We start from the raw sequence: 144,179 nt of genomic DNA on the forward strand, positions 1-144,179 counted from the left end.
GGCTATTCACTGTGCCACAAACACTGGTGGGCCACCACACTCTGCTCAGAGACCTAAGACATTTTGGGTTTGTTTCACAGTCATAGATTGGATTTTCCCCCCCTAATTTAGTAGATTGAGGACTAGTCAGTGAGTTGGAGTGTATTTAAATCATGTTCATGCAACCACATTTCAGTGGTCTGGATTGAAGTGCAATTTAGTTAAGACACAGGCTTATCTATGTCCGTGAAACCGTCCCTTCAAGTTTGAGTGAAATACACAACTGCTTTACATTTTAGATGAGCAGTTTTGCAACTCATGTGATCTATTCCTTACTGCACTAATCTTACACAGAAATACATTAGCATTCGTGTTGCTGTGTCCTGTGTTCATCACAAAGCATCCAGAAAGATGCTGCAGCACACAATAAGAATGTCAAGTCCAACATAGACACGCTTAAAATGGCCGGCCCAAAGTGAAAAATAGCATCATTACTTAGTGTGTGTCATAGACAGAAAGTAGTCCCATTCACTGCCACGTAACCCCAACTGACGATAGGCTCTCCTACACAAGACACATTTATCAGGGCACCTAAACACATCGCAGGTGGACGTTATGATTAAAGAGGCCTTAAAAAGTCAACAATAAATTAAAAACCTCCATTTATAACCCAATATGTCGCTATGCACTGCAAAAATTAGAACATAGAGATTTAGAGTTTTAAACGTGTTTTCAGTGTGCTGTTTATCATCCTGCCATGGAAAGAGGGATTTGTATACTTTAAAATGGATGTCAGAGACATTTTCCACAACAAGGGCAGTCATTCATCATGACCACATTCCTCAGGACAGAGAAAGTGTCATGAATTATTTATTGTACAGACACTATATCACAAAGATTGATTAACGACTAGAGAGCTTTGTCGTCCTGCTTGATACAATGCATCTCATAATTTAGCATGTTAGAGACCTACTTTTCACACTGATGTATTAACTGGTTCAGGATCGAAGGTGACGACAAGATTCTCTGCACTGAATTAAGTCATTAGAACTGCTGCCTTTCATAGAAACCCCCCTTTCAACAACACCTCCTCCAAACCTCCTCCAAACCTCCTCCACACTGGTTATTAAAGCATCTGCATGCTTCCCATGCTTCTGAAACAGTTCGGAACAGTTTGTGCATATATTCTGACAACATTTTGTGAAGATTTTGTTAGGTTTGGTCTTCGCCAAGGGTTTTTCCAGTTGTTTGTGCACACAAACAAAATTCGAGGCAAGCCAAAGTCAGTAGCCGAAGTCTACACCCCTTCGTCGATGATTGGTCAACAGTAGCGATTCTTCAATTAAGTGTTTGTTGTCATTCAAAGAGAGACAAATTGTTTTCATGCAAAATGTTTCACTTGCGAAATTAGTTAATTGCAAAATTGCGCAACTAAGATCTCTTCGTCAAAAATCGAAATTAATGACCGATTGTTTGAGTTATCTTCCATTAATTTTGACTATTTTGAAGAAGTGGATACTGGTGTATTCAAGTGAATGTCTTTTAAGGGAGTATGCAAGCATACTCGCTCGGTGCACCTATGTTCAGCTAGGCGCCAGCTCAACCAAAACATGCGGAAGGCTTTAACACAGGGGCCCCCCTGGGTTGTGTCCTCAACCCTCTACTGTACTCCCTGTCACCCACGACTGCGTGGCTTTGCACGACACCAACTCCATCATCAAGTTTGTTGACGACACCACGGTTGTAGGCCTGATAACCAACAACAACAAGTCAGCCTATAGGGAGGAGGTAAATGAACTGGCATTGTGGTGCCAGGACAACAACTTCTCCCTCAATGTCAGCTAAACAAAGGAGTTGATTGTTGACTTCATAAAGCAGAGGAGGGAACATGCCCCAATCCACATCAATGGGACTGCAGTAGAGAGAGTCAGCAGTTTTAAGTTCCTCGGCGTTCACATCATCAGGGTATTGTCATGGACCAACAACACCACCACTCTTGTCAAGAGGGCGCAAAAGCGTCATGTGTGCTAAGGTGCAGAGAGTCAGTGCAGGTGGTCAGTCCAGTTAAAGTGCTCAGCAGTCTGATGGCTTGTATATAGAAACTGTGTTTGAGCCTGTTGGTATCAGATACTGTCTGCCCGACGGTAAGGGAGTGAACAGCTTATGGCTGTGGTGTGTGGGGTCCTTGATGATACTGCTGGCCTTCCTCAGGCACCGTTTTGAGAAGATGTCCTGGATGGGTGGAAGCACGGTCCCAGTGATGTACTGAGCCGTCTTCACCAGAATGTCAAGAGTGTGCAAAGCTGCCATCAAGGCAATGGGTGGCTACTTTGCAGAATCTAAAATCTAAATTTTTTTTTAATGGTTTCTACATGATTCCATCTGTGTTATTTCATAGTTTTGATGTCTTCACTATTATTCTGCAATGCAAAAAATAGTAAAAATAAAGAAAAACCCTTGAATGAGAAGGTGTGTCCAAACTTTTGACTGGTACACACACACACACACACACACACACAAATATAAATTCATACTACACACACATCACAACTGCTGCTACCAGACTCTTATTATTATTGCTAAATACTGCACAATTTAAACACTTGCACCCCAATCCCCCTTTCACCAAAACATGTATAAATATTGGATTATAAATTGTGCCTTCCTGTATTATACTTATGCTACAATGTTGATTTCTATTCTACTGAGCCATTTACTTTATGTTTGTATTCTTATCTTTTATTATTTCTTATTGTTGTTGCAATGTGGAGAAGGAACCTGCAAGTGAGCATTTAGTTGGACGCCGTATATTATATATATCCCATACATACGACTAATAAAATGTGAAACTTCATAAAAATCTACTAGAGGAAAATATTCATATATAATATAAAATATGAATAACCTTAAAAATACATTATCAGATATTCTCTAAATAAATAATTACTATACCACACAATTGATCCAATTTCTAAACACACGTTGTTGTATGAAAGACCAGCGAAGGGAGGGAGAGAGAGAGAGACAGAGTAGGAGAGCAGATGGTAAAAAAAAAAAAAATTCACTCATCTTTTGTTTCGCTATCTTTGATCAAATGAAGAGAAACCCACCCACAACAATAAAAGCAAACCACACTTTGCACGCTCCCTCTCTTCATCAAAAACACAGTGTTTTTATCTAAAGCATCCCCCATTACAACAAAAAAAGTGTGCATTATTTAAATTGTTCTAAGAACCACCAGTTAAGCTTCCAGAAAAGATGCACCACAAAAAAAGGTGATTTGCATGCACTCACACACGCTTGTCATAATAAGCCATGAAAAACAACCAGTCTAACAGCAGTGTTTTACTGCCTGAAATGCACATTTTCTCAGGCCGATTTCTGCCCAATGACCATTTTATGGCTTTGAATGCAGTCACAGTACATTGACTAGGAACTGTTGTGACCCTGTTTCCAAAACAGAACACATATAGCAGATTCACTCTACAGTATAACAAGGTCACTAACAAGGTCACTGTCCCATCTTTGAAGCGTACACTCTCTCTCTGTCTTGTTGTTTAGCCTAACAGACAGATGTGGTGAGTGAGACAACGTATAGGAGCACAGCATTGACACCAGCACCCAGGCTAAGAGATCATGGCAGCCAGTACTTTGTTCACTCTGCTATGGATGACAGCTATTGATCATCCATGGCTACTTAATGGATAAGCTCCACTTAAGTGAATTAATCTCAAACAGAAAGAGGGGAAAAACCCAGACATGCTTCCATCCATTATGTGGTTGGGATGGTTTGCGGGGTGATTAGTAAATGTCTCCTGTACGTTGTCTGAACGATTCACACATGCGGCAGGCCAACTCAGAGTGGCTTTGTGGGGGCAGGCAGGAGGTTGACTAAACTTGCAGGCATTTTTTAATCACACACTGATCTGAACATTTCTCTTTGAGGTTTCAGGTCTCCGTTCATCATTAACAGGTGTAGTTACTTTACCCTACATGCCCTGCAGGAGAGAGTGACCGTTCCGCCACTATTCTTCTCTCCGATCTCCTCCTCTTCTTTTCTCCAACACACGTTGTAAACAGACACTGAAACGAGAGGACAGAAACTCAAATTAGCCCTATATCTGTATTTACTGAACGCAAAGTTCTATTGGAATTAGTCAGACACAAAAGTGATGCACTGAAGGTCAATAACTTTGTGGAGCTGAATTTGAGGTGTAAATTACATGGCTAAGGCAGTCTGGGAGTTTGTCAGTTGGGAGTGTGTCAGAGAAAAGCCATTGCATGGGCATTAATCAAATACATGTCAGAATTAAGATAATGTAGTGACAGAGATACAATACATATAAAGAAAATAGTATTTGTTTTTACAAAGCAATTCCGGTAGACAGTCATCTAAGTATAGGTGTATGTGTATAAACACACACAGACTATGAGCAAACACACATTTAATTATGCTTCCACTTACAAAGAAAAACATATGCGTTAGGTTCCTGGGTTGTGGTCAGATTATATTAATTAACAGATTTTTTGAATAAGTTGTATGCCTAAGCCATTTAAAAATAGCACCATCAATGTAAACAAAACAGCTTCAAACAGGAAGTGAGATGCTAATATCTGCATTGGTTCAGAACAGCTAAAGGACAAGTCCAAATCCTGTAATATTTCCATTTTCAACATACCTTTCCTTTGTAAGAAAGCACATAGCAAGTCCTAACATATACACACACATTGATTAACCATGGTGCCCTGTGTCTGTCTATTATTTAGGGCATATTACATCAGGCCCATGTTTTACAAGGATTTCCAATATGAGACTTAGATGTCATATCCCCATCAAAACCATATAAAACAGATACAAATTACCAGTGTCCAGTTGAAGAGAAACAAATTCCCACACACAGGACAGCAGTTAAGATATACAGCAGCAAGCTTAATGAAGAGGTTATAGCTATGCAAATAATACATATTTCTGATTTGAATTGCAAAATATTACAGTTTGGGTAACACGAGTTTAAGAAGTATTTCTCACACAGAAATAATCACACACTCCGACTAATGGAAATCTGAGGAGATAAAGAGACCTGGACAGGTGAAACGGGTGACAGGACTAAGCTTTAAAACAAACACACTGTGGAAATATCTGCCACTCGCTAACATTATACTGTACACTAAACTGACAGCCATCACAATAATACAATAATACTGTATACACTTTACTCATGACAACAATAACAGAAAACACTTACAACTAAATGTGTAATGTGCCTTCTTTATGGTCATGAAAGTAGGGAGTCCAGACTCTACAACTATGTACACTTTAAACTAATCCAGAAAACTATAACTACCTACAAATAAATTATACCGTGGAGTCTAAATATTACAGGAAACCAACACATACAGTAGTCTACATGATAACAATAACACACTTCAACACACTGTACCAACGTTATACAGGAAATACACAAACTGTCTAAACTTCATCAAACTTAAATAACGGCTAAAGCAAGGATTTTGGGGGGGGAAATGTACAACAATTGCCTTAAACTAATTTGTGATGAACTAAGTCTGCGTTTGGATGGTAGATGTATACTTTAGATTTCCATGCATTCTTTTGTAAACCAATCATTTCCACCAGTAGTCTGTCTCTGGTAAAAATAAATAAATAGAGCCTTAAAATATGTTGCACTTGTTTTTTTGATAGGCATTTGTTGTTGCTGAAAAGGTTAACGATTTTTCCTATCGAAACTGAGTGGGTTGTGAAAGAACATTTCATGAGGCAAATTTCCCCTGAGCGCCTGTATATTATCACCCCAGCCATCATAGTTTCAGAATGACTTCTGGATGTATTTATATAAAAACAAGTCTAACACAAATAGGTTTCAATATTAATGAGCTACTACAGTTTATTACACAATTTCTTAATGAATGCTAATCTTGTCAACTTTTGACTTATAAATACTCAAAGTTAAGGCCTAACAAAACCTTTGAGGCCTTTAACAAAAACAACAAACACTTCAGTTTTTCATACAATTAGCTGTTATTCATGAAGAAATATACATTTAAAAAAAGTAATGATTTAGGTCAACAATTTGTACTGGGTTTGTTAAGTGTGAATTTGTTTCCAAATCAAATAAACAACTCTTACAGTAAACAGATCATTTGACCCATTTCTTTATTTAACAGCAAACATGACAGCATGCTTGTATTGTAAAAATACTAAATATAGAGTTTACTGTGCATGTTCACTATCAAAATTAGTCAGATGACACAGAAGAGGTTTTGAGAGCATTTCTTTGATGCGTTCCGTGGTTAAACTGAGAGGATTTCAGAGCCGTGGGCAGACTTGCCGAGTATTTTCCCACCTTTTTATTTGTCACAGACAGAGAAAGAGAGAGAGAGATAAAGAGAGAGAAAGGACCGCTGAATTATGATACACTTACAGCTTTAAAACATGATACTTAACAGAGTTACTGTACCATATGGAATTCCCACAGAGAGAGGCTGAGACAACAAATGGAGGAAAGACAGCAATGTTCTCAAAACAGCACCGCCCATTTTAAGCTGAATTGTGAAGCATGACATTACCATGATCTGTAAAGTGATGAAAGCTAAATAGACTGAAGTTAAATGTAGGTCTCTTTAAACTGGTTTCAATTTAAAAACGATCTTAGAGAGAAGATTGACATTGGGCACTGGAGACAAAGACCAATCATTCCTATGTAATAACGAACCTCAACGATCAATACTGAAACTCACATAAATAAGAAAAGAATCAGAGTAGATTTACCACAGATTACTTTTCAGAAGGACAACTATAGCCACCAGTGGGATGTAAACAAAAGACGGCGCCTTACTCCATCTGAAAGCACAGTAACCTCATCTGACATGTACCTAAAATGTATAAATGACTGAACATAATAGTTTGACTGTAACCTGAAAATAAAATGCAGTTGCCTACAGGTGAAAACCGTGACACCATGGAAGCACAATATGCAATTTCAACAACTTGACACTGCCAAAGCTAAGTCCATGAGAAAGTAACATATTTTGCTTTGCATTGCTTGTTTATAAATGATGGGGTAAGTTGTACAAGCTCATAAAGGAATGTACGTGCCATAAACATGTAGCATTTTCTTTACATAAAAATCGGACAATTCTGGCCATCAGTGAATGAATCTTCCACTTTCTGAACACTGTAGAGTAACAGACTCCACATCAGATGGACTGAGGTGTGTTCATCATGTGCAGCAGACATTTTGTGCCCGTGTGAAAGCCGTTAAGCGTCTGCAGGCCTCCCACAGTCTAGCTAGGAGCAACCCGAATGTCACACACAACCACAAGTGGGAGTCTTGACAAACACACACACACACGCGCACACACACACATTATAGGCTCCCTCTTTGTTATCAGGAAATGTGAATTATTATGTGGATTATAATTAATGGATATTTTTGTAGGGGTTGATACATTTTTTGTAAGGGAAAATCAAGTGAAATTTTAAAGGGGAAATTACAAACTTCAGAAGCCTTTATAAACCTCAAACTACAAGTTTTAAATTTCCTGCATTGCAGGGACATTCTCCTGCAACAGGGTGATCAAATTAAGATCCTACACAAAAGTGTCCTGAAATTCTACAGGTAAATGTCTATAGAGGACATTCATTAATTTGTTACATATCATCAACTGTATTCTCTTGTTGTTAGTGATAGACCACGTAACTGTAACATAATTCCTCTCATACCATTTGTGTACCAAAATACAGTGAAACGGGAGCACCTAATTTGATAAAATTAAGTTTTACAAAAGAACAAGCAAGATAGCAGGCAGAATTTTACTGTTACATGAACAATACAGCCAACTTCCAGGTAGTTCCAAGAATGTGAATTTAACTTTTACATGAACAAAAACAAACCAACTTCCAGGTTAAACAAATTACGCCTGAAAACAAAACTGAGAAAGGCTTGTGGTTTTCACAAAAAGCTCAGACAGATATTTTGTGGAGGATTTGGTATTTCTGGGTGACATTTCAACATCCTATGTGTTTGGTTGGTGCCATCTGTGCATTCAAAACAAGCCCACGCGCACTTTGACTCACTGCTCACTGCTCAAATCTCCCCTCTTTTGTGGGAGCCTTACACATTCTCTCACACAAACACAATGTCATATTGATGGTTTTAAGTTTTGTTGCTTTATTCACATTGTCCTGTATTATTGGTACATTGAGATTCCATGTTAAATGCAGTATTATGATATGGTACATATATACACACTGAAACCTGTTTGAGCAAGTCCAGCTTTAGGGTGTTATAAACAATCATCTCTGAAACGTCTGCCTGGACTATATCTGGACTGTCTAGACAGCTCTGACCTTTGTGTATTCGTTCTTTTAACCTGAAATGCATTAACTGTAATTTGTATGTTTATATTACACTGTACTAGAGATGTATAATTGCTATCAACATACAAATTCTTAGCCATGTGTATAACGTTTGACTTGACTAACATGACCTTGAAAGGTCAGGGGTCACATTCATATCTCTCCTCAGTTCTCTTTTTAAATGCCAAGGCAATAATGCATAAGCCTCTAGATAATACACTCCAACTCAAAAGAACATCAGACACACTAATTAGAAAGGTCAACGCTGACATTTGAAAAACATTACCGAAGTAATGTTATAGTTTGGAGAGGTTATTGTATTGAAGTACATTACAGTACATTACTTTTGTCTGTGTGGATAAAATCAACCCTCACTTATCTGATTATGTCTTTAATTAAAACAAATATTTTGTTCTGAAGAACATGAATGACCCACTATTGAGCCTCAAAATCTTGTTTGCTTTTATAATGTGAGTTTGTTGTATTTCCTCAAGGCCATGTAAGCCTACTCTATACACGGCATGTTTTGTAACAGTGAGTATCAAGGGTATGTCACATCTCAAACTTCTATGACATGGTCTTCAAAACCAGACCCTGGCTCAATTTGCTTTTTCAGAGGACAACAATTGCACAGTCAAACATCATTCAAATTGTTACGTCATGGAAGTCCACTGAAGTTTCACTCTGTCTCAGGTTGGTATATTGTAGGCCTGCAATACGTTTTCAGAGCCTAGAGTTTCATAGATGCAATCTGCTTCAATCACCAGTTGTGTCATCCTCTTATTTTCACTTGCTGACTGTCACAATTTATCTGTCAGATACAGTACCCAAGGACAATATTACAATGTGACTATCAACAGCAACAAAAAAGACAGTAAGGCTAATAAGATTACTTTATGTTACACACATTTTACCTTAATTGTGTCAACTAAAAATATATACTTTGTTCCTATAAACTTACTGCAAATCTAGCCGAGCTATGTCATGTGCATCTTTATGATGTGTGAAATAATTATTACGGACATCTACATAAAAGTGACCATAATAATACTTGAAGATTATAACACCACATAGACAAACAGATGCTGGGAGGTAGGACAATGGGATAGACACATCACAAATAGATGAATCATGTTATGCTACCTTGTATTATTTCAACCTAAATGCTCAGTGCCTCTGTTGTCATGTTTTCTTAACGTCTCCTTTGTCATGAAGACCGATTTCCACAAAGTGAATTCCATGAAGTGGTCTTCTAGTTAGACACAGCTCATTCTAAAGCTCTGCTGTCTATTACTTGGATCCCACAGTCTCTCTACACTGCACGCTCACACTAACTCAGCTTGTTCTGACAATCAATGCCAAAACAATCAGACATATGTCAAAACACTACTGTCAGGTACTGGATGATGGTCAGAGCTCAATGCGCGAGCGCCCACACACACGCACACACACACACGTGTTGTCCACAAAGAGAGACACAATGCCTAATCAAGGATTTAACTGTTCAATGCCAAAAGGTTCTCATGAAAATAGCAAACCTCATAATTACTACAAATGACAGAATCCATAGACTGAAATAATTTGTGTATATTTACCAAACCCCTTGTACTTTCTTCATGCAGAAGGGAACCATTTTGCTTGGTTGGAGATAGGGAGAGTGTGGCATGAAATCAAAAGGTATTACTTGATTTATAAAGCAGTAGGTCCTATCTTGCGGATACAGTTCTTTAAAGTTATGACGACTTTCTCATATTTTTTTTCCAGTGACTGAAAGTGAAAAAGACTTAAAGGATGAGCATCATGAATTGCCATAACCACAGACTGTGGAGGTGTTTGACTCAGAAAGTGCCAGTCACAACTTTCCTTTGACAAAATAGGCTTCTAGCTGTGTACAATTCTCAAGAACTCTAGAGACCAATATAATACTTTTTTTTACTGAAGGCAACAAGTTCAATTTATGTGACATTAAACACACATCCTTTAACACCCATTTGTGGTATCAGTGACTACAGATCTGTGAGAGACCATGTCATTGAGTTTTCCCAAATCAAGCCTGGTTATCATTGCCACAAAATCCTAACCCATTTTTGTCATGTCCTACTTTTTCAAATGAACCCTTTTCATGGTTTACAAGTGTTAAAATGGGCCTATTACAGAATAAATATGCATCTAATTTGTATTTCATTGCTTCATTCAATCAGTATTTCATTATCACATTTCATTATCACAATGATCATTTTCAAAATCTTTCCATTTGATATATATTCACCAGTAAAATATGTATTAATGTTTAAAAACAAATAGATACTGTAGGTGTTTCATATTGACCTCAAGGCTACCTCTCCCGACAGTGCTGCAAGCTGCATACATTTGCACAAAATAGTCATATCCAAACCTCTACCAAGTTAGCTAAATGTCAGGTAAGGTCTATTCTTATCAACTTCTTATCAGTCTCAGCACTGTTTGTGACATTTGATGGATTTGTTGGTTCAGAAAGCAGTAGGCCTATAAATAAACAAACTCATAGTTTCAGTGTTTTTGTCTACACCTGCGCAACTGATGTTACGGATGCAAATAGCCTAAACAAAACAAAAAATAACAGTTATTTTCTGAGTTGATATATAGGCCTAACCAGGATTGTATCTACACTAGTAGGTTATTTGCAACTAGGCTTATATTAAGTTGTACTTTTTTTACCAAATAAAAAGGGCTTGCATAAATTCATAACATACTTTACCCTGTCTTCATGTTAGTCTACCTCAAATACATGGTACCCCTCCCTGCACATTGATCTGGTACTGGTGCTCTCTGTAGCCCTTATCACTTCATTATTGTGCATTATATTCCTCGTGTGTAACAATTTTTTAAAACTCTGCATGGTTGGGAAGTGCTGGTGAGCAAGCATTTCACGTTAGTCTACACCCGTTGTATTCAGCGCATGTGACAAATATGATTTGATAAGCAATAATTATTGGTAGCTTGCCTTGCATAGTTTTCTATTATACATTTTGCGCTCAAAGTTTAAAAAAATAATACAATAGCCTTTGGTTCATTCATTAGGTTTAGGCTACTGTGCATATCAACCTGTTTTCTCAAAACAAAATGGCACATAAGAGTTGTAGATCTATGACATTTCGATTAATTCATCAAACATTACGTTTAATTTTCGGTTATACTATTCTTTACAATTAGGCCAACATTGTTAAGCAAGATATTTGAGTAGCTTAGTTGAATAAGATCCATCAATAATTTCCAAATCTATTCTGAATTTCAAAACGTTGAAATAAGATGTGGTGTAGGCTATTGTTATCGCAATAACCAAATTAAATAGACTGACACAATTATAGAACATTAGTATGAGACTGTAATATGATTTATATCATATCTACCATTCTTATCTGAAATCACTTTAGCAAAACATTCTGAAGAAGATGACTTGGCGTTTTCTGAGTGAGCAATTTACGAAAGTAACCCACTGCGCACACAATGAGGGACACACACTTTTCGCCGCACTTCGATACAAAGTGATTTTCGTAGCAGGTTAGGATAGCATTTTCACTAAACCTAACTCTTTTCCTAACCTTAACTTCTGACTCCTAACCTGCTACGAAAATGTCACTTCGGTATCGAAGTGCCATGAAAATAGTATTTCCCCACACACTGGTTGAATCAATGTTGTTTCCACATTTGCCTGTGGTTTCGTCAGAAATAACACTACAGATATTGCAGGCTAATAGTGTATGTATATGTAGAGACTGTATAAACCGCAATGCGGATGAACAGCAGGTATATGAGTAAACTGTGTTCTAGAACCACTGCTTTATTGCACTACACTCAATATAGGCCTATTCTAATGTCATATATACATACCTATATAAACGTTACTCATATATGAAATAAGATATTTTACTCGGTTATCGTTGCATTACAAGTCCATGTTGAAACGAAAAAAGTAGAATGAGGTGTTATAAAATGTCGAATTGCCCTTTTCATTGCAGTCAGTGAGCTCAGAGGCTTTCCTGGGACTGTAACGCCATCTACTGGCTATAACCTGCCAATCAGTTCTGGAAGGACAAGACACCCCTTAAGCACAACCACACTTTCATGTACCAAATGTCACTATTACTGTGAATCAAATTATTAGCAACACACTGTTTCAGTTTCCAAAAACCCCACATAATCCCTGCACCAATCTCCTATTCCCACCCATGATACATTATCTGTCAGAGAGAGAGAGAGAGAGAGAGAGAGAGCGAGAGAGAGAGAGAGAGAGAGAGAGAGAGAGAGAGAGAGAGAGAGAGAGAGAGAGAGAGAGAGAGATGATGATGATGATGATGATGATGATGCTTCTCTATCTATTAAACTGTCAACCGTGCCTCAACAAGCAGTCAACACAAATCTAACTACATAGGTAGCTAAGGTAACTGAACTAAATTACTACCGCCCCGTAGCACTCACCTCTGTCATCATGAAGTGCTTTTAGAGACTAGTCAAGGACCATACAGTGCCTTGCAAAAGTATTCATCCACCTTGGCATTTTTCCTATTTTGTTGCATTACAACCTATAATTTAAATGAATTTTTAATTGGATTTAATGTAATGGACATACACACATTTTCAAAAAATTTGTTTCAATAAATATATATATTTTCTTTTATGGAAAAGTGGTGTGTGCATATGTATTCACCCCCTTTGCTATGAAGCCCCTAAATAAGATCTGGTACAACCAATTACCTTCAGAAGTCACATAATTAGTTAAATAAAGTCCACCTGTGTGCAATCTAAGTGTCACATGATCTGTCACATGATCTCAGTATATATACACCTGTTCTGAAAGAATCCAGAGTCTGCAACACCACTAAGCAAGGGGCACCACCAAACAAGCTGCATCATGAAGACCAAGGAGCTCTCCAAACAGGTCAGGGACAAAGTTCTGGAGAAGTACATCAGGGTTGGGTTATAAAAAAATATCAGAAACTTTGAACATCCCACAGAGCACCATTAAATCCATTATTAAAAAATGGAAAGAATATGGCACCACAACAAACCTGCCAAGAGAGGGCCGCCCACCAAAACTCACAGACCAGGCAAGGAGGGCATTAATCCTAGAGGCAACAAAGAGACCAAAGATAACCCTGAAGGAGCTACAAAGCTCCACTGCGGAGATTGGAGTATCTGTCCATAGGACCACTTTAAGCCGTACACTCCACATAGCTAGGTTTTACGGAAGAGTGGCCAGAAAAAAGCCATTGCTTAAAAAAAAAAATAAGCAAACACGTTTGGTCTTCGCCAAAAGGCATGTGGGAGACTCCCCAAACACATGGAAGAAGGTACTTAGGTCAGATGAGACTAAAATGTAGCTTTTTGGCCATCAAGGAAAACGCTATTTCTGGCGCAAACCCAACACCTCTCATCACCCCGAGAATACCATCCCCACAGTGAAGCATGGTCGTGGCAGCATCATGCTGTGGGGATGTTTTTCATCGGCAGGGACTGGGAAACTGGTCAGGAATGATGGATGGCGCTAAATAGAGGGAACTTCTTGAGGGGAAACCTGTTTCAGTCTTCCAGAGATTTGAGACTGGGATGGAGGTTCACCTTCCAGCAGGACAATGACCCTAAGCATACTGCTAAAGCAACACTCGAATGGTTTAAGGGGAAACATTTAAATGTCTTAGAATGGCCTAGTAAAAGCCCAGACCTCTATTCAATTGAGAATCTGTGGTATGACATAAAGATTGCTGTACACCCACGGAACCCATACAACTTGAAGGAGCTGGAGCAGTTTTGCCTTGAAGAATGGGCAAAAATCCCAATGGCTAGATGTGCCAAGCTTATAGAGACATACCCCAAGAGACTTGTAGCTGTAATTGCTGCAAAAGGTGGCTCTACAAGGTATTGACTTTGGGGGGGTGAATAGTTATACACGCTCAAGTTTTCATTTTTTTTGCCCTATTTCTTGTTTGTGTCACAATAAAAAATATTTAGCATCTTTAAAGTGGTAGGCATGTTGTGTAAATCAAATGATACACCCCCCAAAAAATCTATTTTAATTGAGCCAAGGGGGTGAATACTTTCGCAAGCCACTGTATCACCTCCACCTTCCTGACAGGAGGAGGTTAGAGTCCTGGCGGAGTGGTGCCAGGGGGCATGCTGCCTGCCCTGTAGGACAGCACTCGATGTCAAAGGAAGGCCAAGAAGATCATCAAGGAGCTCAGCCACCCAAGTCATGGTCTGTTCACTCTGCTACCATCTAGCAGACAAAGACAGTACAGCTTCTATCTCCAGGCCATCAGACTGTTGAAAAGCCATCGCACCATCTCCTGTAGTAAGAGACAAAGATAGACTCACTTACACAATACACACACACAAGTTCAACACCAAGTTCACACGACTATCGGACGGACACGGACACACGTATTATGGCACGAGCACACACACACACACATCGACATCACACACTTACTACAGCGACTACTACATCGACCACATCACACACACCACACACACAACACGACACCGAGCGCCACACACACACACACCAAACGGCAGACCTCCCTGTACTCAACATATAAACACTCACTCACACTACACGGAGCGACACGACAGCACACACGCATGCACCACCACGACACAGGTGTTCTTGGTTGGGGGTCACGAACACATTCTGAGTGGTTGGGTGGGGGGTTGGGTTGTTGTTTTACGCAGTGGGGTGTGCGTGTTGGTTGGTCTTGGGGTGTGGGTTTTATTGTTGTTTTGGTTTGGCGACACACAGTTGTTAACATTTTTTTGTTGTTCTTGTTTGGTTGTGTTGTGTTTTCTAGTGTTGTTGTTTACTACATCACACACATGGGGTTGTGGTTTGGCTTTGGTGGTTGGTTGTTGTTCCTATCGACGGTGTTTTTTTGTTTTTTTGGTGGGGGGGTTTGTTGTTTTTGTGTTACCACCACCATCTTACACACATCACTCAGCAGCATTTGGTTTTGTTTGCGACATCACGTCAGTGAACATGCGAGACGATGCTGCTGTGCATTGTTATATAAGCCAGAGTACATTAAGCAGCTGACTGCTATCCTTCGTGTAAATTGTTCTTTCACCATCTGTTTAGTTTCTTATCACATATGCTAGTTCTAATTATATAGGTATTCTTGACGTTGTACATTGCATTTAGTTCACTGTTTATACACTGGATCTCAGCATAGCTCCCTGTATATATCTACCGTGTTATGGTAAATAGTTGAGAGGATTTATCCTAGGTTGAGTATTGTAATTGTTCCTGTGCGGGCCTGTTTCGTGTATATTTATCTACATGTACCACGTTGGGAGAAGCCAATGTATATGATACATTGCCGATTTGCAGATTGGTTGCCGGCTACTGTACGACCAAGCATGGTGAATGGTAGCGTTCTGTAATTTTTAAATCATAGGTACACTTCAACTGTAGGATGATGGCAATCGTAACAACTAAGGAGAATCTTCTGAAATACACATTGTATGATTGTTTAAGGTAATTTAATTAGTTCATTTTATTGCATTTGAATATAGTTTTTGGTGATACCTATCCACCAGTAAGAATTTCTTCGGCCTTCCAATTCGTGTTAGCTTTTTGCTTTAAGAATGCCCTTGTCTGTTCTTCCACTCATTACCTGTTAATTAATGCACCTGGGAATTCTGTTTACCTTTTGTAGGATTTAAATGTAGTCCACACTCTGTCCACACACTCAATTTTCAAAACATGTATCTTTTATTTTTTTTTTTTTTTGTGCTGTTGGTTTCCCACCGCGCCACAATGTGTTCTCTAAGACCAGAAGAGCTGTGTCAGTGAAGCAGTTTGAGTTCTAGGGTGATAAAATTTGGTAGATACCTGCACCAAGGCTTTGGGAATCGGGCTATCAGAAAATAGGTCAAGCAGCTTGGTGAGGAAGGCAACAACTGTTGGCGCAATTATTGATTAGAAAATATGGAACGAAAATCAGGTTTCAATGAAATGAGTGGTCAGATCACCCCTCAGGTCTGGGGCTCCATGCAAGATCTCACCTCGGTGGGGCTAATCATGATCATGAGGAAGGTGAGGGATCAGCCGCAGAACTACTACATTTTCGTGCAGGACTGGTCAATTGACCTGAAAGGAAGAGCTGGGACCTGACAGTCTCAAGAGAACCATTTAGTAACACATTTTCTACGGCTGTTCGTCTATGGTATTAAAATCTACTGCAGTCGCTATCACAGGTCCCCGTTTCTGTCTTTCAAGCAGGCGCATGTCCAGGCCCGTCTGAAGTTTGCCAATGACATCTGATGATCCAGAGGGGAATGGAGAAGGTCATGTGGTCTGATGATTCAAAATAGAGCTTTTTGGTCTAAACCACTCGCCGTGTTTGGAGGAAGAAGAAGGATGAGTACAACCCAAGAACACCACCCAACCGTGAAGCATGGAGGTGGAAACATCATTCTTGGGATGCTTTTCTGCAAAGGGGACAGGACGACTGCACCGTATTAAGGGGAGGATGGATGGGGCCATGTATTGCGGATCTTAGCCAACAACCTCCTTCCCTCAGTAAGAGCATTGATGATGGTCGTGGCTGGGTCTTCCAGGTCGTGGCTGCGTCTTCTTGACAACGACCCGAAACACACAGCCAGGGCAACTAAGGAGTGGCTCCGTAAGAAGTATCTCAAGGTCCTGGAGTGGCCTAGCCAGTCTCAGCGACCTGAACCCAATAGAAAATCTTTGGAGGGAGCTGAAAGTCCGATTTTGCCCAGCGACAGCCCCGAAACTGAAGGATCTGGAGAAGGTCTGTATGGAGGAGTGGGCCAAAATCCCTGCTGCAGTGTGTGCATACCTGGTCAAGAACTACAGGAAACGTATGATCTCTGTAATTGCAAACAAAGGATTCTGTACCAAATATTAAGTTCTGCTTTTTTTCTGATGTATCAAATACTTATGTCATGCAATAAAATGCTAATTAATTACTTAAAAATCATACAATGTGATTTTCAGGATTTTTGTTTTAGATTCCGTCTCTCACAGTTGAAGTGTACCTATGATAAAAATTACAGACCTCTACATGCTTTGTAAGTAGGAAAATCGGCAAAATCGGCAGTGTATCAAATACTTGTTCTCCCCACTGTAGGTTGCATTTGGATTACTTACAAAGTGTTATTTCTGTTAACTGGATTCGTTCTGACATTCGTGATTTGTTGTTTTTGTTTATTTGTGTACTTGTTTGACATTTTTTGCTGCTCTGTTAGGTGCTATTAACACAACCATTTCACTGGACCCACTATAACCTCTGATAAACTGTGTACGCGACCAATAGATTTTGATTTGATTTGTGTCTATGTATTTGTCAAAATAAACTGTTGAATAAGCATGTCGTTGCGTAACCCTATTCCTTTGTTTCATGATATAAATATAGTGCCACTGTGAAAACAATTGAATCCCATAGTCCATATTGCAAGCATACTGTAGTTTAAAAACTGATGAGTCCAAAACAGTTATTGAAAATGTGACATATACAACTAAATATTTTAGTCGTTGAACTACTGGTAAATCTATATTTCCAAGCTGTAGGGAAAAAAAGGTTTTGTGTTTCTTTTGAATCAAGGCCAGAGGGCTTAAACTACCATTATGGAAAAAACACATGAATTTCACATATGAAGTGTTCCAAAAACACATGTTTTCATGTGATCACATGTGATCTTATGTGAAGTTAATGTGATAACAGGTTACAACATGTAAAGCAACGTGATAACATGAAACTACATGTGAAAACCTGTGATCACATGTGAAGTTCCAAAACCACGTTTTCACATGATTCCACATGAAATTTCATGTGAAATCATGTGATTTTCCACGTGAAATCATGTGGTTTTTCTGTAAGAGCTCAACCACAATCATTCCTGTTGAATCACTTGACACACACTGAAAGCCTCACACACACATTAGGCCTGTATTCTTTGAAGAAATCTGCTGTGTCTTACTAGATACACACATCTGATGTAATGAAAAGGTCATTGTTTAGGTATTAATCATTGAGTTCTGACCAGAACTCATGGCGACTTCCATTTCACTCAGGACGCTGACACTAAGCTACTACTACTCATATACATACATCAGTGACATTAACTTGACATTTATACATTTTCTATTTGACATCATCTATACAGGGAATCATAAACCTCCCACTCTGAAAGAAGATTAAAATTGTAAACACAACCCACACAATGTGATAACTGACAAGTTCTGCACCGTATGAAGAAAGCTTTTAAGTCATGTTAACATGCGCATTACACAGAGACCTTTTACACCTGCTAAGGTTGCTAAAAAAATACTGTATTTAACCTTCAGTATCAATAGTTATGCCATTTGACATCTAATCTACAGAAATAGACAAGCCTACATGCTTACATTTCAAGACCAATCCTTATTGCTAAAACTACTCAACTCCATTCTATCTAAACAAGTTGTATTTGTCACATGCACGAGTACAGTGAAATGCTTGACTTGCAAGTCCTACCCAGCAGTGCAGTTTTCATTATCAAAATATTATAACTAATCAAAAATAAAAAATAAACACAAGAAATAAGATATAAGAGAGGAAGATACAGTATATAAGGGGCATAGTGCCAATACAAAATGTAAAATTTGTGCAGCATTTATCTGATACATAAAAATTATACAATTTAGGTAGCAGATGTCATGGAGGCCTCCCTTTTTCTGCCCAGTAACAGAATGCTGAGTAATCTCAGTCATAGCCTCCCACGCGCAACTACCCACGCTACACTGGTCTTGGTCTGCACCCTGGTAATAATACCAAAACTACCAGCACTTAACAGACGCCCACAACACAACAGACACTCCATTTACAGTAAATGGGTGCAGTAGAAGCAGAACCAGAAGGAGCATGGGGGATTCTGTAACCCATAGAGACCCATATATTACAGAAAACACCTCACCCCAAATTCCTTCCCACTTCAACTAAAAGCTTAAACATCTGATTTGGGTCAGACAGTGTGACTCTTTATTATACACTTCATTACACTACACTACTAGTTTTTCCATTATAAAGTATATGTGTACCGTACATTACAGGGACTTTTCTTATACTATGCCTTACAGAAAACATTTGGTTAATCAATCTAGCAAACAACCAATGAGATGCATCTGTTTAAAGATTGTCCATGTTTGGACGTGTTCTTGATGATAACTTGATGATAAACTGACTGAGTAGAAGGGGAACCATATCTTGTCTTTGGACACATTTAGGTGATCTTGTCAAGTGTTAAATAAAATTGATTCCACTTCTACTTTGAATATGCCAATTACAGATTCATTGTGCATACAGTACATTATGCTGACTACACATTTACAAGAAGCGCACATAACGCAGTTTAGAAATGAAATTACTTGAAAGTAGTGAACTTTTTAAATGTAGAGTGATGTGCAACTTACAAAAATTTGAGTCCTGTAGCCTACATTTTAAAAAATGACTGAGAGAAAAACTGAATTCTCAATTGAAAGTCAGCTGCAATTAATGCATTATGCCATGTTGGTCTGCCAAATGAATACAATTTGTGGTTAAGTTTGGCAGGCAGCATATATTACTACTCAGACAGAAATCATTATGTCAATCATTTGAAGTAGTAATACGCCTGCGGACATCCATCTGATCTCTATATCATTTAACCTAATAGTAGGAACATCGTCAAACACTAAAGAAATTGACAACACAAACGGCACTCAAACATGGATGACCCAGGATATGCTTACCATTCACTCACTCCCTCCTGGACCTCTTAAGAACCCAGACCCTCTGAACACAAAGAACAACAGACAGACTCCATCCATCTGAAATAGGTCAGTTTCATCACAATGAGTGAGACCGGTTCCCTGCCCACACACATAGCTGAATGACCCACTCAAACAGCACCCCCACCCAAGAAGATTACAGATATCCAGATGAGTCAGAGAGAGCAAAAACAGAGTGAGCAGCTAGCAGAACACAATCGCTCATGCCTTAGCTGACTCACCAAAATTACCACTTCCTATCTTTGCATGCATGTCATAACTCCCCTAATGACTGGTCAAGTTCTCAGGAATCCACACTGAACCATGGGAAGACTGGATGTGGACAGTGTGTGTTCCTGAACCAGATTGAGGGGGTTGGGGGAGAAATTAAATTGACCTCTGAGTTGGACATACACTTTGTGTGTGTGTACAGTGCATTTGGAAAGTATTCAGACCCCTTGACTTCGTCCACATTTTGTTACGCAACAGCCTAATTCTAAAATAGATTAAATCGTTATTTTCCTCATCAAGCTACACATGATACCCCATAATGACAAAGCAAAAACAGGTATTTATACATTTTTGCAAATTTATACAAATAAAAAACTGAAATATAACATTTACATAAGTATTCAGACCCTTTACTCAATACTTTGTTGAAGCGCCTTTGGCAGCGATTACAGCCTCGAGTCTTCTTGGGTTTGACACTACAAGCTTGGCACACCTGAATTTGGGGAGTTTCTCACATTCCTCTCTGCAGATCCTGTCAAGCTCTCAGGTTGGATGGGGAGCGTTGGTGCACAGCTATTTTCAGATCTCTCCAGAAACATTAGATCGGGTTCAAGTCCGGGCTATGGCTGGGCCACTCAAGGACATTCAGAGACTTGTCCCGAAGCCACTCCTGCGTTGTCTTGGCTGTGTGCTTAGGGTCGTTGTCCTGTTGGAAGGTGAAAATTTGCCCCAATCTGAGGTCCTGAGCGCTCTGGAGCAGGTTTTTATCAAGGATCTCTCTGTACTTTGCTCCGTTCACCTTTCCCTCGATCCTGACTAGTCTCCCAGTCCCTGCCACTGAAAAGCATCCCCACAGCATGATGCTGCCACCACCATGCTTCACCATAGGCATAGTTCCAGGTTTCCTCCAGATGTGATGCTCAGCATTCAGGCCAAAGAGTTGAATCTTGTTTCTCATGGTCTGAGAGTCTTTAGATGCCTTTTGGCAAACTCCACGCGGGCTGTCATGTGCCTTTTACTGAGTAGTGGTTTCCGTCTGGCCACTCTACCATAAAGGCTGGATTGGTGGAGTGCTGCAAAGATGGTTGTCATTCTGGAAGGTTCTCCCATCTTCACAGAGGAACTCTAGAGCTCTGTCAGAGTGACCATCGGATTCTGTCATTTTGCTCTGACAACGGTCAACTGTGTGACCTTATATAGACAGGTGTGTGCCTTTCCAAATCATGTCCAATCGACTTAATTTATCACAGGTGGACGCCAATCAAGTTGTGGAAACATCTCAAGGATGATCAATGGAAACAGGATGCTCAATTTCGAGTCTCATAGCGAAGGGTTCGAATTATTTTGTAAATAAGGTATTTCTGGTTTTTATTTTTAATAAATTTGCAAACATTTATAAAAACCTGTTTTCGCTTTGTCATTATGGGGTATTGCGTGTAGATTGCTGATGAAAAAAAATATTTCATACATTTTAGAATAAGGCTGTAACGTAACAAAATGTGGAAAAAGTCAAGGGGTCTGAATACTTTCCGAAGGCACTGTATATGAGTGTGCGCATGCACGCACACCTGTCTCAGTTGGACAAATGCATACCATGCCTCCGTCATCGCGATAACCTTTTGTGTGATGATAGTAGAGTACAGGAGGAGATTCTTTGGCCATTATCATGTTATACATCAGTATCCCAGGCCTTTGCAGCTGAGCAGCCCACTAGGAACGGGTTTGGTAACTCATGTTTTTATACTACACCAACAAACTTAGGTAAATCGGAAGCTTGTGTAGTAAAGCTTTGACAACAAAAAGGGAATAGTGACATGATCTACGGGACTTTAATGACGACCAGCCAACCTTTTGATACTGCATCCTGTTCACAGGGTTGGTTAACTCTTGAGGTTCCTTGGGTCTCCGCCAAATTAGGTAAATCCCCTTTTAGTTTTAATGCACCTCACCTTCTGGTGCTGTTCGGGCAATTTAAAGTGATGATTGAGGACCTAGTAGCTGAGGAATGTAACTGTTTTTCTTACATTTTGTGTTGTCCTATATTATTATACTTTTTTTGACATCGTATTGATTGTTGTTTTGCTTCACATCGTATTGATTGCTGTTTTGCTTCACATCGTATTGATTGCTGTTTTGCTTCACATTGTATTGATTGCTGTTTTGCTTCACTTTGTATTTGATTGTTTTATTACTGTGACCAGGGCTCACTTAAAAATGAGACCCTGGTCTCAATGGGTTTCCCCTGAATAAATAAATAATAAATACAAATCAAATTAAATAGGCTCTCCTATTCTCCAGAAGTTTCCATGTGAACCTAGGAGCTCTTCTGTAAATAGAAACTTCCTCTGCTGCAGTTCCCACGCTGGTGGACGTCCCATTCCATACAACACACACACAGGCTACAGTATATTAGTACATCATATAGAATGCTGCCACGGCTTGTTTTAATAAGAAACAAAGTATGTACTATGTATATGTACAGAGAAGTATGTTTTAAACATCAAATAAAAACTGTAGAGACATTATGACTTGGAAATGCTTGCTCAGTGTAAATGCGTGAAGGAGGATAGGAGGGTTTGGCTCTCTCCACTCAAGTCAATGTGAACTGTAAAGAATGCTAACTTCTTATCAAAAAGAAAATAAAGGGTTGTGCTCTGATTGCTGCTCTTGCACTATTCACCTTACCCTATAATTTTTCTAAAAGGGAAGACAACTCGTAAAAATATACTGTATTTAGCATTCTACCACAAGCAGATAGGATGGACATTTGTCCTACGTGATTTTGGTCCCTAACCGATACTTATGCCCAGGAACGCAACGTTGGTTTTAGAAGTGGGGGGGACATAATAGTAATAATTATTTTAAACACTCAAACAGCCTACCCGACCGCTCAGAGGCCTCCGAATGGTCCTAAAGCACAACGTTGCATCGTTTTGTATCCCATTCCAATGATAATACTGGGGGGGACAAAAATGCGATTTCAGAATGTGGGGGGGACATGTCCCCCCCGTCCCCATTGAAAGTTGCGCCCCTGCCCATGTCTATTTGCTTGGTATCTCAGAACACACAGATATCCAGCATGTCACTACACAGTCATTTCACCACTGAATCTAACTTCTGACTCATAGCCCTGTTGTTGCTGGTCTCTACAGATATGTGCATTGTGAATCCTTCTTTCACTAGATATTGCTCTGTCATGGAGGAGCTCATACTATATGTAAAGTTACATACACGGTATGTCCATCAGTTCATAAGATAAAGGGGGATTGTAAGACTGTTTTTGGTCTTTGCAATGCTAGATTTTTTTATTTAGTAAAAGCTCATATTCTGTTTGCTCATACCCAAATAATATTGTTGACTCGTCCTTTACTTGTAGTTGTGGCCAAAGCATAAATTAGAGAACAAACGCTCCGTATAACCCCATCTCAAACTTGTTTTTAGTTAAAAACAGTTTTAAAAAATGCTTGAAATTTGCTGGGATAATGACATCATCCTCTTTTGCCAAGACAGGTCTGTATGTGATTAGTCCAGCAGCTTTTTGCTGTTTTCCAAATTCTCCGGTTGGGGAAAGTATTCTTCTCGAGACTATGGGAGACACAGGCTCAGGAGTGCACACTCACTGCATACAAGCAAGCTAGCTAGCAAACCAAGCAATCCACAGCTGGTGTTAGCATACAGGACAAAGCCTATGCAACAACTATCTCGCCAGTCACTACTATTTCAAATGATGTGGTTAGTAACAGTTGGCCCGGCCCGCTGGCTGTTTGGAAGCAGTTAGCTTTCGCAGCTAACTTAGCTAGCTGGCTAGCCAACAAGAAAGCAAGTCAAAGCAGATCCTCCACAAAACAATCACCTCGCCATTCCATTCTATCTTCAATCCTATGGTTTGTAGCTAAAATGTTATGTCAAGAGGAAACCTAGTTAGCCATTGTTGACTGATATACAGTACCAGTCAAAAGTTTGGACACACCTACTCATTCAAAGGTTTTTCTTTATTTTATTATTTTCTACATTGTAGAATAATAGTGAAGACATCAAAACTATGAAAAACCACATATGGAATCATGTAGTAACCAAAACATTTTAAACAAATAAAGATTCTTCAAAGTAGCCACCCTTTGCCTTGATGACAACTTTACACACTCTTGGCATTCTCTCAACCAGCTTCACCTGTAATGCTTTTCCAACAGTCTTGAAGGAGTTCCCACATATGCAGAGCACATGTTGGCTGCTTTTCCTTCACTCTGCGGTGCAACACATCCCAAACCATCTCAATCGGGTTGAGGTCAGGTGATTGTGGAGGCCAGGTCATCTGATGCAGAACTCCATCACTCTCCTTCTTGGTCAAATAGCCCTTACACAGATTGGAGGTGTGTTGGGTCATTGTCCTGTTGAAAAACAAATGATAGTCCCAATAAGCACAAACCATATGGGATGGCGTATCGCTGCAGAATGCTGTGGTAGCCATGCTGGTTAAGTGTGCCTTTAATTCTAAATAAATCACTGACATTGTCACGAGAAAAGCACCCTAACACCATCACACCTCCACGCTTCGTGGTGGGAACCACACATGCGGAGATCATCTGTTCACCTACTCTGCGTCTCACAAAGACACGGCGGTTGGAACCAAAAATCTCACATTTGGACTCATCAGACCAAAGGACAGATTTCCACCGGTCTAATGTCCATTGCTCGTGTTTCTTGGCCCAAGCAAGTCTTATCTTCTTAATGTTGTCCTTTAGTAGTGGTTTCTTTGCATTAATTCGCCCATGAAGGCCTGATTCATGCAGTCTCCTATGAACAGTTGATGTTGAGATGTGTCTGTTACTTGAACTCTGTGAAGCATTTATTTGGGCAGCAATTTCTGAGGCTGGTAACTCTAATGAACGTATCCTCTGCAGCAGAGGTAACTCTGGGTCTTCCTTTCCTGTGGCGGTCCTCATGAGAGCCAGTTTCATCATAGCGCTTGATAGTTTTTGCGACAGCACTTGAAGAAACTCAAAGTTCTTGAAATGTTCCGCAATGACTGACCTTCATGTCTTAAAGTAATGATGGACTGTCATTTCTCTTTGCTTATTTGAGCTGTTCTTGCCATAATATGGACTTGGTATTTTACCATGTAGGGCTATCTTCTGTATACCACCCCTACCTTGTCATAACACAACTGATTGGCTCAAATACATTAAGGAAAGAAATTCCACAAATTAACTTTTAACAAGTCACACCTGCTAATTGAAATGCATTCCAGGTGACTACCTCATGAAGTTGGTTGAGAGAATGCCAAGAGTGTGCAAAGAAGGTCATTAAGGCAAAGGGTGGCTACTTTGAAGAATCTAATTTGTTTTACACTTTTTTGGTTACTACATGATTCCATATGTGTTATTTCAGCGTTTCTACAATGTAGATAATATTAAAAATAAAGAAAAACCCTGGAATGAGTAGCTGTGTCCAAACCTTTGACTGGTACTGTAGGTACTAGCAGTAGCTAGCCAGCTAGCTTCACGGCTTGCTAGTTAGGTAGCTAACAAAATAAATATTAGGAATATAGTGACAAAGCAAAGGACAGAAAGGACTCAATCATATGAAATAATCAGTCTGCATTTATTGCTGTTAAAGTGCCCTAGTAGTTCCATTGTGCATCCTGAATCCATCACTTGACTTGGTGCAGCCGGGCTCGGCCAGTCTGCCCCAGTGTCCCCACGTGGGATCTAATTTGAATATCAAAGTGTATGGGCGTTTCATTGGCTTTGCGGTCAAATCCTCTCTTTTTTTTTACCAATATACACCAAACAACCCTGTTGTTTCCAAGCAGGCCAATCAGGGTCACAGAGAAAAGCTGCTTTTTAACATGTTTAATTATACTTTTTTAATTATACTATTTAATTCATATTGTAATTGATTTTAGGTCATATTTCATAAAAATCTTGAACACTGGACAGGCATGCTATTTCTAAGAACTGCAAAATGTAACTTTTTGGGCGACCTGACAAAATTCACATACAAATAAATGTAAGTTACAGTTCTGTCATTCTCATACCTGTTTCATACACTCACCAAGTTTGGCTTTGGTCCCATGTTCATTAGTTGGGTCTCGTCCGTCAAAACGTATGGAATAATAATTTTGTCTCCACGAGGTGTGAGACAGGGTTTCCCCGCTAGTCCACTCCTATTTATTTTATTCTTAGATCCCCTGACATGTGCGATACGTGCTGAAAAGACCATCTCAGGTGTGCGCATTTATGAACATGAGTTCAAATTAAATCTATATGCTGACGACATCCTACTCACCCTTAGTAACCCTCCAATCTCCTACCAGCAGTCTTAAAGCTGACTGACTCATTTGGCTCCCTCTCAAGATACAAGATCAACTGGAGTAAGAGTGAGGCTATGCCTCTCAACCCACACACATTTCAGGCTGACTTAGTGGGTTCCCCCTTTGTTTGGAAGACTAGTGGCATGAAGTATCTAGGAATTAATATAGTATTCCCCATAACCAAGATATTCAGTCTAAAAGGAGTTGTCCAGGTCGTCAGTGATGATATTAAGAGATGGATAACTCTCCCCCTATCTTTATGGGGCAGAGCTGACATTTTGAAGATGAATGTATTACCTAGGCTAGCCTGTGATATCTCTTTCATCCCTGTCCAGTTCTAGTCATGGTTTAAGGAGGTACAAACTCTCTCCTCACAGTTCTCATAGACCAATCAGAAACCCAGGATAGGGTTTGGAAACTGGCTGCACCTAGATTCAAAGGTGGGCTGGCTGTCTCAGTTGTATTAATCTACTAGTTGTGACATAATTCAAGATATCCCCTTACATGGGTTTATAAATCTATAAGATTGGCAGGATAATGTCTGAACACAGGTCTGTTTCCCTGGCATCAATGTGGTACTGCCCCAAACCCCCTACTGCCTTTGACAGTGTAATTATCAGGTTCTCATGTAGCATTGTTAAGATGATGTGCAGAAGGTTGGGTGTAAAAGGTATTTCTCTTCCATCCTGTCCCATCTGGCATAACCCCCTGTTTACAGCTGGGGAAAACACTTTGAATAATACTCGGCATAGCCACAGTATTTCATCTATTGGACAGATTGTTAAAGATGATATTCTACACTTTTCCCAAGTGAAGGCAGATTTAGGTTTGAGCGATTCTTCATGTTTAGCATACCTACAGCTTAAGACAGTCATATGTACCGTTCGTAAAAAGGAGGATGCTGAATCTGACTCGGGTACAGAGTTAGATCAGAACCTCAGCAACGCTGCCTCCAAGAGAGGAACTGTATCAGGCATTTATAGACTGTTGTTTTTCTCCGTCCCAAATGCATATTCTCCCATTCAGTTAGCATAGGAGTGTGACTTGAACAATGTCCCCATCGCAATGGGACACTATTTGGACAAGGGGTCTGACCACTTCAACATGTGTTAGGCATAAGATCATGTGTATAGTGTCTAGCCTATATCACCCATGTACGTATCTCAAAGATGTATTAAAATCTATCTAACTTATGCTGGCACAACTGTGGTAGCAACAGCTCTTTACTTCACATATTGTGGGAATGCCCTGGAGTGAAAACATTTTGGTCTGAAGTTATTTCAGTTTTGTCCAACATTTTTTAAGTTCAATTTCCAAGGTGTTCCATTTTTTTTATATTTAACTAGGCAAGTCAGTTAAGAACAAATTCTTATTTACAATGACGGCCTTCCGGGGAACAGTGGGTTAACTGCTTTGTTCAGGGGCAGAACAACAGCCTGTTTAACCTTGTCAGCTCAGGGACTCGATCCAGCAACCTTTCGGTTACTGGCCCAATGCTCTAACCACTAGGATACCTGCCGCCCCATCTCGTGTTTACTTGGTCAAAGCCCAGAAAATATACTGTCTATATACTTTCAGTCAAGAGAATCATTCTTCTTAACTGGAAAGAATCTAAACCAACTTGCTTTTCTGTGGGCCGCTGGCCGGAAGACTACTTAGACCTTTTATACATGGAACGTGCAGCTTGCCTGTTTAAGGACTTCAATCTAGGTTTATATGATCGCTGGGTCACTGTACACAAGTTATTGGACTCTGGAAATGTACACATTCAAGTTTTAATCCTGTAGTCCATACTTGAATATCTGCCAAGATCATTTGTACGAAGTAGAAACCTTGTAACTCTATTTGATGCACTTCGCTTCCCCTGTTCTTTGTTCTGTACTGCATGTACTGTCATTCGTGTTGTTTCTATGGTGAAAAACAATAAAAACTGTTAACAGTAAAGATCTGTCATTCTCATTGAAAGCAAGTCTAAGAAGCGGTAGATGTGTTCTATATGCGCTATTTCTATGTTTCACGTTTTTACATTACAACATGTTTGTTTATGGAAAAGATATTTAACAGTGGTTTAGACGCAACAATTATTCTCTACACTATACTTGCTTGTTTTGTCACATAAACTGAAATTAGGCGAACAATTTGAATTTTTGTAACCACAAAATGGCAGAGTGATTTTTGTATAGTGCATCTTTAAGTAAGCTCCTTTTCGAGGCCTGAGAAGGATATATTTCTGTACTTCCATACATGCGCTTGTCATCTGGTACACAGGAAGAGCCTTTTGCAACTGAGAGAGATGAGTCAGTCATGATGCTACAAAAACAGACATTCCCACACTCTGTCACACACCCACATAGGCACTGAGCCAGTCCGTAATGGGAAACAAAAAATACTGGAATTACAGTATGACCTTGATGTGAGAGTAGGAACTACGAATGGTGTATGTTTGCCCACTTGGCAACTACATGAAATGTAGAGACATTTCAAACTCGTGACTGAGGACAGTTCTACAGCCCTACAGGAGGTCTGGGTTAAATCGGGGGAGAAGAGGAACTGAGTCAGGACTGGATTAGGATTAACAGAGTTAGTTCTCAGCCAGGTCACAGACATATTCTTCATTAATTACACTACCATGTCAGATATGCGGGGGTGAGATTGCATGCACAACATTTCCTTTCCTACCCCTCAGTTCCAACTCCAGACAAAATAAACTACTGTACTGTGTGGGTGATTCACAGTGTGTCTGACCACCAACGATGAGACACCACAGGTGGGAATAATATTAATTTGTGGGAGGTATAGTGGAGGAGTAAAGCCTGTTCTGAGACACCCAGAGTTGTTAATAGCAGGATGTTAGTATTATCCTAGTACAGGGAGTGATGTCGACCATCGGGCTGGCACAAAAACCACCTTTTTTTTCTTCACATGAAGTGGGTAAAATTGGTAATTATTTTACGAGAAGAACGGCATGGTCGGGAGGAAAAGCTTAATTTCCAAAAGTTCCAACCGGTCAAAACCATTCGTTTTTGAGACGGGGGTGTCACCAAAGCTGTGCTGTATTCATTAGGTATGTACTGTATACTGTAGCTCATTTTCAAAGATGCATTACAAGCAAAACAAATAAAAATACTTTTATGACAATAACCATGGTCATTTGTATGACAATTGTTCCCCAAAAATCCATAATCATCACAGCCCTAGTCGACCATCTGACTACATTAGTCTCTCATAACACATTCTACAAATCACTATAGTTTGTAGAAAAAGAAATAGAGCCCCACACCTGCCAACAAAATTACTGGGCATGAAGTCTTATGTTATGTTATGTCTTATATGTATTAGTTCGATCCATTTTACACAATAAGTGGGAACTGAAATCCCTCACGTGCATACTGAACAGACACACACACCCCACACACACAATGTCTTTGTCAGGAAAAGTAGGCCAGTGTAGGCCAACAGCTGTGTCCCTGTCCTCATTATAATAATCTACAGTGTGAAACTGGTTTGTACACTTTCTCACTGCTCATCCCCTCCTTCCCCACTGCTTAGAATATGCCTATCAATAAATCTACCTGACACAAAACAACCAATCAATATCCTCCAATCCTAGAGGGGACAGAGAGAATAGAGCAGCTCACCAGCCCAGCCCAGGCAGACGGGCAAGAAGCATTCAGACAGACAATGATGTTGGGTGTGATTTCATGAGGAAGTCAATATTCTGAGATCTATCACAGACACCATGATAACACACTCTCCACATTCCCTTGAATGAGAGCCAGTCAACATCTGATGGATGACCTTTGACCTACACTACAATACAGAACATACTCTAGTGTTTCCCATTTACCATTTTGATACTGGTATACTAGTAACTAGACATGCAACACAATGTTACAGGGCTCATTACATATAAAAGAGACTAGGTGATTACATGTTATCAAAGCAGAATTACATTTTCACCTAGTGTATCAACAGTCTTGATAAAGGACAAATCCATCAATTTACTTTTTAGTAAGCAACTGAGAAAAAGTTTGTGTTAGTGGGAACAACAATGTACATCATTATCCATTATGATTTGACCATTGTGAGGTGCTCACATTATTATTGGAAAAACTCTTCTATGGTTACTGTGAAAACAGTGCCACCTTGAGACAGAGACACAACCCTACCAAGTGGAAGGGTAAAAGCCAACGTCTCTAAAAATGTTCACTAGATGGCACTAAAACCTAATGTATCTGATATTGCATACCACAACCCATTCAACAGGAGCAGGAGGAGAACAGCTCTTCACTGCTTTATAGAAAATACACTTTCATTAGATTCAAATATGTACTGCACTGACACAAACATGTACTGCAATGACACGAATTACTGATGATTGTTTGAAATAAATTGATAGCAAGAACATTGTGGGACCTGTACTGTTAGATTTCAGTCAGCCTTTGATATTATTGACCATAACCTGTTGCTGAGAAAACAAACAGTACCAGTGAAAAGTTTGTACACACCTACTCATTCAAGAGTTTTTCTTTATTTTTTACTATTTTCTACTATGTAGAATAATAGTGAATACATCGAAACTATGAAATAAAACATATCATGTAGTAATCATGTAGTAACCAAAAAATTGTTAAATCAAAATATATTTAATATTTGAGATTCTTCAAACTAGCCACCCTTTGCCTTGATGACAACTTTGCACACTCTTGATATTCTCTCAACCAGCTTCATGAGGTAGTCACCAAGAATGCATTTCAATTAACAGATGTGACTTGTTAAAAGTTCATTTGTGGAATTTCTGTCCTTCTTAATGTGTTTGAGCCAATCAGTTCTGTTGTGACAAGTTAGGGGTGGTATACAGACCAAGTCCATATTATGGTAAGAACAGCTCAAATGAGCAAAGAGGAACGACAGTCCATCATTACTTTAAGACATGAAGGTTAGTCAATCTGGAAAACTTCAAGAACTTGAAAGTTTCTTCAAAAGCAGTTGCTAAAACCATCAAGCACTATGATGAAACTGGCTCTCATGAGGACTGCCACAGGAAAGGAAGACCCAGAGTTACCAATGCTGCAAAGGATAAGTTCATTAGAGTTAACGGCACCTAAGATTGCAGGCCAAATAAATGCTTCACAGAGTTCAGGTAAAAGACACATCTCAACATCAACTGTTCAGAGACGACTGCGTGAATTGTGCCTTCATGGTCGAATTGCTGCAAAGAAACCACTACTAAATGACACCAATAATAAGAAAAGACTTGCTTGGGACAAGAAACACGTGCAATGAACATTAGACCAGTGGAAATCTGTCCTTTGGTCTGATGAGGCCAAATTTTAGGTTTTTGGATCCAACAGCTGTGTCTTTGTGAGACGCAGAGTAGGTGAACGGATGATGTCCGCATGTGTAGTTCCAACCGTGAAGCATGGAGGAGGAGGTGTGATGGTTTGGGGGTGCTTTGCTGGTGACAATGTCAGTGATTTATTTAGAATTCAAGGCACACTTAACCAGCATGGCTACCACAGCATTATGCAGCGATACGCCATCCCATCTGGTTTGCGCTTAGTAGGACTATAATTTGTTTTTCAACAGGACAATGACCCAACACACCTCCAGGCTGTGTAAGGGCTATTTTACCAAGAAAGACACTGATGGAGTGCTGCATCAGATGACCTGGCCTCCACAATCACCCGACCTCAACCCGATTGAGATGATTTGGGATGTGTTGGACCCCAGAGTGAAGGAAAAGCAGCCAACAAGTGCTCTGCATATGTGGGAACTCATTCAAGACTGTTGGAAAAGCATTCCAGGTGAAGCTGGTTGAGAGAATGCCAAGAGTGTGCAAAGCTGTCATCAAGGCAAAGGGGGTGGCTCCTTTGAAGGATCTCAAATATAAACGTAAATGTAAACTTCCGACTTCAACTGTATGTGTTATTTCATAGTTTTGATGTCTTCACTATTATTCTACAATGTAGAAAATAGTAAAAATAAAGAAAAACCCTTGAATGAGTAGGTGTGTCCAAACTGGTACTGTATGTTTTATGGCTTTTCAACATCAAAGTCGGAAGTTTACATACACCTTAGCCAAATACATTTACACTCAGTTTTTCACAATTCCTGACGTTTAATCCTAGTAAAAATTCCCTGTCTTAGGTCAGTTAGGATCACCACTTTATTTTAAGAATGTGAAATGTCAGAATAATAGTAGAGAGAATTATTTATTTCAGCTTTTATTTCTTTCATCACATTTCCAGTGGGTCAGAAGTTTACATACACTCAATTAGTATTTAGTAGCATTGCCTTTACATTGTTTAACTTGGGTCAAACGTTTTGGGTAGGCTTCCACAAGCTTCCGACAATAAGTTGGGTGAATTTTGGTCCATTCCTCCTGACAGAGCTGGTGTAACTGAGTCAGGTTTGTAGGCTTCCTTGCTCGCACACGCTTTTTCAGTTCTGCCCACAAATTTTCTATAGGATTGAGGTCAGGGCTTTGTGATGGCCACTCCAATACCTTGACTTTGTTGTCCTTAAGCCATTTTCCCACAACTTTGAAAGTATGCTTGGGGTCATTGTCCATTTGGAAGAACCAAGCTTTAACTTCCTGACTGATGTCTTGAGATGTTGCTTCAATATATCCACATAATTTTCCCCCTCATGATGCCATCTATTTTGTGAAGTCCACCAGTCCATCCTGCAGCAAAGCACCCCCACAACATGATGCTGCCACCCCCATGCTTCACGGTTGGGTTGGTGTTCTTCGGCTTGCAAGCCTCCTTTTCCCTCCAAACATAACTATGGTCATTATGGCCAAACAGTTCTATTTTTGTTTCATCAGACCGGAGGACATTTCTCCAAAAAGTACAATCTTTGTCCCCATGTGCAGTTGCAAACCGTAGTCTGGCTTTTTTATGGTGGTTTTGGAGCAGTGGCTTCTTCCTTGCTAATCGGTCTTTCGGATTATGTCGATATAGGACTCTTTTTACTGTGGATATAGATACTTTTGTACCTGTTTCCTCCAGCATCTTCACAAGGTCCTTTGCTGTTGTTCTGGGATTGATTTGCACTTTTCGCACCAAAGTACGTTCATCTCTAGGAGACAGAATGCGTCTCCTTCCTGAGCAGTATGACAGTTGCGTGGTCCCATGGTGTTTATACTTGCGTACTATTGTTTGTACAGATGAATGTGGTACCTTCAGGTGTTTGGAAATTGCTCCCAAGGATGAACCAGAATTGTGGAGGTCTACAATTTTCTTTCTGAGGTCTTGGCTGATTTGTTTTTGATTTTCCCATGATGTCAAGCAAAGAGGCACTGAGTTTGAAAGTAGGCCTTGAAATACATCCACAGGTACACCTCTAATTGACTCAAATGATGTCAATTAGCCTATCAGAAGCCTCTAAAGCCATGACATAATTTTCTGGAATTTTCCAAGCTGTTTAAAGGCACAGTCAACTCAGTGTATGTAAACTTCTGACCCACTGGAATTGTGATACAGTGAATTATAAGTGAAATAATCGGTCTGTAAACAATTGATGGAAAAATTACTTGTGTCATGCACAAAGTAGATGTCCTAACCGACTTGCCAAAACTATAGTTTGTTAACAAGAAATTTGTGGAGTGGTTGATAAACAAGTTTTAATGACTCCAACCTAACATGCTGACCACACCGGACACGTCGCGTGCGCGAGCGTCGCAAAATAAATGAAGAAATCCTTGTTATTCAATTATTGCACCCACACTGCTCGCGCGCGCCAACGAGCGTCTGCGACGCCAAGGGCTAAAATAGAACTCATTCCTATTTCTGACGCAGATCGCGCTGCAAGTCCTGCCTCTCCCATCTCCTCATTGGTTTATAGAAGCTGGTACCCACGTGCCATCTCCTCATTAGTTATACCCACGTGGGTGATTGAAAGACAAACTGTTTTGCCGGTAGTCGTGGTAATACAATGAAAGTTTAGATGCGATCACCATATAAGTTAAACGATGAAAAGGCCTGGAAGTAGGAGAGATGACTAGAAACGATTCGGTTGGCCGTTTTATGTGTGGATTAATTGTCGGAGTAGAGGTCATTGTGCATTTCATTTGTGCATTTCCTTTCGACCTGTCCCCAAATTAATGTAATTGGTTCAGAGTTTGTTTTGATAATTGTACCTGTGTGTCGTGATCGCGTTTGGTGTGGGGGGGGCAAAATAAATTTATGCACAATGGCACACGCGCGCAGCCGGTTTGGGTTCCGTGTCAGTGTATGTAAACTTCCGACTTCAACTGTATCTAACAGAACTTAAAAGGTTTTCTTTAATAGAAGCCTCTCTTATGTCAAACATTCAGGGTGTGGTGTACTGCAGGGCAGCTCTCTAGGCCTTCTACTCTTTTTATTTTTTTACCAATGACCTGCCACTGGTATTAAACAAAGCTTGTGTGTCCATGTAGGCTGATGATTCAACCATATATGTATCAGCAACCACAGCTAATGAAGTCACTGAAACCCTTAACAAAGAGTTGCAGTCAGTTTTGGGCTGGGTGGCCAGTAATAAACTGGTCCTGAAGTTCTCTAAAACTAAGAGTATTGTATTTGGTACAAATCATTCCCTAAGCTCTAAACCTCAGCTGAATCTGGTAATGAATGATGTGGCTGTTGAACAAGTTAAAGAGACCAAAATAATTGGTGTTACCTTAGAGTGTAAACAGGCATGGTCAAAACATATAGATTCAATGGTTGTAAATACGGGGAGAGGTCTGTCCATATTAAAGAGATGCTCTGCTTTTTTGACACCACACTCCAAAGAGCAAATCCTGCAGGCTCTAGTTTTGTCTTATCTTGATTATTGTCCAGTCATGTGGTCAAGTGCTACAAAGAAAGACTTAGTTAAGCTGCAGCTGGCCAAGAACAGAGTGGCATGTCTTGCTCTTCGTTGTAATCAGAGGGCTAAAATTAATCACAGGAGGTTGGTGGTACCTTAATTGGGGACGACGGACACGTGGTAATGGCTGGAGCGGAATAAGTGGAAAGGTATCAACAACATTAAACACATGGTTTCCATGTGTTTGATGCCATTCCATTCGCTCTGTTCCAGACATTATTATGAGGCATCCTCCCCTCAGCAGCCTCCACCGATATTAATGCTGTGCATGCCAGTCTCTCTTAGCTAAGAGTTGAGGAGAGACTGACTGCACCACTTCTTCTTTTAATAAGAAACATTAATGTGTTGAAAATTTCAAATTGTTTGCATAGTCAACTTACACACAGCTCTGATACACACACTTACCCCACCAAACATGCCACCAAGAGTCTTTTCACAATCTCCAAATCCAGAACAAATTCAAGAAAGCGTACAATATGATATTATGATAATTGGAATGGCTGATTAATTAGGGCCGATTTCAAGTTTTCATAACAATCGGGAATCGGTATTTTTGGACACGGATTTGGCCGTTTTTTTTTTACACCTTTATTTAATCTTTATTTAACTAGGCAAGTCAGTTAAGAACACATTCTTATTTTCAATGACGGCCTAGGAACGGTGGGTTAACTGCCTCGTTCAGGGGCAGAACGACAGATTTTTACCTTGTCAGCTCGGGGGATTCAATCTTGCAACCTTACAGTTAACTAGTCCAACACTTTATCCACCTGATTAAATTGCACTCCACGAGGAGCCTGCCTGTTACGCGAATGCAGTAGAAGCCAAGGTAAGTTGCTAGCTAGCATTAAACTTATCTTATAAAAAACAATCAATCAATCAATCAATCATAATCACTAGTTAACTACACATGGTTGATGATATTACTAGTTTATCTAGTGTGTCCTGCGTTGCATATAATCGATGCGGTGCGTATCGTTGCTCCAATGTGTACCTAACCATAAACATCAATGCCTTTCTTAAAATCAATACACAGAAGTATATATTTTTAAACCTGCATATTTAGCTAAAAGAAATCCAGGTTAGCAGGCAATATTAACCAGGTGAAATTGTGTCACTTCTCTTGCGTTCATTGCACGCAGAGTCAGTGWATATGCAACAGTTTGGGCCGCCTAATTTGCCAGAATTCTACGTAATTATGACATAACATTGAAGGTTGTGCAATGTAACAGGAATATTTAGACTTATGGATGCAACCCGTTAGATAAAATACGGAACGGTTCCGTATTTCACTGAAAGAATAAACGTTTTGTTTTCGAGATTATAGTTTCCGGATTCTACCATATTAATGACCTAAGGCTCGTATTTCTGTGTGTTATTATGTTATAACTAAGTCTATGATTTGATAGAGCAGTCTGACTGAACGGTGGTAGACAGCAGCAGGCTCGTAAGCATTAATTCAAACAGCACTTTCCTGCGTTTTGCCAGAAGCTCTTCGCTGTGCTTCAAGCCTATCAACTCCTGAGATTAGGCTGGTGTAATCGATGTGAAATGGCTAGCTAGTTAGCGGAGTGCGCGCTAATAGCGTTTCAAACGTCACTCGCTCTGAGACTTGGAGTAGTTGTTCCCCTTGCTCTGCATGGGTAAGGCTGCTTCGAGGGTGTCTGTTGTCGTTGTGTTCCTGGTTCGAGCCCAGGTAGGAGCGAGGAGAGGGATGGAACCTATACTGTTACACTGGCAATACTAAAGTGCCTATAAGAACATCCAATAGTCAAAGGTTAATGAAATACAAATGGTATAGAGAGAAATAGTCCTATAATAACTACAACCTAAAACTTCTTACCTGGGAATATTGAAGATTCATGTTAAAAGGAACCACCAGCTTTCATATGTTCTCATGTTCTGAGCAAGGAACTTAAACGTTAGCTTTCTTACATGGCACATATTGCACTTTTACTTTCTTCTCCAACACTTTGTTTTTGGATTATTTAAACCAAATTAAACATGTTTCATTATTTATTTGAGGCTAAATTGATTTTATTGATGTATTATATTAAGTTAAAATAAGTGTTCATTCAGTATTGTTGTAATTGTCATTATTACAAATAAACAAAAACAAATCGGCCGATTAATCGGTATCGGATGTTTTTGGTCCTCCAATAATCGGTATCGGTATCGTTGTTGAAAAATCATTATCGGTCGACCTCTATTTGCAACAGCTAATGAAGATCCTAATAAAATACTAAACACCAAAAATATTTAAATTTATTCTGAAGTATGATTTTAAGGACTTCACTTTGCTATCACTTCATCAACTGTTCTGATTACCTATTGGCCAATTCCTCTTTTATTGCTCTTCTCCATAACTGTAGATATTAAACGCAATATACTCAACATTAGCTTTATTCAAGTTGTGAATATTAGACTATTGCACCACCAGTACTGACACCAGTTTTGAGTACAATACTAAAATCAAACGTGTTCAGACTCAGACTGCCATTTCAACACTACACACGTTGTTTTATGAATGCAAGTTTCAAGGCCACCACTTCCTTTTCTCTTCTACTCAACAATGGCAGGTTTTTACTGGAAACCAGTCCCACTGACTAAAAACAGACTGGGGTGCCGTTGTAAACTGACGTATCGTTACAAAACTAGGTTTTACATGTGAACCTTCACAACTGTTAACCATATAGTGCCACAAGCTCCAACCACCATCAACTATTTCTGTTTAGCGTTTTCAGTATGCAGTGACCAGAGCTCCACAAGTACAGAAAGACATACACTATTCTGCAGAATTACCATTACCTCCATCCTGTGATACAGCAAAATGCAGCTCCTGTTGATGAAGCTAATACGAGGGGGGAGTTCATTCTAAATGAGAATCACCAGAATGTGTTCTAGTTCCACTCCCATCAATCATGGGAAGAGGAGATGACCTCGCTCAGTGTAATTCTGTCAACTGTGTGCCGTGCATGTAAATACAGTTGGTTTTCTGTCCATCTTAAATGTAAACTGATTTGGGTGGGACCTGTCTTTCAGTCTACCTAAGCTAAAACACAGAATACAGGGAGGGAGGAACTTTAGATTAAGGTCACCTTTGTGGTTTCTGAAGAGCAATATGAAAATGACTGTTCTATTCACAGCTTATCTGATGAATGTAGCCAGCTAACTGAGCCAAACATAAACCACATGAATGGATATGAGAGAGAGAGGGAAGTCCCAGAGTACTCATTCTGAGACAGAAAATTTGTTTCATTCAGGCCAGGGAAAAGACATAGCTTTTTGGTTGTAGAGTATATGGAACACTAGGGCTTAAATATTTTGGAAATGTGTTATCTAGAGGCAACCTGTCCTTGTCTCCTGTCCCATCTGAGGTGAATGGGCTGAATTGGATAGATGGGTGTTTGCATTCACCTCTTCCAGTCGTTTTATGTTTGTGGTAACGAAAGAACTGCAATCTAAACTGAACCAGTGCACTTGGGATAATGTCCATGAAACAGGTGCTGCATTCTAGATAGCTCACGCCCCCCTATCTTCTTGTCACTCAGAAATGAAAGTATATGACTCGGCACTCTAGTCTCATCACAAACACGGGCCCTATAGAAATGTTGATAAATAATATATTGAGTATGCATTCCGTTCATATTTTGGATTGGCAGAATTAAATGTGCGTAATAAGACAGTTCTCCAAAGGGCTTTATAAGATTGCCAACGGTTCAAAGACTATTGGATTTGAAAAAGTTTTACACTTCGTTTTTAAAAATACAAAAAGGAACAGGAAGCTCGACTTCAATCTCATGCTGACATTGCATGCTTCCTTTTATCTCTGTAAACCGCCCTTTACACGAGTGCTCTGTAGTCCACACATTTTTTAAATTTATCAGCCAGCGCGTCATTCGTGTTTCACTTCCGAAACGTCAATTTCAGAGGGAAGTTATCGTTCAAATGTATCCATAAATATGTAAATAATGACTCTTATTGCATCCATTTAACTGCACCCTAGTTGGCCCTTATATGTGTACAGTACTTATATTTCAATTCAAGTATCACTGTATGGCTTCCTCAAACTACAAAATAGTATTTAAGATGTAAAATATTCGTTCGGTCTTCGTGTATGTCTACTCACTAACAAAAATGTATCAAATAAGTTATTTCGTATGTAATTACTACTTACCCATTATTAAAAGTAGTGCAGAATATTTCTGGTTTGCCCCAGTTCAGGAACGAGTTAGGTGGATAATACATTTTGACCAAGTTATGTTGATGTCGATGTTGGCAAAAGTCATTCTAAACCGGACTAAGCAGTGTAACGTTAGCTACCTAACTGATCGAAGTCCTGCCTTTTCATATACAGTAACACTAGGCGTTTGTAGTTCTGTAGTCATTCATCGCTTTGGAGTTGAACTGTGACACTTTTCTTCGTAATTGGTCACACCCACCTCCCTCCACGAACTGACAACTTTTCCATTCAAACGTTGTCTGAATTAATTTAATGTCTGTTTGTGCACATAAGTAGGCACTTTTAAAACAACTTAATTTGGGGCAGAAGCGTACCAAAAATCGTCCCAGACATTTAGAACACACAGGACAATTCTTCTCCTTTGATGCCCCCAAACGGACCATTTTTTAAGGTCCCAGTATCGGCTAATTGTTTCCCTTGAGGCTACCAATATTTGCCATATAATTATAATTTTGTGCCAAAAATCAAAGTTTGTCAGGGCCACTAGGCTAAATCTAGACCAGCCCATCTGGCATGTGCCCGAAATGCCAGTAAACACCTGCCTAGAATCATAAAAAAATATAGCCTATTTAAAAACTGGACATTTGATTCTCTTTCTGCAATTTTTTTATTAAACTTATTTTTTTAAAGATTAAGGACCAAGATGCATTTCTAATTTGTTTGTTTTGTGTTATTTTTATGGCCTTGTTTCAATGTTGACTTTGGAAGTGAGAACCTCCAGGACCACAGGGTGTACCAGTATGACATACATAGAATGTTTTGTGTAAACAGCCCGCTCCCTAGGGCACTGGTTCCCACAGCTTATTAAAGGAATCACCTTCGAAGGTCATAAACTCATGAATAAACCCACTCTGACTACAGTTCCGGTTGGCCATTGACCTGTAAAATCCCATTACATTTTTGGAATATGAAGTTGTAGATCCTGTTACACATTTCCTGGATGTCCATAGAAGAACAAACCAAATGGCAATGTCATACTTCCTACAAAGGAAAAAATACACAGCATCACTGCCTCTTTGTACCAACTTTGGAACTGGTTGCTGCCTCCCCAGAGGATTTGCACTATTACTCACTTCACTTGGCTGGTTTCCACAATGTTCCAAAACAGTATTCAATTATACTGTATCGAAACTACAAGAGAATTAGTTACCCACAATGTACTTCCCTTCCAATTAGTTAACAGAGAAAAGTTGCACCGCACAATTTTAAAAGGTCCAATGCAGCAGTTTTTATCTCCTTACGGTGATTGTTTTCCATTAGAAAGGTCAAAAATAAACAAAAAAAGCTTCTTAGAAAGGGGCAATTTCTCAAGCAAGAATTTGGCTAGGACTGTCTGAGTGGTATGAGTTGGGAAGGAAAAACTGAAAAATGTGCTGTTATTGGGAGAGGGGTTTGGGACTCTCTTATTGGTCTATTAATTGATTTAATGCATGGTGACATCACCATGGAAGGCCAAAACTCCATCCCACCAAAACAGGCTGAAATATCAGGTGTTCTTTTCAAACAGCTTTTACACTGAAAGGGCATTATCATAATTTTCACAATTTCACAGTATTATTCTAACCTTATGTATGGAAATGTACATAAAAACAGGAAATCAAGTTTTTGACTGCACTGGGCCTTTAAATTCCTTACATTTTGATGCTTCTCCCTCACAAAATCAAATACTTTCCTGTGTGTCTGTAATGTTCACTGAACCACATGACAGCACTTCTACGAACGTGGTATGTATGCAATCCATCTGCCACTGCTCTGTGTGCCTTTCATGCCAGTTGGTCCTACAGATGCCACAAAAGAGCTATAGTCAACTTAGTTTTTTTTAGAGTCTGAATGTATACCATGGGGAGACTGGTAAACAGCTAGGCCATGTTTAACAATTCATGGTCAAGATGAGGACAAAGCTATTTGGCTATACAGAGCATCCAGAAAGTATTCAGGCCCCTTGACCTTTTCCACATTTTGTTGTGTTACAGCCTTATTCTAAATGTAATCAATTTATTTATTTTCCCCTCAATCTACACACAATACCCCATAATGACAGAGCCAAAATAGGTTTAGAAATGTTTGCACATTTATTACAAACAAAAAACAAATACCTAATTTACATGAGGCAAACGTTATTTACTGCGTGGAAGGGGTCTGAATACTTTCCGAATGCACTGTACAAAGCCAAAAGAAAACAGAGATTTGTATGGGGTGAGGCGGGTGTGGTATTTGTTGCAGGATGTTTTCCATTATACTGTGGAATGTTCCCAGAGCAGTTATGTTGTTAGATCACAGCTCTGGCCAATGCATTCTGTTTCACCACAGCCCACGCACTACTTCCCAACACATACTGCAGAGACTGAACTAATATCTGAACAACTTTTCCGGAACAAATTTTCTGATAATTCAAGGTAACAGTCTAGACTATATCCGGTGCCGAAATGGCTCTTGTAATGGAAAATAGAAAATGGCAATACTGCAACCACACAGAGTTGGCCAAAATAACATTTACAATGCTTAAAGTTCTTGGTCGTCCACATCCATGTTAGTTAACAGCTTTAAATACATTCAGTGTAAATTCTTGTCACTTACACTAACATTAGTCTCAAATCACATTTTATTTACTGTATTATTATATATTGAAAACAAACAAGTACAGTACAAACATTTGACATACAATCTGTATCAAGAAAGCCTTTACAATGAAATGTTATATCATATCCATTTCTTGCGAGCTGCAACAAGCATTGCAGAGTGACCCTTGTGGGTCAAGACCAGGGTAAAGTCAGAGACCAAGGTTAGCGGTCAAAGTTCAGGGTAATATCAACAGGCCAGTTGTCCGGTCCAGAAGCCTGCAGTCCCTAGGAGCAGAGGGCCCAAACGCAGCAGAGCGCGTACAGGTATGCCCAGCTGACTGAACTTCAACAGGAGCTCAGGGAACGATGTACTTCCTGTGGAAACAAGTGAGCGGATTGGTAGAAACATGAGAGACCAGCAGAGACATGACGACTTCTCCACACGAGACAAAAGGAGTCATATATAAGAATCCAGCAGTCAGCCAAATAAGAGACCACCAGTGTCAAACATGTTAGGTTCAAACTAAACGTAAATCTAACCACAACATTCAGCTAACAGTTGTTTACCTTCCAGGTGTGTGGCAGACATCTTACTGAGGCAGGGGATGGAGTGGTAAACCAGGAAGCACGCCAGCATGTTGGACAGCATGTCTTCAGTAAGGGACTGGCCACTCATGTATGCCCTCAATACATGGCTGTTATCTGTGGAGACAGGGGAGGGGGCGGGTTTTCGCACACACAGGTCAGATGTAAAGAGGTTACCTGCAATCATGTAATGGACCGGATTATTTGTCAATAACAGCTGGTGCGCAATGTCTAATATTAAGAAAGTCTTGAGGTATTGCTGGCCTGAGGTAGAGCACCTCATGATAAGCAGTAGACCACACTATCTACCAAGATAATTTTCATCTTAATTTTTCATAGCCGTCCATTTACCAACACAAACCGATGCTGGAACTAAGACATACTCAAGGAGCTGTATAAGGCCATAAGCAAACAAAAAAATGCTCATCCGGAAGCGGCGCTCCTAGCTGGCCGGGGACTTTAATGCAGGCAAACTTAAATCTGTTCTACCTTATTTCTACTAGCATGTCACATGTGCAACCAGAGGTAAAAAAAAAAAAAACTCTAGACCATCTTTACTCCACACACAGACGCATACAAAGCTCTCACTCGCCCTCCTTTTGGCAAATCTGACCATAATTCTATCTTACTGATTCCTGCTTACAAGCAAAAACTAAAGCAAGAAACACCAGTTACTCACTCAATACGGAAGTGGTCAGATGACGCAGATGCTTAGCTACGGGACTGTTTTGCTAGCACAGACTGAAATATGTTCCAGGATTCATCCAATAGCATAGAGGAGTATACCACCTCAGTCACCGGCTTCATCAATAAGTGCATCGACGACATCGTCCCCACAGTGACCGTACATACATAACCCCACCAGAAGACATTGATTACAGGCTACATCCGCAAAGCTCATCACTAAGCTAAGGACCCTGGGACCAAACACCTCCCTCTGCAACTGAATCCTGGACTTCCTGACGGGCCGCCCCCAGGTGGTAAGGGTAGGAAACAACACATCTGCCACGCTGATCCTCAACACGGGGGCACCTCAGGAGTGTGTGCTCAGTACCCTCCTGTACTCCCTGTTCACACACGACTGTGTGGCCTAACGACTCCAACACCATCATTAAGTTTGCTGACAAGACAACAGCGGTAGGCCGACGACACAGCCTATAGGGAGGTCAGAGACCTGTCAGTGTGATGCATGGACAACAACCTCTCCCTCAACGTGAGCAAGACAAAGGAGCTGATCATGGACTACAGGAAAAGGAGGGCCGAACACACCCCCATTCACATAGACAGGGCTGTACTGGAGCAGGTTGAGAGCTTCAAGTTCCTTGGTGTCCACATCACCAACAACCTATCATGGTCCAAACACACCAAGACAGTTGTGAAGAGGGCACAACAACACCTTTTCCCCCTCAGGAGACTGAAAAGATTTGGCATGGGTCCCCAGATCCTCAAAGTTTACAGCTGCACCCTTGAGCGCATCCTGACCGGATGCATCACCGCCTGGTATGGCAACTGCTCGGCATCTGACCATAAGGCTCTGCAGTGGGTAGTGCGTACAGCCCAGTACATCACTGGGGCCAAGCTTCCTGCCACCCAGGATCTATATACTAGGCGGTGTCAGAGGAAGGCCCCAAAAAATTGTCAGAGACTCCAGTCACCCAAGTCAGACTTTTCTCAGTGCTACCGCATGGCAAGCATTACCGGCGTGCCAAGTCTAGGTCCAAAAGGCTCCTGCCCCCTTTGTTTTTACACTGCTGCTACTCGCTGTTTATTATCTATGCATAGTCACTTTACCCATACTAATTACCTCGACTAACCTGTACCCCCGCACATTGACTCGGTACTGGTACCACCTTTATATAGCCTCGTTACTGTTAGTTTATTATCTTACTAAAAAAAAATCTAATAAAAATTACTTTAGTTTATTTTATAAATATTTTCTTAAAACTGCGTTGTTGGTTAAGGGCTTGTAAGTAAGCATTTCACGGTATTGTCTACACCTGTTGTGTTCGGCGCATGTGACAAATAACATTTTATTTTATTTATTCCTAATTTAAGACTATCACAATCCGTTTTCTATTGATGGTTGCCACTTGCAAATATTTCATGAGAAAGAAAGCCTGCCATAATCACCTCCCACGTCTTTAGTTGTCACACCCAAAGACATGTTCTGGCACGTACAGTCCCATTGATGGGAACTGTGTGTCACAGTACAGGTACACACTGGTACAAACTGCCCTGTGTACATTCAAATGTACAGTTCATTCAAATTGATGTGTTAACAGTCTATCCTCTGTGCCTCTCCCACTGTGTTGAGACTGCTCACCAGTGAGCCAGCGGTCCAGGGTGCCATCAGCAGAGTTTTTCATGACAGGCAGGAACTCAGAGCTGAGCAGCAGCCCCCTGCCTTGTGCCCCCTCCCTCAGTCTGTGCTGCAGCACCCTGCTCTCACACAGCTCCAACACCAGTCTCATCTGCCACAGAGCAAACGTCTCACACATCTCCGTTTGCTCCAGGGTCCGTACCGCCTGGGGGAGAAAACAGTCAACACACACACACACACACAGAGAGAAGACATTGGAGAAATACAATCGAGAGCACATTAAAGTGACATCAGTATGCATTGGGAAAAGTCAATCTATGAAAACTTATTATAGATCTGTCATTCTCATTGAAAGCAAGTCTAAGAAGCGGTAGATCTGTTCCATGTACTCTATTTCTATGCTTCCCGTGCTTAAGTTTTGTTTTTTGCGTCTTTTACTTTTGGTTACGGAAAGTATATTTCACAGCGGTTTAGATGGTGAATGATTCTCTACACTATACTTGCTTGTTTCGTCACATAAACGGAAATTAGGGAACTATTAGAACTTTAGCAACCAGGAAATGGCAGAGCAATTTCTGCAAAGTGAATCTTTAACTAACAGTAATACAGTTGCATTCTATGAGTGGGAGCATGTACATCAGGGCTATCCAACCCTGTTCCTGGAGAACTACCATCCTGTAGGTTTTTACTCCAACCCTAATCTAGTGCACATTATTCTAATAATTAGCATGTTGACAAACTGAATCAGGTTAGTTACAACTGGGGTTGGAGCGAAAACCTACAGGTTAGCTCTCCAGGAACAGGGTTGGAGAGACCACTGTTGCTATTGTATGGGTAATTTCTATGTTTCTTACCTGATCAATAGCGATGTATGTCGGCAGCATCTCAGGGTTCTCCTGAGTGACACACTCATATAGAATGGCAGAGAATAAAGCCAAAGTGTCCCGTTTCTGGACAAAGACAACAACAGCAAATATAAGCGCCATTCAGTGCGAGCTTATCAATTGAACAATCAGAAACAAACTGGAATTATAAAATAGGACAGTGAAGGGTGTTTCAATAATTTAAATAGAATCATGAACAAAAGGTTATCACCAATCTCCTTCAATTTCACAGTGTCTCCAATTACATATACGGATGTAATATGTAAATGGGATTCAAGTGATTAACAAGTGCATTCACAAGGGGAGAGACATGTTAACCTATAGCTGAAACGTGCCTCCTGCTGCACCATATACCATACTTTCCTAATCAACTCACATGTTTCACGCTATCCGAGGCTTTACAAAAGTATTCAGCAAAGGAGACCAAGGCAGCGTCGGAGGTGAAGGTTGAGATGGCCTCAGGCTGTGGGAGAAAAAAAACTGCTACAACAAGGTCTCCTGATTGTGCACTCACACTGAAGGGCTCTGGGAGAATTCCAGTGAGGGATGATGTATTGCACCTAGTGGGACATATTGACTGAGAAGGCTATTGGGCAATAGACAGGTACGGATGTTGACATTGACTGAACAGGGAAATAAGTGGTCACACATACTGTCAAGACATATTGGTTTCGTTCCGCCACTCCAGAGTGACGTCAAGTGACTACTCCTTGTTATACTGGGATTATATGAGCATCAATATGACCTATTTTTACCCTTTCTGACTCATTATACTAGGTCTATTATACTGATTTCAGCTATTCAATTTCCTCAACCTTGACATACTAATGAAAATAAATGTGTGTACTGGTCTAGCAGATAGCCCAGTGGTTAGTGCGTTGGGCCAGTAACCGAAAGGTTGCTGGATCGAATCCCCGAGCTGACAAGGTACAAATCTGTCGTTCTGCCCCTGAACAAGGCAGTTAACCCTCTGTCTCGGTAGGCCGTCATTGTAAAAAAATAATTTGTTCTTAACTGACTTGCCTAGTTAAATAAATGTTCAAATAAAAAATACTGTATGCCAGCCATTCTCAACAGGACCTTTGCCACCTAGGAAATTTGTGACCAGACCTTCTCAAATATGACCTGAATGGTAAAGTATGACTGAACCTTCTATGTATACAATATTACTATAGTGCTAAAGTAGCATTAACGTAGAAACATGTGCCTTTTTTGCACCATAAAAGGATTGGATTGTAAGCGGAGGGCCAGGATGTTTGTACCTTGAATGTGCGGACTTCTGAGTTCCTGTTATTGACGTTGGGGGCTAATAGACTCTTCCAACCCCGAGGGTCGTCCTTATAGGGCAGCTGCCCCGCACGCAGCTTCACATACAGAACCCCATCTCTGGAAAGAATGGACCTACAACACATACAGTGGGGCAAAAAAGTATTTAGTCAGCCACCAATTGTGCAAGTTCTTCCACTTAAAAAGATGAGAGAGGCCTGTAATTTTCATCATAGGTACACTTCAACTATGACAGACAAAATGAGCAAGAAAAAAATCCAGAAAATCACATTGTAGGATTTTTTATGAATTTATTTGCAAATTATGGTGAAAATAAGTATTTGGTCAATAACAAAAGTTTCTCAATACTTTGTTATATACCCTTTGTTGGCAATGACAGAGGTCAAGTCCTCACAAGGTCCTCACAAGGTTTTCACACACTGTTGCTGGTATTTTGGCCCATTCCTCCATGCAGATCTCCTCTAGAGCAGTGATGTTTTGGGGCTGTTGCTGGGCAACAAAGAAACTTTCAACCCCTCCAAAGATTTTCTATGGGTTGAGATCTAGAGACTGGCTAGGCCACTCCAGGACTTGAAATGCTTCTTACGAAGCCACTCCTTCGTTGCCCGGGCGTGTGTTGGGATCATTGTCATGCTGAAAGACCCAGCCATGTTCATCTTCAAAGCCCTTGCTGATGGAAGGAGGTTTCACTCAAAATCTCACGATACATGCCCCATTCATTCTTTCCTTTACACGGATCAGTCGTCCTGGTCCCTTTGCAGAAAAACAGCCCCAAAGCATGATGTTTCCACCCCCATGCTTCACAGTAGGTATGGTGTTCTTTGGATGCAACTCAGCCATTCTTTGTCCTCTCAAACACGACGAGTTGAGTTTACCAAAAAGTTATATTTTGGTTTCATCTGACCATATGACATTCTCCCAATCTTCTTCTGGATCATCCAAATGCTCTCTAGCAAACTTCAGACGGGCCTGGACATGTACTGGCTTAAGCAGGGGGACACGTCTGGCACTGCAGGATTTGAGTCCCTGGCGGCGTAGTGTGTTACTGGATGGTAGGCTTTGTTACTTTTGGTCCCAGCTCTCTGCAGGTCATTCACTAAGTCCCCCCGTGGTGGTCTGGGATTTTTGCTCACTTCTTTGTGATCATTTTGACCCCACGGAGGTGAATCTTGCGTGGAGCCCCAAATCCGAGGGAGATTATCAGTGGTCTTGTATGTCTTCCATTTCTAATAATTGCTCCCACAGTTGATTCTTCAAACCAAGCTGCTTCCTATTACAGATTCAGTCTTCCCAGCCTGGTGCAGGTCTAATTTGTTTCTGTGTCCTTTGACAGCTTCTTTGGTCTTGGCCATAGTGGATTGTTTGGATGTGACTGTTTGAGGTTGTGAACAGGTGTCTTTTATACTTTTATAACAAGTTCAAACAGTGCCATTAATACAGGTTAACGAGTGGAGGACAGAGGAGCCTCTTAAAGAAGAAGTTTCAGGTCGTGTGAGAGCCAGAAATCTTGCTTGTTTGTAGGTGACCAAATACTTATTTTCCACCATAATTTGCAAATAAATTCATTAAAAATCCTACAATGTGATTTTCTGGATTTTTTTTCTCATTTTGTCTGTCATAGTTGAAGTGTACCTATGATAAATTACAGGCCTCTCTCATCTTTTTAAGTGGGAGAACTTGCACAATTGGTGGCTGACTAAATACTTTTTTTGCCCCACTGTATAGAGAGAAATATACTCAGCAAAAAAAGAAATGTCCTCTCACTGTCAACTGCATTTATTTTCATCAAACATGTGTAAATATTTGTATGAACATAAGATTCAACCACAGAAATAAACTGAACAAGTTCCACAGACATGTGACAAACAGAAATTGAATAATGTGTCCCTGAACAAAGGGGGGGTCAAAATCAAAAGTAACAGTCAGTATCTGGTGTGGCCACCAGCTGCATTAAGTACTGCAGTGCATCTCCTCCTCATGGACTGCACCAGATTTGCCAGTTCTTGCTGTGAGACGTTACCCCACTCTTCCACCAAGGCACCTGCAAGTTTCCAGACATTTCTGGGGGGGAATGGCCCTAGCCCTCACCTTCCGATCCAACAGGTCCCAGACGTGCTCAATGGGATTGAGATCCGGGCTCTTCGCTGGCCATGGCAGAACACTGACATTCCTGTCTGAACGAGCAGTATGGCTGGTGGCATTGTCATGCTGGAGGGTCATGTCAGGATGAGCCTGCAGGAAGGGTACCACATGAGGGAGGAGGATGTCTTCCCTGTAACGCACAGCATTGAGGTTGCCTGCAATGACAACAAGCTCAGTTCGATGATGCTGTGACACACCGCCCCAGACCATGACGGACCCGCCACCTCAAATCGATCCTGCTCCAGAGTACAGGCCTCGGTGTAACGCTCATACCTTCGACGATAAACGCAAATTCGACCATCATCCCTGGTGAGACAAAACCGCGACTCGTCAGTGAAGAGCACTTTTTGCCAGTCCTGTCTGGTCCAGCGACCGTGGGTTTGTGCCCATAGGCGACGTTGTTGCCGGTGATGTCTGGTGAGGACCTGCCTTACAACAGGCCTACAAGCCCTCAGTCCAGCCTCTCTCAGCCTATTGCGGACAGTCTGAGCACTGATGGAGGGATTGTGCATTCCTGGTGTAACTCRGGCAGTTGTTGTTGCCATCCAAATCAAATCAAATTGAATTGGTCACATACACATGTTTAGCAAATGTTAACCATGTGTATGTGACCAATAAAATTTGATTTGGATGGCAACAATAACTGCCCGAGCAGTTGTGATGTACCTGTCCCGCAGGTGTGATGTTCGGATGTACCGATCCTGTGCAGGTGTTGTCATACGTGGTCTGCCACTGCGAGGATGATCAGCTGTCCGTCCTGTCTCCCTGTAGCGCTGTCTTAGGCATCTCAGTACGGACATTGCAATTTATTGCCCTGGCCACATCTGCAGTCCTCATACCTCCTTGCAGCATGCCAAAGGCACGTTCATGCAGATTAGCAGGGACCCTGGGCATCTTTCTTTTGGTGTTTTTCAGAGTAAGTAGAAAGGCCTCTTTAGTGTCCTAAGTTTTCATAACTGTGACCTTAATTGCCTACCGTCTGTAAGCTGTTAGTGTCTTAACGACCGTTCCACAGGTGCATGTTCATTAACTGTTTATGGTTCATTGAACAAGCATGGGAAAGNTTGCCTACCGTCTGTAAGCTGTTAGTGTCTTAACGACCGTTCCACAGGTGCATGTTCATTAACTGTTTATGGTTCATTGAACAAGCATGGGAAAGTGTTTAAACCCTTCACAATGAAGATCTGTGAAGTTATTTGGATTTTTACAAATTATCTTTGAAAGACAGGGTCCTGAAAAGGGGACGTTTCTTTTTTTGCTGAGTTTATATAGTCAAATACACACATTTTGGGTCGCCCGTTAGGATGGACAAAACAACATTTGCGGCCATTATCAACCATTACAGCAGCACATCACAAACTCTCTGTATCGTAAAGACATCACTGAACATAGACCTGGGAACTTCTCACACACAGAAATATCATGATATGAATCTGTATATTGGGCCAGAAACCTTTCACATACAAGTGGAGGACTTACTCTAGATGTTGAGTCCCTTTACTCATGTCTATGGACAGCTCCCAGTATCTTGGTCCTTTTACTTTCACCTGTAAGCACATTAAAACAAGTAGGTCAGTCAATACTTTTTTAAACTTTATTTTGAGAACAATGTGAAAATATCATATTATTTTCTTGTAATAGCTGAGTTTGACCGCCCTAAGTGACCTTTCTTCCCTGTATTGTATTATAAAAAGGAAGTAAGAAAAGCTTATAAATTGCATACAAGTCCAAATCGCATTACTCATTTCCAAACAAACATTTTGTAAATCTTAATGTTGACATCAACCATCCTGCTTGACAAGACTAAACAGAAAGATTGTGCAGCCTGACTACATTTGTCTGATAAAGTACTACATTTCCTTCTACCTTTTTGAGGAGCTGCAGCTCAGGCAACATGGTGGGGGCCATCAGTTCCACTGTAGTCTCCTCATACCATGGAGTCTCCTGAAATGGAGAAAAAAACAATAAATATACTCTGAAGACTTTCAAGAAGAAATTAACACAGAAACACACAGCCATTATACATAACATGAACTGAAACTGTGACTAAAGCTGTGCGTGCAAAAAAATTAAAATGTAAATTCACCATGTACACATTCAAATCATGTACACGTGTGCTGCATGCAACATCATAGTGAACTTCGAAATATGCAGTGTGTGTGTACGTGCAGAGGTGAAGTGTGTGATTGCACATATGCAGGGGGTGTCATTATAATTGATGTGCGCAACATGTCTCTCCCTCTGCTGTTCCAGAGTAATTGAAATAAGGAGCACTTCATGGTGAACCCACAAACCCAACCTTCAGCAGACCTTCAAGGAAAACTCCAGTCGAAAATTATATTTTGGTATTTTTTCAATTAGTCCACTGTTGATACAGTCCCAAAATCAGTTGCATGTCAGCAGTCATGTTTTCAAGATATTGGACTTTGAAGAAGCAAAGTGTCCCCGGCCACATCATCATCTTAGGCCTCACTCCCCCCTATCTGAGATATTAACTGCAGCCCTCATCCTCCATATCAAATTACATTTTATTTGTCACATGCACCGAATACAACAGGTATATATACAGACCTGACAGTGAAATGCTTACTTACAAGCCCTTAACCAACAATACAGTTTTAAGAGAAATTCCTACAGGAGCTCTTCCGAAGGCTGAGACAGGAGGGTACAGAAGACACTGTGGCCCCATCGGAGGATCCCCCCCTTGGTTTGTGCTGTGGTGGAGATCTTTGTGGGCTATACTCGGCCTTGTCTCAGGACTGTAAGTTGGTGGTTGAAGATATCCCTCTAGTGGTGTGGGGGCTGTGCTTTGGCAGAGTGGGTGGGGTTATATCCTTCCTGTTTGGCCTGTCCGGGGTATCATCGGATGGGGCCACAGTGTCTCCTGACCCCTCCTGTCTCAGCCTCCAGTATTTATGCTGCAGTAGTTTATGTGTCGGGGGCTAGGTCAGTTGTTATACCTGGAGTACTTCTCCTATCTTATCCAGTGGTCCTGTGTGAATTTAAGTATGCTCTCTCTAATTCTCTCGTTCTTCTTTCTTTCTCTCTCTCAGAGAACTGAGCCTAGGACCATACGTACGGCAACCGGGCACTGATGAACTTCTTGCTGTCCCAGTCCACTGGCCTTGGGCCTGCTGTTCAGTTCCAACTGTTCTGCCTTGCTGTTATGGAACCCTACCTGTCAACTCTTAATGACGGCTATGAAAAGCCAAACTGACTTTTTATCCTGATTATGTAATTTGACCATGCTTGTCATTTATGAACATTTTTGACCAATCTTGGTCGGCTTCTCTAATTCTCTCCTTCTCTCTTTCTTTCTCTCTCTCGGAGGACGGAGCCCCTAGGCACAACGTCAAGGACTACCGCGGGGCATGATTGACTTTGCTGTCCCAGTCCGCCTGGCCCTGCTGCTATTCCAGTTTCAACTGTTCTGCCTGCGGTTATGGAACCCCTACCTGTCCCAGCCTGCTGTTTTCAATTCTTATGATCGCTTATGAAAAGCCAACTGACATTTATTCCTGAATTATTTTTGACCATGCTTGTCATTTATGAACATTTTGAAAATCTTGGCTCTCTCTAATTTCTCCTTCTCTCTCTCTTTCTCTCTCTCGGAGGACCCGAGCCTCTGGGACCGTGCGTCGGGGCTGCGGCGTGATGGGCTCCTTGCTGTCCCAGTCCACCTGGCCTTGCTCTGCTATCTCCAGTTAGCTGTTCTGCTGCGGTTATGGAACCGCACCTGTGCCCGGCACCTACTATTTTCAACTTTGATGATCGGCTATGAAAAGGCCAATCTGAAACAGTATTATTCATGATTATTATTTGACCATGCTTGTCATTATGAACACATTGTTTTGAACATCTTGGGCTAGTTCGTTATATAATATCTCCACCGCAGCACAGCCAGAAGAGAGACTGGCCACCCCTCATAGCCTGGTTCCTTCTCTGAGGTTTTTCCTAGGTTTTGGCATTGCCCTTCTAGGGAGTTTTCCTAGCCACGTGCTTCGTACACCTTGCATTGCTTGCCGTCTTGGGTGCTTTGTTTGTCTGCTGGGTGTCTGTACAGGCATCGGAGATGATTGCTGATGTATTCGAGGGCTATATAATATAGAGGCTTGATTTGATTTTGATTTGGGTACCAGGTACAGAGTGTCAAGTGCAGTGGGCACCGGTTTTAGTCGAGGTAATTTGGTACATGTAGGTAAGAGTTAAAGTGACTATGATAGAGTAAGAGACTAGCAACATCGTAAAGAGATGGGTGTGGGGGGGGGCAATGCAAATAGTCTGGGTAGCCATTTGATTAGATGTTCAGGAGTCTTATGGTTTGGGGGTAGAAGCTGTTTAGAAGCCTCTTGGACCTAGACTTGGCGCTCCGGTACTGCTTGCCGTGCGGTAGCAGAGAGAACAGTCTATGACTTGGATGGCTGGAGTCTGACAATTGTTAGGTTCTTCCTCTGACACCACCTGGTATAGAGGTCCTGGATGGCAGGAAGCTTGGCCCCAGTGATGTACTGGGCCATACACACTACCCTTTGTAGTGCCTTGCGGTCGGAGGCCGAGCAGTTGCCATACCAGGCAGTGATGCAACCAGACCGGATGCTCTCGATTGTGCAGCTGTAAACTTTTTGAAGATCTGAGGACCCATGCCAAATCTTTTCAGTCTCCTGAGGGGGAATAGGCTTTGTCGTGCCCTCTTCACGACTCTTGGTGTGTTTGGACCATGATAGTTTATTGGTGATGGGGACACCAAGGAACTTAAAGCTCTCAACCTGCTCCCCTACAGCCCCGTCGATGAGAACGGGGGTGTGCTCTGTCCTCCTTTTCCTGTAGTCCACAATCATCTCCTTTATCTTGATCACGTTGAGGGAGAGGTTGTTGCCTTGGCACCACACGGCCAGGTCTCACACCTCCTCCCTATAGGCGGTCTCATCTTTGTCGGTGATCAGGCCTACCACTGTTGTGTCATCTGCAAACTTAATAATGGTGTTGGAGTCGTGCCTGGCCGTGCAATGAGTGAAGAGGGAGTACAGGAGGGGACTGAGCACGCACCCCTGAGGGGCCCCCGTGTTGAGGAACAGCGTGGCGGATGTGTTGTTATCTACCCTTACCACCTGGGGACGGCCCGTCAAGAAGTCTAGGATCTAGTTGCAGAGGGAGTTATTTAGTCCCAGGGTCCTTAGCTTAGTGATGAGCTTTGAGGGCATTATGGTGTTGAACGCTGAGCTGTAGTCAATGAATAGCATTCTCACATAGCTGTTCCTTTTGTTCAGGTGTGAAAGGGCAGTGTGGAGTGCAATAGAGATTGCATCAACTGTGGATCTGTTGGGGTGGTATGCAAATTGGAGTGGGTCTAGGGTTTCTGGGATAATGGTGTTGATGTGAGCCATGACCAGCCTTTCAAAGAACTTCATGGCTACAGACGTGAATGCTACGGGTCGGTAGTAATTTAGGCAGGTTACCTTGTTGTATGTCCCTGTGCCCAAGAACAATATCTTGAGCACATAGAACACCTGTTCTGCCACAGCACCCACATCCCTGGGTCGCTCGCCTTTTCAGTTTGCTGCAGCTAGCAACTGGAACGAGCTACAACAAATACTCAAACTGGACAGTTTTATCTCAATCTCTTCATTCAAAGACTCAATCGTGGACGCTCTTACTGACAGTTCTGGCTGCTTTGCATGATGTATTGTTGTCTCTACCTTCTTGCCCTTTGTGCTATTGTCTATGCCCAATAATGTTTGTACTATGTTTTGTGCTGCTACCATGTTGTGCTGCTGCCATGTTGTTGTCATGTTGTGTTGCTACCATGCTGTGTTGTCATCTTCGGTCTCTATGTAATGTTGTGTTGGCTCTCTTGTCGTGATCTGTGTTATGTCCTATATTTCTATTTTAATTAATTGTATTTTTAATCCCCCGTCCCGGCAGGAGGCCTTTTGGTAGGCCATAATTGTAAATAAGAATTTGTCCTGAACTGACTTGCCTAGTTAAATAAAGGTAACAAAAAAGATTGTGCGCATGTAATGCCATTTTAGGCTAATAATGAAATGACAGACATACAGTACCAAAGCCTCCTCAAATAAGGCTAAATAGAGGAAGTGACAACTATGGCTATGTTCACAGGAAAATGTATGACGCAAGAGAGCGCCCAGTCGGACACCTATGACGCTTTCAGTAAATGAGAGCGAAAAGGTTCAACTTGAGTTCTCCTGTGTAACAAGATCACTATTAAATACAGGGAAGTAAACAGTTGCTTGTTGTTACTACTATTAGCAGGGCCAAATTCTGAGGTATTACATGTAGCACTTCTGCTATTGCCTCTTACTAATACAAGTGCACACTGTACCAATCAACTCTATAGTGAGGGATCAGATGAGTACATGCAAAACTGAAACTGGGAAGTGCATTCCAAAATGTTAACTTCCCTCTATTAACACCTGTTTAGTTTCATCATTTTCAAGTTCATGGGTCTCCAGTGATTGTTTTAACACGTGGCTTTAATTCTGAATGAATGAGTCAGACTCATCTTGAAGGTATCACATATGAAGGTCATAGCAGACACAGCTAGGTTGACACTAAATGGGCGTTATGACCATGCATTGGTCTCAACGGGTTGTATTTTGACTGGGGACTAACTCATTGAGTTGAATACCTTGTATGTGACGTCCAGCAGTGCGTAGCAGGGTTTCAGTGTGTCCACATCGACTGGGACCAGCAGACGAGGCTCAGCCGCCAGGACACCCAGGTGACGCAAAGCCTGCAGGTGGTACCTGAAGCACAGAGATCACACACATAAACATTTTACATTAAGGACCTGGAGGGCCACAGCATTGCTGCTTTTCACCCTTTCCTTCTAAATCAAATCAACTTGATTGGATTTAATCAACAACTGAGTCAGACCCGGTCGGAACTGACCAGATGAGTGAACATTGTCTAATCATTTACAAATCAATTGAAAAACCACCAACCAGGTAGAAACGAAAAATCTGCAATACTTGCATAGCCCTCGTCTATATGGTATTCTTTAACTATTCTTAATTATGGTCATTGACTTAGAGCGCTTGACTTGGCTCTGTCAGTAGAAGTTCTGATGAATTTCTTATCTCCCTGCAAGTTTTAAGAATAACAAAATGGGCCGTGTGACGGGGAGGGAGTGTAACACTCACACGGCCCATTTTGTTATTCTTAAAATCTGCAGCTCAAAACAGCAATACTTTCAAACAGTACACACCAAATTCATTATGGTCATTGAAAGTCTATGCCGTTACGTTAGAGCTCTGTCTGTCCTGCCATTTTCGAGCTCTGATAAGCTGTACCTACTGTTTGTATTCCTTGCGGTTGTGTGTCTTACCGGTTGTCTGTGCTGTGGGCAGGGAAATGGGGGTAGAGAGCACAAAGCAAGGCAGCGATGGCCGAGTTGGAGGTGCTGAGAGTGTACCTGGGAGAGGACAATGGGCTAACATCAGACCACTACATAATGGATACAGACATAAATGTAAACAAACAGGCACATCACATCAGAGTGTTGATGTTGGCACATATTACAATAGAATCCTTTTTTGGTGAATAGGTCCAAAGAACAAATGAGGAATTTGGCCTGGGCAAAACCGTTTTGAATTGCTAGGCACCTGAATTTGTGCTCATAAAAGCCCTACTTAAAAATATAAAAAAATTAAATAAAAAAATGACAGCACCTAAGTGTGTGCTTAGGCTGGTTCAAACCATTGTGTCGGCTTGGAGAGAAAAATCACTTGTTTGGGTTAGTGTAGGTGAGGGGTTGCCTCGCCTCCTCTTAAAATACCAACTGAAGAGAATAGTTCTCAACCCACGAGCTGCCACTCATCCGCTCTCCATGGCAACGGATAAAGAGAATTGGCTGGGATGTACCTGTTTTTACAAAGTGTATTACAGACAGAGGTGTAAAAAACAGCACTATTTACTACACGAGTCAGCTTGATAACAAGACCCACAAACATACAGAGCAACAGTCAACTTCTGTTTGCTCAACACTGATCTCATCTTGAACTGTAGAGTAACATATTCACTGAGAATGGCTGCTCATTTAGCGCTTCTCAAATTCATTTTCAGAAACTTGTCCCTGAGCAATATTACTATGTTTGAATTGACCCATTCCCTATGCTGAGACTAGGCTCATTGTGGAACTCTGTAGCTACACAAAATGAGAAGATAATTGTTTCACTTCAGGTTCTATGATGAAAGCCAGACTGGCAGGGCTGTATGGTGATTGGTTACTATGCAGGATGAAATAATTCTCCACAGACCACATCCAGAGAGAGAAAAAGAGATAGAGTGAGTGCAAGAAAATATTAAAAGAAAGACGCCATGTGTCTGCTCCCCACTACAATCTTTCCTTACGCAGGCGTATGTTCAAGGCCGGAATAGGCTGAGAATACTACAATAAGGCCATTCAAATTGCGACCTTGAAGTTGTGGGCCTGCAATTGTCAGCCCTAAAATAAGCAAGTCTAAAATCAAAGGGTTTGTCTAGTAAATGTTGATAAGGAGACAGATTTAGCATCAGTAATGAGTATTGTTACATAAAACTAGATACCCCATAGTCACTGTTTGCATAGCCCTGGGATATTTGAACTATTTGTTATAAAGAACACTCACATAACAGGACACCCCTAACACGTCAACACATTATACACGTGTTGTAGCAAAACATGCAATCAATATTGATACAGGTACAAATGACAGGTGAAAAGTAAAATATCCCTTGACTAGATTATGTTTGATTTACTTTCAATGCAAAAGACAGTACAAGCCATATTTATGTCAGCTATGACCATTGGAGAGGCTGGCTGAAACCTGTTGTGGAAACATGTCTCACCTCCCTCCTCCTAGGAAGAGCAGGCCCAGGGCCATGTGGTGGGCCATATGGAAGCCATAGTTCATCTCTCCACTGGTCCTCTTGTGGAGGAAGCGGCAGAGCTGCAGCACCTTCAGGTTACCAGAGCCAGCCATCACCATGGACAGGGCCAGCAGCACCATGCTCAGACATGTCTGCAGGTTATAGTGGCCCGTCTGGCATAGGAGACACACAGAGACAAGGTGAGAGAGAAAAATTGGTTGTGGTGATTTGGAGCTTGAGTGTATTCTATTGGCTTAAATGGACATTATGGTTGGGAGAAATATGAAAGCAGTGAAACTTACAACCGTCGCTGTCGCTGATGTCAAACACTGCATGAAACTCCTTGCAAACTTGTACTGTGCGAGAAACAGAAGGGTTAGAGACGAACTAGCCAAATAACAAACTTATTTTGAAGTTCGCGCTTCTTACCAAGCAGTCGAATGCGTCTGAGTTGGCCGAGCCAGCGAAGCGAAATCCCACCGCCATGCACGCTCCAGCGATTATGTAGTCATGGGCTTGGCTGAGGACAGGAATCGTCACACATCAACTCAAATCCAGCCATGCGGAGAGAGCTAAGGAAACTTTAAGTAAAGTCAGTTTGTACTCACGCTAAAGTTTCCATGTTCAAATCCTCTGAAACCACTGGGTTCCCAATGTTCTCTTGGATTATCTGAATTCAAAACAAAGCAAATTGATCTTTGATTCTATAATCATTGTTATCATTGTTTTGGGGATATTAACTAATTTGATCTTGTTGACGTGTAAATGGTCCAGATGGAGGAAATGCCATTGAGCCTCGTTGCCTCAGTCGTATGCGCTTGGCAGTAAAGAGTAATTTGAGGACTGAAACTTGGTTTCCTTATTAGCACTGATGTCATTCATTAACAAGTTCATCACACAGTATGACTAACTAACAACATTAAGAGCCTCATATTGAACCTCTAATGTCTATGGACTGGGACATCTGCACTGTTGACCCCAAGAACCCGAGGCCGAAATGATATTACCAGTTGTCCGGAGTAGAGGTTTGTGCTGGCAGTGACTTGGGTCTAATGAGCTGAGGAGTTCGTGCATGTGTGCATATTCAGGGCAGTTACCTGAGGCACATTGCTGCTCACCCACTCCGAGTTGGGTAGAATCTCATCCCACATGATGATACACCTGGCCAGTGTCTGAGGAGGGAGAGGAGACAGTGACAATGTGTGAGGGTAGTGGATCAGACATTTTGAATTATATACAGTACCAGTCAAAAGTTTGGACACAACTACTCATTCCAGGGTTTTTCTTTATTTTTACTATTTTCTACATTGTAGAATAAGTGAAAACATCAAAACTCTGAAATAACACGTATGAAATCAAGTAGAAAGCAAAAAAGTGTTAAACAAATCAAAATATATTTTAGATTCTTCAAAGTAGCCACCCTTTGCCTTGATGACAGCTTTGCACACTCTGGGGTCTGGCATAGTGAATAAGGCAGATCCGTAGTGGCCAGTACACAGTGGCTACAGTAGCTGAGCTTCTCTGCACTGACTCACCCTGAGAAGCAGAAACTCTGGTTTGATGAAGTCCAGGAGGAACATGGTGTCTGGAGCTTTCAGCCAATCAGCGATAGACCTGTGAAGGGGTGACAAATAGGTGTTAATGGCAGCCTGAGCCAGAACCAGGTGATAGCTTCTAACTGAAGAAGTAATTTTGTATGTGCTGGAGCGCTGGGGTCAAGATGTGCTGTGATGCACCGTGTAAGATTAGATGGAGTCCATTACTTACAGGGAGCATGCTGAGAGAATAGGACATTGTGTCTCGTTGAAGGCTAATCTAATATGAGAGTAAGAGTGGTGGTGGTGGAATCCATTCTCACCTGTTGTTGGTTTTCAGGTAAATCATGGCCAGGGCTAGGGTCGCTCCAGGACAGGTGACGTCCACGTTGATGGTGTCACCCTCCTGTCACAAAGAACATGGGCATTAGTTTAAAAAAAAGTTCAACCTGAGACAATAACCAGAAACCCTCACAGTTGGGACAAAGTATCGGGGCAGTGTATTCTGTCAGACCTTGGTTTTGTGCCATCAGGAAAAAAAATTATATGTTAGATGGGGATGAACTGGACAGTAGGCTTTGTTGGGTTATAATTTGAAATACTTGCTACACCATAAGTTAATGTTTATATATAGAAGGAATGTATATGGTGGGGTCAATGGACTTTGGATATGAGCCAGGGGCTTGAAATGTTACTAAGGGAAAAGGCAATCACATGGTTGTGGTCACTGATAAGGGTGGATAGCTGTGGATTAGTGAGGAATGGGGGCTGAGGTCAGGTCAGATTACGGGAGAAGGAACAGTTTATTACCCACATCACTTAACTTCCTGCCTAGCAACAAAGATGTAATGTTTAGAGGAAAGGAGGACTCCACCTAAAGTGGGGTATATATAAACTTGTACTGGTGCGATCATGTCTTTGTCTGTTCAGCTGTCTGACCCATTGGGTGAATAAACTTTGTTTGAGCTTTACTAGCGGTCCGTGAGTTTATACTCCGTTTATTTAAAACCTAACAGCCTACAAGTGAGGAAAGTTGTCTCGCCATTTGCTTTTTTCCCCCTTTACCTTGATCTGGTAGCTGGGGGACTTGTGTTTTTCTCTGTTGATGCCGGCGTGGGTGCGTCGATGCCCCCCCACCATGTACTGGTAGAGCTGCTCAGGGACATTCAGGTCAGACATACCTATTAGGTTACTGCCATGCTATGGAGAGAGAGAGAGGGTGTGAGGAGAAGGGGTCATTCAGTGACTGAGAAACTCTCCTCTTCTGTTTTTTTTAGATGATCCACGTCCTGAGGGAACGCTAGTGATGCATTTAGTCACCTTTTTCATTCAGCACCCTTTTATGATTTCTCAGCCTTTTGACGTATGAAGAGTGCTTTCCACGTGAGAACATTTCCTCTTTCTATTACCTCTCTACATACACAGGAGTAAGTTACTTACTGCAGAGCTGATCCAGTAGTGTAATTGCAGTGTGTACAACTAGACTTACCCCCAGACAGACCATGCCCAGGGCCAGCCCAGCGGCAAGGGAGTAGGACTCGCGGTCTGTACAGTACTCCATCTCAGGACCAGGGGGTCGACCTGCAGGAAGCAGCAACATCTGTTAACTTCAATATTTATTGGAGTTTCGGAGTAAGCTCCATCATCAAAGCACCATATTTGAAGGAATACATTTTACTTCAATTATATATTTTTTTGCTGGCGCATCTTAGAGAAAGTTCTGCCTTGACAACAAAGCTTGCTCCGAAACGTGTCAGCAATACATATCATTGAAGAGAATAAGGCTGCCGTGCTGAACCTTCCTTAGACATTTCAGTTGTACATTCTAAGGACTGAGCACCACTTCAGCAGTCCAGACCATTTTTTAAATCTTGGTTGGAGCACCAGCACCTATAATCTATTCAATATCCAGGGACAACATAGACGCTTCACAAATCATCTGGCATAAGCATACTGTAACTAAAGGGACTATTAAAGGGTGACATAACAGCTCCATATGTAGGGTGCGTTGCTAAATGTGATAACACACTATGTATATTTCCCCCCAAAAAGAATGTGCTTTATAAAAGGCTGACATAACCCATGCAAATGAAGATGCTGATATGAAGTGTGAGATTCCACCTGACATTACTTGCCCCATCGAAACAGTGTGAAACTGTATTGATGTGATGCAACTGCCATACCTGGTGAAAACCTTGTGTTCTGGCCTGGAGCAGGTCAGGGCTAACTGGCATGTGAGGCCTACAGTGTGATGCTAAGCCAATGACACATGCTCTAAGTAAACTGACCAGGTTAAATAAAGACGGTGAATAAATAAAAGGGCAAAGCTGCGGATCAGAGTTCTCAGAAACCCTGCTTCCGACAGCTAAAGGTCAGATGATTCTGCGCATGAGCAAATCAATGTCTGCAAGATCACATGATAGTACTCTACATAACAGAACCGAATAGCATAGAAAGTTACCGTAAGACAAATATCTAATTTCTTACTGGATGATTGTACAAATGGTCAAATCTCTCTCTCATGCGGCCAAAACAACAGCGTGCACCACTAGGCAAAATATGTGCTTCGATTGAAACAAAATACAGGTATCCTACAGTTTGCTAACACCATCTGCGCTAAAATTTGCTCAGCGTACATAATTCAAAACAACACTGTTGTTAACCCAAGATCTAAATGAATATCCCCATGAAATTAAATGGTTGGCATGCAGATGCTGTATGGACATTTCCCAGTAAAACTTGAAGAATTAAACGCGACAATTTGGGCAACCATCCTAAAATCTCATAAGAAATTAGGTTGTGCAATGCATCCTACGTTGAGAGCTGTTATGTCACCCTTTACAACATGACATAAGCTTATAAATGATATGTGACGCATCTGTTGCATCTGAAGTCTACATATGCTATTATAAAGCAATTATAAGTTGTTTGTTTTAAGTGGTACCAGCAGTTCCATGTCAAAACAGTTTGTGTCTTGTATTGTATTTAGTGTTGTATGCCCTCCTCCCTGCAAATATCCCCACGGGACAACAAAACATTTACTTCATTAGGGACGTATCTATCACTGACCGATCTCAGCGAGCAGCACCTCCGCGTTGTGGCGGTGTCCTGTGCCCTGGTAGACCAGGCCGATGCCCACCACGGCCGCAACCTGAACGTTGTGCGGTACATCCAGCTCAGTGGAGGTGGGCGGGAGCAGTGCGGGAATGTGGATGCTCAGCAGGCGGGTGATTGACATGTCCATGGTGCTCAGCTTGGCTGCAGACACACCCAGGAGCAGCCCGATGCTTGTCATCTCGTGGCCCTGAGGACACACCGGCAGCCATTTTCATTAGTCCCCCATGGACTTTATACACAGAGGGGTTCACTTGTTTATTAACAAATAGAGAGATTATGAGTTACTGTGTAGGGCTGAATGGAGAGCTAGTATAAAACAACGAGGTTATAACAGATCAGAGCTCTTTGCTCAACATGTGCTGAGTGAGGTCATTTTTTGCCCTCATCCTCTTTTTGGGGGAACCAAACTATACTGTAGTTCAGCCTAAAATAAGTTATTTTCTCCTTCATCACAGAATTACGTTACATAACAAAATGAATGAAAACATTTGAAAGTACTAATTTTGCGTAAATCACCTGATCCCTTTCATACTTAAATAATTCAATATTAATTTTCAGCCATCAAAGACTGCTGTACTATATCCTAATTAACAGTACAGCAGTAGACCTTTAAAAGTCCACACGTTGTGCTCCAATGTAGGCTCATCTGTCCTGGCACAGGTGATAAGCTAGCAAGAATGAGAATAGTAGTAAAATCGTATACTGTAGTAAATAACCACTGATCTTTCCTGAGCTGAGAGATGTGATAGATATGACCACACAGCCTTCTATGGCAGGCCTAACTGGAAATGAGAAAGTTGCTATGCGTCACTGCCAGGGAAAAGTCAAAGTGAAACTCCGCTCTCAGCACGCTGAGGCCTTCCCACTTTCATGTGAGAAAAATAACAGGATGCCGAGAGACAATTTCTGCTAAAACCAACGTGCAATCTAGAGAAGCTTCAAAACATGTAATGAGAAAAAGTACGACGACAAAACTCAACCGCAGAACCTGTGTTTGCATGCATGCTCACCTTGGTTAAGTAGTCATGTATGTTGAGTGTGGCCAGCTTGGTGAGGTGTCCGTTGAGGCCCAGAGCCATGAGGAATCCTGCATACTCGTTGGCCAGCTCGGGGCTCTTGGGTTTGTTGTAGGCGATCCAGGCAGAGTCCACCTGGGAGGCCGGAGCGATTTTCAGGCCCGCAGCCACCCCATTGTGAAAGCTGGACCAGCTCGTCATGTTGGGAGGAACGTCAATGTTCCCGCTGTTCAGATCTACCATGGTGTTCTGAGGGGGCGCACGACCTGTCACCAGAAACACAAGACTCCATATCGGATTCTGACAAACTCTACACGCATTCTCGACATTTAGGCCATAATCACGTTGGCACCAAGGAGCAATGTAAACATGGCCTGCCAGGTTCAAAATAAGTTTCTGCTTCTCATCACAGTGATCACACACATTGCATTCTTTCCCTTGTCCTAAAACACAACACACTGAAGCACCAGCTGTAATTACAGATCCAGACTGACTAAAGTGAGCTTTCTTGTGGGCTGCTGTTAAAAACACACCCAGAGATTGAACTTGTATAGACAGACTGGGAAAAGCCTTTTTACTCAGATCTTCAAAGGAAAAACAACATATTCCTGTACTTGATGCTTTTTCATAACTATTTCTGTAAACGTGTTTGAAGTAGGGTTGGGCGGTATGGCCTAAAAATATCCCCAAAAAATTCAAACTTACGATTTCTTTGTTTTCTCTAAATAAGCTTTATGTACAATTAAATGTCAAATACACTGCATTTCAAAAATTGAGGGCTGTGAAATGAAGGCTAAATATAAGCCCCACTAACAATTTAATTATTTTATCAAAATAGTTAGTTAGTTTAACCTGCTTTTTTGCAATAACCCCTGATCTGGATTTCAAGTCTGTCTATGAAAATGCCCTTTTTGTTACAAATGTAATGACTAACTTCTTGTAGCAGGCATTATAGAAAATTAAAAACAGGTCTCAAACAATCTCTCAAGCACAAGTCAACGTGCTAGTGAGTAGCTTGCTAATCTTTATATATGCCAACTTGGATCCATTTGCTAGCTAACAAGGTAGAACAGTGGAATCGTTATGAACACAACCTTCTGTCCGTCTCCAACTGTTTGAACAGCATGCTAGCCTGTCCACTTTGTTCAGATGTTCAAATCAAGTGGCCTACCTTATTCCTCAGAATGAGAACGAGCTGCCCATTCCTTATATAATTGTGTTTTATGCTTATTGCACATTTAGAAAACACAGACTAGACAGCTAATATAACAGTCTTTGGCTAAAATGCTGTTTGTGGTATGTGGTACCGCAATGCCGCGTGCAACAAACTGAGCATTCATTTTCCAGAATCAATGTTCATTGATACTCCTGTTTTAGTAGTGTCTGCTCTGGGCGCAATTTGTGTAGTTGAGACATAAAAAAGGGTCTCGTTAGAAGGCTTATCTTCTCTGTTACAGTAAAATAATGTCTCCATGTGTTTCAGTGGCCATACTACCAATTCTGTTGGACCAAACCTCAAATGCAAATAGCGAGTTGAAACCACTTGTCAGAGAGGAAGAAGTGATCTCTCAACTTTGTTGGTGTGAGTGGCAGAGGCTTGGTGTGTGTAAACAGAGAGGAAGAGGCAAAGCGAGAGGTTTCACACTTGCCAAAACCTGTCCAAAATAAGCCCAATGCGTTTCTATGGGCTAATTTTGGACCTAAGCTTGTCACCTGCCTTCCCGGTTTTGGGACAATGACTCCCATTGTTAGGGCGGAGACATGAGCATCTTGTCATTATATTCAGCTCTCTGGTGTAAATGGGAAGGTGCACCAAAAATACAAAAAACTTGATTCTTGCGATACAGGCATTTGAAATATCACGCAAAAACATTTGATATATCATTTGAATTTGATATATCGGCCAGCCCTAGTTTGAAGACAGACACGTTCTCTCAGACACACACGTATGAGAAAGGCCTGAGGGATACAGTACCAGTAAGGTTGAGTTTGGGCACTGGTAGGGGCTCCGTTGGCACAGGGTGGTAGGAGAAGAGGGTAAACAGGCCTCTGCCAACTGGCAGAGCCATGGTACGCTGGCAAAGCTGCAACAGTCTGCCCAGAGAGAAAGCAGAGAGAGGGATGGAGAGACAGAGGCATCAGAACAATAGCCAACACAACTACATACCAACCGCTAACTACAGAGCACACCAAAAAAAAAAAAAAAAATTTAAAAGCAAGGTTGAAACTAAGAAGATTTTGGATATAGCCTGTAACGTGGGCCCAGACTGCTTTTGAACGATAGCTGCCATCACTTGAACGATATTACTCACTTGTTCTCCTTCTCCTCTATGTACTCGTGGTCACTGACCTCGGGCAGGTGGACCACACTGACCCTGACTGGTCGGGAGCTCTGGAGTAGACGTCTGGCCTCATGGACGCGCAGGTCCTGGCTCCAGATAAGACCAATTACGTCCTGGTTCAGATCTGTCATACCATCCTCCTCCTCCTCTGCCTCTGTGGTGGCTGGAGCCTCCAGCATCAGCCCCAGACCCACCGTCTGAGTACACACACACACACAGAGAGAAATAAACACACACGAAACAGAAACATTAACTCTAAATCCACAAGGTTGTAAAGGATGAAGCCCAAACCATCCAATAACCCCAGAAACTCACACTTACAGCTTTGCCTTTGGCCACGGTCACTTTGTGTGCTTGTTTGGTGAGATCCTGTCGCCCAATCAATAGGCAGACGTCCTCTGACCAGTCAGAGCAGGGTTGCTCTCGACACTGGTAGATAGCATCTCTGATGGGCAGAGCCACACCAAAGGGCACAGATTCCAGGTCTTTCAATGTGAAACCTAAACACAACACATGAATGTAAAAGAGTGTCACACCAGCAAATACTCCATAGCATAGCAATAACAGACAGGCTGTGGAGATGTTTCTAGGCCTGATGTAAAGTCGTACCTTCTGATGTTAGCCAAACCACAAGCGTTACAGCCAAACTTTCATTTGGAGCATCAGGCTTCATACAGCTCGGTCTGGAAGAGAAACAGATATTACATTTCTCAGTCTCAAGTTGGAAAATCATGGTTAAAATGTTAGGACAAGAGTCTAGTTTATAGCTGTTACTATTACTAGAGGTATATTTAAGCAATATACCACGGCTAAGGGCTGTTATTATGCCCGACGCCTCGTGGAGTGCCTGGATACAGTCCTTAGCTGTGGTATATTGGGCCATATACCACAAACTTGAGAGGTGTCTTACTGCCATTATAAACTGGTTACCAACATAAATATAACAGTAAACAAGTATTTTTGAGTCCTACCCATTGTATATTGTCTGAAATACCATGGCTTTCAGCAAATCAGCAAACTACGCAGTTAATAAAACGGAGTGAACCCTTCTTTTGGCTTTATGGGGAAATGCTTTATGGGGAATAAAGAGTCTAAGAATGAAGTGATTCAAGATGTGCTCCTGGTAAGTTTTTACCTCCTCAAAGCTGATTCAATGACAGTCTTCTTCTGGCCTGTGAGAGAGAGAGACGCCACACAAGTGCTGTAGTTCAGTTGTCACAGTAAAGGAATTGTGAAATGGGTCAGAAAACAGGAGAATGACAAAGACTCACCATAATGCCCATACTCGATTCCAAAATGTCATTTAGATTATCATGCTTGCAAATAATGAAGCTTTACATGTACAGCTCTACTTCAAAGGACATTTCTTTGGAAACTTCATTAAAAGGGCAATCTGCAGTTGCTACACACATTTTTGGACTTACAAATTAAAATGACATGTACCCATTGATTCTTGAAGAATATAAATTATAAATGCCTCATGAGCTTAGTTCAACTGTTGTACCCAAAAAATAAGCTTGTTTAAATATACTTTGTTTACAAACACTATATAGCCTCAAAACATGGTTAAAACAATCATTTTAATATCATGGATCATGGTCAGTCTATGAATTTGAGAGTGGTTACAGTTCTCCAGCCCCATCCCTCAGCTTTTTACCAAAATGGGGCAAGGAGGGCGCTTTGCTATTAGCGCTTTGCTACTGCTGATAGCAGCCCCTTTAAAAGGTAAAAGTAACAATAGCCAAATGAAGACTTGACTTTAAGGAATACTGCGAGACTCTGGCATTTGTTTTGCTTACCCAGAGTCAGATGAACTCGTGGATACCATTTGTATCTGCGTGCAGTATGAAGGAAGTTAGCGGTTGGTTTGCGAGCTAATGCTAACTAGCGTTAGCACAATGACTGGACATTTTATTTATTTTAATCTTTATTTAACTAGGCAAGTCAGTTAAGAACAAAATCTTATTTACAATGACGGCCTACCCCGGCCAAACCCGGACGATGCTGGGCCAATTGTGCACCGGCCTATGCGACTCCCAATCACGGCCGGATGTGATACAGCCTGGATTCGAACCAGGGACTGTAGTGACGCCTGTTGCACGGAGATGAAGTGCCTTAGACCGATGCGCCACTCGGGAGCCAATAGGTCCGGCGTTCATCTAACTCTTGGTAAGTAGAACAAGGCCTTAAATGGCAGAATCTCGCAGTCTCTCTTTAAACAAAGAAACAGGACAGAGACAGCATGGCAGTACTGCCTTACAACCTCTTCCCTTTCATGTGCGGAAATGACTGACCGCTGTGACATGCATGTGGGAAACACGTGGGCACGCATAAGGCATGTGGGAGGCATGTCCCAGGGATGGTTGTTCGTTATCTTGGGCGCACACTGCTCAGTAATCAGACACACACAAACCCACCTGCAGAGAGCTTGGCCAGATACTTGGACACATCAATTGAAGTGGCGTTGTCATCTCCAATGATGTACAGGGCGTAGCTCTGAGAGGGGGAGGAAGAGAGGGAGAGGCAGAAGAACAGAGAAACAAATGAGAGAGACAGAGAGACAGAGAGAGAGAGAGAGATGCTTAGTGTGCAAGAGAAAGGGTGAGTGAGAGACAGGGGCAGAGAACGAAAGGGTGTGTGTGCAAGTAAGAGTCAACAAGAGAGAGAGAGGGTCAATGAGAGAGAGAAAGAGAGCGAGAGAGAGAGAACGAGACAGTGATGTGGTAAAGAGAATCTGTAATTGCATGACAGGCTGTCAGTCTCTCAGTGGTGACGTGCGTCACCTCACTTAGCCTGATGGAAGGAGACGCACAAGGCCTGGTCATCAGCACAGTCCCCCTGATCCACCTACACCTAACCCGCTAGTGATTCAGCCCTCCATCCGACCAGGGCTTAATTATGGCAGAGTACATAGACAAAAACACACGCGTTGTCTCTTACTCTCACACATGTACAGTGCATTTGGAAAATACCCCTTGAATTTTTCCACATTCTGTTACATTACAGCCTTATTCTAATTGATTAAATTGTTTTTTTTCCCCCTAATCAATCTACACACAATACCCCAAGACTAAGCAAAAACAGGTTTTTAGGCATTTTAACTTTTTTTTTACTGAAATATCACATTTACATAAGTATTCAGACACTTTCCTCAGTACTTTGTTGAAAGGGGGATACCCAGTCAGTTGTACAACTGAATGCGTCTTCCGCTGAATCAGAGAAGTGCGGGGGGCTGCCATAATCGACATCCACGTCTTCGGCGCCCGGGGAACATGTCCTGAGCACTCTGGAGCAGGTTATTGTCAAGGATCTCTCTGTACTTTGCTCCGTTCATCGTTCCCTCGATGCTGACTAGTCTCCCAGTCCCTATCACTGAAAATCATCCCCACAGCATGATGCTGCCACCACCATGCTTCACTGTAGGGATGGTGCCAGGTTTCCTCCAGATGTGACGTTTGACATTCAGGCCAAAGCGTTTAATCTTGGTTTCATCAGACCAGAGAATCTTGTTTCTCATGGTCTGAGAGTCGTTCAGGTGCCTTTTGGCAAACTCCAAGTGGGCTGTCATGTACCTTTTACTGAGGAATGGCTTCTGTCTGGCCACTCTACAATAAAGGCCTGATTGGTGGTGCTGCAGAGATGGTTGTCCTTCTGGAAGGTTCTCCCATTTCCACAGAGGGAGTCTGGAGCTCTGTCAGAGTGGCCATCAGGTTCTTTATCACCTCCCTGACAAAGGCCCTTCTCCCCCAATGGCTCAGTTTGGCCGGGCGGCCAGCTCTAGGAAGAGTCTTGGTGGTTCCAAACTTCCTCCATTTAAGACCGATGGAGGCCCTTGTGTTCTTGAGGACATTCAATAATTTTTTTGGTGCCCTTCCTCAGATCTGTGCCTCGACACAATCCTGTCTCAGAGCTCTACGGACAATTCTATCAACCTCATGGACCTTATACACAGTTGAAGTCAGAAGTTTGCAAAGACTTAGTTTGGAGACATAACTCTATTTTCAACCCCTCCACAAATTGCTTGTTAACAAACTATAGTTTTGGCAAGTCGGTTAGGACATCTACTTTGTGCATGACAAGTCATTTTCCCAACAATTGTTTACAGACTAGCAATTTCCAAACGCCTTAAGGTACCACGTCCATCTGTACAAACAATAGTACGCAAGTATAAACACCATGGGACCACGCAGCCGTCATACCGCCCAGGAAAGAGACGCGTTCTGTCTCCTAGAGATTAACGTACTTTGGTGTGAAAAGTGCAAATCAATCCCAGAACAACAGCAAAGAACCTTGTGAAGATGCTGGAGGAAACAGGTATAAAAGTATCTATATCCACAGTAAAACGAGTCCTATATCGCCATAACCTGAAAGGCCGCTCAGCAAGGAAGAAGCCACTGCTCCAAAACTGCAATAATAAACCAGACTTACGGTTTGCAACTGCACATGGGGACAAAGACTGTACTTTTTGTAGAAATGTCCTCTGGTCTGATTAAACAAAAATATAACTGTTTGGCCATAATGACCATCGTTATGTTTGGAGGAAAAAGGGGGAGGCTTGCAAGCCGAAGAACACCATCTCAACTGTGAAGCACGGGGGTGGCAGCATCATGATGTGGGGGTGCTTTGCTGCAGGAGGGACTGGTGCACTTCACAAAATAGATGGCTTCATGAGGAAGGAAAATTATGTGGATATATTGAAGCAACATCTCACGACATCAGTCAGGAAGTTAAAGCTTGGTCGCAAATGGGTCTTTCAAATGGACAATGACCCAAGGCATTCTTCCAAAGTTGTGGCAAAATGGTTTAAGGACAACAAAGTAAAGGTATTGGAGTGGCCATCACAACGCCCTGACCTCAATCCCATAGAAATGTTGTGGGCAGAACTGAAAAAGCGTGTGCGAGCAAGGAGGTCTTACAAACCTGACTCAGTTACACCAGCTCTGTCAGGAGGAACGGATCAAAATTCATCCAACTTATTGTGGGAAGCTTGTGGAAGGATACCCGAAACGTTTGACCCAAGTTAAACAATTTAAAGCCAATGCTACCAAATACTATTTGAGTGTATGTAAACTTCTGACCCACTGGGAATGTGATGAAAGCAATAAAAGCTGAAAAAAAAAATTCTCTCTACTATAATTTTGACATTTCACATTCTTAAAATAAAGTGGTGATCCTAACTGACCTAAGACAGGGATTTTTTACTAGGATTAAATGTCAGGAATTGTGAAAAACNCTCCCAAGGATGAACCAAACTTGTGGAGGTCTACAATTTTTTTCTGAGGTCTTGGCTGATTTCTTTTGATTTTCCCATGATGTCAAGCAAAGAGGGATTGAGTTTGAAGGTAGGCCTTTAAATACATCCACAGGTACACCTCCAATTGACTCAAATGATGTCAATTAGCCTATCAGAAGCTTCTAAGGCCATTACATCATTTTCTGGAATTTTTCAAGCTGTTTAAAGGCACAGTCAACTTAGTGTATGTAAACTTCTGACCCACTGGGAATGTGATGAAAGCAATAAAAGCTGAAAAAAAAAATTCTCTCTACTATAATTTTGACATTTCACATTCTTAAAATAAAGTGGTGATCCTAACTGACCTAAGACAGGGATTTTTTACTAGGATTAAATGTCAGGAATTGTGAAAAACTGAGTTCAAATATATTTGGCTAAGGTGTACTGCAGCAAAGCACCCCCACAACATGATGCTGCCACCCCAGTGCTTCACGGTTGGGACGGTCTCCTTCCTGAGCGGTATGACGGCTGCGTGGTCCCATGGTGTTTATACTTGCGCACTATTGTTTGTCCAGATGAAAGTTCAAGTTCCTTGGTGTCCACATCAACATCAAACTAGAAAGGTACAAACACACCAAGACAATCGCGAAGAGGGCACAACAAAGCCTATTCCCCCTCAGGAAACTAAACAGATTTGGCATGGGTCCTCAGATCCTCAAAAGGTTCTACAGCTGCAACATCCTGCAACATCCTGACAACACAAGAGCATCCTGACTGGTTGCATCACTGCCTGGTACGGCAGTTGCTCGGCCTCTGACCGCAAGGCACTACAGAGGGTAGTGCGTACGGCCCAGTACATCACTGAGGCTAAGCTGCCTGCATCCAGGACCTCTACACCAGGCGGTGTCAGAGGAAGGCCCTAAAAATTGTCAAAGGCCCCAGCCACCCCAGTCATAGACTGTTCTCTGTTCTACCGCATGGCAAGCGGTACCAGAGTGCCAAGTCTAGGACAAACAGTTTTTACTCCCAAGCCATAAGACTCCTGAACAGGTAATCAAATGGCTACACGGACTATCCACAGTGTGCCCCCCCCAACCCCCCCCCATCCAACCCCCTTTTTACGCTGCTGCTACTCTCTGATTATCATATATGCAGTCACTTTATCTTATAAATTCATGTACATTCTACCTCAATTGGGCCGACCAACCAATGCTCCCGCACATCGGCTTATGCATAGTCACTTTAACCATATGTACAGTGAGGGAAAAAAGTATTTGATCCCCTGCTGATTTTGTACGTTTGCCCACTGACAAAGAAATGATCCATCTATAATTTTAATGGTAGGTATATTTGAACAGTGAGAGACAGAATAACAACAAAAAAATCCAGAAAAATGCATGTCAAAAAAGATAGAAATTGATTTGCATTTTAATGAGGGAAATAAGTATTTGACCCCTCTGCAAAACATGACTTAGTACTTGGTGGCAAAACCCTTGTTGGCAATCACAGAGGTCAGACGTTTCTTGTAGTTGGCCACCAGGTTTGCACACATCTCAGGAGGGATTTTGTCCCACTCCTCTTTGCAGATCTTCTYCAAGTCATTAAGGTTTYGAGGCTGACGTTTGGCAACTCGAACCTTCAGCTCCCTCCACAGATTTTCTATGGGATTAAGGTYTGGAKACTGGCTAGGCCACTCCAGGACCTTAATGTGCTTCTTCTTGAGCCACTCCTTTGTTGCCTTGGCCGTGTGTTTTGGGTCAATGTCATGCTGGAATACCCATCCATGACCCATTTTCAATGCCCTGGCTGAGGGAAGGAGGTTCTCACCCAAGATTTGACGGTACATGGCCCCGTCCATCGTCCCTTTGATGCGGTGAAGTTGTCCTGTCCCCTTAGCAGAAAAACACCCCCAAAGCATAATGTTTCCACCTCCATGTTTGACAGTGGGGATGGTATTATTGGGGTCATAGGCAGCATTCCTCCTCCTCCAAACACGGCGAGTTGAGTTGATGCCAAAGAGCACCATTTTGGTCTCATCTGACCACAACACTTTCACCCAGTTGTCCTCTGAATCATTCAGATGTTCATTGGCAAACTTCAGACGGGCATGTATATGTGCTTTCTTGAGCAGGGGGACCTTGCGGGCGCTGCAGGATTTCAGTCCTTCACGGCGTAGTATGTTATCAATTGTTTTCTTGGTGACTATGGTCCCAGCTGCCTTGAGATCATTGACAAGRTCCTCCYGTGTAGTTCTGRGCTGATTCCTCACCGTTCTCATGATCATTGCAACTCCACGAGGTGAGATCTTGCATGGAGCCCCAAGCCAAGGGAGATTGACAGTTCTTTTGTGTTTCTTCCATTTGCGAATAATCGCACCAACTGTTGTCACCTTCTCACCAAGCTGCTTTGCGATGGTCTTGTAGCCCAATCCAGCCTTATGTAGGTCTACAATCTTGTCCCTGACATCCTTGGAGAGCTCTTTGGTCTTGGCCATGGTGGAGAGTTTGGAATCTGATTGATTGATTGCTTCTGTGGACAGGTATCTTTTATACAGGTAACAAACTGAGATTAGGAGCACTCCCTTTAAGAGTGTGCTCCTAATCTCCGTTCGTTACCTGTATAAAAGACACCTGGGAGCCAGAAATCTTTCTGATTGAGAGGGGGTCAAATACTTATTTCCCTCATTAAAATGCAAATCAATTTATAACTTTTTTGACATGCGTTTTTCAGGATTTTTTTGTTGTTATTCTGTCTCTCACTGTTCAAATAAACCTACCATTAAAATTATAGACAGATCATTTCTTTGTCAGTGGGCAAACGTACAAAATCAGCAGGGGATCAAATACTTTTTTCCCTCACTGTACATACTATCTCAATCAGCCTGACTTACCGGTGTCTGTATGTAGCCTCACTACTTTTATAGCCTCGCTACTGTATATAGCCTGTCTTTTTACTGTTGTTTTATTTCTTTACTTACCTACTGTTCACCAAACAGCTTTGTTGCACTATTGGTTAGAGCCTGTAAGTAAGCATTTCACTGTAAGGTCTACACCTGTTGTGTTCGGCGGACGTGACAAATACACTTGGATTTAATTTGAACGTGGTACCTCCATGCGTTTGGAAATTGCTCCCAAGGATGAACCAAACTTGTGGAGGTCTACAATTTTTTTCTGAGGTCTTGGCTGATTTCTTTTGATTTTCCCATGATGTCAAGCAAAGAGGCACTGAGTTTGAAGGTAAGGCCTTGAAATACATCCACAGGTACACCTCCAATTGACTCAAATGATGTCAATTAGCCTATCAGAAGCTTCTAAAGCCATGAAATAATTTTCTGGAATTTTCCAAACTGTTTAAAGGCACAGTCAACTTAGTGTATGTAAACTTCTGACCCACTAGAATTGTGATACAGTGAATTATAAGTCTGTAAACAATTGTTGGAAAAATGACTTGTGTCATGCACGAAGTATATGTCCTAACCGACTTGCCAAAACTATAGTTTGTTAACAAGACATTTGTGGAGTGGTTGAAAAACGAGTTAATGACTCCAACCTAAGTGTATGTAAATTTCCAACTTCAACTGTATGTAGATGCCCATCGAATCGAAGGAAAGGAGAGATGCACATCCCTAGTCTTTACGAATAGGCAAAATGCCTTTCTCTCTCCCTTTGACATTTAAGCAGTGTGTGTGTGTGTGTGTGTCAATGCTTGATGACCCCTTTTAATTGGGAAATCATGTTTGAACAGAAACTGCCATTGGCAACACAGGGGCTAGGGCCCGCAAACCAACCCAGGGAGTAGAATGTTTATTTAGAACACGAATGGCTACGTGTTGACATTGGTCACTCAAAATATTCAGGAATTATTTGTTGTCCAAACAGTATTTATATAACATGTCAGTCAGGTGGTGAGGTCATCTAGCTGGGCACACATGCTGTAGCTAACCAAGGTGATGGGAAATCTACTTTCCTCACACAACACCAAGGACAACATAAATAGTAATTCCCTAATAGGGTTTTCAGTTGTCTGTGGCACCCCCTATTGGAGATGTCTATATCGCAACCCAACTCTAAAACTCCCACCTGCATGGCCATTGTCCCTTGAGAAAAAAAGTGTATTGTATTCATATCCCTAGCGATAGACGGTGTCATCAATTTCCCTTGTCATCATGAGGCAAAGTTAGAAAAGATAGACGATGATAGCATACCAGCACCAGTAGTTTGGTTCTCTCACAGATGCCGGGCAGGTAGGGGAAGGGTGCTACCTCCTCACCCCTCAGACAGCTGCTGAGCCAGCTGAACACGCACGGAGGCTCCGCCCTCAGGAAGGACGGACGCAGCATCTGCTCCATCTGGGCTGCAGGAGAGGGAGGGGCCACGGAGACTGTCATTCAAAGTGTCACAACAGGCTCTGCGACTACAGACACACCTGTCCTTATCACTCAGTCAGACCATCCTTTCAATCAATATCAAGAAAATGAAAAGTCAAAGTGGTAGACATGCCCTCTCTTCTACGTGAGCAGAGAGGACTACACATGCTTTAGAAGTTGATTTGCCTCTTACCCTGATCTATGATGCAGGACTCCTTGAACGTGGTGATGAATGAGGGGTAATCTCGCCAGTACAGATCGATATACTCCTCCAGCTGCAGATCCCTTTTAATAAACAGTACAACAATTAGCAGGTCATAAGAGGGGCTGTTAATCTAACCTGAGCCATTGAATCAATACTTTTAATACCCAACCTGCTCTACCCTCACCGTGAAGCACTTACACAGACAGCTAACCACAACCAGAAGCAGATAAACCAATCAGAACTATGACTAAGCGAACACCCACGTAAACTTCTAGTACTAACGTGGGGGTTTCAGGCTGGGTTAGATGTAGTGAGGTCATTACGGTACAGGCCTAGCCGGGTTACCAGATTGGTCTGTGCTTTGGTTTAGCTACTGTATCTCTTTGTACAGTATGTATGGCAATGACAGTGAATACAATTATTAATTGGCTGAAGCACCAACTGTTGTGTCAACCAGCCTGGTAATACTAAATGACCAGGACAATAAAACAAGGCCCAAATAAGCACTAAGCAATTCAAGTGCCAGTTGATTCTCCCACTTCAGCTCTTCTTTTAAATGTAAAATGGGACTGTTGACGAGGTCACTTGACACACTTGAAACCGTTTTAATGCCATTTTCTTATCCTGGTAATATTAACGTTTTAGGAGAGACCAAACTCATCAGGTTTTATTGAGCAGTGACTCATCGGACATACTTCTCCATTTAAATGTTTAACAGCTTCATGAAATTGTTGTGTTCGTTCTGAATTGAATATCTGAATTGAAAAGATGCACCTGCGACCTGTCGCTTTAGTTCGCCTCTGAATGGCCATCGCTATCCGAGTGACAATAATAAATCCACAACATTTAACTGGAGTCATTTGAGAGTAATTCTCTCGTGGACAGGATGTTATCCAGGTGTCTGTCAATAGACTGTGGGATGCGACAACTAACGAGGAACTTTGTTCTGGTGTGCAGATTCCTTCAATTATTATTTGGAAAAATTACGATTTCACATCTCTTGAATTTCAGAGGGAGAGGGGACATTTGGCACATACTTTGGCTGAGAGTTTACGTTTAGGGGGGGGACCTTCACTAGTCTCATTAGTATATTTTCTTTTCTCATCTCCCTAGAACCTAATCGAGCATCTGACGCAATTACGCAAGGTTTTATTTATGGGTTTCCAAGATTATTTAAGAGCGTTAACCTAGATTGTGAAGACAGAGCACCAGTACCTGGCCAGCTGTTGCAGAAGGCCCACCAGTGATCGCCCCCCGCTCCTCTGCAGCTCGTCCAGCTTCAGCTCCTCATAGAGCAAGTGCAGCACGTAGAACAGGGCTGGGATGTGGGGGAAGAGTGGGGCAGAGGGGTCCAGACGCAGGGCAGGGGTGGAAGACAGAGACTCTTCACAGCCAGAGGTGTCGGTGGACTCCAGACTCACAGCACCACACGCATGCCTGAACACCACCTGTCTGTGGTAGTCTGAGCACCACATGTAGTCCCAGTCCTGGTGGATTATATGCATAGACACACGCACAAAGCCACACAGAAACACTCACACTTAAATTAAATGCATACACAGAAACAGGGCCCAAAGCCACACATACAAAAAGGTCAGTGGGTTAAGGACCAATATTTGTGCCTGGTCTGAATCAGCAGTTTCCCAACATGCACTTCCTTTCTTAAGTAACAGCTCTCAGCCAGAGGGTGAACTCTACACGACACCTCCCCAGTTCAACTGTGCACCCTTAACCCTGGGCCATGACCCCTTCCAGGATTCCATGCTACAGCAGAGCGCCACTTTCCCTCCACAACACCACTAACATACCACATTAATTTATAATGCACAGGGCAAACAGATGAAGGTAAGATGGACTACAGGTTATTTATCAACCTAACCATCATCTTCAATACTTTAGTTTTTTATACATCTATAAATAACAGTGCACTTGGAGCAGATTTCAACCATTTCAAAGTAGTGGCCTGTATATGAACTCAACATATTACTGAAATGCTTATTATGCATGACAGAAAAGCGAATTCACTCATAAGTTGACCTCATCGCTACCTCCTTTTAGCCTCTGTCTGGATTCAGAGCTTGAGAGTAACATGAATAGTCTTATGCTTTCCACGTAAAGCATGGTCTACGGGGGTAACCCCTACCTACCTCATCAGACCCTGTGTCCGAAGGCCGGGCCTTCTTTGGTGCGATCACAGGAGAGAGGGACACTTCAAAATGGAGCTGTGGGGTGAAAACAAAGGTCAAGAGCATGGTAGGGCTACAGACCAATTAACCATCTGATAAACAACATAGGTCCTTCCTGTGTTGCCTTGCCAACCTACCATTTGTGGCTTAGTCTCCATGTCTGGATTTCAGAGATGTGCAGGCTAAGGTGACATCGGTATGACCTAGATTGAGGAACTTCTATGTACTTGGGTATACTGTACATTCAGTAAGACTATCCTCCTAACGGGATCTGAACTCTCTACTTTAAGTCACTCCCTCTCCTGTGAATGACAGCACCGTTGCCAAGGCGACTCACGTTACGTGTCCAGCCCAGCCGCTCTGTGTTGTAGCCCATGAGAGTCATGAAGCAGGTGACAAACAGGTTCCACTCCAGGTGTGCGCTGGGCCCCCCGGGGGCGTTGTAGATGTTGTACCACTTTATCAGCACCTTCATGGCCGTTTCCTTGGGCAGGATGAAGCGCACCGCCTGGAGGCACTTCCTCACTACGGACACGAGGGGGATTAGGAAGCATATGTAAGACGGTGCACAATTACATCCATTTCACACAGAAAATGTACATTTGTATGTATCAAACTTGTGCTGATTTATATAACTGTCATGTTTTTTTAAAGTGGCGTGGTTAAAAAAAAAAGATCTACACTGAACAAAAATATAAACGCAACATGTAAAGTGTTGGTCCCATGTTTCATGAGTTGAAATAAAATTTCACAGAAAAGTTCCATATGCAAAAAAGGCTTATTTCTCTCAAATGTTGTGTACAAATTTGTTTACATCCCTGTTAGTGAGCATTTCTCTTTAGCCAAGACAATCCAGCCACCTGACACATATCTAGAAGCAGCTTAAACAGCAGCCACCTTGTGCTAGGGTGGATTGACCCCTTTACAGTTCACAACACACTGATGTCACGCACAGATGCGCGCAACTCTTGGCTGCAGTAAGAAAGCTTTCACCATCTGAGCCCATTCAACATGGCCTAGATTTACCTTTTTTATTACTTCTAAACAAAACACATTTTTGGGTTCTCACACGGTTACAAATTATGTTTTGATTCCTTCTTTAACAGTCGCTAAGACTATATTTGGTTGTGATCTTTGTTAAATAACTATTTAGGATGCAGCAGTTGTTAGCTAGAATGCTAACGGTCATTGACATAGGCTGTAGCAAAAGCCAGCCAAAGAACCATTTTACTGGTTGAAGTGTTTAAGTATAATGCAATTAATTTGCGATGACAAACATTATTTAAGGCAGGACATTCATACAAGCCTCAAAATCCTATTAGAATCCTAAAGTAGTGTGAAATGCACTCAAAATACTTTTTTTGTTGTTGCTGGCGTTCTATAAGAACTCCCCTGTGTTCTGCCACCACCTTGTGCGCGTCGCCCTCGTGCAGCAATGTTTGCAAACACAGAAAGGAGCTTTATAAAAGGCCACTCGAAAAAGTGCCGGTTTGTCAAACACCACAACAGATGTCTCAAGTTTTGAAGGAGCGTGCAATTGGCATGCTGGCTGCAGGAATGTTCACCAGAGCTGTTACCAGAGAATGTAATGTTCATTTCTCTACCATAAGCTGCCTCCTCCAACATCGTTTTTCGAGAATTTGGCAGTATGTCCAACTGGCCTCACAACCGCAGACCACGTGTATGGCGTCATGTGAACCAGCGGTTCGCGGATGTCAACGTTGTGAACAGAGTGCCCCATGGTGGGGTTATGGTATGGGCAGGCATAAGCTACGGACAACGAACACAATTGTATGTTATCGATGGCAATTTCAAACAGAGATACCGTAACAAGGTTCCTGAGGCCCATTGTCGTGCCATTCATCTGCCGCCATCACCTCATGTTTCAGCATGTTCATGCACGGCCCCATGTCGTAAGGATCTGTACACAATTCCTGGAAGCTGAAAATGTCCCAGTTCTTCCCATGGCCTGCATACTCACCAGAAATGTCACCAATTGAGCTTGTTAAGGATGCTCTGAATCAACAAGTATGACAGCATGTCCTAGTTCCCGCCAATATCCAGGAACTTCGCACAGCCAATGAAGAGGAGTGGGACAACATTCCACAGGCCACAATCAACAGCCTGATCAACTCTACGCGAAGGAGATGTGTCACGCTGCATGAGGCAAATGGTGGTCACACCAGATACTGCTGTTTTTCTAATCCATGCCCCCTTTTTATTTTTAAAGGCATCTGTGACCAACAGATGCATATCTGTATTCCCAGTCATGTGAAATCCATAGATTAGGGCCAAATGAATTTATTTTAAGTGACTGATTTTAACTTGTTGCATGTTGTGTTTATATTTTTGTTCAGTACATATATTCATTGTGCCTACATTGACATCAAATTACACGAAGGTCTGTGATTAGTGTCCGTGTCGTCTCCCAGGTCCACCCAATCATACAGGTAATTAACTCCACCCGCAATCTCTAATTGGACAACAAACTCCAAAAGGTCAAGGCAAAGCAGGAGAAATGCCATTTCATTAGACTGAGAAGTCCTGGCTTTTGGATCAATTAGGCACTAATATGTGGGAACTGGGAACAACACTACGCTGTAATCAGTAGTGGTTTCACAAAACAAAAGATGTGGAATCAAAGAGTCGAAAGTTCATGGTTTAAACAAAGACAGAGACCTTAAAAAACGCACAAAAAGCCAATTAGGGTTGTAAGGCAAATACCGGTACACCCGAGTGCTCCATTTCCTCAATTACAGTGTAAAATGATACGCTATTACACTTATCTACAGCTGGGTAGAAAGATGAGCCACAGCATGTTTTACAGTACATGCATGCACTGGTGGATAAGGCTGCGTCAGCAGAGGCTCAAATGTCGCCACAGGAAAGACATGCATGGTTTCAGTATAGGTCGCCATACATAAAGTCATTTACAAAAAAAAGTACCCATCTTTAGATATTACTGTCACAGACTCTTCACGCACAAACGCAAGGAAGCAAGGTCAATATACCCACTTACTGACAGGAACAGAAATGGTCTTTTGCTTAAGCAATAATATACCTGAACACAGACTTCCATTATATACCAGCACTACAGAGCATGTCATTGGGCAGGATAGGAACGGAGCAGAATCATCTCTCCCTCTCATCTACTCCCCCTTCCCTCCTTTCCACCCTCATCAACATGTTCCAGAGCATCCCCCGCCCCCCCCAACTGAGCTGGAGAATCGACACTCCAGGGCCCAATCGAATATTTGGCTGAATAAGGGCATGGGAATCCCACCATAACAAACAGCAACTACAACTGCCTAGTGTGGAGTAGCTGCTGTGGTGATGCCTTCGTAATTTTTATTTATTTATTTTTATTTCACCTTTATTTAACCAGGTAGGCAAATTGAGAACACATTCTCATTTACAATTGCGACCTGGCCAACATAAAGCAAAGCAGTTCGACACATACAACAACACATAGTTACACATGGAGTAAAACAAACATACAGTCAATAATACAGTGAAAAATAAGTCTATATACAATGTGAGCAAGTGAGGTGAGATAAGGGAGGTGAAGGCAAACAAAATATATATATAAATAAATAAAAATATAAAAAGGCCATGGTGGCGAAGTAAATACAATATAGCAAGTAAAAAATAAAAAAAACACTGGAATGGTTGGTTTGCAGTGGAAGAAAGTGTAAAGTAGAGATAGAAATAATGGGGTGCAAAGGAGCAAAATAAATAAATAAATACAGTAGGTAAAGAGGTAGTTGTTTGGGCTAAATTATAGATGGGCTATGTACAGGTGCAGTAATCTATGAGCTGCTCTGACAGCTGGTGCTTAAAGCTAGTGAGGGAGATAAGTGTTTCCAGTTTCAGAGATTTTTGTAGTTCGTTCCAGTCATTGGCAGCAGAGAACTGGAAGGAGAGGCGGCCAAAGGAAGAATTGGTTTTGGGGGTGACCAGAGATATACCTGCTGGAGCGCGTGCTACAGGTAGGTGCTGCTATGGTGACCAGCGAGCTGAGATAAGGGGGGACTTTACCTAGCAGGGTCTTGTAGATGACCTGGARCCAGTGGGTTTGGCGACGAGTATGAAGCGAGGGCCAGCCAACGAGAGTGTACAGGTCGCAGTGGTGGGTAGTATATGGGGCTTTGGTGACAAAACGGATGGCACTGTGATAGACTGCATCCAATTTATTGAGTAGGGTTTTGGAGGCAATTTTGTAAATGACATCACCGAAGTCGAGGATTGGTAGGATGGTCAGTTTTACAAGGGTATGTTTGGCAGCATGAGTGAAGGATGCTTTGTTGCGGAATAGGAAGCCAATGGCTTACCCTGTGATAGGTAATGCTGATAGGTAATATCTGGGTAATGCTGTGGCTTACCCAGATAGAATGGAATGTATATAGTCACTGTGTGTGTACGTCATGTGGCATGACAGGAGAAATGAGAGTGGGTGGGGGATGTCAAGTGTGTGTAGGGGAATGGTGAGTGTGTAAGTACGAGCGAGGAACAGTGGGTTGGGGTCCCCTTAGGTTTACGTCAATGTGACAGCGGGAGGCTGGCAGCACTTAAACCCAATTTTCAGGCCATCAACGCTGGATGACTCAGCTGTGTGAGACACCTAATCCAATACACAATATCTTGTCACGCACATTGGTTTTGCACATTGTTGTGTTAAAACTTACCCAGCTCTGAGGTAGCAATTTCAGGGATAGTTATCCTCAGCATTGTGCCGTTGCTTAGCTCCTACAAAAAAAAATAACATATGAATCAGAGGGATATAGATCATTTCACCATAAGTTAGAGATGTCTACACACTACCTTTCAGTCAACTCTTGAAAGCTTTGATCAATTAAATCATTTGACATAAATGACATCAAGGGATAAAAAATCGAATCAATTTGACATGTCATAACATATGCAGTTGGACTTTGACAGTTAAAATCTTAAAAAATAAACATCTCAGTCAAGAGGGGCTCTCTCAAAAGAGCTTGAAAATGACTGACAGGTCTGAGAGGAAAAAGGTCCCTTGGCTGAGCGGCATGTCTTTACCGGTCTTGACAAAACTGCCCCTGCAGGTAGCGATGTCCACCAAGAGAATTGTAACCTTATTGGACCCAGTAACCATACTGACAGGCCTCTGGTGCTCAGTTCTGTACACAGGCTGAGCTTTTCTCCATTCCAATTCATCAAATTAAGCTGTTCAATTAGTGTCCGCTTAAAAAACATTCACCCCTGGAGGTCTAAGTACTCACATATCAACCAGCCAGACTCAAACTCATTATACCCTCCACCTTTCACTCATATCAATACATACACACACCCAACAACCCACCGACCCACACACCCAACCACACACCGACACACACCCCCAACCACCCACCCACACAACACACACACACACCCAACCACCCACCGACACAACCACCCACACAACCACCCACACACACCCAACACCCACCGACCCACCACACCACACCCCAACACCCACCCACACACCAACCACCCACACACACACCCAGCCACCCACCTCCCCCCCCACCACACACACACACACACCCAGCCACACACCGACCACACGCACAACACACACAGCCACCCACCGACCCCCCCCCACCACACACACACACACACCAGCCACCGACCCTCACACACCAACCACCCACCGACCCCCACACACACACCCAGCCACCGGCCCCCCCACCAGACACACACACCCAGCCACCCACCGACCCCCCCCCACCACACACACACACCACCCACCCACCCACCGACCCACACACACCCAACCACCCACACCCAAGATACACACCCAACCACCCACCGACCCCCACACACCCAACCACCCACCGACCCCCACAAAACACACCCAGGCCACCGCCCCCCCACCACAGACACACACACCCAGCCACCCGCCGAACCCCCCCACCACACACACACACACACACACAGCCACCCACCGAACCCCCCCCACCACCACATACCACACCAGCCACACACCCAACCACCCACCGACATCCCCACACCCCCAACAGAACCACCCACTGACCCCCACACACACACACCCAACCACCCACCGACCCCACACACACACACCCAACCACCCACCGACCCCACACCCACAACACCCAACCGCCCACCGACCCCACACACACACACCCACCGCCCACCGACCCCCACACACACACACCCAACCGCCCACGACCCCCACACACACACACCCAACCGCCCACCGACCCCCACCACACACACACCCAACCGCCCACCGACCCCCACACACACACACACCAACCGCCCACCGACCCCACACACACACACCCAACCGCCCACCGACCCCCACACAACACAACCCAACCGCCCACCGACCCCCACACACACACACCCAACCGCCCACCGACCCCCACACACACACACCCAACCGCCCCACCGACCCCCACACACACACACCCAACCGCCCACCGACCCCCACACACACACACCCAACCACCCACCGACCCCACACACACACACCCAACCACCCACCGACCCCCCCCACACACACCCAACCACCCACGACCCCCCCACACCACACAACCACCCACCGACCCCCACACACACACACCCAACCACCCACCGACCCCCACACACACACACACCAGGGTGACTCTGCTGCTGACGGGGTCTCTGAGGGCGTGGATGTAGGGTACAGACTGTTGAAAGGTGTAGTCGCCCAGCCAGGAGGTCTCGTGGTGCTTGGTGAAGCCCCTCAGCTCTGATACAGGGGAGGGCATGGCCACCTGGCCAACAGGAAGGGAGTGGAGGAGGGACAAACAAGAACTCAGCTACCCAGGATATATAGACACAATCAAGATAATTTGTGGCAAGTTAGGGGAACTAATCCATACACTTCAACTCTACCTTCTAAAGCAATTCCGTAATGAATGCAACATATATTAAATTGATTCATCTACTGTTCGTTTCTCCCAATCTATATCCTTAAAAAACAGACGTCACACAGTCTGAAGTTTAAATCTAATTAGAGTATTGATCAGGATCCATAATATAGTCTCCATTAGTCACTGGCTGGTCTACTGCAGACTAATACTGCAGCTTCACTCTACTGTCAATGGAGGGACGTCAGAGGGACAGCAGTTCTTCACTGTAATTCATATTGAGATTGCACCATTTCCATTAACTACCTGCTTTCAGTTTGGTGGTTAGTTATACTCTGTCATAGCAATCTGACTTAATTTCCATGACAGCAGCTTAATTATTTTGATGCATTCATTGCAATTGCACTTATCATTCTAATAACCAACCCAATAGATATACACCCCTATCTCAGGTTTCAGTGGTACCTCCTCTAGTCTTCCTATGTGTCTCCCTGTGGCCTTGGCGGGAGTGCTCACACTGTCCATGGGGGTACTCAGGTGGGTTACGTGGTTGGACAGGCTGAAGGTGGGAGACAGGAGGCCAGGAACAAACACCTTGCTCACCTGTGGACAGACCACATTTTACCAATTGAACTTGCATCACCAATAAACACATTTAAACAGTGTGAGCACTACTTTCTAGTTACCCTCGTCACTCCAGTGTACAGAACCAAGCTTCCATTGGCTTCCAGAACTAGCATGGCATCTATATCCTGAGAGGAAAAGTAACAGTTTGAGATGAGACCAAACCAATGATGTAATAATCATGTAATAACATAGTACACAAGCACATAGTGTATTCGGAAAGTATTCAGACCCCTTGACTTTTTCAACATTTTGTTACATTACAGCCTTATTCTAAAATGTATTAAATATATTTTTTTTATTATCAATACACACACAAAATCCCCTAATGACAAAGCGAAAACAAGTTTATATAATTTTTTGCAAATGTATAAAAAATTAAAATACCTTATTTAAGTTAGTATTTCAGACCCTTTGCTATGAGACTCAAAATTGAGCTCAGGTGCATTCGGTTTCCATTGATCATCCTGATTGGAGTACACCTGTGCTAAATTCAATTGATTGGACATTATTTGGAAAGGCACACACCTGCCTATACAAGGTCCCACAGTTGACAGTGCATGTCAGAGCAAAAACCAAGCCATGAGGTAGAAGGAATTGTCCGTAGAGCTCCAAGACAGGATTGTGTCGAGGCACAGATCTAGGGAAGGGTACGTCTGCAGCATTGAAGGTCCCCAAGAACACAGTGGCCTCCATCATTCTTAAATGGATCAAGTTTGGAACCAAGACTGTTCTTAGAGCAATCAGGGGAGAAGGGCCTTGGTCAGGGAGGTGACCAAGAACCTGATGGTCACTGACAGAGCTCCAGAGTTCCTCTGTGGAGATGGTTTTCCTTCTGGAAGGTTCTCCCATCTCTGCAGCACTCCACCACTCCATCTGGTCTGATAAAACCAAGATTGAACTCTTTGGCCTGAATGCCAAGTGTCAAATCTGGAGGAAACCTGGAACCATCCCTACTATGAATCATGGTTGTGGCAACATGTTTTTCAGCGGCAGGGACTGGGAGACTAGTCAGGATCAAGGGAAAGATTAACTGAGAAAAGTACAGAGAGATCCTTGATGAAAACCTGCTCCAGAGCGCTCAGGACCTCAGACTGGGACGAAGCTTCACCTTCCAACAGGACAACAACCCTAAGCACACAGCCAAGACAACGCAGGAGTGGCTTCGAGACAAGTCTCAATGTCCTTGAGTGGCCCAGCCAGAGCTCGGACTTTAACAAGATCGAACATCTCTGGAGAGACCTGAAAATAGCTGTGCAGCAACACTCCCCATCCAACCTGACAGAGCTTGAGAGGATCCGCAGAGAAGAATGGGAGAAACTCCCCAAATACAGGTGTGCCAAGTTTGTAGCATCATATCCAAGAAGACTCGATGCTGTAATCACTGCCAAAAGCTGTTTCAACAAAGTACTGAGTAAAGGATCTGAATAGTTATGTAAATGTGATATTTCAGTTATTTTTTATTTTATACATTTGCAAGAAAATCTAAAAACAATTTTTGGGTCATTATGGGGTATTGTGTGTAGATTGATGAGGGGAAGGAAACTATTTAATACATTTTAGAATAAGGCTGTAAGGTACAAAATGTGGAAAAAGTCAAGGGGTCTGTATACTTTCCGAATACACTGTATGGACACAGCAACACACCATTTTACACATGCAGAATAAAGCAGTCAATAAGATAGGACCTTGACCATCATAAAAGTACAGTATGCCTTTGATAAGTAGAGGATTAAGATCTAGCCTAAAATAGCTTAATTGGGTCCTGAGAGACATAGAATCGTTGCCACCGCTAAGGGAAACGCAAAGCAATTAGTCAAATTGACTTTACCTGCAATGGTGCTGCGTCTTTTGCAGGGATAGTGGCAACAGATGCAAAGATAAGCTGGGAAGGATTGTTGCTCTCAATGAATTTTACACATCTGTGAAGATAAACAAATCAACATGTGAGAGAGAGTGATTTACTGAGACTGAGAAAGAAAGACAGAGATAGGACACCGAAAGCTACAAAGATAAGATGCGTGTTCCCTGACCTGAGCTGTTGGTGGGACTCCACGAGGAAGCACAAGTACTTGTTCTCACACAAGTCAGAGGTGATGAACACCTTAGAGGCCTGGCAGCTCATCTCCCTGTAGAAGCAGAGTGTTGTTAACCTCTCTCTCAGACACACAGCATCACCTTTAAACACCATAACTGTATAACAGCCATATATTTACTGTTCAATTATTTTTTATCTTCCCCTTGTCAAATGGATAGTTGCTGTGTATATGTATGTACATTTATTCAGCACAAGAATTGCCCCACAGAGACAATAAAGATATATTTAATTGCATTCTCACACCTATGATCACATTGTGCCCTACAATTATGGATTCCATGGTACTAGAAATGTCATTACAATTTTGCTATATGTTCTCAGGACTTTAATTATTCCAACCTTAGGAGTAATAAAATATTTTTCAGCATTTAAAAACATATTGTAAACACTGTAGGGTTGAGCGATGTCAACCATTGTCCCATCGTGAATATGTACCCATAAAACATTGTGATTTAAAATGTTATCGGCCCCTATTGGCCGACCCCATTATGGCCACACATGATGGAGTCATGACAGTCTGATTAGGTTATAGATCATGGAGTCTACCGTCTTCAAAACTGGATAATAATTGCTTTATATGCCTCAAAATAAAGGTGAATGAATAATATTGTTTGTCCTCTCTCTCATAAAGCTATGATTGAGAAAAACCTATGCCTAGGCTAAACACTTTCATTCTTGTTATTTTTGAAAGCGTCAATTTCAGCACAACACCTTCTCAGGTTAGACTATTTGAGAAATGTGTTACTGTTCATAACTTTAACTTGTCTTAAAGATTGTATGATAGGCCTCGGAGGAGGATAGGTTATTGGCCATTTGGTCTTCAACCTGGCATGGAGGAATGTTTTTCCCATAGATCATTTCTAACTTGATGAAACTGTCATTCATAGGCTATTGATACGATTTTTTCCCTCTCATTATTATTATCCTGGCTACCTTACGTTTTTAGGCTATTCAAACAACTTTTTGACATGGAACTCTGTTACGTTCATTGTTTGAGCGGGAGAAAGACATGCATAAAACAAAGAAAGCGCAGCCTATAGGCCAAAGTCATATTCCTAACGTATCGAATGGAGAGAGAAGGGAACATAGGCTACGTTTTTTTTTAAACAACTAGAAAAGATAGTTAAGGAGTGTCCGTTATAAAAACCAATGAAAATGTTTAGGCTATGAGGCCCACACATCTGACAGAGAGAGAGAGAGAGAGACAAACAATATTTTCTGGACATTTTGTGCTGTTTTGGTGGAATTCTCTGCTCCGTCTGTCCTACATTCCTCTCTTGCGTTCTGTATAGAACATATTTATTGAAATAGGCTATAGCAAATAGGAATAGGCAAATTACTGAGAACGTCACTTGTGTGCTGCCCTGCTGTGCAATGCAAGACTCCGTTCTTTACTGCGCTGCGTCAGTCAAGTTCAAATAGGCTAAACCATTGTTGCATCACAATTGTCATCTATCATCGACAATAGATAATGTTATCATAATATAGTCCAACTAAAAAAACACAGTAACATGGAAAGATCAGCAGTGTCTAACTGACAAAAATAGTGACAAACATTCATAGATTTTTTTCGCAATATTATTATGGGACGATATATCTATATATATATATATATATATATATATATAGGACTTCAAAATCAAAATCTGGATATTTTTCATCCTATAGTTTGTTCTTCCTCTTCTTTACAAATAGTGAGCCAAAATGTTTTCAGCGCTTTTATTTCCAAGACAAATATTTTCATGCGCTCTCGTCTCTCTGGAGCAGATACAGTTGAAGTCGGAAGTTTACATACACCTTAGCCAAATACATTTAAACTCAGTTTTTCACAATTCCTGACATTTAATCCTAGTAAAAATTCCCTGTTTTAGGTCAGTTAGGATCACTACTTTATTTTAAGAATGTGAAATGTCAGAATAATACTAGAGAGTGATTTATTTATTTCATCACTTTCCCAGTGTGTCAGAAGTTTACATACACTCAATTAGTATTTGGTAGCATTGCCTTTAAATTGTTTAACTTGGGTCAAACGTTTTGGGTAGCCTTCCACAAGCTTCCCACAATAAGTTGGGTGAATTTTGGCCCATTCCTCCTGACAGAGCTGGTGTAACTGAGTCAGGTTTGTAGGCCTCCTTGCTCGCACACGCTTTTTCAGTTCTGCCCACAAATTTTCTATAGGATTGAGGTCAGGGCTTTGTGATAGCCACTCCAATACCTTGACTTTGTTGTCCTTAAGCCATTTTGCCACAACTTTGGAAGAATGCTTGGGGTCATTGTCCATTTGGAAGACCCATTTGCGACCAAGCTTTAACTTCCTGACTGATGTCTTGAAATGTTGCTTCAATATATCCACATAATTTTCCTTCCTCATGGAGCCATCTATTTTGTGAAGTGCACCAGTCTCTCCTGCAGCAAAGCACCCCCACAACCTGATGCTGCCACCCCCATGCTTCACAGTTGGGATGGTGTTCTTCGGCTTGCAAGCCTCCCCCTTTTTCCTCCAAACATAACGATGGTCATTATGGCCAAACAGTTCTATTTTTGTTTCATCACACCAGAGGACATTTCTCCAAAAAGTATGATCTTTGTCCCCATGTGCAGTTGCAAACCGTAGTCTGGCTTTTTTATGGAGGTTTTGGAGCAGTGGCTTCTTCCTTGATGAGCAGCCTTTCAGGTTATGTCGATATAGGACTCGTTTTACTGTGGATATAGATACTTTGTACCTGTTTCCTCCAGCATCTTCACAAGGTCCTTTGCTCTTGTTCTGGGATTGATTTGCACTTTTCGCACCAAAGTACGTTCATCTCTAGGACACAGAACGCGTCTCCTTCCTGAGCGGTATGACGGCTGCGTGGTCCCATGGTGTTTATACTTGCGTATTATTGTTTGTACAGATGAACGTGGTACCTTCAGGCGTTTGGAAATTGCTCCCAAGGATGAACCAGACTTGTGGAGGTCTACAATGGTTTTTCTGAGGTCTTGGCTGATTTCTTTTTATTTTCCCATGATGTCAAGCAAAGAGGCACTGCGTTTGAAGGTAGGCCTTGAAATACATCCACATGTACACCTCCAATTGACTCAAATGACGTCAATTAGCCTATCAGAAGCTTCTAAAGCCATGACATCATTTTCTGGAATTTTCCAAGCTGTTTAAAAGGCACAGTCAACTTAGTGTATGTAAACTTCTGACCCACTGGAATTGTGATACAGTGAATWATAAGTGAAATAATCTGTCTGTAAACAATTTTTGGAAAAAGTACTTGTGCCCTGCACGAAGTAGATGTCCTAACCGACTTGCCAAAACTACAGTTTGTTAACAAGAAATGTGTAGTGGTTGAAAATTGAGTTTTAAATGACTCCAATCTAAGTGTATGTAAACTTCCAACTTCAACTGTATATTTTTTTATTTATCCGTTATTTTACCAGATAAGTTGACTGAGAACACGTTCTCATTTACAGCAACGACCTGGGGAATAGTTACAGGGGAGAGGAGGGGGATGAATGAGCCAATTGTAAACTGGTTATTAGGTGACCGTGATGGTTAGAGGGCCAGATTGGGAATTTAGCCAGGACACCGGGGTTAACATCCCTACTCTTACGACAAGTGCCATGAGATCTTTAATGACCTCAGAGAGTCAGGACACCCATTTAACGTCCCATCCGAAAGACGGCACCCTACACAGGGCAGTGTCCTCAATCACTGCCCTGGGGCATTGGGATATTTTTTAGACCAGAGGAAAGAGTGCCTCCTACTGGCCCTCCAACACCACTTCCAGCAGCACCTGGTCTCCCATTCAGAGACTGACCAGGACCAACCCTGCTTAGCTTCAGAAGCAAGCCAGCAGTGGTATGCAGGGTGGTATATAGTGAGCAACATTGAAACATCAAAACATTTGAAACATCAAATCGCAATATCGAATTTCAATACATATGCAATAGCGAGAATTGCAATACATATCGTATCAGCATCTAAGTATCGTGATATCGTATCGTCAGGTCCCTGGTAATTCCCAGCCCTAATTATAAACTAGGAGTGGTTCAAACAACTAGACCCCAGAGCAGGATTCATGACAACTACTGTAGCCAGCAGTGCAGAGGTGAATGTCGGACACTGACCTGTGGGAGGAAGCCGTCTCACTCCACAGCTGCTCAATGCATAGGTCAGGCACTATGGGCTCCATCTCCGGGACCAGCACAGACTCATTGGCCGTGCTGTTGGGCGAGGGCAGGAAGCTGTGCCCTCTGGGGGACGATGAGTGGTACGACATGTTAAACCGTGCCGCGACCGAAAAGGAGGGTGCCGCCATGCCAGGGGAGTGGGACCGGCTACAGACATGTCAGAAGAGCGCAGAAGGATGGTTGGTTATGGTCCATAGTGTGGTGGTTGTAAATGAGTCATGAGCTTTTGAGGGTGAATGTTTGACGGAAACTGTGTATAATCCTGTGGGACGGCAGAGATCCTGTTTACTGTATATGGTATTTACATCCTCTTTGGGTATTTGACTCAAAGCCTGCACTCTGTAGCGTTCCAGGACCACAACTGAGGACCACAACTGAAGACACCTGGTATAAACTCACCTGAGTGCAGCCATGCTGGAGATGCTGGGTGAGTGTGTCCGTGAGTGGAGGCCTGGTGATGAGGTCATCCTGTTTTGGTTGTGCAGGGCGTGGCAATGAAAGGGTGAACCGGGCGAGTCCATCCTGGAGACGTTCCTCAGGTGTGTGGTCAGAAAGCTGGGTGGCATCAGGCCTTGGGGCGTGGCTACCTGCTCCGGACACTTCAGCACTGTGGACTGCTCCTGTGGGACAGAGTTAAAAGGTGAAAGGTTCAACTCAAATGATATACAAGCAACAGATTCTGTTCCAACCCCCCCAGACACAACTCATCAGAAAGCCCCCACCCTATGACCAAACTAGCAATTTAGATCAGTCTGACGTGGTCCTGGTGGTGCGCAAACAAAAAGGGGCAGGGTCCGGGTGCCATTTTCACACAGTTTGGTTGCTATAGTTCGGGTCAGAGTTGGAATATTTGTTACATTGTATTTTTTACCCCCATTTGGTCCAGTTGGTTTCCTTTGTCAAAATGTCAAACTAACTAAAATGCCTAAACAAAACCATGTATACATGCAAGTCATTTATTGGACAAAAATGCTCACCTTAAATCCATCTATGATAGTCTAATCATGGAGTATAACTTGAGTGTCCCAATCGTCACATTTGTTGATCTTCCAACAACATGCACAGTAAATAGGGGAGACCAGGGTGGTTGTTCCATAGGCTGGCTTTCAGAGTACTTAAGGCTCACACACGAACGTGGATCTAGCGTTCGTCTGCCAATCACTCATCGTGCTTTGTTTTAGGGACAACTCGCTGTAGATGTATGACTGCCAACTTTTTTCACGTGATTCTAAAATGTTAAATCAGTGCACACTCGGTTCGCTAATTAGGTTCATAGGTGCTAAGTACACTCAGCCAGAAAACACAATTGCTGTGTCTGAGCTCTTAATCTATTACTCCCAATCTAGAGTGTGCTGTGTAGCCTAATCATAATGTTTAAGACAGAAATGTGCGACTACTTTGCAAGAGGTCATCGACCTGGTCAATTCATGTCAGCAACTCAAATCATTGAGTTTAGGGGAATTAGTGTGTTTTAGAGGTGAAAGTTTTTTTTTTTAAATATATATTATTTTCATTGTTAGGATTTTCTTCACATTTTCAAACAGTCCATTTATAATTTCCAACGGGGCTATACATTTGGGTGAGTTTTTTTCCCCCTCACCCGAGTTGCCTCGTTTCACCGCCAAAAACAAAATTAAACCATCTAGTGTTAAGCGAAATAACACAATGTCAAATACAGGTAGCCTAGTCAAATAATTAACATCCAATCACATTAACCGTTACTCTCTTGCGGGAATTCCACTAACGGTCCATATGTAGCCAAACGTAGCTGCTGCTCATTCCATTTGCGCGAAAATTGATAAATGGTGAAAAAAAAGTAAGGCCATAAAGACACATACCAGCTCTACTAGTAGTACTGCTACTACCAGCAGTACTACACCTGCACCTGTCAACGACACAAGTTCTTCTGCTTCCACGACCACACATCCAATGCTAGCATCAGTAATTCTAAATTTGTTGTTAGCCCAGCTAGCATGGACACTGACAGTTGTGAATCTGACGCAGCCGAAGAGCTACTGCCCCTTTACCCGGTAAAGCACCGAACAGACCGGGACGTTGGACCATCGAAGAGGCGCAAATATGATAACTACATTGATTTGGGGTTTACTTATATTGTGAGTAGTGCCTTTCCTCAGCCACAGTGTGTTATATGTGCAAAAGTACGATCTCACAACTCAATGAAACCTTCACTCTTGCGCAGACATTTAGAAACAAAACATGCCCATTTGAAAAATAAGCCACAGGAGTTTTTTGAGCGAGAATTAAGACAACTTTCAAGTAGTAAGACAAGTATAAAACCAACAGATACCATTAACAAGAAGGGGCTAGAAGTGTCTTATATGGTGAGCTACTGAGTGGCTAGGAGAGGCAAGCCCCATACTATTGTGGAGGACTTAATTCTTCCTGCGGGCTGAGGATATGGCTGGGACAATGCTGGGGGAAAAGGCCAAAAAAACTATACAGACAATGCCTTCATCAAACAACACTGTTTCACGATGCATCAGTGACATGGCAGGAGATGTTTTTTTATTTTTTATTACTGCTTCGCATAAAAGGCAGTGAATTCTATGCGTTACAGCTGGATGAGTCAACAGACGTGGCGGGCCTGGCACAGCTCCTGGTATATGTCCGTTACGTTTATGGGTGGGTCAATTAAGGAAGACATCCTCTTCTGCAAATCACTGGAAACCAGGACAACAGGAGAGGATATTTTTAAAGTACTGGACAGCTTTGTGACATGAAATGGACTCTCGTGGTCAAAATGCGTTGGTATCTGTACTGATGGGGCAAAAGCCATGACAGGGAAACATAGTGGAGTGGTAACGCGCGTGCAAGCAGTTGCTCCCGACAACACTTGGGTACACTGCAGTATCCACCGAGAGGCTCTTGCTGCCAAGGGAATGCCTGACAGCTTGAAAGACGATTTGGACACTACAGTGAAAATGATTAACTTTGTTAAAGCAAGGCCCCTGAACTCTCGTGTATTTTCTGCACTATGCAATGATATGGGCATGTAACGCTTTTACAACATACAGAAGTGCGCTGGTTATCAAGGGGCAAAGTATTGACACATTTCTTTTTAAATTGAGAGACGAGCTTAAAAGTTCTTTACTGACCCATAATTTTCACTTGTCATCATGCAAGCGGTCAGACGAGTTTCACACACGACTGGCCTATCTGGATGATGTTTTTTCATCACCTGAATGATCTGAATCTAGGATTACAGGAACTCTCCGCAACTATATTCAATGTGCAGGACAAAATTGAGGCTATGATTAAGAAGTTGGAGCTCTTCTCTGTCTGCATTAACAAAGACAACACACAGGTCTTTCCATCGTATGATTTTTTTGTGTGCAAATGAACTCAAGCTTACAATGTCAAATGTGATATAGCGAAGCACCTGAGTGAGTTGTGTGCGCAATTACGCAGGTACTTTCCCGAAACGTATGACACAAACAACTGGATTTGTTATCCCTTTCATGCCCTGCCTCCAATCCACTTTAGCGATGTCTGAACAAGAGAGCCGAAAATGCAACAAACTGTTCTGTGAAAATTTAATTTAAATCAGAAGCCACTGCCAGATTTCTGGATTGGGCTGCGCTCAGAGTATCCTGCCTTGGAAAATTGAGCTGTTAAGACACTGATGCCTTTTGCAACCATGACCTATTTGAGAGTGGATTCTCGGCCTTCACTAGCATGAAAACTAAATACAGGCAAAGACCGAGTGGAAAAGGATAATACTGAGACTCTCTCCAATACAACCCAACATCCCAGTTATGTGCATCCTTTCAAGCAACCCTCCTTATTAACCTGTGGTGAGTTATTCACAATTTTCGATTAACAAATATGGTTTTATATGTAAGATGGTTACATAAAGAGCAAAATGATTGATTATTATTACAGTTGAAGTGGGAAGTTTATATACACTTAGGTGGAGTCATTAAAACTTGTTTTTCAACCAATCCACTAACTTCTTGTTAACAAACTGTAGTTTGGCAAGTCGGTTAGGACATCTACTTTGTGCATGACACAAGTAATTTTCCAACAATTGTTTACAGACAGATTATTTCACTTATAATTCACTGTTTCACAATTCCAGTGAATCAGAAGTTTACATACACTAAGTTGACTGTGCCTTTAAACAACTTGGAAAATTCCAGAAAATGATGTCATGCGTTAGAAGCTTCTGATAGGCTAATTGACATCATTTGAGTCAATTGGAGGCGTACCTGTAGATGTATTTCAAGGCCTACTTCAAACCTAGCGCCTCTTTGCTTGACATCATTGGAAAATCAAAAGAAATCAGCCAAGACCTCAGAAAAAAATTGTAGACCTCCACAAGTCTGGTTCATCCTTGGGAGCAATTTCCAAATGCCTGAAGGTACCACGTTCATCTGCACAAACAATAGTACGCAAATATAAACACCATGGGACCACGCAGCCGTCATACCGCTCAGGAAGAGACGTGTTCTGTCTGCTAGAGATGAACGTACTTTGGTGCGAAAAGTGCAAATCAATCCCAGAACAGCAGCAAAAGGACCTTGTGAAGATGCGGAGGAAACAGGTACAAAAGTATTTATATCCACAGTAAAACGAGTCCTATATCGACAAAACCTGAAAGGCCGCTCATCAAGGAAGAAGCCACTGCTCCAAAACCACCATAAAAAAGCCAGACTACGGTTTGCAACTGCACATGGGGACAAAAGTCATACTTTTAGAGAAAATATCCTCTGGTGTGATGAAACAAAAAAGAACTGTTTGGCCATAATGACCATCATTATGTTTGGAGGGAAAAGGGGAGGCTTGCAAGCCGAACACCAACCCAACCGTGAAGCATGGGGGTGGCAGCATCATGTTGTGGGGGTGCTTTGCTGCAGGAGGGACTGCTGCACTTCACAAAATAGATGGCATCATGAGGGTGGAAAATTATGTGGATATATTGAAGCAACATTTCAAGACATCAGTCAGTAAGTTAAAGCTTGGTCGCAAATGGGTCTTCCAAATGGACAATGACCCCAAGCATACTTCCAAAGTTGTGGCAAAATGGCTTAAGGACAACAAAGCAAGGTATTGAAGTGGCTATCACAAAGCCCTGACCTCAATCCTATAGAAAATTTGTGGGCAGAACTGAAAAAGTGTGTGCGAGCAAGGAGGCCTAAAAACCTGACTCAGTTACACCAGCTCTGTCAGGAGGAATGGGCCAAAATTCACCCAACTTATTGTGGGAAGCTTGGGGAAGGCTACCCGAAACGTTTGACCCAAGTTACACAATTTAAAGGCAATGCTACCAAATACTAATTGAGTGTATGTAAACTTCTGACCCACTGGGAGTGATGAAAGAAATAAAAGCTGAAATAAATCATTCTCGTTACTATTATTCTGACATTTCACATTCTAAAAATAAAGTGGTGATCCTAACTGACCTAAGACAGGGAATTTGTACTAGGATTAAATGTCAGGAATTGTGAAAAACTGAGTTTAAATGTATTTGGCTAAGGTGTATGTAAACTTCTGACTTCAACTGTATTTGTGCCCTGGTCCTATAAGAGCTCTTTGTCACTTCCCACGAGCCGAGTTGTGACAAAAACTCACACTCATTATTATGTTTAATAAATGTACCGTATAGTGTGTGGCAGGCTTACAATGATGGCAAAAAAACAACATTTGACCCTGGTGCTAAAAGGGGTATGCAGCTGGAGGTTGAATGTTTTAAGGGGTACGGGACTATAAAAAGTTAAGTAACCACTGGTGTAAGGAAACCAATGTGTCCTTTTGTAATTATCCCTGGCCAAGTCGGACCAATTTAAATCCATCCTTAGGGGTCGTAGATAGGCCTTTGAGTCATCACTCTTGCTATGATGAGGATTATTTACCAATTCCATTGATGCCATGAACATTACATTTTCTATTACTGAAGAACCACAGAGGAAGCAGTAATGGAACAGTAATAACAGTGTTGTTCTTGCATGTTATCTTACATCTGGAGTGACTTTGCGCAGCGCCCACACAGAGTGTATGCACTGCACGGTGTCGTATGTCATGACTATGGAGGGCTCGCAGTTGGAGAAGACGATTTTCATGGTGCTGTCAGAGACGTACTGCACACGTGCAGCCTCGAACAGACCTGCCAGAGACACAGGAGATGAGCAATTAACAAGCCATAATGGGGCCAGCAATTAAGGTACCGGTAGTCAGCTAACAGGGCAGCCAAGGAGTGCAAGAGGGCCAACAATATGCTGGCTCCAACATTCATGTTTCAACATCCATTATAGTTTATTTGTATGGTGGTTTCCGCCGTGCTCTTTGTAAACACAATGTCAAACAAATTGTGACAATTTCTATGTATGCGTGTTTGAGAGTCTCACCTGTAGGCCTGCACACCACTGGGGCAATCTCATCCAGAGGGTGCAGCATGCTGAATACTGTGGGAAGAGGTTCCCTGATAACAGAGAAACAAACAGTGGTATGTTCAAAACAAACTACTGACACACTAGCATGAACCAAAATATATCAGAAACAGCAGGGTGTGTGCATTACAGGTTTCTGCTGTGTACCTGGGAGGACTCTGAGAAGCATCGGGTGCAGAGTTTTTGCGTTCTAACAGCAGACCAAACTTAGTAGGCCACAGATTAGAGACCTGTAAAAGGCGAGAGTCACAGAACTTAATTTCATGAAATTCTATCAAGGTGATGTTGGAGAAAAATTTGATAAACATGATTTGTCAACACTTGAATGGCTCACTAAAGAAACAGGCAGTTTGCATTTTCATAGTATCTCGTGGGAAAAGAGACATGTCCCTATTTACAGTAGAATAATGGTGGAGTCTGACGGCAGCTAGTGAGTCATGTCTTATCAAATACAACTGAACCGATTAAAAAATGTATTTAAAAAAAAAATGCATCCACCAATACAAATCTGGTCTGTAAATGTGGACCCAATCAACATCAGCTAAATTAGCTCCCAAGAAAGCAACGTAATCTACCCTGCATGTCACAACGTAGACTTACGCAATGTTTTCCCCGCAAATCACCAGGAAAACAAAACCAAATTCAAATCATATCAAGTGGACTTCGATGTGAAAAAGAATCACACATAAATGCAGAGGCAGTTAATTGCATGATGGTTTTTTTCATTGTAATCTGAAGCCTCTTGTCAGCTGTCAGTGAGCCAAATCCCCCATTACCATTAGTTAAAAAGACAATGGACTGGTCCTGGAGAATATCAATAACTGTGTAAACAACAATAATTACTGTCCATATCTGCTAGTTCTCCTTAAGGGATTCTAACGAGGAAATTAAAACAGCCAGGACTAGGAGACATATTTTACAAAATGTACAAATAAGGATTTATCTAACAAATGTTCAAAGTAAATCACATTTCATCACAAGTAGTACATCACCAAATTCAACATGTAATGAACACCATGAAACGTCAAATGACAGATCATCCAGCGATGATAGCACACATTTTAGACAATGTAACAGCATACCAATCAGTGATGAGGAACTCACCTGAAAGGGTAGAGGGGAGATAAAGTCCTTCCCTGTCACACTGTGCACATTCACACAGCTGCTCTGGACAATACACACTGTCTGTTCCAAAATCTCCTGCTCTGGAGTACAATAGAGCAAATTAAAACCTCTTCACAATATAACTGAGATATTAAAAAAAATATATATATATATATTTTAAATATACAGTACAAGTCAAAAGTTTGGACACACCTACTCATTCAAGAGCCCAGCAGAAGACCCAGAGCTACTTCTGCTGCAGAGGATAAATTCATTCGAGTTACCAGACTCAGAAATTGCAGCCCAAATAAATGCTTCACAGAGTTGAAGTAAGAGACACATCCCAACACCAACTGCAGAGGGGACTGCGTGAATCAGGCCTTCATGGTCCAATTGCTGCAAAGAAGCCACTACTAAAGGACACCAATAAGAAAAAGAGACTTGCTTGGGCCAAGAAACACGAGCAATGGACATTAGACCGGTGGAAATCTGTCCTTTGGTCTGATGAGGCCAAATTATAGATTTTATGAGACGCAGAGTAGGTTAACGGATAATCTCTGCATGTGTGGTTTCCACCGAGGCTGTGTAAGGGCTATTTCACCAAGAAGGAGAGTAATGCATCAGATTACCTGGCCTCCACAATCACCCGACCTCAACCCAATTAAGATGGTTTGGGATGAATTGGACCGCAGAGTGAAGGAAAAGCAGCCAACAAGTGCTTATCATATGTGGGAAATCCTTCAAGACTGTTGGAAAAGCATTCCAGGTGAAGCTGGTTGAGTGTGCAAAGCTGTCATCAAGGCAAAGTGTGGCTACTTTGAAAAATCTCAAATATATTTTGATTTGTTTCACACTTTTTGGGTTACTACATGATTCCATGTGTTATTTTGATGTCTTCACTATTATTATACAATGTAGAAAATAGTCGATATAAAGAAACGCCATTGAATGAGTAGGTGTGTCCAAAATTTTGACTGGTACTGTACATCAATGAGCTCTAGAATTTAATGTAAATAAATTGTGACGATGAGGATGTGGCATCGGCCTACTTACCATCTTTCTTATTTTGTGGAATACCAAAGTTACACCATAATGCCTGAAAAGGGAGGGAGAGAGATATTATTGGATATACATCCTGAAAAAAAAGTATTTATTGATAAGCTGACTAAAATCTTAATGTTGACGATGACAACAGACATGCCATATAATGTACACACAGAGTATGTAGGTATGCATGTATGTTTAATATGACATGTTTAGTTTGATCTGGTGATTTTGATTACCTGTTGTACTGGACTGTCCACGGTAAAAGCTTTGTAGACATGGGAGGCTTGACTCTTGCTCCCTTTGCTCCATATGACCATGTTTCCTGCTGCATAGAGCTCCTCATCATACTCCATCTCATCACTGTCCACACTGGAACCCTTTCTCAGCAACCAGCATTCCTGCAAACAGACACACAATAGTGAAAACAATCTCCTTACTCGGCTTATGTATCAAACAGAACCAGCACACAATAGAAAGCGCTTTAAAGAAAAGTATGCACCTGAAACCATAAGCCGAGGAAGGAGATCTTATTTGAACCAAAGCAAGGAAGCTATCTGGCAAACATGTTATTTATCCTAGATATAGCTATACATATTTATCAGTAGCACCCTGTAAATGTGAGAGAAGATGACCAAGAGTTTCCCCCCAGTCTTACCCTCTTCTTCTCCTGTAGAGTGACCTCCTGGAGAGAGCCCACCAGACCGGCTGCTCCATCTGAGGACCAGAGCTCAGAGGCTGGCTGCAACTGCCGGAGCTGCAGGTTCACAGCGTTTGGGTGGTTCTTGCAGTGCTCACGGCCAAACGGGCCAAACGACTGCAATTCCCCTGCGGCTATCATTGTGGCTCTCTCTTCATAGACGTTCGACATGAGTTCCAGATATCAGCATTATTTCTGAGCGAGAGACAGAGAGAGATAGTGTATGTTACAGCATGAAGTCAAATACATTATAAACATCTGACAGTACATCACTTAGCGATATCCTGTTACACTTCACCTGTAGAATGCTGTGAAATACTTCGAAAATCCAATGAGACCAGTGATGAGGCAGAGTGTTCACCAGACTGAAGGGATGCTCAGGTCTGGAAACTTGAGTGAATTGACATGACAACATGTTGGTCAGAGTCAATAAGTTATACTAACGTTAGTTGGGCAGCTCATTGTGAATTGTTTATTTTGGTAGCCAACTCAACTGCTAACTTAGATAGAACATGCTCAACGGAAGACACGTAGCTAACTATAACAACTTACTAATTATAGCTAGATAACTATTAAAATACTACAGCTAGCAATAGCCTTAAAGATATAGTAATTATAATAATAATATAATAATTGTAGCTAGCTACTGTCCGTGGTCATCATTATTTTTGTTGTATCATGACTTAAGCTAACTAGCTAGCAAGCAATTGGCTTGAAGCTAGGCCAGCCGGTTAACTATTTCAGTAGCAAAACGTTCAGCATGAAAGACTCACGTTATAACAGATTGCTAATATTAGCTGGACACATTGCGTAAACTTCAAGTACACATATAAATAACGTTGAGTGTCGCATCTTTGTGTCTGGCTAACTAGCTAGCAACCATGTTTAGATTAGCATACTGTCATACATGCAGTGTCTAGCTGGCTAGCTAACGTTAGCTAGCTAGCATGCTACCGTGGCACAGGCGCGAACCTGATAATAAGGAATAGTCTGGCTCTTGTCTTGGAGTCCTTGTCTTTTCTTTATATGACTCTTCCTGGAGTACCACTTAGTCAGTATTGTCAACATAAAAACACCTTAAAGCAACACATAAAATAAGAATATAGCTAGCTACATCAGTTTTTCAAATGTGCGCGGACATCTTGCTGTCCCGAGATTCTTCTCCTCACTTTATCAACCAATCAAGTACGAAGGAGGAAAGTGACGTGTCAAGTGGTTATATTTCCATATTTATATTTTCAGCAATAGATACATTGTAGCCAGAGAGAATGTACAAAGTAAATTAAGTCTGTTTGACTATGGAACATACACTATATATACAAAAGTATGTGGACACCCCTTCAAATGAGTGGATTCGGCTATTTCAGCCACACCCGTTGCTGACAGGCATATAAAATCGAGCACACAGCCATGCAATCTCCATAGACAAACATTGGTAGTAGAATGGCCTTACTGAAGAGCTAACTGACTTTCAACGTGACACCATCATAGGAGGCCACCTTTTATTTTATTTATTTACCCTTTATTTAAATTTTTGCCTTAAATGACATACCCAAATTTAACTGCCTGTAGCTCAAATCCAGAAGCAAAGATATGCGTACTCTTGATACCATTTGAAAGGAAACACTGAAGTTTGTGGAAATGTGAAATTAATGTAGGAGAATATAACACATTATATCTCGTAAAAGATAATACAAAGAAAAAAACATGCGTTTTTTTGTACCATCATCTTTGAAACGCAAGAGAAAGGCCATAATGTATTATTCCAGCACAGGAGAAATTTAGATTTTGCACACTAGATGACAGCAGTGTATGTGCAAAGTTTTAGACTGATCCAATGAACCATTGCATACATGTTCAAAATGTTGTATCAAGATTGCCCAAATGTGCCTAATTGGTTTGTTAATACATAATTGTGCACTCTCCTCAAACAATATCATGGTATTATTTCACTGTAATAGCTACTGTAAATTGTACAGTGCAGTTAGATTAACAAGAATTTAAGCTTTCTCCCCATATCAGATTTGTCTATGTCCTGGGATTTTTTTTTTTTTACTTACAACCTCATGCTAATCACATTAGCCTACGTTAGCTCAACTATCTGGCGGGGGGACACCGATCCCGTAGAGATTTTAATATAGGCCATGCCCAAATTCTTATATTTGTCTCCATTATTTTACATTGTGATTGATGTTCACAAATGCAGGTGACATAGGGACTAGAGACGGATGTGCCTGATCAATATGAGTTTAATAGAAAGATTTAGTAAGCTATTCCTTCCCACAGTGTGCCTGCTAAACTAGGTAGACCTCGCTGCCAATAATCCTGTTTGTCCCGAGGTACATCACAAAAGAGTGTGCCTCCACACCTGTTATTGATTTTTCATACAGTGCATTCGGAAAGTATTCACACCTTTGACTTTTTCCACATTTTGTTATGTTACAGACTTATTCTAAAATGTATTAAATCGTTTCTTTCGTCATCAATGTACACATAATACCCCATAATAACAAAGCATAAACAGGTGTTTAGAATTTTTTGCAAATGTATAAAAAATGTAAAACCGAAAATATCACATTTACATAAGTATTTGTTGAAGCACCTTTGGCAGCGATTACAGCCTCGAGTCCAATCCTGCGTTGTATTGGCTGTGTGCTTAGGGTCGTTGTCCTGTTGGAAAGTGAACCTTCGCCCCAGTCTGAGGTCCTGAGCGCTATGTAGAAGGTTTTCATCAAGAATCTCTCTCTGTACATTGCTCAGTTCATCTTTGCCTCGATCCTGACTAGTCTCCCAGTCCCAGCCGCTGAAATCCCCACAGCATGATGCCGCCACCACCATGCTTCACCGTAGGGATGGTGCCAGGTTTCCTCCAGACGTGACGCTTGACATTCAGGTCAAAGAGTTCAATCTTGGTTTCATAAGACCAGAGAATCTTGCTTCTCATGGTCTGAGAGTCTTTAGGTGCCTTTTGGCAAGAGGGCTGTTGTGTATTTTACTGAGGTGTGGCTTCTGTCTGGCCACTCTACCATAAAGGCCTGATTGGTGGAGTGCTGCAGAGATGGTTGTCCTGGAAGGTCCACAGAGGAACTCAAGAGCTCTGTCAGAGTGACCAATGGGTTCTTGGTCACCTCCCTGACCAAGGCCCTTCTCCCCCGATTGCTCAGTTTGGCCAGGCGACCAGCTCTAGGAAGGGTCTTGGTAGTTCCAAACTTCTTACATTTAAAAATGATGGAGGCCACTGTGTTCTTGTGGACCTTCAATGCTGCAAAATATTTTTTTTACCCTTCCACAGATCTTTGCCTCGACCCAATCCTGTCTCAGAGCTCTACGGACAATTCCTTCGACCTCATGGCTTGGTTTTTGCTCTGACATGCACTGCCAACTGTGGAACCTTAAATAGACAGGTGTGTGCCTTTCCAAATCAAGTCCAATCCATTGAATTTACCACAGGTGGACTCCAATCAATTTGCAGAAGCATCTCAAGGATGATCAATGGAAACAGGATACACCTGAGCTCAATGTCTAGTCTCATAGCAAATGGTATGAATACTTAAGTAAATAAGGTATTTCTGTTTTTTGTCATTATGGGGTATTGTGTGTAGAATGATGACAAAATGTGGGAAAAGGGAAGGGGTCTGAATACTTTCCGAATGCACTATATACAGTGTAGATGATATCCAGAGAGCCAACTCCTCAGAGAGTTAAATTCACTATTTATCTTGTTAGTATTGAAGGAAATGTAAAGCATGGCTCTACCTCTGAGAGCAGAGCAGAGAGGCAAAGCTGTAATGTGATTGGATCTGATGACTGGTGATCTCAGGAGTGTTGTAGGGTGGTTTGTGGCTTTGATTACTGGACTAATGAAGCACTGAGACCATTACTGGTCATAATGTTTTCCATATGGCTTGAGACACAAATGTATTTACAGAATTAGTTGGGATGCAATGAAGAAGAACTTTGCTTAATTGATCCATTGCATAGATTTCAGCCTAAAACAGGACAATGATAACAGGTCCCCCATGGGAATGAAATGTGGATTTTGTTCTTTAAATAAAACTAAGTACACGGTTTAGAACATACCAATGATCTATGTTTGTAAATGTTCAATTTCCATGTTCAACTTGCCCTTGGTTTGCCAGCAAAACGGAAGATGATATGTATCAATCATGGTCTTCAATCTGAGGAAAGTCCTCTCCCTCAGTCTTGATTTATTGGACCTAGTTTTGCCATATAATTTCCTCTATTTGGGATCCATTACTCAGAAGATCCAGGTGGACCTTTACCCTGGTGAAGGAACCCATAAATGGGAATAAAGTAATCCACTGGGTAGTGAGTTCCTCAGGCAAACTATGTAAAACTGACTCACCATGAGGGCGTGGCTGTCTGTCATATTAGACCCTGGCCCGTAAATCAGTCTGTCAGTGCCAATTTGGCAACAAACACATTTCCATTATTCAGCGGCTAGATAATCTAAACCACAATAGGCTCTAACAAGCTGTGGCATTCCCCAGCATCCGACTCATAGCCAGGTGTTTTCTGTTGTGTGTTCTGTCCATTAGGTATTGGAGCATGACGAAGGATCAATTTATAGCTCACGTAATGTATTATCCATATTCATGTGACGTGATGCTGACATTATTGCTGGATGACTGGATGTCTGTGCATCATAACACCAAAGGTATGGTTTCAGCAACGCAGTAGTTTATGAGGATCTATAACTGGCTCATCCAATGGAACTTGCAAATTCTGCACATTCCAAAAAAATAATGCATGTGTTTCCTGTATGACAGGGTCCTTTCCAGACTCATCCAGAAATCATCACTGTCAATTAAATGAGCATGTTTCCCAGTCCTTTGTCCGTAATCTACTTGATGTTTGGCATGATTACATTACAATTGTGATTAGGCTTCCAGAGGCTGCTGGTTGAGATAGGACTACAGCCACCCATTCTTGAATATATGAGATGCATTCAACAATGTCACCCAGTCTTGAAGACATGAGATGCAAACATAGGACCCAACACTGAGAATCAGTACAGCTAAACTAGAGTCCAACGCTGATACTGAATCCAGATGCCGAAGTACAACACTGTGGCTCAAACCTGAAGCATATCACTAAAATTAACCCGCAAAACCATTATGAGTTATAAAAACACATTTGTCAGTACTTGAGCCTTGAGAGATATACATGATTGATCTATTTTCCCATGGAACCACCAACATTCCAGCACAACAGCCATACATACGGTCTTTCATCTACCAGACTACAAATAAGATCACAAAATCTATAGTATTAATTCCCTCTGGGATAAACTCTGTTCAATACACTCTCTCCAATCAGAACATCTGTGCACATCTTTACTTAGTTCAACCTAATGAGGGGATGATGGGATTTGTATGTGATTGGTTCTTGTGTAATGGAAGTGTGCAAAGTTATTGCATGAGAGTATCTGACATCTGTGTCAACTGAGCCTTTTATCTGCATTGTGTAAAGGAATGTCAATGTTTAATGTCGTTATATTGGGAGAGACAATGTGGTTAGGAGGAGAGTGTGGTTAGGAGGAGAGAGTGATATAGATTAGAAAGATGATGAGATGAGAAAGGTGGAGAGAGGTGGTAGAAGAGGAGAAAGGGAAGGAGATGTAGGTGCTGAAACTGATAAAGACTATTCATGGTTTCAAGAATTGTTTTTTTCTTCGTGGCTATCATGCAGACACTGTACAACCACTCAGAGGGAGTTATAGTCCAAGATATCACAAAATGACATAAACCAATTTCAAGTTATGTACCGGAAATACAATCTGGGGAGATGGAAATAGCCACTGTGTCCACATTGTGTATAACATTATATTTACTTTGCTTACCAAATGTTAAAAGGTATTTTTACTGTTTATGTATCTTAGTGCTTTGTTTCCCCCTATTCATTACTATTAGGCCTATACCATTTCAAATGTGTATAATATAAGATGAGTCAACCCCCATGATATGAAATAAGGAATTATTGTATGAGCAAAACCTAATTTTACCATAAGGTTGATTTGAATGAACATGCCAACAAGCCAATGACGAATGCATCACTCCCAATGGGACTTATATGACGTATCAACCCTGATCAAATCTGATTGCCTTCCTGCTTGATGAAAAGTATTCAGATGTATAAAACGAGGGAAGGGTTGAAGGTATAGTAAGAGACGCTGACCAGCGAAGAAGCAACTGAGGTACTGAACAGTGTTCCGTGACTTCTCTAGGAGATACAAACACAAAGTATTCCAGGACCTTGGACAGCACCCGGTACCCAAGAGGAACAGCAGATCATTTACTAAAGAAAATGTAAGACTTTTTCAAATGATGCTATTGGTTTTTGATAATTATGATATTTGTTAGATATTCTTTTCAGTTAGGCTTCACATCACATTCTATATTCTAAAGTTTTTGTCATTGTATCCATCTTCCAGCAAATAAATAACTGTAAATAGTTATTGATTCCAAATATAAGAATTATTTTTGATTGGCATTAGCATTTGATCACATAAACAAATGTTCATACAATAGTTGAAAACAAGTCCTCACCAATTGGATACGTGCGCAACTGCACATTTGTCTTCATTTTCAACGTTTTTGTTTTCTGGTGTCACTGGGTAGCACAATTGGCGAACTTGAATCTTGTGGTTTGCGCATCTGGTTTACTCTTATTCCTTAAAAATATACAATAGAAAGTGTTGATAAACTTGTTTTTCTGTGCATAACGTGGTACCGAATGACGAAACAATAGTTTTAAGAATTCCCTCTCGTTTTCATATTGACCATAAGAATGTAGGCTATCTGAAAGAAACATTATTGAATGAAACCCATATCTCTTTTTACAGGTATAAAGCGATGTTACAAAGGAACGGCTCCCAGCTCCTTTTCCTAATAGCCCTGTGCAGTGTGTTATATTCCCGGACTCAGTGTTTGCCATATGCATCTATGAGGTAGGAATAATACCACTATTACTCATTTAAAAATGTATTGTTTTTGTGCATGAGGACATAAAGGTTTAAAAGAGCATCATTAGTTACTTTTGCCAAAGAGTTCAAGAACTGCAACGATGTACTAACTTTTTCTATTATAGGCTATCGGCCAATAACTTTATGTGTACCAATAGGAATTTATATCATCATGGACAAATACATTATAGGCTATAGTGTTAACGTGTTTTAACTTATTCTAAATCTGGGTTAATCCATAAACAAGATAGTCAACAATTAATTCGTCGACTATATCCTAGAACAATAGTACTTTCTAACAATAACATTTAAGTCTTGAGAAATGTTATGTAATTGTTTTCCACAGGCTACTTTCATATACGTGAATATTGATTGTGTTCTCTGGATGATTAAGAAAGTGATGAATAATCAGTGGAACGTGGTCATTTCTTCCAATGGAATATTGAATGTCAGGATACAAAAAATGTCTGCCTCGTGACTTAATGTCGTTTTGGTATTGTCTAAGAGTAATCGACATAGGCCCATATTTGTTTTACCCCAATATTAGCCTATTGAAACGCTCCGCCCATAAATGACTCCTAAACCACCTTTTCAGATTTATGCTAGACAGTGTGACTAATAACTGTTTTAATCTGTTGGCAGACCGACGAGACACGCAGACGGTCTCTTTACAAGTGGATACAGCAAACTTCTTGGACAGCTATCGGCGCGGCGGTACCTGGAATCCTTGATTGGAAAGCGAGTCAGGTAGACTGTAGTTTATGCGAGTCAGGTAGACTGTAGTTTATGCTTTTCCTTCAGATTAGCGCGCAGAGTTTAATGCCCCTATTAAACTCGAATTCAAAGTATTTTAACAGTATGATAATATTGATATCAACATATTTTCAGGGACATTCAGGTTTATTGAAAACATTTAGAGTCAGGAATCATGACAGAAATATATATTCCACAAAATGTTCTTCCGGTATGCCTATTTTGGGATTTTAGTCTCATTGAAAAAAAATTGAAATATCCTTAAAAAAGTTGTATTAGCATATCTGCCTTGAAAACGGTTAATAATCTCAATTGTTGTAATTGTATTATATTTGTCATCACAATTGTGATTTACTTCTGGTTTAAAAACCCCTATTTATTGGATAAGTTCAGTAAAAGCCAAAACAGGTTAGCAAATGTCTCAAAAATGATGGACTAAAATGTGTTATGGTTAATTTGTCACAGTGATGATATGATGGAGGACCAGGTACCAGTGAAGCGCCACTCAGATGCCATTTTCACAGACAACTACAGTCGCTTCCGCAAACAGATGGCTGTGAAGAAATACCTGAACTCAGTTCTGACGGGAAAGAGAAGGTGGGAACAAGTACAGAGCACAATAATGTATTGTGTGTTTGCCAGTGTGCATGCATGTGTATGTCCGAATGTGCATTTTTGCAGTGTGCCTCCACAGTGTGAGGAAAGTCAAATGTACCCTTCTTGTCTTTTCAGTCAAGAAGACCCTCCCATGCAAGAAGAATCCAGAAGTGAGCCCTCATTTCTTGAGAGCTATGATGACGTCGATGTAGATCACCTTCTCAATAACTTCCAATTGGTAGGTTCAGTCTCTCTCCTCCTCCTTCTCCATTCACTTTCACTCCACTCTCATTTATAAGTTTAGTTGAACGCCATATCAATTGGGTTGTTACTGTGGTGGTCATTGCATAGAGAGGGTATGGAACACAGTGTGGTCGCACTGCTACGCATACAGACAGCAAGACCTGACATCTGTATAGTGGAGTTGTAGTGGGACAAACGTAGCTGCATTTACAGTACATTGTACTGCTAAGAACATACTGTATAGCCATAGGGCTACTTTCATTTTACTACAGGAGCTCAGCTATTGAAAATGTATGGGCAATAGAGTATGATGTTTCTACTAAATGAATGCCCTTATCACGTCTTCTCATACCATGATTTGAAACTCTGTTGAATGTACTTGTGATTCTCTCACTATTCTGATCAATAATCAATTATCTGCACCTTTCTCTTCCTCCCTCTCTCCCTCACTCTTTCCCTCTGCTCCAACTGTCTTTTTCAGCCACTCTGAGGAAGACCCACTGGTGCGATTACCTCAATCCATCAACCTCATCGATTTGCCATCCAAAACAATATTTAAGTTCTTCAACAATGGACATGTTTCAAAGTCAAGTGTGGTTATCTCTACAGTATAAAGGAAATGTTTACATTGTATACAAGATATACTAAAACTACAAATATTGGTCTGAAGATGTAGGCCACAGTAAATACTATATACGTCCACCTGGGATCAGATAGATTTGCTTTGACCAGGACTGTAAATGGTAGTTCAATAAATGCATTCCTAAAACAAACTTTATATTGGTATAAAGTATAATCAGCTCCTACAGTAGAGGACCACATTTAGAGCGACACTGATGCATATAATCACTTCATATCCATGTGGAACAACGCTATACCTTGTGCATAAACTTACCTAGAGCATTTAGTTATGTAAAACCGTGCATCCAAATAAAAGATGTCCATTTATTTTTCAAAGCTGAGTAATTTTGTAAGTCAATATTGATGTTGATTATTTCTTTTCATGTGAAAAAGTATTGCACAAAAGGACAAATTACACCACAAACTTCTAGTTGCACTCAACATGTGCTTTGATGACCTGCTCACCTGAATGAAGATGGTAAACAAAGAATACTACATTTGATTTCATTTCATATCAACTTCATACCATTTGAAATGACATGATCAGTTTCATGACAATACAAATGCTAAATTAGCATGTTATTGGCTATCAGATCAAATGATCAAAACATAGAGAAGGACTTGAATGTAACTACCTTCTGTCTCAATTAAGGTTGGCACGGATCTTAACTTTTTTCATTATTCACTTCAAAGACATGAGACAAAGAATAGCATAACAGATACACATTTACATAGATTTATTTCAACAGACATAGATAAATCATAGGCTGTCTTCTAATCATCAAAATTATTAGAGGACTGTGAGAAAGATTGTTTCCACAAAGCGAGAATTATTGTTCCATTTTTTAAACGAATGTAACTTCGAATATATTCAGTGAATAAAATGACATAGGCTATACTTGTGCAATTGTTTTTATGTGTGATTCTTCTTGCCATTATAGAAGGATTCAATTGGCATAATGAATAACAAAGAATAGCCTTGGATTTTACATCTACATTTAGCTTTTTGCTAGAGAAATGTATAAATATATATATATAAAAATAGGGACCTGAACAGACATGACATTTGTGTACACCTCTAATCTCACCTCTATAAGTATAATCTCAATCACAATGAACATATCCAATTTGCATTATGAAGCATTGACATATTATGATAGTTATTTTAAAATATATTTTGGTCGTTATTTACAGTTACATAGTAAGCATATTGATCAAGGTAAAATTGTTTTGCAATATGCATTGGCCTCAGCATGTATACAGTGTAGGCTACATATGGTGTGGTAGTGTGTCTATCTCACTGTATGTTAACCTGTGTACAATCACTATCGTAATCCGTGCCAGCCGCCAGGGCTATTTTGATGGCCTCCTCGGCCTCCTAACAAGCTAAGTGTAACCATGGGAGTGAAAAGGACTGTAAACAATCCATGTCATTGACTATAATGTATTATAAACTGGGTGGTTCGAGCCCTGAATGCTGATTGGCTGACAGCCATGGTATATCAGACCGTATACCATGAGTATGACAAAACATTTATTTTTACTGCTCTAATTACGTTGTTAACCATTTTATAATAACAATAAGGTACCTCGGGGGTTTGTGGTATATGGCCAATATACCACAGCTAAGGGCTGTACCAGGCACTCCGCGTTGCGTCGTGCTTAAGAACATCCCTTAGCCGTGGTATATTGGCCATATACCACATCCCTTCGTGCCTTATTGCTTAATTGTACAATGCTTAGTTCACTGTATAGTTTCTGGCATGGTATGAGACCTACTATCCTACCTCTTTGAATAGAATGTGCTTTCTTCATCGACAAGTAAAAAAGTGTTCACTAACCCTCTTACATGGTGATGTTAAATTCTTAACTCATATGAACAAAAAACACAATCACATTTACTACATTATTTTGGGATGAATACTCACTATGTTAGAATCATCGAAGCCAGTGTGAAAACGTGCCACAAAAGTCATGACTCAGTGTGTTTACAAGTATCGAAATGGCACAGGATATTTGACTCATAAATGTCATAAGCAATACGCTGGGAGGGGGGAGGGGGGTCAAAATTAAATGACATTATTAGCAGGGACTTATGTGGGATCTAAAATGAGAAAATACATTCAAATCACTGTCAAGTTGCATTTATGTCAAAGCTTTTAATTACCAGGAAACAACAATTCCAACAGTATGTACAGGGATCCACATATTGTAGATATGGAAAACAATCACATGATGATTCCTTTGACCAACACATTATCAAAACTATCCTCTCACCACATTGCTGTGGTAACCATGCACCTGTTTCAAGCACAATTTGACATTACCTATCTTTGTGATTATTAAATGTCCTTATAAATCAAATACAGCAGTGCTGTGCACTGGTTGGTTTTGTTTTCCATCATCTTTCAGTATCACCAACAACCATGTTCTCTGAAGGCAGGGCAAACAAAAACACTTTACACTGATAAAGTTTCTTCTGGGCTCCATGCATCTCAATTTGTCACATCATATTCCCATCGTTACGGTGCTTGGGGTTAAGCAAAACTCCATGGCGGTGACTAAGGACAGCAAACAAAGACACAAACATTTCCAGTTGAATAGGGTGGTCAACCTTAGGGCCCTATTCAATCAATCCCCAATAAGTAAAATAATGTGTGTGTGTGTGTGTGTGTGTGTGTGTGTGTGTGTGTGTGTGTGTGTGTGTGTGTGTGTGTGTGTGTGTGCGTGTCTGCACCAGAGGAGGCTGGTGAGGGAAGGACGGGTCATAATAATGAATGGAGTGGTGTAAATTGAACGGTATCAAACACATGGAAACCATGTGTTTTATGTGTTTGAGATCATTTAATTTATTCCGTTCCAGCCATTACTATGAACCCCATCCTCCCCATTTAAAGTGTCACCAGCCACCACTGGCCTGTGCATATGTGTGTTTTTGTGTCCACTCCCCAGTGTAAAGCGAATGATATGTCATTATTCTCTGCCTTGTGGAGGCCAGACTCATTAACTCTCATTACTGTTGATCTTAATGGCCCCTGCAGGCCCCCTGGGTGTAAAAATAGAGAGGCTCAAGCACGGTCAGGTCCAGCATTTTTACTCTGAGCTCTAACTGACTGCTCTCACGGGCTCCGGGCAGTAATTGGAACACTACCAGTAAAGCGACCCATCCTTACAGATATGGACAAATGGACAGTGTGTGTGTATGCCCCTGCGTTTACAGTATGTACCTATGCCTTTCCACCCAGCCCTCCAACCACACTTCTTTCTCAATGTGGGAAAACAAATATTCAGTCGCAATGTGACTGGCATCCTGATAAGTGTACCCTTCTAATGCTCTCAACATATCTTGGTAATTACTTAGTTGAGTGTTGGGCCACTCTTCCTAGACCAGTTTTACACTCTAATGATACGGTCAGTGTGTGGTGATTCAGTCTTGACTCAGGGGATCAGAGTGTTTGGGGGGGGGGGTTGCTGATTTCAAGGGGGGATAGTACTTCTTCCTGGCCACCCCACTCCCTGTTTCTTGCCCAGCGGTGTTGCCACATAATGTTTGTGACAGCGTGTAACGGGATCGACCTTTGGCTGTGTGACATATGGCCGGGCGACAGGTGCCGGTCACTCCTTATCAGTGTCACATCGTCCAAAGCTCCATCATACACCAACCTGCGGGTTGTGTCTGTACATGCGCATCAACCACTGTGTGTGATTAATGATGTGTGCTTTTCACCATCACATTCTGAGACATATGAGGTTGAGAGAGAAGCAGAGAATAGAGAAAGGTAGCTAAATGGTTGCCTAGATGAGAGGCGTTGTACAAAACAAATTCATCAGCAATTGGATCATCTCTAAACAGAGTATGAAAGCACAGAGTTTGATGAAAGCCAATGACGTGATCACAGCGTTTCTAAACCCAAAGGTGCAACACCGCAAGACCTCTGGGAACGCTGCGATGGGGTTTGAGAAGTCAATGAGAGAGTGAAAGGTTCTTCCTTAGTTGTTAATTTTCTCAAAATCTGAAGGCACAACCTAGATTCGAGACAACATCTTAAGTAGTTGAACATGTTATTACTCCAACCTCGCGAAAGTGACAAACTGACACGTTTTCATTTTCATAAAAATGACCTTATATTGAAGGAGTGGCTTTTGGCACGAGATGAACGTTAGACCCGATGACGTGTTTCTACATCTTGATTTTAGCTAGCCAACGCCATGACATCGCCTACAAGTGTGATAAGGGATTTCCTCTCGTCATACTGTACTGTCTTGTTCTTCTGCGTTGGGGCTTTATGGCAGTGTGAGAACCAGTATTAGGTTTATTGCCGCCACCTACCGGGTTGGAGTGTGATGAGACTATGGAGGTGTTCTTAGATTCTGCACTAGCCTACATGACTGGAGGAAGGAAATGACTGCTAAATGGATTACAGTCTGTTCTGGCCGGGTTTTCAGTAAATTGGAGAGGGTGAAGCTTATTCCCAGGGATGTGATTGTTCTTCTGAGTGTTTGCCTATGATGTTCATAAGTTTGACAATGAAGGAGGAAGTGATCTGTAGTTTCTGCTGCTGTTTTCCTATCTTTAGTGAGAGATTGAGGCGATTGTGTTCTATTCGCAGATCACAGCCGGTTGTGACACAGCCTGGGATCGAACCCGGGTCTGTAGTGATACCTTAGACAGCTGCACCACTTGGGAGGCCCTTCGCAGGTACTGTATTTAATGTGACTCATGATTTGTTTAGGCCGGCTCTGGCACAACCCATCAGTTTCTGTGACCAATCAGAAGGGTCAGTGTTCACTACAAGACGTTGGGGAGGAAAGGAGATTCAGAAACACTAATGACGTGGCGTTTGGCTGGAGCAATATGGATGGGCTGTCAGGCTAGCGAAATTACCCAAACAGCCAGCCTTACCCCAATGTTCTAGTAGAGTGGAAGATCTGTCGATCACAATGCCCCCTCAGTCACACTACAGAGGAACATGTTCAGAATTCCTCTGGCTCATGAAACCGTCATTCAGGCTAATTGTATAGGCTGTTGTCTCTGGGCGCTGGGTTCCAGACTGTCAAACTGCTCTATAAGGCCATGGCAAACCTGAAGGTCAGGACACACACATCATACACTACATGGCCAAACGTATGTGGAAACATGCTCGTCGAACATCTCATTCCAAAATCATGGGCATTCATATATTTCCTTTCACCTTTATTTAACCAGGTAGACTAGTTGAGAACAAGTTCTCATTTACAACTGCGACCTGGTCAAGATAAAGCAAAGCAGTTCGACACATATAGCAACACAGAGTTACACATGGAATAAACAAACATACAGTCAATAATACAGTAGGAAAAAAGTATATATACAGTGTGTGAAAATGAGGTAAGATAAGGGAGGTAAGGCAATAAAATAGGCCATAATGGCGAGGTAATTACGATATAGCAATTAAACACTGGAGCCAGTGGGTTTGGCGATGAGTATGAAGCGAGGGCCAGCCAACGAGAGTGTACAGGTCGCAGTGGTGGGTAGTAATATGGGGCTTTGGTGACAAAACGGACGGCACTGTGATAGACTGCATCCAATTTGTTGAGTAGAGGGTTGGAGGCTATTTTGTAAATGACATCGCCGAAGTCGATTATCGGTAGGATAGTCAGTTTTACGAGGGTATGTTTGGCAGCATGAGTGAAGGATGCTTTGTTGCGAAATAGGAAGCCGAGTCTAGATTTAATTTTGGATTGGAGATGCTTATTGTGGGTCTAGAAGGAGAGTTTACAGTCTAACCAGACACCTAGATATTTGTAGTTGTTCACATATTCTAGGTCAGAACCGTCCAGAGTAGTGATGATGGACGGGCGGGCAGGTGTGGGCAGTGATCGGTTGAAGAGCATGCATTTAGTTTTACTTGCATTTAAGAGCACGGAAGGAGAGTTGTATGGCATTGAAGTTCGTCTGGAGGTTAGTTAGCACAGTGTCCAAAGAAGGGCCAGAAGTATACAGAACGGTGTCGTCTGCGTAGAGGTGGATCAGAGAATCACCAGCAGCAAGAGCGACATCATTGATGTATACAGAGCAGAGAGTCGGCCCGAGAATTGAACCATGTGGCACCCCCACAGAGACTGCCAGAGGTCCGGACAGCAGGCCCTCTGATTTGACACACTGAACTCTATCAGAGAAGTAGTTGGTGAACCAGGCGAGGCGGTCATTTGAGAAACCAAGGCTGTTGAGTCTGCCGATAAGAATGTGGTGATTGACAGAGTCGAAAGCCTTGGCCAGGTCAATGAATACGGCTGAACGATATTGTCTCTTATCGATGGCAGTTATGATATCGTTTAGGACCTTGAGCGTGGCTGAGGTGCACCCATGACCAGCTTGGAAGCCAGATTGCATAGCGGAGAAGGTACGGTGGGATTCAAAATGGTCGGTGATCTGTTTGTTAACTTAGCTTTCGAAGACCTTAGAAAGGCAGGGTAGGATAGATATAGGTCTGTAGCAGTTTGGGTCTAGAGTGTCTCCCCCTTTGAAGAGGGGGATGACCGCGGCAGCTTTCCAATCTTTGGGGATCTCAGACGATACGAAAGAGAGGTTGAACAGGCTAATAATAGGGGTTGCAACAATTTCGGCAGATAATTTTAAAAAGAGAGATTGTCTAGCCCGGCTGATTTGTAGGGGTCCAGATTTTGCAGCTCTGTCAGAACATCAGCTATCTGGATTTGGGTAAAGGAGAAATGGGGGAGGCTTGGGCGAGTTTCTGTGGGGGGTGCAGGGCAGTTGACCGGGGTAAGGGTAGCCAGGTGGAAAGCATGGCCAGCCGGAGAAAAATGCTTATTGAAATTCTCAATTATTGTGGATTTATCGGTGGTGACAGTGTTTCCTAGCCTCAGTGCAGTGGGCAGCTGGGAGGAGGTGCTATTATTCTCCATGGACTTTACAGTGTCCCAGAACTTTTTGGAGTTTGTTCTACAGGATGCAAATTTCTGTTTGAAAATGCTAGCCTTAGTTTTCCTAACTGCTTGTGTATGTATATTGGTTCCTAAATTCCCTGAAAAGTTGCATATCACGGGGGCTATTTGATGCTAATGCAGTACGCCACAGGATGTTTTTGTGCTGGTCAAGGGCAGTCTAGAGTGAGGTCTGGAGGTCTGGAGTGAACCAAGGGCTATATCTGTTCATGGTTCTACATTTTTTGAATGGGGCATGCTTATTTAAGATGGTGAGGAAGGCACTTTTAAAGAATAACCAGGCATCCTCTACTGACGGGATGAGGTCAATATCCTTCCAGGATACCGAGCCAGGTCGATTAGAAAGGCCTGCTCGCTGAAGTGTTTTAGGGAGCGTTTGACAGTGATGAGGGGTGGTCGTTTGACCGCAGACCCATTACGGATGCAGGCAACGAGGCAGTGATCGCTGAGATCTTGGTTGAAGACTGCAGAGGTGTATTTGGAGGGCAAGTTGGTTAGGATGATATCTATGGGGGTGCCCATGTTTACGGATTTGGGGTTGTACCCGGTAGGTTATTGATAATTTGTGTGAGATTGAGGGCATCAAGCTTAGATTGTAGGATGGCCGGGGTGTTAAGCATGTGACCAGTTTAGGTCACCTAGCAGCACGAGCTCTGAAGATATGGGGGGCAATCAATTCACATATGGTGTCCAGGGCACAGCTGGGGGCAGAGGGTGGTCTATAGCAAACGGCAACGGTGAGAGACTTGTTTCTGGAAAGGTGGATTTTTAGAAGTAGAAGCTCGAATTGTTTGGATACAGACCTGGATAGTATGACAGAACTTTGCAGGCTATCTCTGCAGTAGATTGCCACTCCGCCCCCTTTGGCAGTTCTATCTTGTCGGAAAATGTTAAAGTTAGGGATGGAAATTTCTGGGGTTTTGGTGGTCTTCCTAAACCAGGATTCAGACATGGCTAGGACATCCGGGTTGGCAGAGTGTGCTAAGGCAGTGAATAAAACAAACTTAGGGAGGAGGCTTCTAATGTTAACATGCATGAAACCAAGGCTTTTACGGTTACAGAAGTCAACAAATGAGAGCGCCTGGGGAATGGGAGTGGAGCTAGGCACTGCTGGGCCTGGATTAACCTCTACATCACCAGAGGAACAGAGGAGGAGTAGGGTAAGGGTAAGGGTACGACTAAAGGCTATAAGAACTGGTCGTCTAGTACGTTCGGAACAGAGAGTAAAAGGAGCAGGTTTCTGGACGCGATATAATAGATTCAAGGTATAATGTACAGACAAAGGTATGGTAGGATGTGAATAGAGTGGAGGTTAACCTAGGCATAGAGTGACGATGAGAGAGATATTGTCTCTAGAAACATAATTTAAACCAGGTGATGTCACCGCATGTGTGGGAGGTGGAACTGAAGGGTTAGCTAAGGCATATATAGCAGGGCTAGAGCCTCTACAGTGAAATAAGACAATAATCACTAACCAGAACAGCAATGGACAAGGCATATTGACATTAGGGAGAGGCATGCGTAGCCGAGTGATCATAGGGGTCCAGTGAGTAGTTAAGCTGGCTGGAGACACGGCGATTCAGACAGCTAGCGGGCCGTCGCGACGGAAGAAGTCTGTTGTAGCCTCCTCGTGCAGAGCCTCCTCGTGCGGTTCCGTCGGCAGACCAGCAGTGATGGATTAGTAGGGTTCCGTGTAGTAAAGGTGCACGTATGGAGTTGGTCCCCCCTTTGCTGCTATAACAACACTCTTCTGGGAAATCTTTCCACTAGATGTTTGAATATTGCTGCAGGGACTTAGTCCATTCAGCCACAAGAGCATTAGTGAGATTGGGCACTGATGTTGGGCGATTAGGCCTGGCTCGCAGTTGGCGTTCCAATTCATCCCAAAGGTGTTCGATGGGGTTGAGGTCAGGGCTCTGTTTAGGCCAGTCAATTTCTTCCACACCGATCTCGACAAACCATTTCTGTATGGACCTCGTGCACAAGGGCATTGTCATGCTGAAACAGGAAAGGGCCTTCCCCAAAATGTTGCGACAAATTTGGAACCACAGAATCGTTTAAAATGTAATCGTATGCTGTAGTGTTAAGAATAAGGGGCCTAGCCCGAACCATTAAAAACACTCAGACCATTATTCCTCCTCCACCAAACTTTACAGTTGGCATGCATTGGGGCAGGTAACATTCTCCTGGTATCCGCCAAACCCAGATTCGTCCGACTGCCAGATGGTGAAGTGTGATTTATCACTCCAGAGAAGGTTTCCACTGCTCCAGAGTCCAATGGTGGCGAGCTTTACACCATTCCAGCCGACGCTTGACATTGCGCATGATGATCTTAGGCTTGTGTGCGGCTGCTCGGCCATGGAAACCCATTTCATTAAGCACCTGACGAACAGTTCTTGTGCTGACGTTGCTTCCAAAGGCAATTTGGAACTCATTAGTGAGGACAGATGATTTTTACGTGCTACGCACTTCAGGTCTTGGCGGTCCCGTTCTGTGTGCTTGTGTGGCCTACCACTTCGCGGCTGAGCCATTTGTGCTCCTAGACATTTTCACTTCACAATAACAGCACTTCCAGTTGACCGGGGCAGCTCTAACAAGGGCAGAAATTTTACGAACTGACTTGTTGGAAAGGTGGCATCCTATGTCACTGAGCTTTTCAGTAAGGCCATTCTACTGTCAATGTTTGTCTATGGAGATTGCATGGCTGTGTGCTCGATTGTATACACCTGTCAGCAACGGGTGTGGATGAAATAGCCAAATCCACTAATTTGAAGGGGTCTCCACATACTTGTGTGTACTGTATATAGTGTATCTACCTATGCATCTTTGTGGAAACAGGGAAAGTATTGCTTGTACATAAGACTGTCGCTGCAGATGTTGACAAACACAATCATGGAAATTGTCTGTTTTGTCATGGCAGAAAAAAGGCTACTATCAGAAAATTGTCCGAATCAGATCAGTGAAAGTAAGTTACTGTCGTAACTAGTTACAAGCCTTGTATGACTCATACACAATTCCACTGTTGACGTAAACAGGGATGGTAAACAATAGGTAAACACCTGATTGTGTGAAAGTCTAATTACTTCAATTATGAGCTTTCATTTGGAGAAGTGTCCCAGTGTCGCTGGAGTTCAATAAATCAGAGTAATGAATGACCCATGTGGTGCTCTGTCCTGGAAAGGGCAGCTAAGAGATCAATTATCTGGTGTGCTGAGAGCAAAAAGGCCATCTGATACATACGCACAGTCAAATGCAGTGTCCTGAAAGATGGAGATGGCATTTGGGGCATCCATTAAACATTTAATTCAATTTGCATGGCTTTACTCACTTTAAGAAACTATCTAGATTAGAATAAGAATGCATCTGTGTATGTGAGAAAGAGCAAACAATCCAATTTGACAGAAAATCCCAATCAACAGCCGTGTTTGACTCATAGCAAACAGATACAGTGGTAACCTTGGGCATCTTATTTTCTTGTTTGTATACTCTACATATATGAATTATTTTTTTCTCCTTTGCCCATACACTCCATCCAATCAATTAGTGGAAGAAATAAACAGGGGGTGGTTGAGAGGTGGGAGTGCTACATTTAGTTCCACCACTGTAGGCGTTGCCCAGAGCAGGAGGGGGAAGTCACAAAAATGGCTACTTGTCACCACGGCTGGCAGGACATTTAGGGACAGTGATAGAACAGTCAACTGGACATTGACATTTTGTGTAGCAGGCAGCTAAAGAGTGTAGCCCCAGGATAGAGGTGCACAGAGGGAACTGACACAACTGTGGCCAGACACTGATGGAAGGGGCAGACACACACTGAGGGGGAGGCTAATTGGAAAAAACACTGATGTATTGGGTCTGCAGGAGAAAAACAATGACAACCCTTTAAAATGACAGCAAAATGCTTTTAATGCACAGATAGCATGTTTCATGTGGTCACATATTGTATTCGGCATCACTAATAGCCATTTAAAAAAATATGTAGATTGGCATCACTAATCACTATTGAAAGATATGTAGGCTTACCACCCAAATTTGAGCCTCCTCTAAAATGTACCCAGAAAACAACCTCTCTTCATGACACATATTTCTTGTCCCTTCTCATTTCCCAGGAATATTCTGTGCACCACAGAATATTTCAACCAGGAAATGGGGCCTATGAAATCAATTTCAGTCAGACTGGGGAGAAACTGTATTACCCAGACATTTTAATTGAACATGTTACATATCCCGATTGGCGCAGCAGTCTAAGGCACTGCATCTCACTGCAAGAGGCGTCACTACAGTACCTGGTTCGAATCCAGGCTGTATCACATCCGGCTGTCATTGGGAGTCCCATAGGGCGGGTGCACAATTGGCCCAGCGTTGTCCAGGTTTGGCCGGGGTGGGCCATCATTGTTAGTAAGAATTTGATCTTAACTGACTTGCCTAGTTAAATAATGATTAAATAAAAATCACAATTATGAATTTAAATGCCCCTAATAGGTAGGTGGGTGCTACCCTTTCGGTGGTGGATCTGTTCCAGCCTACTTAGAGGACTAGCTGTGAACAGAAACGGAGGTGCCTGATGAAGAGCTCTGGGCCTGCCTATCGGACTGTTTCTCCCTGGCTGTACCATCGACGCTACTCCTTCACTGAACTGAATCATCCAGCTGTAGAAGACCTTACTTTCAGATAAGCCTACACATTGAATGTAATTTTGTTATTAGAAAATACTGGTATTATAACCGTGAATCATTAAATCACCATTAAGTGTGTGTAAATATTGGCTGTTCTCAGCTATATGTAGTCTTCTAAATTCCTTAATCTTTCCAGATAGTGAGCCATGAGGTTTTTAGAGCTACATTATGGCACCATCTAATGGATGAATGGCTTAGTTTCACTAGTTGTTACAGCTTTCGAAGCAAGTGGCAAACAAGCTACGACAGTGATGTCATTTTCCAGGAAGTAGCTTTGTAGTTTTTGAACATTTGTAGGCTTTTTGAATAGTCTTCAGACAAATACATAGCACAATGGTCTTCAGTGCAATAACTTAAAGTATCTATACATATATTTTTTTAAATGGCTGCATTTTCACAAATTAAGATATATATTTTTTTAAAGGGAATGACAATATCTGGGAACTGACCCTGGAAGTATGACGTAACTTTCATACCCTTATTGGCATTGTAACACATGTTCTGCTTGTTAAATTCTGAAAGAAAGTGGGTGCATGTTTCGTGATTTCTGGTAGTATGTGGCTTGAAAAATTTGAGAAAAACAAAAGATCAGTTCTTGAAAATCCCAAGAGACATTTATTTAAACAATATAAATATTTACATATCTCACATTTAAAATATTTACAAATATCCGACGAGGACAAGGCCATCTCATTAGAAAAATAAAAGTCTAGGAAAAATTCCCCTGCATCCAGTGGGATGTTCTTTTTTGGTGCTTTCAGTATGATTGTCGCTTTCTGATGACATTGTCGGACAACTGGAATCACTTGATTGTCACAGAATACAGTGTACTCTAATGCAGAGTATTCCAATAGCCGAGATACCTTTGGTCTTCGGCGGAGGCAGCAGTGGCTAAAAGGGCTATGAATAAAACAAATATTCCATAGAAATTATGTTAGTTTTAAAAGGTGAGCGATTGGGTCTTATCCCAGGCTGCATTCATTTCACAGGCGCCTGACGTTCCTCTTACTGCGAGCGCTGCCAATGAGGATGGGGGTGGCTGTGGAGTTGCTAGGCCGCCATGTCAGTCGGGTGCAGCAGGCTGAGGAGCCGTGGAAGGGGCCCTGGCACTGGGTGCAGAAGTCAAAGGCACAACTAAAGCGGGTACAGGTGGCCCTCATTGCGTCTGCGTTGTGCTTGGCTGGAGAGCCGCAGCGCTTACAGGGCTTCAGCGACTCGTGCTGCTTCAGCGAACTGGCAGCCTAGAGAACACAAACAAAGTATAAGGCTACAGAGAATAACTCACAATATGTATCATTGGTAACATGAACAATGTAAATTTATTTTTTGGAACTGATTGGAAGGTGACCAACCCAATAAGTACACACACACTGATCACCATCATGTCCTCTGAACCTTCACATGCAAAGTGAATAGAGGAACCCTCACCTCTTGGTATTCTCTGAAGCGAGATTGCTGGGAGCAGTGTGGCACCTGCGTGTATGCTCTCTGGGAGAGCATCCTCTTGGTAGACTTCTGGATAGGGGTTGAAGCAACTCTCTGCATACAGGACATTACAACCCTGGACAGGGTGGTGTCTCGTGTCAAAGAACCCACATTCTCCAGTCCTACAGGGATTCTTGAGTCCTATAACAAAAAAGGACATTGCTATTTAGCATACAATGGATTACCCTATGGTTAGGCAATTAAGATTTAAGTACTGGAAAGGGCCTCTAAATAAATGTAAATATCAAACATATCAGCAAATTTGGGAGCCTCTGCAAGCTTAAAAAACTGAACCGTCAATGTGAATTGAAACCATTGATACCCGATATACATGACTAAAGGAAATCCATAAAAAATGTTAGCACTTACCTGTAGTCTCTGTTCAGCCTGGTCGCATTTACGGAGTGCAGACTTGTCTTGGCAGATTATTTTTCTCCAGCTCTTGCTCACTTTTCTACAGCTGTGAAGAAAAAAAGAAAAACAACCATGAATATATGATTAGAGTACAAAACAATTTATGTTGAAAAACCTCTACAAAATCATAAGAGCAGTAAAGGTTAAATGTTTACCTTATCAAGTCAATATCAAGAAGACGCAGGATCCTGGTTAGGATGTGCTTCATGTCCCTCTCCAGCAGCGCTTTTAAAACATCCATAGACTCAAGGCCCATGTTCCCACCAATAACCCTTTCAAGGCCAGAGTCCTCTGCTAGCCAGCTAATGACAGTCCAGTCATAGCTCTGGGTCCTCTTGAAGCCATTGGTGAGTTCTTGGCATATGGCATGTTGAAACTTCAGTATGGGGAGTTGAGAGGCAGAGTGCTTAGCCTTGTGATAATCAGCTACTGGAGTACATGGGGAGAATATCTCCAGTCCTAGAGACTCCCCTTGTTCCTTAACATTATAAAAGTCCTCCATCTGGCTGTTCTGTAAAGACAGGTAACCACTGTCCTCGAATGCTTCACAGCCTAGGTTCACCTCGTCAAGGATACGGTCATATTGGTTGTTCTCCTTATTGTGAACACATTTCACGTCATCGTTGAGGCAAATGTTGGCAGAGGTGACACCTGGAGAGAGTTGTTTGACTACTACTTGGATGCATCCCATGAGTGGTGAGGTTTTGAGGACTGACTCCTCGTATGTGACATGTTTCTTCATGTTGCACGGAAACCGGAGTTCATTGTTGTTGGACTGACACTTCATTTTTCATTGACTTCAAACTGTATCCCTGAGCCAGTAGAGAAGATACACTGCATTAGCCAGTTCCATCTCACAATCAAAACGCGCCAAAATGGCTAGCTACAGTACATAAATTGTTTCAAACCAGAGTGGATTGCCCAACTCAGTTACTCGAGTTAGCTAAATAAAACATAACATTAACGTTAAACCAATATAACATACACCTAGTTATAAAAAAGTTGCCAACTAGCTGCAATCTCTCAATAGTGCGCCTTCCTTGTTCCCCCCAAATTTACTTTGTAGCATAGCTAGGTAGCCAACTAATTTGGCATTAAGGTCTTTGATATCACAATAGCTAACGTTAACTAACTACTGTTACATGCATAGTAATTTAGTACAAAATAAGCATTTAACGTACCATAACGTATTAAATTATTTTAATAGTTATAACTTCAGTCGTTTCCACCATCATGTTAGCTATATTCATAGGATAGCCAATGGCATTGGTAATGCGAACTAGTCTAATTGAGCAGTTAACTTAGGTGGATTTAAAACAAAAATCTATAACGACATCAAAAATACACATGTACACTTTGCAATAGTTGGCTAACTACAACTACCTAGTTAAGTTACCTACACAGTTAACTAACGTTAGATAACTACAGTGACATAGCTAGGCCAGGTATGGCTAGCTACCGCTAGTTAGCTAGTTAGTCAAGTAGATAACTAGCTATGTAGACAAGTTGGCAAGCGAGTAGCGTTAGCTAGCTAACATTGTAACAAAACTAGGGTCATCATGGTTATAAGGATATGCTTTCTCAAATTAACGTCAAACGTTTTGCGTAACTAGCCTGAATCAAATGAAATGAGTAATAGCTATTAGCCTAGCAAACAATATAACAACACGCTTGTTGATTGAGGTAAGAAAAATATTGCATACCTTTAAGGTAACTTCACCTATTTCTGGTCTGCCACCGACATTAGCAGCTAGACTGGGTTCGGCAACTTTCTTGATAATATGGAAAAAGCGCCAGTTCGCTGCACCTTTGAAATCCGTATCCAAAATGTCACAAACCAATGAGGGAAGTTACCTTTAAACCGGGGAACCAATGAGAGAACAGAAAAGCGCAAACTGACGTCTGACGTCAGAGCTTAAACTGCATAAGGCCCACTACATTTTTTTCCGACCATTTCAAACATGTACTAGTTATCTTTCTTTGCAAATAGAATAGAAATACACCGAGGTAGAGGTGATTCGTTAAAATATTGGTGCAATGTTTTTTCTTTTTTGTTAGAAATACACTATCAGTCAAAGGTTTTAGAACACCTACTCATGCTACAATGTAGATTAACAGTGAAGACATCAAAACAATTAAATAACACATATGGAATCATAAAGTAACCAAAAAAGTATACAGAAGATATCCCTATTTGGTAAAAGACCAAGTCCAAGAACAGCTCAAATTAACAAGGAGAAACGACAGTCCATCATTACTTTAAGACGCGAAGGTCAGTCAATCTGGTATATTTAAGGAACTTTTAAAGTTTCTTCAAGTGCAGTCGCAAAAACCATCAAACACTATGATGAAACTGGCTCTCATGAGGACCGCCACATGAATGGAAGACCCAGAGTTACCTCTCATTCTGCAAATGAACCTCTTCACAACATTACTGAGATAAAACATGTTTTTTTCTATATACAGTACAAGTCAAAAGTTTGGACACACCTACTCATTCAAGGGCCCAGCAGAAGACCTAGAGTTACTTCTGCTGCAGAGGATAAGTTCATTAGAGTTACCAGCCTCAGAAATTGCAGCCCAAATAAATGCTTCACAGAGTTCAAGTAACAGAGGAGACTGTTTGAATCAGGCCTTTATGGTCGAATTGCTGCAAAATAAAACACTACTAAGGGACACCAATAAGAAGAAGAGACTTGCTTTGGGCCAAGAAACATGGGAGCATTCGCACAAAACTGAAAGCGCGAACCACCGCATCCAACTTGTAAGTCGCTCTGGATAAGAGCGTCTACTAAATGACTTAAATGTAATGTAAATGTAAATTTAACCAGGGCAAGAAGACTGGGAATATGGAAGACTACAAACAGTGTAGTTATTCACTCCGCAAAGCAATCGAGCAGGCTAAATGTCAGTATAGAGACAAAGTTGAGTACCAGTTCAAAGGCTCAGACACAAGACGTATGTGGCAGGGTCTACAGACAATCACGGATTATAAAGGGAAAACCAGCCACGTCGCAGACACCAACGTCTTACTTCCAGACAGGCTAAACACCTTCTTCGCTCGCTTTGAGGATAATACAGTGCCACCCTTTTTTCTCCCCAATTTCGTGGTATCCAATTGGTAGTAGTTAGTCTTGTCTCATCGCTGCAACTCCCGTACGGACTCGGGAGAGGCGAAGGTCGTGAGCCATGCATCCTCCGAAACACAACCCAACCAAGCCCCACTGCTTCTTGACACAATGCCCATCCAACCCGGAAGCCAGCCGCACCAATGTGTCGGAGGAAACACCGTGCACCTGGCGACCGTGTCAGCGTGCACTGCGCCCGGCCCACCACAGGAGTTGCTAGTGCGTGATGAGACAAGGATATCCCTGCCGGCCAAACCCTCCCTAACCCGGACAACGCTGGGCCAATTGTGCGCCGCACCATGGGCCTCCCGGTCGCGGCCGGCTGCGACAGAGCCTGGACTCAAACCCAGAATCTCTAGTGGCACAGCTAGCACTGCGATGCAGTGCCTTAGACCACTGCGCCACACGGGAGGCCCGAATGCTGTTCATTGACTATAGCTCAGCATTCAACACCATAGTACCCTCCAAGCTCATCATCAAGCTCAAGGCCCTGGGCCTGAACCCCGTCCTGTGCAGCTGGGTCCTGGACTCCCTGACGGGTCACCCCCAGGTGGGGAAGGTAGGAAACAACACCTATTTGCTGATCCTCAACACTGGGGCTCCACAAGGGTGTGTGCTCAGCCCCCTCCTGTAGTCCCTGTTCAACCATGACTGCGTGGCCAAGCACGCCTCCAACTCAATCATCAAGTTTGCAGACAACACAACAGTAGTAGGCTTGATTACCAACGATGAGACAGCCTACAGGGAGGAGGTGAGGGCTCTGGGAGTGTGGTCCCAGGAAAATAACTTCTCACTCAACGTCAACAAAACTAAGGAGATGATCGTAGACTTCAGGAAACAGCAGAGGGAGCACCCCCCTATCCACATTGATGGGACTGCAGTGGAGAAGGTGGAAAGCTTCAAGTTCCTTGGCGTACACATCACTGACAAACTGAGATGGTGCACCCACACAGACAGTATGGTGAAGAAGGGTCAACACCGCCTCTTCAACCTCAGGAGAGGCTAAAGAAATTTGACATAAAACCTAAAACCCTCACAAACATTTACAGATGCACAATTGAGAGCATCCTGTCGGGCTGTATCACCACCTGGTACGGCAACTGCACCGCCCAACGCATTACCGGGGGCAATTTCCCGCCCTCCTGGACACCTACAGCACCCGAGGAAGGTCAAAATGATCATCAAGGACATCAACCACCCGAGCCACTGCATGTTCCCCCCGCTATCATCGAGAAGGCGAGATCAGTACAGTTGCATCAAAGCTGTGACCGTTAGAAGCTGTTTTTAATTCTATCTCAAGACCATCAGACTGCTAAACAGCCATCACTAGCACATCAGGGGCAGCTGCCTATAGGAATCACTGGCCACTTTTAGAAATTGATCACTAGCCACTGTAATAATGTTCCGTATCTAGCATGACTCATCTTATATGTATAAACTACACTCCACACTATTCTACGGTATCTTAGTCACTTTTAAATTGTGTTTACATATTGCATCATCCTTTTCATATGTATATACTGTATTGTATTCTATAATACACCACTGACTGTTAAACAGCCATGTCCAGCACATCAGAGGCTGCTGCCTATAGACATACAGTATAGGTGAAGTCAGAAGTTTACGTACACTTAGGTTGGAGTCATTAAAACTAGTTTTTCAACCGCTCCACAAATTTATTGTTAACAAACTATTGTTTTGGCAAGTCGGTTAGGACATCTACTTTGTGCATGACACAAGTCATTTTACCAACAATTGTTTACAGACAGATTATTTCACTTATAATTCACTGTATCACAATGCCAGTGGGTCAGAATTTTACATACACTGAGTTGACTGTGACTTTAAACAGCTTGGACAATTCCAGAAAATTATGTCATGGCTTTAGAAGCTTCTGATCAAATCAAATCAAATCAAAGTTTATTTGTCACATGCGCTGAATACAACAGATGTAGACCTACAGTGAAATGCTTACTTACAGGCTCTAACCAATAGTGCGAAAAATGTATTAGGTGAACAATAGGTAGGTAAAGAAATAAAACAACAGTAAAAAGACAGGCTATATACAGTAGCGAGGCTATAAAAGTAGCGAGGCTACATACAGACACCGGTTAGTCAGGCTGATTGAGGTAGTATGTACATGTAGATATGGTTAAAGTGACTATGCATATATGATGAACAGAGATTAGCAGTAGCGTAAAAGAGGGGTTGGCGGGTGTGGCGGGACACAATGCAGATGGCCCGGTTAGCCAATGTGCGGTAGCACTGGTTGGTCGGCCCAATGATTGGTAGTATGTACATGAATGTATAGTTAAAGTGACTATGCATATATGATAATCAGAGAGTAGCAGCAGCGTAAAAAAGAGGTGGGGGTGGGGGGGGGGGGGGGCACACAATGCAGATAGTCCGGGTAGCCATTTGATTACCTGTTCAGGAGTCTTATGGCTTGGGGGTAAAAACTGTTTGTCCTCGACTTGGCACTCCGGTACCGCTTGCCGTGCGGTAGTAGAGAGAACAGTCTATGACTGGGGTGGCTGGGGTCTTTGACAATTTTTAGGGCCTTCCTCTGACACCGCCTGGTGTAGAGGTCCTGGATGGCAGGCAGCTTAGCCTCAGTGATGTACTGGGCCGTACGCACTACCCTCTGTAGTGCCTTGCGGTCGGAAGCCGAGCAGTTGCCATACCAGGCAGTGATGCAACCAGTCAGGATGCTCTCGATGGTGCAGCTGTAGAACCTTTTGAGGATCTGAGGACCCATGCCAAATCTTTTCAGTCTCCTGAGGAGGAATAGGCTTTGTCGTACCCTCTTCATGACTGTCTTAGTGTGTTTGGACCATGATAGTTTGTTGGTAATGTGGACACCAAGGAACTTGAAGCTCTCAACCAGCTCCCCTACAGCCCCGTCGATGAGAATGGGGGGCGTGCTCGGTCCTCCTTTTCCTTTTCCTGTAGTCCACAATCATCTCCTTTGTCTTGCTCACGTTGAGGGAGAGGATGTTCTCCTGGCACCACACGACCAGGTCTCTGACCTCCTCCCTATAGGCTGTCTCATTGCTGTCGGTGATCAGGCCTACCACTGTTGTGTCATTGGCAAACTTGATGATGGTGTTCGGTTCTCAAAAGAAAGGATTTTAGAAAAGTTCTATACTGACATATTTTGACGTTTTCCTGCAAAATGAGCAACAAAAGCAGTTTGAGGACTGGCATTTCACACTCGTGGGCGGAATGTGTTAAGTGAGCTCTAAGTATGTGAGTTGGGCAAACAAATACACTGGGCTATTATTGATCGGAGTCATTTTCTCCAAGAATGTCAATGACTCTCCTGGTTAGGGAGCTCCTGTAGTGATTAATTTCCTCAAGGAGCTCGCGGACATCATGCACCATTTTTCCAATCCAATGATCTGTGATTCGGTTCCTGGGGAAAGTTGTAGTTCCTGATTTTCTCAGATCTACCTTTGGATATATTAAAAAGGATAGATTAAAAAAGTCAATACACAAAATGTGCTACAGTATAGACCAACACTTAATATAAAACTTTTGTATCCAACAGACAGCTGGCAACTATTTGCATTCCCTCTTCCCCAACACACCCAAGCCCATCTCACCTTCCACTTTCAAAGCAGTAAATACCCCTCCAAGAGACAACCTTCTTACCTCTGTCAGTCATGCCTATTCTATTCTTTCAGTGTAAACCATATTAATTGTTGCCCATGGTGTAGGCTGTAATTGTAAATACGAATTTGTTCTTTACTGACTTGCCTAGTTAAATAAAGGTAAAAAAAAAAAAAAGTGATTTTAGATTGCTGTCCATTGTCTTTATTCAACACTTTCTTTTGGCAAGCTCAATCCTAGGTTTTATATATGACTATGTAGGAAACATACGTTAAACTTTGAACTGGATTTTGATATCCATTCCTGACATAACAATTTTGAACAGCAACATTCTTGTATGTGTGTAGTTTGTGTCCTGTGTCGCTGCACAGGACTGTCTTACTGATCACTTTGACTGTTGTGTTTACTGTTTATGTGTCAAACTCGTTCCATGGAGGGCCGACAGTCACCGAATGAAGGAATGAGTAGTTTATGACATAAGCAAACTCTCAAGCTGCTGAGACCTAATGGCCATGAGATTCCCAAAGTCCTTCTGCATCTGTTGATAGAATATCACACATGAGGTGTGGCCTCACCTTTCAGTAATGTTTCAGTTTCACCAAATTTCTGCTGTTTTGTCTGAAGCTCTCTGAAGTATTGGATCACTGGGGCTAGTACAGAAGGAGATGTTCTCTTCACTCTCAATTCCTCTTCACCATCCTGCTGTCTCTTTGTCTGTCAGACTATCACAGTACTCTGTCTACGTCTTCTTCAAGTAACGTTAGTCCTGTAGTGATCTTCTAGCAAAGATGTCGTCCACAGACAGTAACTTCGTAATCATCAACGGCTGAGTTGCATGCATAACTCTACTATTTGGGCAAAGCTTTGGAGACGGATTTCGGCATCTACCGCATCTACTGCTCGGTAATCTCTTTGAAACATGACAGTGGACTACCTCTGATTAGAGGACATCTGTCACGTTCCTGACCTGTTTTCCTTGTTTTTGTATGTGTTTAGTTGGTCAGGGCGTGAGTTGGGGTGGGCATTCTATGTTATGTGTTTCTATGTTTAGGTTATTTGTCTATTGGCCTGATATGGTTCTCAATCAGGGACAGGTGTTTTACGTTTCCTCTGATTGAGAACCATATTAAGGTAGGCTGTTCTCACTGTTTGTTTGGGGGTGATTGTTCCTGTGTCTGTCGCACCACACGGGACTGGTGCGTGCGTGCTATATTGTAAGTTCTTATGTTCAGGTCTGTCTACGTTGTTTTGTAATCTATTCAAGTGTTCTTCGTGTTTTCGTCTTGTTTAAATAAATTCATTATGTCTGCATACAACGCTGCGTTTTGGTCCGATCCCTACTCCTTCTCCTCGACCGAGGAGGAAGATTATGAAAGCCGTTACAACATCAAGGATCGGCCATACACGTTCTCTAAGTGCATTTTGACAGCTTGTGTAAAAGCCACACTACACAAGGGTTTGCATTAAAGGCTCAATTCAACATTGGAAAAATATTACTATCATTTGTTGATTTGTTTTGCATTTTATCATGCTAGCTAACGTTAACACTACACAACGACAGCTAATTGAAGTGGTATGATGTTCTGAAGCTTTTTGGATAGTATGTAGCTGCAGTTGTGTCGACCATAACAACTATTTTCCATTCACATTTATGTCTGGATGTTCACCTATCCTAGCTAGCTAGCTAACCATCACCAAAGACAGAGTGTTGTTTTTATAATAATTTTTTGATGCTCAAGGGCACTGACATGTTGCTTTTCACATGCGTAGTTTGTTTATGTGTAACTCTGTGTTGTTTTGGTTGCACTGCTTTGCTTTATCTTGGCCAGGTCGCAGTTGTAAATGACAACTTGTTCTCAACTGGCCTACCTGGTTAACTAAAGGTAAAAAAAAAAAAAGTTGCAGACTATTTACATTCTCAAAATGTAGATTACCATAAGTAAACAAATACATGTAGCCAAAACATAAACATTGATCAGTAGTATAGTATTGCATTGTGTTAAAAAACGTAATCTGTATAAAACATTAAAATATCAAAACATTAATGTGTCGCTGCACAGGGGCCTGTTGCACAAAAGTAGAATTAAGACATCCGGGATAAATGACTCAGCTGAGCTCAATGAAGCCAAAACATGTGCGTCCAGGCTTAATTGGTTGCACAAAGACCAAGCCAGGATGAGCAGACACGGATTCATTAAGCCAGGTGAAACCAATCCTGGATAGGTGCGCGCTCACGGCTCACTCAAATAGACCCCGCCACAGATCACAGATTAACTGATTTACCATGGCAACTAGAGCCGCGTACTTTTCCCCGTCGGAAGCACAAATCCTCATGGAGGCATACGAGGAGGTAAAAGATATAATTAAGAAGAAAGGCAACACCGCCACAGTGATAAAGCAAAGAGAAAAAGCGGTGGCAAAAGTATTGCAGACGCGCCTGAATGCGTAAGTAGTGCACAATTACACACTCACCGCTCCGCTGAAACATCACAATTACAATTCAAATATTTAATTCACATCTCCAAAAATGCAGTTGTACTGTAATTATGAAACGGTAAAATTTTTAATTGAAATGCACTGCAGATATGGTGAATTTGTGTAAAGTAATCCATCACACTGTTTAAAGCTATGATACATTTTTTGATATTTTTACTGAAAACAAGACAAAAATACCAAGTATTTTTTGCAGTGTGACTCCATTAAATGTGTGTGTGTGTGTGTGTGTAGATTAAACATGAACGGGCCAAAACGGACATGGCAGCAGGTCAAAATCATACAAAGAACATTCTGCAGAATGGTATGGTCCCTGACTAATATTTAACAAAGCACAAGCATATATTGTACCAGAAGGTGGCTGCTCACACATTGTCTGTACTGTTTTAGGCAGTGAAAAAGAATACCCACGACAAGGCACGGGTGGTGGGTCACCAAAGGCTGACCTTACCCCAGCAGAGGACATGGCCTTGGAGCTAAATAAAGGCAGGCCCGTCTTAGAGGGGATCCCTGGGGGGAAAGAGACGAGCATAGGTTCCTCCCAAGATGCCACCCGCTTCATTCAAGGTATGTCCTTCCATCTCTACATGGGATACAACCCCATTCATATTGAATCAATTTGGACTGTCTGACTTTGGTTTACCTATTGCTTGCAGTGTCTGGCAGCACTGTGTTCTGTTAGAGCCACCAGCACAAAGCACCAGACGATGCTGATCCAGTGAGTACTCCATCAAAGGCATACTGTAGGCCTGGCATGTCTTGTCTACTAGCTTCAATATGAATCCGATTAAATGTGATAGGGTGAAGGCCCCAGTGCAGCAGCAACAGCACATGATGGAGACGACTGATGAGGAGGAGACCATCTCTCTGGATTCCAGAAGGCATGAGGTATCATGTTAAGACTGTGAAAGTACTATTTACTCTACAATGGTGAGGAGTCCTCATCAAAATCAAAAAATCTAATTTCTTTTACAGGACCCAGATGCTATACAGTGGGAAAACCACGCCTGGCAACATAGTGTATTAATAAAAGGACACCACATCCTGCCAAATTCCAGCTGCGCTAATTGTATTGTGTTCACAGAGCTCACAAGCTATCAGAAAGTTGTATGGCAACCACCTCCGGCGCCAAATAGAACTGGCAGACATAGACATTCAGTACAAGAAGAAAAGATGGAAAATCTTGCACTGGAGTCCGAAATAAAAAAGAGGACAATTAGGAAACTGGACCTTGAAATAAAAAAACTTGAGAGGGAGGTGAGATATGCCTTCAATGTACACTGTATGCTAACTGTAACACAAATGTATTAATCATTATTTTTCTTTCCTCCCCCAGCTCCAAGAAGATGACCACAGTAAATAAAAATTAGGTATATTCTCGTAAAGTCAAGTGAGCCATGACATACTGAGCTCTTATTGTGAGCACACAGGACGGTGGCATCTTTCTAAGGTTTTTTTTATTTTCCAGCAATCAGTAGCAACCAAGTCATCGTTATAAGGCATCGCCCTCTTTTGCCCACCCCCCCAGCACCAGGTGTGGCCACTAGCCTATATGAAGGCCCAAAATTGTGTGTTTCCTTTCTGCTCTGACAATGCATGCCCATTCGTGCGAGATGTGGTGGATGAAGAAGCACTTGTGCTGAGGAGAGCCTTCAGGCGAGAAAGGGTCTTCAGGGACCGGTTGGACCCACTGGCCTTCCCTGATGACCATCTATATGAAAGATACAGTTGTTTCCTGCAGAGCATCAGGTATCTTATGCAGACTACTGGGTCCCAGGATTAAGCACCGCGCAACTGCGCGGCAGCCAGCACTGAGTGTGGAGCAAATGGTTTGTGTGGCCTTGCGCTTTTTTGCTAGTGGAGCCTTCCTGTACTCAGTGGGGGATGCAGAACAGCTGAACAAGGCAAATTTGCCGCACAATAAGGAGTGTGTGTCTGGCTATCAAAGCATTAGCAGATGTCTTCACTCCTTCCCTGGCCACAGAAGACTCTGTGACATCAAAGAGGAGTTCTATAGGATTGCAGGTAAGAGGATCTACAAATTACAGGACAATGTTAACACATAGTAGGATACTCATTACTTTGTGTGACAGGTTTCCCAATGTCATTGGTGCAGTGGACTGCACACACATAAGGTAAAAGCCCCTCAGGTGCCCATGAGGGCGATTTTGTGAATAGGAAATCCTTTCACAGCATTATGTTCAGGTGAACATAACTTTTTGATATTGTCCATTGACGAACACTCTGCATTGCCAGTGATGTGCATTGATTGGTGTAATATTCCTCATCTTATGATTTCAGATGGTCTACAATGCTGACTGTGTGATCAGCAATGTTGTGGCAAAATGGCCTGGCTCAGTCCATGACTCCAGAATCTTTCGGGCCTCTGAAATCTATCAGTGCCTATCACAAGGTAAGCCACACAACCCCTATTTATAACCATCATGGCTGTGTCAAGAATATCACTGTGTTTATGAGGTAGTAATGATGAGATTTTGTGTTGACAGGTGAATTCTCTGGTGTGTTGCTGGGAGACAGGGGGTATGGCTGCCAGCCTTTTCTCCTGACACCTTTCACAGACCCCCAGGAAGCACAGCAGGCCTACAACCATGCCCATGCCAGGACCAGGCCAGAGTTGAAATGACCTTTGCCTCCTGAAGGCACGCTTTCACTGCCTTCACAAATTAAGGGTCAGCCCTGTTAGGGCATGTGATATTACTGTGGCTTGTGCTGTCCTCCACAATGTGGCCTGCCTGAGGAAGGAGAGGCCCCAGAGTGCCACCAGCCATGGACTGGGACAATCCGGCAATCTTCCCTGATGACGACAGTGGTCGGCTGCTGAGGGACCAATATGTGTTGAATTATTTTAGTTAGTATGTGTGCTTTCAATTTTGGTAAATATGTCCTGCGGTGGCAGAGGAATTTGGGTTTTTTTGGTTCGTTTTTTGACGAATTTGGCCTCTTATGATGTTTGTGCGGTATACGTGTGTAATACAAGGCGCAGGGAGGCTACTGCATCCATTCATTTGTCTGTTCAGTTGATGTGTATGGATTTGTCCTGCATTTTTTTAGTGTGCAGACATGCAGGGTGTGTTATATACAGACCTTTAATGTGTATGTATCATTTTGTATAATATGCTTGGATTCTGTGCTTTCCATCTTGTAGAGTCACTGTCTTCAGTTTCGAAAGGAGCTGATGGTTTACCTGCTTTGTTTTGTCCTTATTCAATAAAGGAACATAATGTTACACATTTGTGTTTTTATATTCTAATGGAATGTGTATTTGTTTATATGACAGAGTACTAGGGCCACACTGAAGAAAAAGGATAAAGTCATAAATTTTATGAGGCTGGTTCTTTCTGCAGAAAAGCTACATATTGTTTTTACAGTTTTGATACTTATGACAATGTGATACTTAATATTCTGGCAATCAGCATGTCTTTGTTTATGAAACCATACTGAAGTACAATTTCACGAAATGCCCCAATCTGTCATTTTAAACAACTGTCCTCCTTTAAAACAACTGGTTACAATATTATGACTTGTGTTTTTTTCCCCCTCTGTGGCCCTAAATTCTATCATTTTATATATAGCCTTATAGTCTATGGGAAACTGTAAATTATCTAATGATAGCAACATCATCTAAAAATCATTTTTATCCAAAATCATTGAAATTAATGATCACAAACGTTTAAATAATAACAGTGGGTCTAGTTATATGTGATAACAATGTATAGTGAGCAGTGAAATAACTATTGGTTTCCATTTGTGGTGACTGCTGACTGACATTAGGGATGAGATTAAATAGATCCTGGAATTTAGCCTGGTCTGGAGCAGGCTAGCTCCACAGAATAAATCTCCATGGTAATTTATACCATAACATATCCTCCTGCCCCCTATCCATCTTTAGTGCAACCGGATTACGGATCAATTGAGCCAGGATCACCAAGATATCCTGGCTTAATCCCTTATCCTAGTTTTGTGCAACAGGCCCCAGGACTGTCTTACTGATCACTTTGACTGTTGTGTTTACTGTTTATGTGTCAAACTCGTTCCATGGAGGGCCGAGTGTCTGCGGGTTTTCACTCCATTGTTCCTAATTAAGGTCACTGATTAGTTAGGTACTCCCCTCACCTGGTTGTATATGTCTTAATTGGACACAAATTGAAAGGTGAAATCAACAACCAGCACACTCGGCCCTCCATGGAAACCCCTGGTTTATAGAAAGAAACCTGGAACCAATCCCCTGTTTGACCAGAAGATGGGAGGAAACATCCATCTAACTTTGCAGTTAATTGAATACGCCTACTTACAGATTAAGTAATGTGTTACTAGTAACAGTTTCATACAGCATACAGTGCCTTCGGAAAGTATTCAGATCCCTTGACTTTTTACACATTTTGTTTACTTTACAGCCTTATTCTAAAATTGATTAAATAAAAAAATATCCTCAGCAATCTAGACACAATACCCCATAATGAAAAAGCAAAAACTGTTTTTTATACCTTATTTACATAAGTATTGAGACCCTTTGCTATGTGAGACTCAAATTGAGCTCCGGTGCATCCTGTTTCCATTGATCATCCTTGAGATGATTCTACAACTTGATTGGAGTCCACATGTGGTAAATAGAATTGATTGGACATGATTTGGAAAGGCACACACCTGTCTATATAATGTCCCACAATTGGCATTGCATGTCAGAGCAAACACCAAGCCATGAGGTTGAAGGAATTGTCTGTAGAGCGCCGAGACCGGATTGTGTCGAGGCACAGTTCTAGGGAAGGGTACCAAAAAATGTCTGCAGCATTGAAGGTCCCCAAAAACACATTGGCCTCCATCATTCTTAAATGGAAGAAGTTTGGAACCACCAAGGCACTTCCTTTGGCCGCCCGGCCAAACTGAGCAACCAGGAGATAAGGGCCTTGGTCAGGGAGGTGACCAAGAACCCGATAGTCACTTTGACAGAGCTCTAGAGTTTCTCTGTGGAGATGGGAGAAACATCCAGAAGGACAACCATCTCTGCAGCACTCCACCAATCAGGTCTTTATGGTAGAGTGCCCAGACGGAAGCCACTGCTCAGTAAAAGGCACATGACAGCCCGCTTGGAGTTTGCCAAAAGGCACCAAAAGACTCTCAGACCATGAGAAACAAGATTCTCTGGTCTGATGAAACCAAGATTGAACTCTTTGGCCTGAATGCCAAGCGTCACGTCTGGAGGAAACCTGGCACCTTCCCTATGGTGAAGCATGGTGGTGGCAGCATCGTGCTGTGGGGATGTTTTTCAGTGGCAGGGACTGGGAGCAGCATGAAACATATTATATTTCACCAGATTTGGCTATTGCGCAAAGCTTTTGGTTCTTTGGACAATGAGGATTGGAATGCCAGGAACATAAGTAGTAGTAGTTTTCTTACAGAGGGATGATTCAAAGAATACAAGCCCAAAGTGCCAACTATAGGACTTATTCTTGGTGCCCCTGCCAAAATAGGGAAACAACTATCTACCTTAGCTACAAAAATCACCCCAACGGCACAATTAACTTGATTTAACAATGGAAGACAATGTTATCACAAGACAGATCAGACACACCGGTTTAAAATCATATTTCACTGTCTGCCCCCCAGGTTGCTAAAATTCCTCATACAAGACTAGGGTATTACAGTGGATTAAATAACTTCTGGCTGCAGGACTTCCATCAGGCTTCCTGGGGTTGGCCGCCACACATGTTTCAGAAAAAAAGTTAATCTCCTGCAAAGTTAAATTATGTGCTAATTATTCAAGAGAATTTTAAGGATTGTCTTTATAAGGGTCAGGCCAGCGACTGTAATGTCACCATAGATTACCAGGATTTGGGGGGCTTTCAGAGGGGAGTTTGGTGCCTACACAACCAGAGCCAAAAACCATCTGGCCGTTTGGGCGGTCATGTCACACCCATGTTGTGCTATTTTTAGCCAGAGGTGAGAGAGGGAGACAGAGGAAGTAGACAACTGCAAAACTTATCTGGAAACAGGACACAGAAGTACTGTTTCAAAAAAGTATTTAATTGAAACTTCCCAACCCCCCATACACAACAGAATGACTTGTTGAATGAGGCAGACATGAGGTCTGGATTATAGAATAGATATTATAAATGTTGTCATTCCTCCCAGTCAGACGTCACCCTCCCCTAGTCAAGTCTCAAACCTGCACTGGTCAAGTGTCACCCCTCCTCAACCCTCACCCCTGCATTGGTCAGGTATCACCCATTTGCCTCACCTCTCTCACCCGTGCATCAGTCAATCTCACCAATAGGGTGAGGATTAAGGAGGAAGGGTGAGACATGACTAGGGAGTGGTGTTCTGAGGAGGAAGGTCTGACAAGGAGAAATGACCAAGTTCCTCACATGTATTCTGGACTCGATTGACTCATCATCCAATTCTTATGTGAATGAAAAAAATATTTTAAACTTTTTTCAAAACCATAAAGTTATCAAAGAAATGGGATTTACTTACAATCCACAATAAAACATTTATTTAAAGAGGATTTCACAAGTGCTTCTACATTCTTGTCATAATGTATAGTAGGGTAAGGTAGTTCAAAAACTTCAGTCCACATAGGCCTACTCAAACAAAACAACTAATGTTGCCTTGATGGAGAAGTTCATGTGGTATTTACACATCAGCTCAGTAGCAAGACAAAACTCTTTATCTCCTCTGGAATTCCTTGCCCTTGACTGCATGAGCCTGCATTAATTTATAATGCATAAACAATATCACTAGAGGAGGTCACACCTGCTACCCTAGATGTCACTACTGTTAGGGTTGGCTGAGTGACTGCTATTAAAACAGGACAACGTGATGCTGTTACAGTTGCTTTGATATTCTTGGTGGACTAGCACAGTTGTATAGGAGAGGGAAATAAATAAGGCCCACCAAAATAGCCCCTCAAATGGATCTTTATGTCAGACTTTTGTGAGTCTCCACCAGTGTCAGTGGCTTCCTATTTGGGAGGTGCTGAGTCATGTCAGTAATGGAGAGTGAAATGAACAAGGAGGCAAATTGAAACAATGAGCCAGTCAAAAGTTTGGACACACCTACTCATTCTAGGGTTGTTCTTTATTGTTACTATTTTCTACTTTGTAGAATAATAGTGAAGACATCAAAACTATGAAATAACACATATGGAATCATGTAGAAATCAAAAAGTGTTCAACAAATCAAAATAAATTGTATATTTGAGATCATTCAAAGCAGCCACCCTTTGCCTTGATGGCAGCTTTGCACACTCTTGGCATTCTCTCAACCAGCTTCACCTGGAATACTTTTCCAACAGTCTTGAAGGAGTTCCGACATATGCTTAGCACTTGTTGGCTGCTTTTCCTTCCCTCTGGGGTCCAACTCAACCCAAACCATCTCAATTTGATTGAGGTCGGGTGATTGTGGAGGCCAGGTTATCTGATGCAGCACTCCATCAGCCTGTTGTACGTACTGCCAAATTCTCTGAAACGACGTTGGAGGCGGCTTATGGTAGAGAAATTAACATTAAATTCTCTGGCAACAGCCTCTTTGTGGATCATACTACCTTGCAACGATCCAGCATGCCCCAATATGCATGCTCCCTTAAGAACTTGAGACATGGCATTGTGTTGTGTGGACAAAACTGCACATTTTAGAGTGGCCTTTTATTGTCCCAGCACCACAAGGTGACCCTGTGCTAATGATGATTCTGTTTAATCAATACTGATATGCCACACCTGCTCAGTCGCGTGGATGGTACATTATCTGGCCAAGGTTAAATGCTCACTAACAGGGATTAATAAACCCATTGTGCATTTTGTTGGGAGAGAATAAGCTTTTTGAGCGTATGGACCTCATTTCTGGGATATTTTATTTCAGCTCAACAACATTGGACCAACACTTACATGTTGCGTTTATATTTGTTCAGTGTATATATTTATTCAGTGGAATTACCGATATACCTTTACATGGAAATGCCCTATTCACTTCTATAATTTTTTTTGCCTGGATCAGATTACGAGTCCCTTGACACTTGTGGGGTTTAGAGCAAAACAGAGAACATCATCGTGTTCGTGTGAGTGTCATCCTCCGAAAAGGGTCATGTGTGTAGCCAAAACCGTTCAGATGCTATAGAAGTTTTCATGAGAATACCGGATTTTCGGGATGTCTCCTGGTCTGAAACACAGCTGTAGCTATGCGGAATGCGGAGCAGACAAAGCCCATGCAAAACAGAATTATCTCAATTCTTAAACAGACGGATTTGATTGTGATTTAAAAATATATACAGTGGGGAGAACAAGTATTGATATACACTGCCGATTTTGCAGGTTTTCCTACTTACAAGCATGTAGGGTCTGTCATTTTTATCATAGGTACACTTCAACTGTGAGAGACAGAATCTAAAACAAAAATCCAGAAAATCACTTGTATAATTTTAAGTATTTAATTTGCATTTTATTGCATGACATAAGTATTTGATACATCAGAAAAGCAGAACTTAATATTTGTACAGAACCTTTGTTTGCAATTACAGAGTTCATACGTTCCGTGTAGTTCTTGACCAGGTTTGCACACACTGCAGCAGGGATTTTGGCCCACTCCTCCATACAGACCTTCTCCAGATCTTTCAGTTTCGGGGCTGTCAGTGCGGCAATACGGACTTTCAGCTCCCTCCAAAGATTTCTAGTTGGGTTCAGTCTGGAGACTTGTCTAGGCCCTCCAGGACCTTGAAATGCTTCTACGGAGCCACTCCTTAGTTCCCTGCTGTGTGTTTCGGGCGTTGTCATGCTGGAAGAACCCAGCCACGACCCATCTTCAATGCTCTTACTGAGGGAAGAGTGTTGTTGCCAAGATCTCGCGATAACATGGCCCCATCCATCCTCCCCTCAATACGGTGCAGTCGTCTGTCCCTTTGCAGAAAAGCATCCCCAAAGAATGATGTTTCCACCTCCAGCTTCACGGTTGGGATGGTGCTTCTGGGTTGTACTCATCCTTCTTCTTCTCCAAACACGGCGAGTGGAGTTTAGACCAAAAAGCTCTATTTTTGTCTCATCAGACCACATGACCTTCTCCCATTCCTCCCTGATCATCCAGATGTCATTGGCAAACTTCAGACGGGCCTGGACAAGCACTGGCTTGAAGCAGGACCTTGCGTGCACTGCAGGATTTTAATCACATGACGGCTGCTGGTGTTACTAATGGTTTTCTTGAGACTGTGTCCCAAGCTCTTCAAGTCATTGACCAGGTCCTGCCGTGTAGTTCTGGCTGATCCCTCACCTTCTTCATGATCTTGATGCCCCACGAGTGAGATCTTGCATGGAGCCCCAGACCGCAGGGTATTGACCTCATCTTGAACTTCTTCCATTTCTAATAATTGCGCCACAGTTGTTCCTTCTCACCAAGCTGTTTTTCTATTGTCCTGTAGGCCCATCCCACCTGTGCAGGCTCTACAATTTTATCCCTGATGTCCTTCACAACAGCTCCTCTGTCTTGGCCATTGTGGAGAGGTTGGAGTCTGTTTGATTAAGTGTTGGCAAAGGTGTCCTTTTATACCAGGTAACGAGTCTCAAACAGGTGGAAGTTAATACAGGTAATGAGTGAAGAGAACAGGAGGGCTTCTCAAAGAAAAACTAACAGGTCGTGGAGCCGGAATTCTTACTGGTTGTAGGTGATCAAATACTTTGTCATGCAATAAAATGCAAATTATTACTTAAAAAGTCAAATACAATGTGATTTTCTGGATTTTTGTTTTTAGATTCCATCTCTCACAGTTGAAGGTGTCACCTATGATAAAAATGACAGACCTCTACATGCTTTGTAAGTAGGAAAACCTGCAAAATTGACAGTGTCAAAATACTTGTTTCCCCCTGTACTATACCAACCACACTGCTCAAAAAAATAAAGGAACACTAAAAGAAACACATCCTAAGATCTGAATGAATGGAATACTCTTATTAAATACTTTTTTCTTTACACTAGTTGAATGTGTCTGACAACAAAATCACACAAAAATTATCAATGGAAATCAAATTTATCAACCCATGGAGGTCTGGATTGGAGTCCACAACTCAATTAAAGTGGAAACACCACACTACAGGCTGATCCAACTTTGATGTAATGTCCTTAAAACAAGTCAAAATGAGGCCTCAGTAGTGTGTGTGGCCTCCACGTGCCTGTATGACCTCCCTACAATGCCTGGCATGCTCCTGATGAGGTGGCGGATGGTCTCTCTGAGGGATCCCTCTTCCAGACCTGGACTAAAGCATCCGCCAACTCCTGGACAGTCGTGGTGCAACGTGGCGTTGGTGGATGGAGCGAGACATGATGTCCCAGATGTGCTCAATTGGATTCAGGTCTGGGGAACGGGCGGCCAGTCCATAGCATCAATGCCTTCTCTTGCAGGAACTGCTGACACACTCCAAGCCACATGAGGTCTAGCATTGTCTTGCATTAAGGAGACCCAGGGCCAACCGCACCAGCATATGTCTCACAAGGGGTCTGAGGATCTCATCTCGGTACCTAATGGCAGTCAGCCCACTCTGAAGAGCACATGGAGGGCTGTGGACGGCCCCCAAAGAACATGCCACCCCCACACCTGACTGACCCACCGCCAAACCGGTCATCTGGAGGACTGTAGCAGGCAGCAGAACGTTCTCCACGGCGTCTCCAGACTCTGTCACCGTCTGTCACACATGTGCGTGTTGAACCTGCTTTCATCTGTGGAAGCGCACAGGGCGCCAGTGGCGAATTGCCAATTCTTGGTGTTCTCCTGGCA

General features: G+C 42.1%; 3 protein-coding genes and 1 long non-coding RNA gene across 5 annotated transcripts; 2 read left to right on the forward strand and 2 right to left on the reverse strand.

Moving 5' to 3' along the window:
• Positions 1-42,498: 42,498 nt before the first annotated feature.
• On the reverse strand, positions 42,499-101,844 carry anapc1 (anaphase promoting complex subunit 1). Of its 2 annotated transcripts, none has more exons than XM_024007432.2 (48): positions 101,755-101,844; positions 101,415-101,651; positions 100,996-101,157; positions 100,766-100,808; positions 99,713-99,813; positions 98,756-98,838; positions 98,567-98,640; positions 98,180-98,325; positions 92,601-92,821; positions 92,139-92,348; positions 87,958-88,053; positions 87,756-87,846; positions 85,987-86,052; positions 85,766-85,903; positions 85,064-85,204; positions 83,114-83,174; positions 78,766-78,953; positions 78,390-78,464; positions 77,458-77,729; positions 76,231-76,322; positions 75,876-76,024; positions 68,856-68,934; positions 67,574-67,610; positions 67,048-67,121; positions 66,760-66,938; positions 66,409-66,635; positions 66,072-66,190; positions 64,091-64,362; positions 63,033-63,267; positions 61,453-61,544; positions 61,029-61,163; positions 60,287-60,369; positions 59,964-60,042; positions 59,526-59,600; positions 59,037-59,098; positions 58,858-58,948; positions 58,731-58,784; positions 58,408-58,601; positions 56,906-56,992; positions 56,207-56,324; positions 51,427-51,504; positions 51,040-51,107; positions 47,394-47,532; positions 46,508-46,594; positions 46,102-46,197; positions 45,251-45,452; positions 42,910-43,044; positions 42,499-42,717 (listed from the first exon to the last, which is right to left on the reverse strand). In XM_024007432.2, the coding sequence occupies exons 2-48, from the start codon at positions 101,625-101,627 to the stop codon at positions 42,590-42,592; spliced, it is 5,847 nt and encodes a 1,948-aa protein (XP_023863200.1). In that variant the 5' UTR covers positions 101,628-101,651; positions 101,755-101,844; the 3' UTR covers positions 42,499-42,589. The 2 variants fall into 2 exon arrangements, with proteins under 2 accessions (XP_023863200.1, XP_023863199.1); XM_024007431.2 differs by having other exon boundaries at positions 66,754-66,938.
• A 5,783-nt stretch (positions 101,845-107,627) lies between these two features.
• LOC111978341 (VIP peptides-like) lies at positions 107,628-111,363 on the forward strand. The gene is made up of 6 exons (XM_024008351.2): positions 107,628-107,785; positions 108,322-108,426; positions 109,084-109,188; positions 109,660-109,791; positions 109,927-110,029; positions 110,516-111,363. Coding segments are annotated over exons 1-6 (456 nt in total). The 5' UTR covers positions 107,628-107,783; the 3' UTR covers positions 110,525-111,363.
• Positions 111,364-122,864: 11,501 nt separating this feature from the next.
• On the reverse strand, positions 122,865-125,967 carry LOC111978760 (F-box only protein 5-like). The gene is made up of 5 exons (XM_024009000.2): positions 125,879-125,967; positions 124,331-124,987; positions 124,131-124,221; positions 123,705-123,902; positions 122,865-123,517 (listed from the first exon to the last, which is right to left on the reverse strand). The coding sequence occupies exons 2-5, from the start codon at positions 124,960-124,962 to the stop codon at positions 123,260-123,262; spliced, it is 1,179 nt and encodes a 392-aa protein (XP_023864768.1). The 5' UTR covers positions 124,963-124,987; positions 125,879-125,967; the 3' UTR covers positions 122,865-123,259.
• Positions 125,968-135,418: 9,451 nt separating this feature from the next.
• LOC139029242 (uncharacterized) lies at positions 135,419-136,298 on the forward strand. Its single transcript, XR_011481530.1, has 3 exons — positions 135,419-135,433; positions 135,710-135,821; positions 135,916-136,298. It is a non-coding gene; the product is annotated as an uncharacterized lncRNA (long non-coding RNA).
• Positions 136,299-144,179: the final 7,881 nt, after the last annotated feature.

Source organism: Salvelinus sp. IW2-2015, linkage group LG18 (assembly GCF_002910315.2).
Source record: "Salvelinus sp. IW2-2015 linkage group LG18, ASM291031v2, whole genome shotgun sequence".
NCBI classification, from domain to species: Eukaryota; Metazoa; Chordata; class Actinopteri; order Salmoniformes; family Salmonidae; genus Salvelinus; species Salvelinus sp. IW2-2015.

Excerpts from the sequence above, each read along its gene's own strand:
- anapc1 (XM_024007431.2), bottom strand. The coding sequence starts at position 101,627 with ATGTCGAACGTCTATGAAGAGAGAGCCACAATGATAGCCGCAGGGGAA. Across the intron at positions 78,954-83,113 it reads AATTGCTACCTCAGAGCTGG|TGAGGAAGTGCCTCCAGGCG; the intron begins GTAAGTTTTAAC and ends TCGTGTCCGTAG. Across the intron at positions 78,465-78,765 it reads GGCTGGGCTGGACACGTAAC|CTCCATTTTGAAGTGTCCCT; the intron begins GTGAGTCGCCTT and ends TTCACCCCACAG.
- LOC111978760 (XM_024009000.2), bottom strand. The coding sequence starts at position 124,962 with ATGAAGTGTCAGTCCAACAACAATGAACTCCGGTTTCCGTGCAACATG. Across the intron at positions 124,222-124,330 it reads CTTGATATTGACTTGATAAG|CTGTAGAAAAGTGAGCAAGA; the intron begins GTAAACATTTAA and ends TTTTCTTCACAG. Across the intron at positions 123,518-123,704 it reads GCTTCAGAGAATACCAAGAG|GCTGCCAGTTCGCTGAAGCA; the intron begins GTGAGGGTTCCT and ends TGTGTTCTCTAG.
- LOC111978341 (XM_024008351.2), top strand. Across the intron at positions 108,427-109,083 it reads TTGCCATATGCATCTATGAG|ACCGACGAGACACGCAGACG; the intron begins GTAGGAATAATA and ends ATCTGTTGGCAG. Across the intron at positions 109,189-109,659 it reads TTGATTGGAAAGCGAGTCAG|TGATGATATGATGGAGGACC; the intron begins GTAGACTGTAGT and ends AATTTGTCACAG.